Below are 144179 nucleotides of genomic sequence, written 5' to 3'. Positions count from 1 at the left end.
GGATAGGAAGGGTGATAAGGCGAAGGGGGAGCTAATGCTGGCTGTTTGGATGGGTACACAAGCTGATGAAGCATTTCCCGAAGCATGGCACTCGGATGCTGCAACGGTTAGTGGGACTGATGCTCTTGCCAACATTAGATCAAAGGTGTATCTGTCTCCTAAGCTTTGGTATTTGAGGGTTAATGTGATAGAGGCTCAAGACTTGCAGCCGAGTGACAAGGGTAGATACCCTGAAGTTTTTGTGAAGGCTACTCTGGGAAATCAGACCTTGAGGACTAGAATCTCTCAAAGCAGAACTATCAATCCAATGTGGAATGAAGATATGATGTTTGTGGCTGCTGAACCATTCGAGGAGCCTCTGATTTTGAGTGTGGAAGACAGAGTTGCCTCTAACAAAGAGGAATCACTTGGGAGGTGTGCAATTCCTTTACAAATGGTGGACCGGAGACTGGATCACAAACCTGTGAATACTAAGTGGTATAATATTGAAAAACACGTTGTTATTATGGAAGGAGAAAAGAAGAAGGAAATCAAGTTTTCAAGCAAGATTCATATGAGGATCTGTTTGGAAGGTGGTTATCATGTTTTGGATGAATCAACTCACTACAGCAGTGATCTTCGCCCAACAGCGAAACAGCTGTGGAAGTCCAGTATTGGAGTTCTTGAATTGGGGATATTGAATGCTCAGGGTTTGATGCCAATGAAAACAAAAGATGGTAAGGGAACAACAGATGCCTATTGTGTAGCAAAATATGGGCAGAAGTGGGTGCGGACAAGGACAATAATTGATAGCTTTGCGCCCCGGTGGAATGAGCAATATACTTGGGAGGTTTTTGATCCTTGCACTGTCATTACAATTGGTGTCTTTGATAACTGTCATTTGCATGGTGGTGATAAGCCTGGAGGGGCAAAAGATTCCAAAATTGGGAAGGTAAGAATCCGTCTTTCTACCCTTGAGACCGACCGTGTCTATACACATTCCTATCCTCTTCTAGTTCTTCATCCAAATGGGGTGAAGAAAATGGGTGAAATCCACTTGGCTGTAAGGTTTACTTGTTCTTCTTTGCTTAATATGATGCACATGTATTCACTGCCTTTGTTGCCTAAGATGCATTATATTCACCCACTAACTGTTAGCCAGCTTGACAATTTGAGGCATCAAGCTACTCAGATTGTTTCAATGAGACTGAGTCGTGCCGAGCCACCCTTGAGAAAGGAGATTGTGGAATATATGCTGGATGTGGGTTCCCACATGTGGAGCATGAGAAGAAGCAAGGCCAACTTTTTCAGGATCATGGGAGTTTTGAGTGGACTAATTGCTGTAGGAAAATGGTTTGACCAAATCTGTAATTGGAAAAATCCAATCACAACAGTTCTGATCCATATCCTGTTCATAATATTGGTCATGTACCCTGAGCTTATCTTACCTACAATATTCCTTTACCTCTTCTTGATTGGAGTTTGGTACTATAGATGGAGGCCAAGACACCCTCCTCACATGGACACTCGTCTCTCCCATGCAGATTCTGCACACCCTGATGAACTTGATGAAGAGTTTGACACATTCCCAACCACCAGACATTCGGACATCGTCAGGATGAGATACGACCGGCTTAGAAGCATTGCTGGGAGGATACAGACAGTGGTTGGTGATTTGGCCACTCAAGGGGAGAGACTGCAGTCTTTGCTCAGCTGGAGGGATCCAAGAGCAACTGCCCTCTTTGTGATTTTCTGTCTTGTTGCTGCCATTGTACTCTATGTCACTCCATTCCAGGTTGTGGCACTTCTCTCTGGAATCTATGTATTGAGACACCCCAGGTTCCGCCACAAGCTTCCTTCAGTGCCTCTGAATTTCTTCAGAAGGCTTCCTGCAAGAACTGATTGCATGCTTTGAGTCATGGACAGCGCACAAACTACAAATGGAACCTGCTTTCCTTTCATTGTTCAGCACCAGATTTTGTGGATTTGCATTTCATTATGTCATAGGATTTTCTGTTTTTGAACTTCGTGGTAGTAGTCCTGGTTAAATTTGTAATTTTGTAGGCTGTGAGTTGAAATTAACTTGTGTTCAATCAACTTGGTGTTTAATCAGATGCAGTAAAGTTTCTGAAATGGGAGTTTGAACCTACCCGCTCAAATGGCTATAGATATTGAGGTGAAGTGATTAATGATTTATGTTCCCCTTATCTCCCCTCCTGTAATTGATATTGATAAACAGGAAAACACACCTACTACTACTTCTTTCGTTTGTTTATTCATAGAGAGACCTTGTTCTGTGCTTTTCTCAGCATTCTTTATTGTCTATGACTTGGACCTCTGCAATGTTCTCACTGTAATATGGCATTTTTATACAAAGATATACACGTGGGTATCGTTATCCCTCCCCACTGTGATATTAAAACAAACAAGCTGCATAAAATAGTTGATTTTGTAACATTTCTTTGGACCGCGACATTAAAATAAAGAAGCTGCATATTATAATGTATGCACTGTCCATGTTGGTTTGCAGTAGTTTATTTCAGACTATTTATTTTTGCTTCAGAGGACAATAATTCTATCAGTGGGACAGACATTAATGCTTCCGCAATAATTGGATCTTTTTTTATTTCTCGCCAATTGTTTTTCATTGCTTTTTTATTTTGAAAAAGATGTTTGTGTTGGTTGAATATTAATAATTTTTAAAAATATTTTAACTGAATTAAAAATAAAATTGTATTAACTAAATAAATGACCTATATATTTTTAGTTTCTGATAATATTTTAATTTTAGATATTACATTTAAATGCTGATTCTGTTTTTTTTATGGCCAGTTTCTGATTTCTATAGATGTGGGGGGACTCATTCTTCTCTCCTTTTCTTTTTCTTGTATCCATCTCTTACTTTTTCTTAAAAAATTCTTTTCTTTTTCTTTTTCTTATCTTTACATGCTGTAAATTAGTTTGTTGGTTGAGTTATTTGTGTTTTTAGTGCATAGTGTATGTATGGACAAAATCTACCTCTGCTATTCCCACTAGACTCAACTCAACTTTACTCTTCCCCAACAAAGCAACATGGAGCTCCTTTAGTTTCCTCTTCATGCTCCTACAAACTTACAGGTACGTTAAAAGTAGGTAGAAATAAAGTGACTTTAAAAAATAATAATGGTCGTAATCGATATATTAAAATTATACCTAATAATAATAATAAAATCTGAAACAACAACAAAGCAATGTTAATAATTTAACTCAGTAGATGTTCAAAATTTTCTTTTAAATAATAACATATGCATTCTATTATTCTTTATATAAAAATACCAACGAAATATTAAACTGATGTTATAGGCTAAAATCACATAATTTTGAATTCAAACTCTAGATCTACAAGAATTTAGTATGTTTATTCAGACCCATATTGGTGGAGAGTCTGGAGAAACTTTTATTCTATTTTATTATTTATAGAATTATGCACAAGAAAACAGATAATTAACTTCCACATATTTGCGTGGGCAAGTGTGGATGCGTTTTTCGTCAACCACACTCACGCAAATGGACACAAACATAAAAAAATAAAAAAAATAAGGTTATAATAATAAAATTTTAAATTTTTGAAGGTTTAGCCCACGTTACTTACAAGTTTAGCCTACGTTATGATTTTAAAATTAAAAATAATAAAATTATGAATATCAGCATACTTAAATAATTAATTTATTTGAAAACTTCTAGTTGTTGAAAACTGTTGAGCATATAGAACTCGAATGTGAGCAGCTTGAACATTTCTTCTTCCACTCCTTCTTCTTCTTTGACCGTGAACGTGTGACGAGTGAGTTTCACATTTCTTCCTCCACTCCTTCTTCTTCTTTGACGACCGTGAACTTAATCTTTGTGTAACCCTAGGTTCTTGATTTACAGTGGTTTGAAAGTCTAACCCTAACACTTTATTTCCTTCTCAATGATTTTTTGTGTTTTTGAAGTTCTTATTTTCGTGGATTGTGTTTGTTAATGTGGTGATGCACGCTCACTTTTGTGTTATTGAGCACTTGATGTAGTTTTGTTTACCAATTTTTTTCTTCTTACGTTGTTTGATTTAAAGGGTTGATTTAAGAGGATGCTAAGTTCTCGAATGATTTTGATGTTAAGTTCCTTGTAGGTCATTGATAGAGGAAATGCTGCTCTTCGACAAATCTCTCTTGACTAGGAGGACTGTGAATATCTTAGCTTTGTGAGGTTGGATTTTAGCAGGATGGTCCTTTAAGTGGGTAAAACGAAAGGATTGGACCACATAGTTCAGTAAAATAAGAACAAAAATGAAAAAGAAATATAAAGTCTATATCAAACTATACAACTTCATTATTTAATCACAAGTTGTGGAATGTGATGATGTTAATTTACAGCCTTTAAAACACTTATTATGGTTCATGTTTAAACACATAGATTCATATAATTAGTGAGAGGAGGAAGAGCAAGTCCAATATTTGTCTACTCCGACACTCTTTCCCACTTGGGGTCCTCCATTACAGTCCACATCTACTCCCTCATTAGTTCACTTCTCTAGTGCTCCATCCGTTCATGTGACTCCTCAAATTCTAGTGCAACCCACTCTTACATCAGTTCAACCCACTCAAGCATCAATGCAACCTACTCATACATCATTTCAGCCTACTCAGGCATCAGTGCAACCCTCCCCTAATACGCCAGTACAACCCACGACACACCATGATATCCCTGATGAAGAACATGATGGTAATGGGAGGATCATTCAACCAGGAAGGGTAAGTTTATTATCGCATTGAACTTTATTGTGAATTGTTTGCTATACTTCATGTTTAACATTTAAGTTTGCATGTTTTGTAGATGGACACCTAATCATTGTGTTACTAAGGCAATTGGACATGCAATTAGGTCATAATTTAGGGGTCCTTATTATCACTATGACGAAACACCAGAGGAAGTCCAACTTAAATGGTGGACTGAATTTAAGGTGATCTTAACATAGCATTTAAGCATTTATTATATTCATTTCCATTTAAGCATTTATTATATTCATTAACTTTTATTTAAATTTTTTGTTCTTTTTACAGACTCGAGTGACTTGGGCCCCTCATGATGAGTGGCAAATTAGAAAAGTGTATGAGTCAAAGGTGAGAAAACGCCTCTCTGATATGCTTGGTAAAGCTAGGATGAAAGCAACTAGACCTAACTGGATTAGTGAACAAGCATGGATTGGTCTATTGGACTATTGGGATTCGAAAAAGTTCAAAGAACAATCAATCCAAAATAAATTGAATAGATCATCAACTCGAGGTGGGGCATTGCATTCTACTAGTTGTAAATCACACCTCGACATTGCATTGGGCCTAGTAAGTATCTATATTTTGTTGCATAAGCTTAAATTTAGTAGATAATATCTAATGTTGATAACTTTTCCATTTATTTCAGGAACGAAAATTTGGTCGGCCAGTTGAACCCGATGAATTATTCATGGCCACACACTAAGAAAGATGGACTTTGGGTAGATAGTCGTGCCAAACAGACTTACGTAAGTTAATGTTCTACTTTTGTATACATGATTTATATTCCTAACTTAGTATTGCCTCACTTACAATTTTCACAATGAATTAGGAAACCTACCATGAGCGATTGAAAGCCCTCCAATTAGACAACTTTGAAGGATCAACTTCCATCTGCCAACCGATCAATCCAACAACAAAACTTCAATGCTAGAAGGATGTTGCTGGAGGCAAGAGTAGAGGTCGATGTTATGGCACTGTAGACTTTGGCTTCCAACGTTCGCCAAGGAGTGTCTTCCCTAACCCAACCTTCAATACTTGCTCCTTCCAGTGATTACTTTTCTCATAATGAACAACTTCATCAACAAGTGATGCAAGCAAATGAAAGAACCGATCAAGCAACTCAAATAGCTGCTCAAGCAAATCAAAAGTGTACAATGTTGGAGGATAAAATCAACTTCATGGAGCAAAAGTTAACCAAGATGATGGAGCGACAACAGGATGACACCTCAACAAGCACAAGTCAGGTTCACCCTTACTATGCTCGAAATGATCAACCCGTGCCTTGAGTTCATCATTTTGTAAGTTTTCTTAAAACAATATTTGTGTATGGTACTATAACTTGCTTTTCCTTGTATTAACTAGATTATGTTTCATTACCTCATTGAGGGTAGGTCATTTGTGCAATTCATCTTGAGCCTTATCATCAGGGGAAGGATACACAACTTTTGGGTGAGATGCCTTTCTTAAGGTTTATGCTTTTTAGTGTTTAGACAAAGCTTAGTTTTGCTTAGCCCTTCCACAAGCTCTATCTTTTTTTATTTATTGCAGATCTAGTTTCACTTTTGAAGTTAGTCTTAATTCCTAACCACCCTAAAGTTGCTTTTGGAGAAGTTTAGATGTGGTTGAAACATTAGTGATTGATGTTATAAAATGATCAAAAAGTTTATTTTCCTTTGGTGGGTGATTAGATAGTAGCAAATACTGATTTACGTGACATGCTTAGTATTCATTAGGATTCGCATATTTGAGACATCTCTTGAACCATTATCATCATCATCATCTTCATGTTATGTTCATTTCTTTTTTGTTATGTAGTTATCGTAGTAGTCTTGTTATTTCTTTTTATAGTTCAGTTGCTGGCTTGCTTTATGTAAGTCTTCTATTTTTGTTAAGATGTATATTTTCTCATCTACACATACAAACACCAATTAAGTATAACAAAAGTAAGTATTTAAAATCTATGTCTATGCCTTTGTACACTTTCAAATCTATGTCTCGATACTTGTGTTTTATAAGAGTAGTTATATAAAAAAAATGCATGACATTTTTTGAGATTTTATAAGAGTAGCTGTATAAAAAAAATTATTTATTATAAAAAATTGCTAACATATATCATATCATTACACATTTTATTTATGAAAATTGACCCTTTGCATATATTAATAAAGTATGTTTACAAAATTATAATTTTATTTAATATATGTATTTATTAACCGGTAATTAATGCTTTTAATAGTGAAATAATTATATAGTGTTAGCTGTTAATAAAACTGTTAATAAACATTTTTTTTAAATGGATTATTTTTAATAAATTATTTGTATTTTCTAAATAAAAGATATCAATAGTGTTTTTTTATTGTTAAAATTTATGCTAGGAATCACAATGGAAGTATTAATAAATCCTATTATACTTTTTTTTTGAAAAAATGTTATTTCTATAGTACTGTAACTTAAAAGTAAGTTAAATCCGAATCCTAATGAATTTTAAGACAAGTAAAAAGTATAAAAATAAAACTTTTTTACTAAGAAAAATATTTCTTCATCATATTGCTCTTAAAATAATTGTATCTTTAATAATTATATTAAAAAAATAAAATAGGTAAAAAATAGGATAAATGCAATAAGAAAGAGAGAAATAGAGTAATTTTAAATTTCACATTAGTTAATGTAATTTTAAAATTGATTTATTTTAATAAAAAAATATTTTTCTTTTTAATTATAATTAGATAAATTTAAACTCTTTTTCAATAAAAAAAATTTCACGCCTTTTTTGTGTGCTAAACTTGTAGGCTACACACTTCTTCAAATAAATAATATGCGTGGACAACAGAAGGCTAAGCCCACACTTATTTCACGCTACTTTAAAAATGTGTGGACGCTTTGAAAGCTAAGCCCACGCTCTTTTAAATGTAATATTTTTGTGTGGGTGAAAAGTAAGTCAAACCCACGGTTTTTTATAAATTTGTCAACATCTTGTAGGTTAAATCCACGCTTAACCTACGCAAAAAAACACCCTCCATGTGTCGCCCACACCCGCCAATATCTTTACATCGAGTACATTAGCTTCGAAAGTACCATTAACGCTATGTCCACGATAAATATCATTTTGCGTAGGTTTTTCATAATTAAAGTCCGTTTTTGGTCCATTTTAATTAAAAAAAAATTTAGTGTGCAACTTTTACTCATCCTATACATAAATGTCACAATCTTAGTAAATTTTACTTATTCTAAATTAGAGTTTTAGTTACCATCACATTATACCTTCTAAGACAATATAAAGGTTAACTATACTCAGTTCCATAATTCATTTTACTTTCCAAACATTACATGGGCTTAATAAGAAAAAAAAAACATAATTTAAAAATACATGTAAAATTTCATCTTCTTTCTTTCTCGACATGTGTGACTAAACACTGCAATCAAAACGAGAAGCCAAACACTAATCAATAAAACATTATCAAACACTGATTAGACAAACAATAAATATACAGAAGTTATAAAAAAAAAACATTTTAAAGGATTTTCTTTATAAGCTAAAATTAATTTATATACAAATTAAAAAAATTAGATGAGATTTTTTTTATAAATTAATTTATAAATAAACTAATTTTAATTTCAAAGAACTTTATTATATTTTTCTATTTTAGAAGATTATGAACAAGTTTATCCAAATAAACATATAATATATTCTGCCTCAAAAATAAATTTATTAAAAAAATAAAACACTATCATATATATCACTAAAAGCATATAAAATTTTATGCAATTTGATATTAGGGGTGTTAAAAAAGCTAAACTAAAATATAATTAATTGAAGTGAATTAAACTATAAAAGAAATTAGGCTACTTTATTTAAAATCTAAACTAAACTTTTATTGTTTAATTTTAAAAAAACTATTAAAAAGAATAATTTTATTAGTGACAAGGGTGACCATAAAAGCTGAACTCACTAAAATATGGTAACGTAAGGAAATTGAAAAAATAATTTATTGAAACTGAATTAAACTAAAAAATATATTTTGATAAAATAAAACAACTATTTCCACACTCATTTAACTGCATTATAAAAAATTGCAGCTAAATTGTGTTCCTCCACAGACGAAGTTCCTCCAAAACGTTTAAGTGATCTGAGCGTTGACGAAATTCAAATCCTTTCCAGTCAACTGCATACCAAAACGTTTAAATTGTTGACATATCCAACGTCATTTTTAACTACATTAAAAAAAAAAAATAAAAAAAAAAAAATAAAATATATATATATATATATATTAAATTTTAAGAATAATAAAATCTTTAAAAAATATGATAAGAACATAAAACTTAACTTTTTTTTTATAATTTCTGATTTAATTAAATTTCAAGTCTTTAATAAATTTAAATAGTTTAAATTAAGTCTTTAATAAACTTTCTCAGTCTACTAAGTATTTAAAAAAATATATTTTTTAATTAAGTTTTTGTCGATTATTTATTATTGTCTCATCATCTTCTTTAGTTGTCTTCACATTATATTTTATATTAATATTAAATGACATAAACTTACTAATGTCTGACTTGAGTGTGATTCTATCTTAGTTTGTGTTGCCTGCTACGACTAATGTTGTTCTGTAGATGCTTCATGTCTTAACTACTGTGGAAAAATCAGGTTTAGGGTTACTCATATTTTTTATGAATAAGTATAGTCTACATATGTATTGTTTTTGTTAACATATGAGTTTTGGTTTAATCCCCTATACTTTTGTATTTTTTATTTTTAATAATAATATTTTTTTTTCATGTGATAGCATATAATTGTTGTCAGTTTAGCTTAGATATCAAGTTGCATAATGATGTCTAACTTGAAAGTTCCTATAAAAAAATGACATAATTTTGTAGTTATATAACAGATAAATTTAATAATTAAATTAAGATAAAGGAAAAAAAATATAAAAATCTAAACACCATAACAATATGAATTTGCTTTAGTGTTAGATCAATGAACAACTTTATTAACATATTTAACACTGTCTTAATGGAGTAGCTGTTTACTACATATCTACAATAACTCATCAACTCAGCTTAATCACATGATTCAATAACTCATCTTAATCATAATATTACAATAAAATTTGTAATTATAAATCTTACGTTTACTCATGGATCTGATTTGATTTCTTTAACCAACAAATTCTTAACAACATTATTATTATTATTATTATTATTATTATTATTATTATTATTATTATTATTATTATTATTATTATAAAAAGAAGTGCAATTGAAATTTCCAATTAATTTGGTCCTTAAAATAAATCATCAGGTAATTTTAATTTAATAATAACGTTAACAACTTTCAATTTATATATATATATATATATATATATATATAATCTTTTAACTAGGCTATTAACTGCATGAAGATCATTGATGAAAAATATTATTGGTTAAAATAAATAAATAAATAATATTATACATTAAAATTATTAGAACAATTGCCTTATATTTTCTAAGTAATTGAAATGTTAAAAAAAGAAGATAATGTATTAAATTTATAAATGTATTTATAGAATGTATCGATAATATAAAAAATAGTTGACGTTGTAGCATGAAATCATACATTATCATGCATGGAAAGCTTTTTTCTCTAAGATAATTATTTTAAAAATCACACCTAAAATGATTTCGTTTTAATTAACAGTATAAAATTATAATAATAAATGAAAATTAAACTCAAAATTTGTTAACCAGTTTGCCTACTGTGTTTGTTAGTATGACTTGATAATTATTTTGAGAAATGTTAACAATATATTGTTTAGTTAAAACAATTTTATTACCGAATAAAAATTATATAAACTCACTAGATACATTAGATAAAGTGAAATTTTCTCTATGTTTACTAAAACTCATATAAATATTTTTTTTCTCAACAAAAATATATTTAAAAGTATCTTGACATTTCTCTTAATATTGTGGAGATAAGTCAGGAGACGTTGAAACAGTTATATTTATATTGTGGAGTTTGAATGCTTCATTTACTTCTATTTTCTTCTTTTACCTCTATGTATTGTTACACTGGAATAAAGAAAATGACTCTTTCATAAATTTGTTACAATTTTCTGAAAATACTATTCAAATATATATTAAAAAGTTTCTAAATTACATGTTTCATATATATTCTTAAAAAAAATCAAAATGCTAAGTCTACCACGTAGTGATCCAATATGAGCTACATGGGCTTGTATTGACGTTTTGGAAATTTCTTCTTACACCCCCATTATATTCCAAATTTTACAATTTAGAAGTCATTTCTAAATTGAAAAAGTGATTTTTAAGTTATTTCTGAATTATAGAATTTGAAAGCCAACTTTATATTCTAAATTATATAATTTGAAAGTTATAATGACTTTTGAATTGTAAAATAACAAAGTCAAATTTGTATTTCAAAAGTCATTAAAATGCAGAGGTTCTCACAAAGGGGTTTGTGGCTCCTCTCATTTAACGAAAAAGCTTATGGAATCCAGAGACTTGGGAGTCAACTTTTATTACATTAAGGGTAAAATGGATTTTTCACCTAAAGTAAGGAGGTGCAGGAAGAAATGATAGAGGTGAAGGAAGAACCTCCCTGACTTTTTCTACATTCGTTAAAGGCCCAATCCATAGTGAGATGAAAGAACACGAACAAAAAATATCTGATTCTCTCTATCTGCCTGGAGAGTAACCAATCATAGTTGGTAGATTAAAGACTACCAAATATATAAATATTATTTCCACCAATTTTTTTTTATAAAAAATAAAAATAAATGTTCATCAAATTACACTGATTCAATGAATTTCATTATTTAAACTAAAAATAAATAAAATTTGAATTAGCTATTTTGGTTAATTGTTTTTTATTTTATTTCAAACCCAAGTTAAACAAATTATAAAAGATTCAATTTTTAGATTTAGTTTTTTAATCAAATCTCAGTCAATCACTTCAACAACTATTTTTTTTAAAAATTAAGTTTAAATATTTTAAAAATATTAGTGTTTGGTCCTAAAATCATACTGTGATTTTCTTCTCCCTCCATAAAAAAATGGATGATAAAAGAAAAAGGGAATTCAATAATGGTAATTTTGTGAAATCACCCTATAAGAACAAAAATTGTGAATGCTGACAAATTATGGAATCCTTGTTTTTAAAGAGCACAATTTATGATTGATGAGTTAGTTAGTCAGAATTTAATCAATTCTATTCTTTAGAATTTAAGATAACTCAAATTTTAATAAAATTTGAAAGATATGAGATATTAGAAGAACATCTTCAATAATGATTTTTTAACAATTTTTTTTAACTTAAAAATAATTTTTTTAAATAAATCTACCATTAAAAGATGATACATAACACTCTCTCTCTTTAAGAAAGAATTCACAAGCAAAGCTAAACAAATTCTCAAATAAAATGTATTTGAAACATATTTAAAAGTATGAATTTTTTAATTTTATTAATATTTTTTTACAATTGAAACAAAATTGGGTATATATTTTGATAAAGGATGTAATACTACGCGGACCAAAAAAAAATACTTTAATGAATCTCTCAACTTAAAGAAACTAAATCTTAAAAAAAAAACTATTATTATAGAAAGACCTTAAAAGACATATTATCTTTCTTAAATTTAAAGAAGTATATTATAATGTGAGTCCCACAAATATGACTCGTTTAAATTTGAAGAGAGTTACTTATATTGATTTATAAATATCCCACAAAGACTCGTTTAGTCATTTCACTTTAGATATGATTTAAGTTATTTTATAATTTTTAAATTTCATCCAATTTCATAATTACAATTTTATTCAAGTATTACTCTAAATAAATACTCACATGACACTAATTAAATTCTTTTGCAGTTAGCAACAAACTAATTAACATCCTAGGTAGGGTGAAAAAATAAAATCATTTCGTTCCATCTGTCCTATTATTCAACTGGTCCAATCTACTATAAATTATAATTAGATTAAAATTAAAATTAAATTCACATTTTCTAAGCAAATCAGCTTGAATTTTTATAGATCGGAAAATTATATTAGAATCCAGATTTATATATTTTTTAAAATTAATATTTATAATTTGGTTTTATACCAATTTTGAAATGGATATTTTTGTAAGAAAAAATGATTTAAGTATAAAATAACTTAAAATCCAAGACAACAAATAAATATCAAGGATATATTCTATATAAAAAATATGTGACAACATAAAAAAAATTAGTGGACTCCAACCTTATTTGACATAATAGTAGGTAATGGGATATGATATTTAGTGTGAAACATCTTCAAATGTAACACACATGTATCTATTGTGAGGATTTTAAATATAAATTAAAAGTCATACATTGGATAAAAATGAATATGATAAATAATATATAAATATAAAAACCTACAAATTACTTGTTGTGTTAAGATTTTAAAGATATGTTGATATTTTATATATGTTTATTCTTAATTAATTGGTATACCAAAATTTCTGTATCTTTTGTAATAACCAACAAGTAGTATTAGAGCAATTTACAATGATTTTACTTTCAAATGTGAATTCATTAAAGTTTGTTTTCTCCTAAATCTAATATATAAAAGGATTTAAATCAAGTGGTTCTTGATTTTTTATTATCTAATTAATTATCTCCACATATCCTACTTAAACAAACAATATAATTATTATGATTATGTCTTAACATAATAACTATTAATTAGAATATTCTTAAACATTTTTTAAATCAATTTTAACAATACTTAAGATTCTCTCAAAAAGTGAATATTATCATGCATAAACTATTTTAAAGATCTTCAAGTCTTCCATAGTCTTTATCAACATTAATACCAAACACATGTTACCTTTATATTTATAATACTGTATTAAAATATCCTAATCCACATTACATGCATCAAACATTATACTTAACTTCACCAAAATAATGTACAAAAATCACAAATTGATTTATATAAAATTATTAACTTATTGCTTATTTTTTAAATATGAAAAATTGTAACATATTTTCATTTAAAAGTAATGTATTATTTTAAATTTAAATTTGTTTTTGAAAAAAAAAATACTAATTTTAAAATAGTATCAAACCAATTTATAAATATCGAGATTATTTTCTTTAAAAAATTACATTTTAAATTAAAATTCAATCCAATTATTTATATTTGGATTTATAAAGTTCAAACAATTTTTTATATAGAAAATATATATTTAACTTTAATTGTTCAGATAAAGTTTCAAAAAATAAATTTATATATATATATATATTTCTGTACATATAAAAAGGATAATTATTCTTTATTTAAATGGAGAATAGTTAAGGATGAAATAGAAAAGAAAATAAAGATATATTAGTATTTTTTTTCTGTTAGTTACTCATTTATATAAAATGAGATGGAGGGAAGAAAACTTTAGTAGATCTCTGCATGCAAAGGGGAAAAAAAGGGCCATAATGGTTTAGATGAAGCACACTCTATCAGTGTCAGCCATGGCATATGTATGAATGAATGAATAAAAACAGTCAAAAAACGGCAACAGTGACTGTTCAGCCACCCTGTTTCCTGACTCTTCATATTTCCATAACTTTCCTCTATCAGACTATTTTTTTTTTTTTCATTTTCTTTCCAATTATATCAATACAATTAAAATAGAAGGTTGCCGAATCATAATTATCATTAATATTGTTCAGAGAAGAAGAGTTACTAACATGACAGGTGTGGTAGTAATGGCCAATTTGGTCAACAAGAAAAAAAAAAACCTTGCCAATCTGTCTCTACAAAAGTGTAATATATAATATAACCGATTTTATAAAATTGACTTAGATTTAAAATAATTTTTTAATATATTATTAGTTTATTTCAAAATCTATTTTAGTAAAAATTTATTAGACTTATAATAAAAATATTATGCTATTTTAAATAAATTTTTATTGTGTTACATATTCTTAAGATTATCTAGTTAAATTTGTTTGAGTGATGAAGTTTAATGGGGTTATAGTTTTATAATTTTTATTTGTCTTCAATGAAAAAAAAATTCTCTTATAAGATGTAAATATTAAACTTAAATTTGTAGCTAAGATCCTGCGATTGAGATGCTTTAAGAAAACAAAAATTAGAATATGAAATGTGTTACACTATAAGATCATGTATATGTTGATAAGAATCTGTCTTGAAAATGAAAAGAGTAAAGGTGTGGTGATATAAGGGCAACAGAGTGTTCAAATTTGATGTGGTTACAGAAGAAAGGGGAAAGCTTTGGGAAATGGTAGGAAGCAGCAGATAAAGATTTGCTATATTTGGAAACTGAGAAGGGTGGCTGAAGGGACCACTGTGTAAACTACAGATTTCCATTTTTAATTTGCATGGAAAATTGGTCACATTATCCTTCCTAGGATTTAGGATATGGCAAATACAAAATGGAGCAGATTAGGTAAACACCATTCTAAATTTGGCATTATCTCATTTTTCTCCCTTCCATTATTCTGCCATTCTTTTTTTCCTGCTGCTTCTTCCACAACAATACAATTTCTGTACATAGAATATAATGTGAATAAGGAGGGAGGTCTTATTAAAGTGTTTTTTTTTTTAAATAATTATAAACTATTTTGATAAACTATAAGAAAATCACTAAATAGAAATCAATTTTATAGATAAAAAATAAATAGTTGCTATAATGACTAAATTAAAAATCATTTTAGAGATAAAAAAATTATTGGTTTCTAAATTAGTTTCTATTATTAATAAATAGTTTTTAAATTAATATGTAATTAGCTACCAAGGTTTTAACTACCAATTATCTAGATTCTAAATTTGGTAGCAAAAACCTTGGCAGCTAATTAGATATCAATTTATAAATTATTTATCAATAATAAAAACTAATTTAGAAACCAATAATTTTTTTTAGTCTCTAAAATGGTTTCTAATTTTTTTTTAGTACTGATATCACCACTTTCAAAGTATTATTCACTTTGGAGGTTGGTGGGTTGGAGGAGAAATGAGTATATAAACTGCTATTGACCTCGAGTCCCGAGCGATATGAGACTATATTGACGGTATCTGAACAAATTTCCCAGTCGAGGTCTAAGGGAGAACAAAGGGACTTGAGACGCATTTTTGTTTCTACAGACGATGCCACTGTTCCGACCTCAAATCACAGAAATAGCATCGCTAGGGTCAATAACTGCATCCGAGATATTGTCCACTTTGGAGGTCGGTATGATAGTTTGTTCTAATTAAATACTGGCTTTTGTTTGACTAAATTTAAGCAATTTAAAAAAGTATTGAATAATAAAATAAGAGTTAAATATGGTTTTTGTTTTTATATAAAATTAATTTTGTTTTTAATCTAAACTTTAGACCTTTCTATATATTTAGCAAGGAAATTATTAGAATGAGTAATTAGCAGAATTTCTTTTACTTAACAAACGAATTCTAGTATGAACTGTATTATAATATTATATCATCCACGTTAGCATAAAATATTTTAACATCCTAATCTATATTTAAAATCTATTTTTCATATAAAAAAACTGACTATGACTTAATATCCAAAAGAATGTCTAAAATTTGGAGACGAAAATCAATTTTACATAATAAAAATACAGTAATAATAAACATATTTAACCCCTAAAATAAATATCACAAAAAGTCTTTTTATTGTTTAAAGTTAATTTGGAAACATAATATGAACAAACCCTTTATTTCCCATCATCAATAGATACAACTTTGGTTAGAAATATCCTAAACAGGTCTATGTTTAAAGGCTCCCTTCTCTTCATTCCACTTAAAGTGCTTAGCCTTAATGATATAAAGTCCTTTAGCGTCACAAAGTTTCCTTGTTAAATATGGTAAATAAGATAAGCTATCAAACATAGAAATTGGAAACATGGTAATCAGCAGAGCTTTGAATGAAATGGGTCTTTTCCCCTGGGTTGCTTTTCCCATAAGTACCTTATAGCTCAATAGAGGCATGGGAATTGGGACACAATTCCCTCTACTCATGTAATAGTTAAGCCCCACCCTAAGATAAGATTCAATAACCCTATAATTGGAGGTATAACAACCAAGAAAGAGTATACCAAGTTTTTGAACCCATACTAATGAGTCCTGGTCAAAATTTGGTTTTGTTTTAGGAATTTACTATAGAACTTGAAGGATTAATCTATTGTTCTCAATACCAACTAAAGTTCATTTAGGTTTAGTTTCTACATGGTGCCAACAAGTTTAGGTTTAGACATTATTGTCATATGGGTATGCTATATACTACTATATCTTCAAAAAGGAGGAATTAAGATTACAATGATGACTTCAAAATTTGGCATTTAGTTAAATGGGATTCATCATTGACCTTTTATATTGAAATGAACATCACTTATTTCCGGCATGGAAGGTTATGCAGACCATGCTCTTTTGTTGACATTCTAATCTAACTCTTCAAATTATATATTAAATAAGCCAGTTACAAACTAACTCTGAATATTATTGGTAAAACTATTATTTTAATTATAAGTACTTGCAAAAAAAGTTAATGGAAATATATTGCTCTCATCGTGTGAACCCCTTGCCAATTGGAAGTATATATGAATTGTTCAAATGTTTCATTAATTGAAAAATGTTAAGATCAAAATCTCTGATATATTCTGACAATTTTTTGGTTATTAATTGAAATTCATATAATAACTTGTTAAACTGAGAATAAAAGGCATTGTAATACTAGTCTCATTTAGTGACTTCTAGATAGCTAGCTTCAATTTAAAAAAAGAAGATAATGATAGAGAAAATGTGTTCGTTAAGATGTATGTTACTAAAATTTGTTTAATATAACTGCTACAATTTTTTTTTTCATTAATCAAATGAATTAAAAATAAAAACTTTTCTTAGAAAAACATGTTTTCAAAGAACAAGAGTTCGGTAGTCTCTACTTGTTGCCAACAAAGGAGGCAAATATTTGTACTCATAAACACTCCCTATTCTACAAACATATTATTTAAATAGTTTAAATATTTAACAGAACTTATCTAATAATTTCATATTATATAGTAGGAGACATGCGAGAAAAGAGCTGAATAAATAAAATATCCATTTTTGGAGCAAAGTAAAAGGAGATGATAAGGAGTGTGGTTATATAATGGCCCAGGGTTTGATATTTTAATTAAGTCAGCTTAAAAGGCTAATTGATAATATGTATCATCCATGGGTATCATTTTCAAATTAAAAAAAAAGCTATAATATGTGTATATATTTAATTAAAAGTTGGATACATTGAACTTGATCAAAATTAAGGGTAACACGTCCAAATCATATGGTGTAGAAAATAGCAGTAGCATGGACCAGATAGTATAAGATAATGAAGAAAGAAACTATAGATTCACATATTTAACACATTATTTTAACTTAAATGAAGCATCTAAGTATTCAAGTTGTTAAATATATGTTTGGACTAAGTTATTTATTTAAGTAAAATATTTGTTTATGTAATATAGACGTAGCAAGTTGAAACACTGAATTCATGGCATCTCTTTTCCGTTGGAAGGTAATCAAAAAAGCAATTGAATTTTGATGTCGGAGACAATCACTTATGTCAACGTCCAAACGCAATGAACGTTTACTTGCGCATCATTTTGGTGTGGTGGTTGTGTATAATCTCATTGGGTTTTGTAGAAGACAACGTTAGGAAAATAGAATAAAAACGTTTTTCTTCTTACAAGGTCTTAATATTATCAATCCACTTTTATTGTAATTTTTAACATTTTTATTTTTTAATCATTATCTTTAATATAATCATTAACCAATTCTCTTTCTTGTATAGTTCATTGGTATTAATTAAGTATTCCATGAATGAGAAGATATCCACTTAATAAGTAAACATAATTAGTCTTCCATTTAATTTTAGTTTAGTAATTCAATTAATTGAAAATAATTAAACATATTTTTTTGTCTCTAAGGGAAGAAATAACATTTTGTATATCTGTGTCTCATAAATAATATATATTGCAATTTAGTTTAATTTTATTATATATACTGGCAGAAACTGGTGCTATAATGTTTAAATATTTTTAAAAAAATTATATTTTTTATTATAAATATTACATTATAAGTATATAATAATTAGAATTTTATTAAATTAATATATAATGTAAATTTATAAATATCATTGCATATTTTATTATATATTTATATTTACACATGTTAAAAACAAAAACACTAATTTAAACATTTAATTTAAATATTGTACATTTTTTTATTTGAAAAAAATATATTATTATAATAAATATTGAAATCAAAATATATTATCAAATTATAATTTTTTTTATTAAAAATAATTATAATTTAAAAGAAAATTATTATATGCATTTTTTTTATTGTGTATGTAGTTTTTTATTAGGATGGATTATTTGAATTTTAAAAACAGTAAAATTATAAGAAATTGAGTTTTTATTTTTAATTTAAATTTTCCAAGTTTTTTAAGATTCAAATTTTCATTTTAAAATAAATAACTTTCAAATTTATTATATTTTAATATTATGAAGGATAAAATTAAAAAAAAAATTAAAACAAAATCTTTATATATTATATATATAAATATAAATGTGGATGGAAGACTGATTTACTACCGTGATTTAAAAAAAAATCAATTTGATCCTAGGATTAAAAAAAATGTAACTTTATCCTTTTTATTAAATTTTCACAAATGACGTTTAAGGTTTTATCTTCTTCACAGTTTCAAAATCTCTTCAGAGATTTATCGTCGGTATGTAACAATTTAGATGAGTTCTTATGTTATATTAATAATATTTATATTGTAACTAATATTAATAGTATAAATGATATTATTAATATTATTAAAAATATTTTGTATGTAATATTTTATATACGGATACAATTTGTATGTAATTATTTCTGCTTTATGGCGCCAAAACTACATACGAATTAAATCCATATGTAAATATCTGTATGTAATCACTTTTGACTTATATGGAAAAATTCGTATGTAAATCACTTTTATTCTTACATGCATTAAAATTTGTATGTAATGTCTATTTATATACTGAATTAAATCTGTGTGTAAATATTTGTATGTAATGCTCACTTTACATACGAATTCAGATCCATATGTAATAATCGGTATGTAAATGGACAATTTCTTGTAGTGGAGGGCCTGAACAACTACTGGAGATCTAATAATATATCTTTGGCATTGATGATGACCTATCATACTCGTTAACTAATAATGAATTTTGCATCTGCAAATTGTTTGGTGCGAAAAATTGATTCAATGCTAGAGAAACAAGAGAAGTGTTGATGCAACGGGGAAGGGTGGAGGCTTTCATAGGATGGGGGAGAATGGATGGAGGGAAGAGAAGGAGATTACACGTAGAGTCCAACTATACATAAATTTGCCACATTGTGTGTCACATAATCACCAGTTAATGCCGATAATGAAAATTTAACAGAAGGGATCAAATTGCAGACTTTTTAAAAAACTATGAGACCAAATTGATTTTTTTAAACACCACTGTATTAAATTGACCCTAAATGTAGGAACCAAAAAGGTAATTATACCTTTTCCTTATAAGCATTTGTACCTTATCATAAAATTTTGCTTCTTTGTGACACTAACCATTTTCTTATAAGAGACATCATTAGTTTCTTTGATTTGGACAATCACATGTTTAGAGTGTATAACAATAGGTTTGAACAAAATAGTAGGCGGTTTAGCCATATTATTGAGGTTAGCAGGATGTTGTTTGCATTTAGAAATATTATGTCCTGTCATTCTGCACAAAGAGAAAAATGGAGGCAACTTCTCAAATTCAATATCTACAATAAAAGTAAAACGAGGTCTTTCCACCAAAATTTGATTAGGAAAACTAGATAGCATATCAATATCAACCACCACTCTAATAAAAAAAAACTCTAGATTTATTCATGGTGCAATCATAAATAGAAAGAGGAGTATCAATTTTTTTTCGCTATAGAGAATATTGGTTTTGGTTGTCAATAATCCATAGGAAGACCGTGGATCTTGACTCAACATAGAACTTTGGTAAGATTAATGGAAGATGACACAAAATCTTTGGTCCAAGCAAAGACTCTCAACATACTTGGATTGAGATTCCAAGACCACACTGCTAGGACTCTTCTCATGTCTTCATAAAATCCTTTTCCTAGAGGAATAACTTTCCAAGATTCCAGAGATTTTCAAGCAATATCCAACTTTTTGCACACATTCATATGAGTAAGAGGTTTGTCACCTTTAAGTAGTACTATTCTTTTATGAGGGTGATTTTTACAATCTTCAAAACCTTTAAGATAAACATATTCATCAATATGAACAAATATTAAATCTCCTTTTATGTAAGGAGAAGACAATTGTGAAAGAGGGATATCACATACATTATTCAAGGCTTGTGCAAAAGTCTTCTTTTTGTGCTTGTGCTTGTACTTGAGTCGTATGAGATGACTTGACTTGTAAAGAGAAAAAAAAAACTGAAAGAATTCATCCCCATCTCACAACAATAGAATGAAAAACAACCTTAATAGTTTAGAAGAGGAACACCACAATAACAGAATAAAACCCTAAATTCGATCAATTTTATGTATGTGAACCTGATTTGGATAGCTTAAATATCAAGTCATTATTATAAAAACATGTTAAAAACTATTAAAAATATATAAAAAGGAGGCGAACGCATATATATATATATATATATATATATATATATATATATATATAAAAGTTTCACTTAACTATTATAAATATGTAAGAATAATTTTACATAACAATATAAATTATTAATAAAATTATTATTTCATTAATTTAACTAATTTTCTTAAACTGTATGAATTAGTTGAAAAAAAATTATAAAGAAAGAAATAAGTATTTTATGAGGAGAAATAAAATATAAAAATTATATGCTTTATAAATACCAGTTTTTTCATAAATTAATTACAAGAGTACAACATATCAACAATTTCTTTGGACTGGTGTAATATACTAATGTATGTTTTCTAAATGAATTACCTTGTAACTCCCCCTTTAACTCCGCAAAATTTACCGGAATAAATTTAAAACAAATGTTGTAGTTAGTAGTTAGTTTATTTTGAAAGATGTGCAGATCAGGGGATGGCGATTAATCTGATTATTTAAAGAAGCAAACACCCCCTAAAAATGATGTGACTAACAATTTCCATTAAGCTTATAAACAATGGTGGAAACTTGAGATGGTGTTTCCTTAACTTGACCCAATTAGAATAAAGAAGAAAAGCATTAAGTAGGTGTCACTTTCAGATAGGAAATACTAACTTAAGAAGTTGGTGAAGCCTCTACTTCAATAACTCAAGAGACCAACTTTTTCAATAGTTATTAAATTGTGGATGTAGTTTTTTTATTATTATATATTTTATCGACATTTTTATAGTTATTTTATTTTAATAAATTAAAAATTAATATTTTTATTAATTTTAATTTAATATATATATATAATTTTATATTTGATATACTAAAAAAAATATTAAATAGAAACTATTTTTAGTGACAAAAATAATTATTTGTTACATTAACTATTAGATACTATTTTAGAGAGTAAAAAAGTTATTGATAACTAAATTAATTTCTATTATTGATAAATAGTTTCTTTATTGGTGTATCTAATTAACTACCCAAATTTTAACTACCAATAATACTAATTTTGAAAATATTTATCAATAATAGAAACTAATTTAGATACCAATAATTTTTTTACTTTCTAAACTAGTATTTAATTTAGTCAATATAACAAGTAATTATTTTTGTCTCTAAAATTAGTTTCTATTTAATGATTTACTTGTAGTATATCAAATATAAAATAATATATATATATATATAAATGTATATTAAATTAAAACTAATTAATAAAAAAAATAAATTTTAATTTATTAAAATAAAATAACTATAATAATATATACAATTAATTTCTATTTAATAATTTTTCTAGTAGGGATATATAATCTATAATTTGAAAGAAAATAATGGTTTTTTTGACCATGATGGGGTTATTTTTTTTTTGTTTTTACCAAAATGCGGTCCGTTTAAAAAAAATTACAAATTTAGGCACGACTTCTGCCACGTCATAATTTTTTTAATTTTTTTTAATTTATTGTTTATATATTGGGTAGTAAGTTATGTAATGTTAAAAATTAATTTGATACATAATTTTCTAAGAGTGTTAGTTTTAAGGAACAAAAAATTGGATAATCGTTTGTTACCCTCCCAAATGAATTTAGTAACATGCTTATTTTGAAGGCGCAATAAAGACATATCACAAGGTAGATAACGTCTGGATGCCATAAAAAAAATGCTTCTATAATTACTGTAATTATTTTCAAATAATTAATTAATTGTAAATAATTATATATATATTTTAAATAAGTCAAATAATACCGTAATTATTTTCAAATAATTAAATAATTTAAAAATAATTATATATATTTTAAGTAAGTCAAATAATATAAATAATTTGACTAATGTAGCAAATCACAAATAACAAAGTTATAAACAAATCATAAATTATGATTTTTTTTTGTCTGAATTAATAATTATTTTTATCACAAATCAAATAATACATTTTTCGTAAACCTGTTTTTTGTTCCTTAAAACTAACACTCTTAGAAAATTATGTATTAAATTAATTTTTAACATTACATAACTTACTACCCAATATATAAACAATAAAATTAAAAAAAAATATGGCGTGACAGAAGTCGTGCCAAGTTGACACGACTTCTGTATGATAGGGCAAAAGTCGTGCCAAGTTGGCACGACTTCAATATGACGGGGCAGAAGTCGTGCTAAGTTGGCACGACTTCAGTATAACAGGACAGAAGTCGTGTCAAGTTGACACGACTTTAGTATGACAGGGCAGAAGTCGTGCCAAGTTGGTACGACTTTAGTATGACATGGCAGAAGTCGTGCCTAATTGGTACGACTTCTGCATATGAAATCGTCCCAATTAGATACGACTTGCCTAAATTTGTAATTTTTTTAAAACGGACCCCATTTTGATAAAAACAAAAAAAAAAATAACTCCATCATGGTCAAAAAATTGAAAATAATATTAAAAAAATATAAATAATATAAAATACAAAGAAAATGTAACTATTTTATAGAGTAATATAAGCCCTTATTTTTAATGAATAAATAATTTATCTTTATTTTTTCTTTATTAGTATATACATAACAAAAGAATATTTAAAAAATTTAAAATATAACGGGGAGAATGCTAAATACAAATAGAAAAACACTTCTCAAGTCTAAACGCAAACACAACCAATCATCATTCCAAACATAAACAAGTGAAGTAGGCAAACCAATTTTGAAATGTACTAAATCTTTATAAGTATAACCTTAGGACAAGTGTTTGAACTCCACCGAATTATCTTTACCTCAACGAAAACAACACTTGTGTTCTTATGCTTCCTCACAAACACCTTCTCAGTCACCATTTCCAGAAAATAAGTTAGGCATTACGATTTTTTAATAGATAATTGTCACCAACACAAGCATTACAGGTGCATGCAGTTCATAAGTTCACAGACCACCAAAATCACCAACACGCTCGGACCAAACCGGTTAGGACTCGCAACCTTCAAACACAGAAATCGAGCTAAATATATAATTAATTTAATTTTGTATGTAGTAAATTATGAAATAATTACACAAATTTAATCCAAATAAAACCGTGTTAAACAAATTAATTAAACGCAACAATTATTAATTACTATTAATGGACCAAAATAATCGATTATTAATAATGACTTGAGATTATGATGATCTTTTAAGTAATCCAAACCCATTAACATATTCAATTATATTTATTCTTTATTCAATTATATTTAATCATAAAGAATTATTTGTCAAAGTTGGGTTGTTGAAAAAGTTTTACATTATCCATTATAGCTTAAGATAAACTATTATATCCAAAAACATGTGATAAAAATTTGTAAAGAAAATAAATATTTAAAACTTAACATAACCGATTAAGTTCATAACTTAAAAAAACTTATTTTGAATCACATTGATTATTTTTTGACATAATTGATTATTTGTGAATTCGATAAAAAATAGTAACGTTAGAGCAATTATAAATAATTTATTATAAACTTATCACAATTTATTATATCATTAAATGCCCATAAAAGGTAGAAAATTGTTTTAAATAAGTTCTTCTCAGGAGAATATTAGAAGACAAATTATAGTTTATAACGTGTTCATACTTCAATAACAAAGAACATGAAGATGAATCCTACACATGGACATCTTGAAAATCAGCACGTTTCATGCTCTGCAAACATATTACTATGCTATCAAAACTAATGAAAAATAATTAAAGCCTTGAAAGGTTGTGATAGAAAAAAAAAGGGAAAAGTTATCAGAATATAATTATAGTTATATGAATTCCTTCTCATTTATGGGCATCTTTTGTTTCCTTCATATATATAATTTCATCCATTTATCAAATATTATTCTTCTTATATGAAACTAAAATGGTTAAATTTAAAGAATAGAAGACAAAAAAATGGAGATAATTATATTACGTTCTTGTAACATATATATTTACCAACATAAAATATATAGTATTGTACGGTTTCAATAAAAAAGTTTGGTAATCTATTAGAAATATGTCAATTTTTTTTATCACTTGTGTATCATGTAATTGTGTGGATGTACCTATTGTATGACCAAAAGTTGTAAAGTGACATGAGATAGTCTAAACTATTTTTTATAACGATTAAAATATCTTCCAAATACTCTAACTTATTCATTTTATTCTTTATTGATAAAAAAATTAAATAAAATATTACTTTTTTATTCTAATGTTATATTTATTTATCATTTATAATACCAAATATTACTAACTTTTTAACTTACATTTCTAACAAATGCTACAAATTTATTTTTTATTATTATTTTTCTAAAGTTGATGACCATACATGCACTACAATAAAGATATGAAATTGAAACCAATTTTAGAGACAAAAAATAATTAGTTGCTAATTGGATTCTAAATGAGTCTGGTCGTTTTACTCTTAAATTGGCTAGGACTTTTTTCTTGGAACCAGGAGTTCCAGGTGGTTGGGGTAAATTCATTTGGTCTTCATCTATTCCGCCTTCCAAAACTCTAGTACTCTGGAAATTTTTTCACGGGCGACTTCCTACAGATCAACATATTCAGAATAAGGGTTTGCATATATGTTCTATGTTTTCGCTTTGTGAAAAGCAAGAGGAATCTATTCAACATCTATTTTTTGAATGTTCTAACGCATTGCATATTTGGAGTTGGGTACGAAAATTTTTTCTTACTTCTCATTTCTCTAATAAGGACGATCTACTTTCTTTTATTAAGAGTGATGGTAGTCCTTTGGTTAAATTGATTAAGCTTGCGGTGATAACCTTTTCTATATGGATGATATGGCGTATGAGGAATTATGCTAGATTTCAGGATAAGATTGGGGTTTCTAAGGCTATTTCGATAATTAAAGATTTAACTTGTCTAGTGGGAAATTCGTCTAAAGCTTCAATGAAAAATGATATGTTGGACTTCAACGTGATTAAGTTTTTCGGTATTAAGACTCGTAGTGGTAAAGTTCTTCGTCCTCTTCCTATTAGATAAGAATTTCCTTCACCAGGCTGGGTCAAAATTAATACTGATGGGGCTGCTAGGGGGTATCCTGGTCTTGCTACTTGTGGAGGTATTTTTCGTGGGAGTATAGGAGAATTTATTGGTGCTTTTTCAGCGTTTCTTGAAGTTCAAACTACTTTGGTTGCTGAGTTTATGGAGTTATACATGCTATGGAGGAAGCTCAAAAAATGGGACTTACTAATGTATGGCTTGAATGTGATTCTGCCTTGGTTTGTGCTGCGTTTACTGCTAGGACTAATGTTCCGTGGATGCTTCAGAATCGATGGAATACTTGTCTTAATTTTTGTGGGACAATCAGGTTTAGGGTAACTCATATTTTTCGTGAAGGCAATGCGTGTGCTGATAAGTTGGCTAATTTAGGATTTATTCATAGAGAATCTTTTCATTGGTATAATAGACTCCCAGCTAGTCTGTTCTTAGAATTCTTTATGAATAGGTATAATCTACCTATGTATCGTTTGTGTTAACATATGGGTTTTGGTCTAGTCCCCCCATATTTTTGTATTTTCTTTCTTTTTTCTTTTTTTAATAATATTTTTTTTCATGTGATGGCAGATGATTGTTGTTACTTGAGGTGTCAGCTTAGCTGAGATGTCAAGTTGCATAGTGATGCCTAACACGAAAACTTTATAAAAATAAAAAAATAAAAAAAAAAATTAAAGACCATTTTAGAAACTAAAAAAAAATTGGTTTCTAAATTAGTTTATATTATTGTTAAATGGTTTCTAAATTAGTATCTAATCAGTTACCCAGATTTTAACTACCAATTATTTAGTTTCTAAATTTGGTAGCAAAAACTTTGGTTGTTAATTAGATACCAATTTAGAAACCATTTAATAATAATAGAAACTACTTTAGAAACATTTTTTTTTATTCTCTAAATGGTCTCTAATTTAGTCACTTTGACAACTAATTATTTTTTATCTCTAAAAAGTGGTTTTTATTTCATGATTTTGTTGTAGTGATATTACATATGATTATAATTTTAATTATTTTTTAAATTAACAAGTAATAAATTATTGTTGAATTTAAAATATTTCTTTAATATAATTTGTCCATAAATTTCTATTACTATATTTTATAATAAATATAACAAGTTTATATATATATATATATATAAACTTGTTATATTTATTATATATATTTATTAGGTTTTGACTAATATATATTTCCATTCATTTATGGTGTCCTACTATCTCTTTTTCCTTAAAATAATATTTTTAATATAATTTTATCTTTTTTTTTCTTAAAACTAATATTTGTTAACATCATTATCTTAAATCATAGTTACTTTTAATATATAATAATAATAGTAATAATAATAAGTCAAGTGTTCAATATAAGGATGTATTTTATTTATTAAAGAGTTTTTTTCTAACATTTTTTAATGACAATGTGGTCTAAAAAGGTTATATCTTTTATTATTCTTATAAAAATTATATTAAATAAATAATTAAGTATTTTGTTATGACAATTAAATAAAAATATATGTTTTTTATATTTATCATATTTTTCATGGAAGAATATTATTATTTATCTTTTAAGTTTATACAAAATTCTTCTCAAGTATAATATTATTTTAACATAATTGATATATATATATATATAATTGATATATATATATATATATATAATTGATATATATATATATATATATATGAGATTTTCGTATCCTTATCAATAATTTATTTTATTAATTTATTTTGATTCTTTTGTTATTTGATTCTCTCATTTCATTTTTTTATATTTTTTTTAATTCTATTATCTAAGAATCAAATAAAACTTCTCACTCCCCTCTTTATAAAAAAAAAAAACTTCTTACTTTTCTCTCTTAATTGTCATTTCTTAAAATTATCAATTATAATATTAACTTTAACGTTTAGAGCTTCTCCCTTCTCTCACATCCTTTTCTCTTAGAGACGCACATTCTATTCTAAATTTATTTTTCTCTTTTTTGACGTTCTCATATCTTTTTTTTTCTTCTATTTTTATGGTTTTGTTCCAATTGTTTCATCTTTTTTTTTTATATGTATTGTGTTTTTGTATATAGAGTTCAAAATCGATTATGATAACAATAGAAGAACTCAAAACTCACCGCATTACAACACCCAACTAGTAGAAATCTAAAATTGTAGAGTAAGCAAAATGTGTCCACAATGATGACAAAACACTTCTTTCTTTCTTTTTTCTATATTTACCAATATTCAATTAATTTATTTTTTTATTATTAATAGTTTGACATAATTAATCTAGAGGAAAACCGTTGTCGTAATTCTCATCGTTTTCCTCCAATCTCAAAGAGTAAGTTTTTTTATAGTGTATAATAATAATAATAATATTATAACAATAACAACAAATTCATAAAGAGGATTTTCCTCTTAAACTTTTTGGTATACACATCTATTTCTCAATTTTATCCTTATAATAGTATGGAGCCTAAATATTTGGTGATTGATTTATATTGCGTTAATCTTGAAAGATATCACTTCTTAATCTCCTTTATCTTTCTCCATAATAATCAATTCTACTAATAATTAACCAAAATAAATCACTCACAAGATATTGATGCATTCTTTTATATTATTAGGTAAATTCCTACACCTTAGAATATGTGATATACATCCGATTTTTTTTAAAATACCTTTCATTTCATTTAAAAAAAGATACATTTAAAAAAAAATAGGAATACAATTAAAAAAATGATAATTTTTGTGTGTATATTATGTATTATAGTTCTTTTTAATAAACAGAAATACACATATGATAGTGATAAAAATAAAAAATACGGATATATAATAATGACAAAAATAAAAAAAATACGAATACACATGTTAATATTTAAAAAATACAAATAAACATAAGTTTACGATGAACTAAAATATTATTATATGAATTTATAGTTCATTTTAATAAATACAAATACACATATGATAATGATAAAACTAATATTTAAAAAATACATAAACACATAAATTTATGATGAATTAAAATGTTTGAGTATGAATTTATAATTCATTTTAATAAATGCAAGTACATATATGATAATGACAAAAATAAAAAAATGGATACGTAGTAATGATAGAAATAAAAAATGTGGCCTACATAATAATAATAATAAATAAAAATACACATTAATATAAAAATTAAAAAATATAAATACACTGCCTAACTCATCCCATACAACCAGCTCTAATCTCTAGTCGATGTGGGATCTCCAACACACCCCTCACGCCGAGACTACCAACTCGTGCGTGAGACTATATATTATGGGTGGTCCGATTGCGGCCCGATAGCGGGTGACACGATAGGCCCAACACAAACACTCGCTAGGATAGGCTCGAAATGGCTCTGATACCATATTACGAAGTGGACTTTAAGCCTAACTCAACCCCATAAAACTTAATAGTTGAAATAAAAAATCAAATACATAATAAAAAAAATAAAGATACACATTAATAACAAAAATAAAAATGCGGATACACAGGCACACTCTTGCGCCTATTTTTTTATCGACAATAAAAAATAAATAAATGTGAACCATTTCAAGAGTGGTTCAACCCTTATATAGAACATAAACCTTAAGCCTTTCCCACCCAAACCAAACCGCTCTGCTAGACGCCTATAAACAAACAACCCACCTCACTAAACCTAGTAAACTCACCTAAAAAACAAACACCAAGAAAAAAAGTCAGTACACCATCCTCATACAAACCAGAGGATCGAGACACTAGTAAAAAAAAAAGAAGATTGAGACTTGACTATTATTGTGTAACTTAAATTTAAATAGCTCCTATTATTAACTAAAATTATTAGTACAAGTTGTTTATCAATTATAAATAAAGAAATATAATTTTATAAAATTCTTATTCGTAAGAAAAATAGTTTTGATTACATCATATACTTCTTACTTTTAAGAAAGGTAATTATGAAGCTATTAATAAATATTATGAGGAATAAACATAAGAGGTTTATATAAAAAAATGTTTTTAATACGCATTTAATGTGATATTTAATTTATCCCAGTATAATATTTAATAAAAGTATTTTATTTATTATTCTTCTCACTTGCTAAACTCATTTTGTAAACTTCGTAACAAACCTTGTTTATATTAATTAACATATAGCACCATATCTCATAAATACATAGTGTGAACATAATAAATATACCTTACTAAATGCTTTGAATTATTTAAAACCTAAATATTATGTTTTTTTTTTACTTTTAATGCCATAAATACTTGTTTGCTTGAAACAATAAACATATGTAACAAAAGAAAGCGAGAGAGTCGTGTTTGACTTGAAGAAGTTTGATTTCGGTTTTGTTAAATTGTTTAATCTAAATACTAAAAAAATTATTAAATAAAAATTAATTTTAAAAATAAAATTAATTAATTATTATATTAATTAAATTAGATAAACTAGTGTAAAATGTAAAAATAACGTTTATTTATTTAATACGTTTTTACGGTATGACGTTTTCATTCGAAACGCAATAACATTTTTAAAATTAACTTCATTTTCGAATGTGGCTATTTGTAATAGCCGTATTTTTAAATTAAAATTGTAATAGTTGTATTCTTAAATCATTTTTTACCTTAACTCTGAACTACGTCACTTACGCTTTCATACTTGCTTTCTTCTTTGGCGCTTCACATTTTCTCTCTTTTTATGCTCTGGTGTTCCTCTCTTCTTCTGCGAGCTTCATTGTCTTCTCGTGCCATTGTAAGTTCGTTTCGATCAACTTTCTTTCCTCTTCTCCAATGGTTTATAAATTTTTTTCGTTTTTTTTTTTTTGCATTGCTCGAAGTACCACTGTTTCATTGCCTTCGTCACTGCTTGTTTGGGTTTTTGCTTTGCTCCGTTGCTGCTGCCGCTATTGTTGCCGGTCTCGCGCCACTCTTCACTATCACTGTTGCCTTCACACACAAGGTTGGTGGTGTTTTAAATTTTTTTGATTTTTTTTAATATTATGAATTTGTTTATTTTTATTTATTATAATTATTATTTTTTAAAATTTATATTATTTTTTTTATAAAAAGCTTTCATGTTAGGCATTACTATGCTACTTGACATCTCAGCTAGACTGACACCTAAAATTTATATTACTTGTATTTTTAGGTTAAAATATAATTATTAAATGATTAGATGGTAGATAGATTTATATTATTTAATATTTATAATTAATTTAATGATTTTTAATTTGTATATTTAGTATTTATTATAATTTGTATTTATTATTAATTTATATTATGTTAGTTGTTAGTTTAAAATAGAATTATCGTGTTGGTATTCAGTCTGAGGATGTTCGACCCTCGACAATTGATACGTGCTGGTATTGAATCTGGGGTGTTCGACCCTTGGCAAACGTGAGATAGAATACTTATTGGAAAACACCTGAATGACTATTACAGAATATATTGGATCGAAGTTGGATTAATTTTGTTCGCATAAGTGATTAGTAAGAAAGAGGAGTAGAATAATTTATATAATTTGCGCAACAAAATGCGAATAATAGTGGTCATGATGGAGCAAAAATTAGGTGTCCGTGCATTAACTGTTTGAAAGGAAGGATACTGGATGTTAAGAAAATCAAGGAGCACCTTTTATGTGATGGGGTTCTTCGATCTTATACAACTTGAACATGACATGGTGAATTATTAAATTTAGCATGTGTTCTCGTAACTAGAGAATATGTGGGGTTCATCATGAATGATGCAGTACATGATGATCGATTGGAGGACATGATTCGTGACGTGAGAGTTGAGCATTTTGCAAAAGCGCATAGACATGGAAGTATGTCAAGCGATGCAGAGACTCTATTGTATCCTGAATCAACTAACTTCACACGGTTGTCAGCGGTGTTAAAATTGATGAATTTGAAGGAAATAAATGGATGGACTAATAATTTTTTTAATCTCTGAAATAATATCTAATTAATAAATATAATAACTAACTATTTTTAGTATTTAAAATTAATTTTTATTTAATAATGTTATAGTAATGATAATTATGATTTCTTTATTTTAAAGCATCAGTCTATCTAATTTTTAAAAACCTATAATTTTGGTTAAACTTTCAAGTATTTATTTAATTATTTTCTTAATTAAATCCTAAACTCAACATATTCATTTATGGTACTGTAAAAACGATTTCTCCAGATTTACATATATTTGTAGTCCCAACAAAAATAAGTAATTTTTAGTTTTAGTTCTTATGATTTCCTTTTAATCTTTCAAAATATTGAAACGTTGTTTTTAGTCTATGGTATTATATGATACTTATTAATAATTTATATTTAGTTTTTTTGAAAGTAATTTTATATCTATCTTATGGTGTCTCTTCATTAATCTTCTTAATATTTTATAAAATAATAATACATTTAATACACAGTTAATATGAAATTAAAGCATATAATACTTTTTATTCAAAGAGTAAATATTTAACACAGATACATTGCAATATAATATAAAATACAGGTTTTATTTATATCCTTAATGTGTTTTACTATGAATACTATGTGTGGTGGGTCATGATGTACATGTTGAGAATTTGTAGTCTATATACACAGAAAGCAAGATGCCATGACACTCAAAGGTATACAGTTTCTGTGATATGTTGTTGACAGCAGTAAAGAAAGTACTTCAAAAAATCTCTGTCTCCCAATTTGAACACATTAATGAATTTTGAAGGTCAATGCACGTGACTATCAGAAAGCCATTCTTCACCTTGCGAAGTTCATAGCAGCAATTGATAATGGCTACTCTTACTAATCAAAACATACACAAATTTAATATCTATACGTGGGACATGTTGCTGAGTTGCCTTCACCATTTTGAACAAGGTTTATCAATGTTTGAAGTAATGACAAAAATTGATCTAAACAAGTTTAGTGGCATAAGAATTTCAAGAGGTGCTGACTTTGGTGGGGTATGTATATATTTTTAGTAATATTGATAAATGGAAAAATAATCATCATTCACAGAAATTCAGAGAAAAGGCATATAAAAAATACAAACAAATGATTGACGCAACTTGATGGCCTTCACATAGCAAAATGATTCCCAAAGTCAATGTTTTCCCTTAATTAATTAACATATTCAATTGAGACCTTAATATGGAATATTTTATAGTATATATTATTTTTAGTCAATCTTTAAGACATACTTAACTGCCATCTAACAATTGTTATAATTAGTTAGCATTGTTAATGACTTTTGTGTACATAAATAATTCTTACCTTGGCAGCTACTTGAATCTATGCAAATTTTAAATGAATTTGATCAAGATTTCATTTTATTTTTTTAGTATTTCTTTAATTTATTCTTTTTGCTTGTAACACCTTTTAGGATTATATAGTTGGCTTTAATTGCAAAAACTTGAATCATATTTTGTTGTTCCTTGAATTTGTATTATGTGATTATTAAGTCGTAATCTTCGTTCAAAGTTTTATGTTTTTCTTAAGTCAATTTTGTCTATATGTTGAGACAATCTAAAATAGATTATAGAAGTTTTTGTTCAACAATCTGCCATTCAGATAACTTACGTCTGAAATCTCGCTTCATATGACTGTAACTATTCATTACATAAATTCTTCAGCCTTGAAAACGATTTACAATATTCAACCTGTGATAAAATCATTTTCAAAATTCAGGAATATCACTATCTACTATTGTTACAATGACTTGATTAATTCAGAAGACATGTGGAGATATTATGTCTCCTTCCAAATCATTAAGGCTGAATAATATTGATTACATTCACAAGGGATTTCAAATTATAACAAAAACTCCCCATATAAATTAATGATTATTAGTTATTAAATATCCCTCATAATTATCTTGTTTGATTTGAAGAGGGGCTAGTATAAGACAAATAAAATAAAAGATAGACAGAAGAATACAAAAAGTGAAGTCTTTGTTTTGATTATTAAAGGTTTGAAAATAAACGCTCTTTGTATTTATAATAATATTTATATTTTAGTTCACACACACACACACATATATATATATATATATATATAAATATTACCCATTTTAATTATTTTCCATTCACTTTCCAATCAGTCAAAACAAATAAAAAAAAGCATGTGTAAGTACTAGATAAGTAATTTTAAATTGCAAAATTAGAACATAAGGATTACAGATGTATAGGACAAACTAAATAATTCAACCTTAATTAAAATTTTGAATATATATATATATATATATATATATATATATATGTATATCTATATATATATATAGATAGAGAGAAAAAGAGATTATATATATAAAGAGAGAGAAAGAAAGAAAGGAGTAAATGTCTGAAAACGTATGTGAAGTAAGAAAGTAAATGATAGAAAAAGAATAAATGTTTAATAAACAATAAATGATATTTAATTAGCGTTTAGTTTTATTTGTTCCTGGTTCAGAATATCTTGCTTTGGTATTAATTTTCACAATTACTTATTTTTTTTATGTAGAAATTATAAATTTAAGACATTTCTTAAGTTCAGTAAATAAAAAAAAAGTGTGCGTAAATTAAAATGGGTGGTGTGTTAAATATGTTAAACCAAGAGAGCCGCCTGAGGGATCAACGTGTAAGCGTGTGCATGAATGTCAATAGGAAAAGTTGAACACAGAGAATGACTTTTTGGTCATTTCACTCTATAGAATAAGTAGGTTTCGCACGGAAGCTCTTAATTTTAAGGTGGTTTTACCATTCCATCTTTCAATTCAAAATTGGTTTTCTCTCCCTCATAAGCAAACACAACCTAAGACAGGTTTTGTTGCATCCTCTTCTGTGCTTCTTCCAGATATACATAGACAGAGGCTTCAACTTCTTGAAGTGGGTGATGCCCTGAGAGGACCGTTTATCCGTAAAAAAAAGAAGAAATTGGTTTGCAGAAAGTCATCATCTAGTTTGAAGAGAGAGAAAGTAGTGTAATAGAAAAAGAGTGTTGTCTTTTGTTGGCTTCTAACTTCGCATTCAATTCCATTCTCACTTCCTCTCTCTCTTCTGTAACTCGCTACATGCTATTCGACTATAACCGCCTCCCTCTTTTACCGTAGAGGAAGGAAATGATCTCAAGAAGGCGGTTTCGCCATTGATGGGGTTTCCGAGAGCTACTTTAAGAGAGAACAACAACAGGAGGCAACATAAACAGCACCAACAGCATCAACCCTTTTAGGTTCTTCTCTTCTCATGGCTTCCAAGACCACCAACCCAGCAACAAATAATCAATTCGAACCACTCCCACCACCTCAGCACCGTCACCCTCATCCTCATCATTATCAGTTTCAACAACACCAACATCATCAAATTCATGACCATCAAATTTCTTTTAGAATGATGCAATCCTCTTCATCATCTTCCTCTATCCCCGGAAACTACCTGTGAGTTTTTTTTTTTGTTTTGTCTTACATTATTCTGCGTTTTTTTTTTGTTTCTTTTGTGGTTCAACGTGTGTGTTTATGTCAGCAGAGGCAAGGATTCCGGGGCTTATGACTTGGGTGAATTGGATCAAGCCTTTTTCCTCTACCTTGATGGACAAGCAGACCCCTCCACTGTTCAAGACCAAAGACGTGAGCTTTCTCGTAAACTCTCTCTCACACGCACGCACACATGGAAATTTCTTTCTTTGTTTTTAGCTTCTAACCTTCTCCAAATTCAAAAGAGGGACTTCTTCCCTCTCACTTTTCGTTCGTTTGTGAGATTCTCCTTGTTGGGTCACACCAAAAGCATGTTTGGCTGATTCGTATCTGCAGCTTCGTACTTCCTTTGACCAAATCCTTGCAGAGAAGGGAGGGGCAGAAGATGGAGCAGATATTTCCATCTCTAAAAAAAAAAGAAAAAAAAAGAATGAAAATTGATCCTCTCTTTCTCTCTCTACATTTATTTTAGTTTAATTGTTTTCTTGTTTTATTCCTTGGAGGTATGAGACCATGACATGTAACAAACCGGTGTCATGATCTCCTTCAAACAAAAACACCACTTGTACTGAAAAGGAAAACGAGTAGGGTATGGGGGTTCCTTCTGCCTTTACTTTCTTTGCTTTCTTTACTTTCTTCCTTTTTTCAGTTTGGATCGAGAGCTACAAATGCATGATAATTCTCGTACCAATTTAAATGCCTCACACCTCTTGTCTTTTGTGATCTCTCTTATTTTCACATTTGGGTCGTCTCTTAATCATTCTGTCCCTCCAAAAAACAGACCCTCTTTCAGTCTTTCATTTCTCTCACCTTCTCTCTGATTATAAATATTAACTTGCTTAGATATATTTACACATAATTTGATGTTGCTGAATTTCGTACATGTATGCGTCTCTGCAGAGAACTCATCATCAGGAATGAGGCCTCCGACTCTCAACATTTTCCCATCTAAGCCTATGCACGTAGAGCCATCATCGTCCAAGTCCAAGGTGTAATCATTATTGATACCTCACTGTCCATTTATATTAGATATATATACTACACTCTCACTCTCTCTTTCTGTTACTATTCCTTGCTTCATACATGGAGATAACTTTGGTCAATATTATTCATTGTAAGTAAATAATGGCACTATATTAATATCTTTTATATATTTATATTTGATTTTGGTAGGCTAACATAGAGTTAGTTTCTCCGCAAACAAGTGGTTCAAAGAGACCATCAGAGCCGTCGATGGAGTTGGCCAACCCTCGAAACGAAGGTGCTTCTGCCCCTCAACCACCCAAAGCTGTCAAGGTACGAACCTAGTGTGTATATATACATATATACGTGTGTGTATGTATATGTATATATGTATGTATATGTATATATCAGAGAGACAAATCTATCTGTTATAAATGACTAGGATATATTCTGAGTTTGGTAGCATCTTTGTAGCCTGAGTTTCTGACCTTAAATATATTCTTATTTTATCTAAAAATTTCTCCAATTAATCACCTATGCGTTTAATATGGCAGCGAGAGAGCAATCGCAAAGGTCCAACGTCAAGTTCTGAACAGGAAGGACCTAAAACACCAGATCCTAAGGTTAACTCTTCAAATTTTTTTCTTTCTTTCTTCCTTATCCATCCTTTTCAAGCTAGTTACTGATTTTTTAAATACGGATGCTAATATATCCGCTTTAAAACGTTGTGCACAGACACTCAGAAGACTTGCTCAGAATAGAGAGGCAGCTAGGAAAAGCAGGCTTAGGAAAAAGGTTAGTGATTCCCAAGGAAGATTATTTTAACTCAACTCTGTTGTTTTACACTCCTTTGGTAAGATTTTCTAAGGCCATGAGCCATTCGGTTTGTCTTCTTTCTCTCTCTCAGGCATATGTTCAACAGCTAGAGTCAAGTAGGGTTAGGCTTAATCAGCTGGAACAAGATCTACAACGTGCTAGAACTCAGGTAAGGGAGAATAAAACCACATATGCTATAACTGGCCATGACATTGCTAAAGTTTTCAAGTTCAAACATCTGTGGTTTTTACAACTTACAAGTAATGCGTGTTTCTATTTTTAGGGCATGTTCTTAGGTGGAGGTGCACTTTTGGGAGGAGAGCAAAGCCTCCCTGTCGCTATGAATACCATTAGCTCGGGTCTCAATCTCTTCCCACTAACAAGATGCTACATGTGCATGCTTTATTCTCTTACACTTTCCAATGTTTTTATTTTGCTGATAAATTTTAAATTAAATTTCAGAGGCTGCAATGTTTGACGTGGAATATGCAAGATGGGTTGAGGAGCACCACCGCATAGTGTGTGAGCTAAGAGCTGCAGTGCAAGAGCATCTTCCTGAGAACGAGCTTAGACTTTTTGTGGACAATTGCTTGGCGCATTATGATCAAGTAATGAACCTCAAGAGCCTAGTGGCAAAAACAGATGTGTTTCATCTGGTTTCTGGCATGTGGAAGACCCCAGCTGAACGTTGTTTTATGTGGATCGGAGGATTCAGGCCTTCTGAACTCATTAAGGTACATCAAATTATTGTAGCCAAATATGGTTCACAAATGCTACCCACGTGTCCTAGAGTCTTGAATCACGTAATGACATATTACGTGTGACAACTAGAAGAAAAAAAAAACACTTATATGTGAAATAGCGAGTGATAACAAGTTTCTCAGTATATTTTCTTTTTTTAAAAAAAGTCCATTTTTTGAAATTTGTGGGGTGATTTTATGATAACTTGGAAGTCTTGCGCGGGGAGAGTGGAAGGAAATTGGGGTGCGTTATTCACGGTATTCATTACAAAAAGTTTGTCTTATAAATGCTTGAACTCCATTTTGTCGGTGGGGTAACAAAAAAAAAACGAAGGGTATGAATTCAATGTCATCAATGGAAAAGATAAAAGAATCATGAAGGTTTCCCGTAGTGGGTAGAATTAGGCTTCATTCTCATATAACGCCATACCTTTAACTCCAATTCATGGTTAGAAGCGAGATGATTGAGAAATTAGCTAGTAAAGAGAAAGGGAGTGGCATGGGTCTTTATCTCTCATTTTCTTCTTTCAGCCTGTTGTTGATGGGAAATGGAGATAAGGTTCACGTTTCCATTTCCATCTCTTTCAATGTTCAACAGTAATCAATTAACAAACAACTTCTCTCTACCATAAAATCGTGTCATTTTATAATATTCTTCATACATTGATGATTATAGTATAACTATATTATATTAGCTTGTTACAACAAGAACCAACTTCTATAATCTACTCTCTTATAGTGATTTAATTTGTGTTTTAGATTATTCTGAGTCAAATTGAGCCTCTGACGGAGCAACAAATATTGGGTATATGTGGATTGCAACAATCGACTCATGAGGCAGAAGAGGCTCTCTCTCAAGGGCTGGAGGCTCTGAATCAATCTCTTTCGGACACAATAGCTTCAGACTCTCTTAGCTATCCTCCCAATATGGCTAACTACATGGGACAAATGGCTGTTGCCATGAACAAGCTCTCAACTCTCGAAGGCTTCGTTAGACAGGTACGTTGCACTACTTTGACTTAACGTGCATCTCCCAAATTTTTAATGTGCGGGTATATATATAGTAATGACATTCATCACACTTCACAATTAATATTAATATTCTCTACAATTGACTTTTTAATATTAATGAAAGAATATGTATTTCTTGCGTTATCTAAAAGAATGTAATATTTTATGCGTGTCAATATCATTACTCTAAAAACAAACATCTTCACCATGGACATTGAATTTGGCATTGGTGATTTGGTGAGGGAGTTTCGTGACCGTTTGATCTTGGTTGATTAGTTTGGTGGTCCCTACGACCATGTTTCCATAACCAAACCATGTTTCCATAACGAATCTCGTGAGGTTAGGTAACAAGAAGAATCTGTTGTTCTTTGGGTAGGGAAACCTGCCCCAACCCCATAAACTACTACTTCTATGCATGTCTCTTTCTTGAGGTTGTTAGATGGAATCTACTAACAAATTATAAAATCTGCAAATCAATTTAGAGGTACATTGGGGACTAATATGTTTATATCTCGAAATGGACTCTTTTTCCTTTAGGATTTCTCTGCTACAACTACTTTGATACATTATATGTACACCGGACACGGCCTAAATAAACATGCACCTTAATAAGGAAAATTACGTGCAACCAAATTGAGTTTTGTGTGTACTAAAGATTATCTCGATAATAGTACTAGTTAAGATTAAATACCCAAATATAAATTTAGCTTGTTTGATATAGTTTAGTACTAACGGATATTAAAAGCATACTTCAAAGTTACCATAATAAGAACAATAAAACATATATATAACTAAGGTGCAGTAAGTGTAATGCTGAAAGTTTAAATTATTTTGAACATTTCATTAACATTGAATGCCAATGTCAAAGGTTAGTGTGTACTAGTGATCATATGCACGTGAAACTAGGCAGATGAGTGGTCCCTCACCAATACAATTGTAATTAAAAGATATCTCTTAGCCCCATATCTGTGTGATGTCATGGTCATAGACGTTTGACTTGAAGACACAACACAGACCCTTTCCCATAACTTCCTTTTTCACTACTTCATACAAACGGACAATGTTGAGTCTAATATGGAGTTGTGTTCGCTTGGTGGACTTTGGGTTTGAAACGGATGCAACATATATGGTGTGGATCAGTTTTGAATGAAATGGAACATATGTTTCTTTTCTAAGTAGGATTTGACATTTGATTTTGGAATTTTATTATAGTTCAATTAAGTTAATAGTATTGGTAATCTGAATTTCTTTGGGAAAAACATTACACTAAACATATTCATTTATGTATGTTTTGTAACTTGTATTCAAGTTACCCAAGTTAGCTCACCACCTCTTAATAGTAATTTCAAGAGAAAAATAGATGGTTAATTAATTACAGGGAAATCAGAATACATCCTAATTGAATCAGATGTAAAACATCAAAACAATGGGAAACCGAAAACCAGAGGAATCTTTTTTTGGTAGATAGACTAAGGATAATGAGTTTTGCAACAACCTTTCCCTAATTCATCTAATCTCACCACTGGTTGTTTGACCACTTTTATTCTCTATTCTAGACTTCTTTTGGCCACAATGCTGACTTAAAATTACTCCTACATGGTCCAGGGTTTACTGTGATCATTATTCTTATCTTGTCACCATAAGAAATCCAATCTTTGAAAATATCGTCTCTGTTGAACAATAATAGTCAGTTAGTCACCCCCTTTGAATAAAATGCACAGACTATATACTAATTTTATAATATAATACTTTGTTGAGTTAATTCACGATCCCGTTACAAATCTTCTACCATCTTCCATGATGGGTTCTTATAAGGTTAAAGGATCCAAATTTTGACTACGAAAATTTCACATGCAGAGGATAAGTGGGTAGAGATTTCAATCTCGTGTCTATTTCTGACCATTATGATTTAATATTTTTTCCCAGTTGAAGTTACATGCAAAGGGTTGATTTTCTACCCACACATATATACATGCGTTTATACATACATTCACACACATACACAAAAATCAGCCCATATACATATTATATTATATGCATAATTCAAAATAACAATCAAAGTTTAAATGCAGTTCTTACTTACACAAGTATTTAACAGTGTTACTTTAGCTTTGTCTCGTGAAAATTATCTCCATTTCAGTAAATCAAATCATGAAATTCAACATTATTTTGTATCAAAAAGTGATTGCAATAAGATTGAGTTTTGTACTTAAAACTTGCAGGCAGATAATCTTCGGCACCAAACCATTCACCGTCTGCATCAGCTCCTAACAACGCGTCAAGCAGCAAGGTGTTTTCTGGCCATAGCCGAGTACTTCCATCGTCTTCGAGCTCTGAGTTCATTGTGGTTGGCACGCCCTCGCGTAGAATAGCAACTGCTACTTCATGCATGCGTGGCATAGTACTCCCTACCTAGCTACCTATATATATATATATATAATATAAAATATAATATATCATAATATGATATGCCCTTAATTTATAGCTTCTTAAATTTTCCTTTAATTATAAATTTAAATGTTCTCTCTTCATTCTGGTACCACCCTCTCTCTTTCACACTGCAGCATTGCGCGGCTGTGTAGATAGACAGATAATTAAATATAGAATTAAATGTTAACAACTATAGCTCTTGAGGTATTTTCTTTCTGCAAATTTCTGAAGGAAGCCGTTTATGTGAAAGAAGAGGTTGGGGCGAATTAATGAAGATCAAAAGAAGTTTTTTTTTTTTGGGTGGAAGTTTTGTTCCTCCGAGATAGAGCGTAAGACAAAGTTTTTGCTTTCCAAAGGTTGCATGCTTAGGCTGTTTTGTCTTTGCCATTGATGAAATCATATACACATTGGTTTAGTCATCAATTTTTATTTTTTTGTTATATTATTTGCTTTATAATATGTTCGATAATCGATTTTCTATGTTTTGCTTCATCCTATGAATCAGTAAATTAGGTGGTCCATTCTTTTATAAGGTTGGTTGTAACAGTCAATTTCAGAAGATAATAAACACGTAGGAGTTGCTTTTTATTTTTTTAAAAAACTTTTAATTCGAAGCGTTAGTTAGTGTTTTGTTGACTTATAAATCGGTTTTGTTAACTATTATTATTCAAAGGGCAATTGTCAAAATATTAGTGATTAAAAAATGTACTAAAAAACTTGAAGTATGTATATCATATAAAGTATTAAACTCAAATGCAGTTTTGTTCTACTTACATATTTGTTTTAAAAAAAATCAAATATACTTGTAATTTTGGTTTCTATATTTTTAACGTGTGATTTTTTAGTTTTTCTTAATGTTACATTTACGTTCCAAGTAGTGTTTGGATAATGATGAACCATGTCCATTAAAAAAAATGTTATATGTAGGTCCTATCATTAGTTAAACATCCAAAATTTAATTAAATTTGATAAAGATAGTTATTCTGACTTTCGGTGTGTGTTAAAATAATATTCAATCAATCACTACATTTAAAGTATTCTTCATCATAGAATTCAAAAGATTAAAAAACACATGGATTCGTATTGGAATCATTTTTCTATTCATAAAGATAATGCAAATGTTTTAAATTTAAGTCTATAGAGATAACATTGTTAGAGTCAATCACAACATCTGAGGTAGTTTTAGATGTTTGGAGTTCTGTTAGCAGTTTTGTTCTTAAAAGAAATCTTAAAGGGTTAAAGGAGAGATGTGTATTCAATAGTTCTTTTTACAGAAACTCGTAAACAGTGAGACTATTAGGTGTACCAAAACATAATCATTCATGAATGAAATAAAGAAAGGGTGTGTAAATGAATTGCATAGTTCCATATTGTATTTCTCAACAAATATTTTCCTATTAATAAATACGAAATAAGTTATGGATCAACAAACCACATGACTCACTCGGTCATTACCTATAGTAAAAGTTGATTGGAAACACAAACAACCCGAGGCATGGATGAACATTGGCTTAAGGACCTATCTATGGTATGTTGTTCAAGCCCTCTCCCAAGGTGCAACAAGAGCTTTTCGAGTGGTACTGGAAATCACAAAACTAGCATACTCTTAAGAAAGAATAACTCAAGACATGAAAAGAAAATGAGTGAATATGTTTTGGAGGAGATGAGAGATACACTTATTTATAAGTAGTGAAGACTTGACATACGCGGTCACATGCTCCCACAATCTCGAAAGATTATGAAAGAAAGGTGTAAACATTTAAGAAAAAAGGGAGACAACATTCGTGTAACGTGGAAGCCAATACATAAGGAAAGAAATAGGGAAATATGAATAAGGCTTTAAACATTTATACTAACCAAAGACAAAAAGAAAATAAATAAATAAACCAAGTGATATAAAGAACCTGGACATCCTTATGACACACGCATGGTGAAATCAACAAGATTTTGAATTTTATTATGCATAGAAAGTCCAAATGAGACTCGCAATTTCATTTCATGCATGCAAGGTCCACCTCTTTTGCTATCCTTTTTTAAAGCATATTGAGAGTCATTGTATATAAATCCTTTGATAGTGTGGAAACTAAGCAATGTGGGAGTATTTTTCCTTTTGTAATGCACTATTAATAAAACCCTACATATTGTAAAAGGCAAAGAAAGAAAATAGAAAATCACGGACCTCATATAAGATGTAATACATCAAAATTGGTATAACAAGTTATTTGAACCAGTCATAAATTAAGAAACTCAGCAAACTTAACACATTGTAGTTCGTATAACAAGTTATATGAACCAAAAACATTAATTGTGTACTAGTAATTATTGAATCACAATACAACTCCACAAATTTCGTTATCGTTATCTTGCATTTACAAGGTCATGTTTTTGCTCGATATTCATGAGTGTTCTAGAGATCTTGGCAAGATCTCATGCAAGCGAACCCACTTGACACTCATATAAGTGATTTCATAAAATGTATGTTGCAAATCATACAACACCCATAAAGGATATGAAAATCATTAAAAAAATTTGTATGAAGTTAAAATTTTGTATATCCCATAAAATTTAACTATAAAGTTTTTCTCTTAATGATACATATCTATCACTTTGACAAATTATAGGAATGAAAAAAAAAATTATTTGAAACGAAAAAGTTATTTAATAATTTTGAAATAAAAATATTTATTCAATTATTTATTTTATTAAATAAATAATTAAATACATAATTTTTTAAAAGATGAATAATTATACTTTTTTTCTTCTGACAAAAATTTACTATTATTATAATAACTATTGAAATAAAAATATATTATTAAATTATAAAAATATTTTTATTAAAAATTCTTATCAAAATAAATAATTTTAAAAAATAATTTGTGTGGAATTTTTTTATTGTGTAGGTTTTTTTTATTGGGAAGAATTATTTGAATTAAGAAAAAAGTAGTTATTTAAAGGGTAAATTTGTAAGAAATAACATTCTTTGCTTTCTTTTCAAATTCAAAATTCTATAAATTTTTTTAGAATTGAAATTTCAAATTTAATATAAGTAATTGTTAAATTTGTTATATATTAATATTATAAAGGATAAAATAGGAAAACAAAATGTATAAAAAAAATGAGAAACCTTTATATACAATTATAGATATTACTATATTAATCTTATTAATATCATTAATAATAATAATAATAATAAAATTATTAATAAAAATAATAATATTATTTTTATTATTCATTAACAATAATAAATAATACTAATAATATCAATAATATTAATAATAATAATAATGATAATGATAATAATAAAAATAATATTAATAATAATAATTTTAGTATAAATGATGATAAAAATAAGAATATTAATAATAATAACTATAATATTAATTATAATGATAATATAATATAATAAAAATATTAATAATATTAATATTAATAATAACTATGATGATAATAATAATAATATTAAAAATATTTAAAATAATATTAATGATATTAATAATATTAAAAATAATATTTATAATATTAATATTAATATTAATAATAAGAATATTATTCATATTTAAAATACTAATAATATCAATATTAAACTATATGACTTTTAAGAAAATTAAGATGAAAGTTTTTATAAAAAAAATTATAATATTATTATGAATGTTGATTTTTATTATTAATAATAGTAATATTATTATTAATAATAAAAGTATTATTAAAATTAATTGTACTGTATAGGTCAAATTGTTGAAGGGTTAAATGTCCGACAATAAAATTAAAAATTAAACAAAAATTAATAAATAATTAAATAGTGAAATATTGTAGTAATGTACATGAAATAAATTCAAATATGTGTAGTATGTTTAGTAAATATAAGGTTAAAAAAATCTCAATTAGGTCTTAAGTCTAATAAAGGATTACTATAAATAGATGATCAATTCAAGAGGTAAGTAGAGTGAATTTTATATGATAATTAACTAAAATCGATTTCGACTTTATCATCAGTAAATAATGTAGCCAAAAGTCCAAACCCAAATAATGTAGCCAAAAGTCCAAACCCAAGATTGAAGACCGAGAAGCCGACAATTCTAGAAGATAAAAGAAATGATTTATTTGGTGGCGTTAAGAGAATAAGTAGCTACGAAGAGCTATTATAAAGTGAACTTTAAGCCTAACTCAACCCAATAAAACCAGCTCATGGGGGTGAGGATTGTACTCACTTATATATATAATGAAATACTCTCATTGTGTGGGACAACATATTATGGGTGATCCGATAACGGCCCGATAGCAAGTGGCCAACAAACACTCGCTATGATAGGTTTTAAATGTAAGTCAAAACATGAATATACGTAAATTGAACACATGCAATTATGTTCACAAATAGATCTTATCATATCACGACTCTCACACAATCATACAATCAAGAAGGAATAGACACTTACCTTGATCCATGAGTGATCCTATTTGAGCAATTACTTTATCTCCTTTGTCCCAATCTATCTCTTGCAATTCCGTTCTTGTCACACACTTTCGTGATGGTTAACAGTGAGACAACTATTATTTGCAGAAACAGAACCCTATAACCTTTAGTACCCAACCTCCATTAGATGTAGGTTTTCATTAGGTATATCATCAGATATATATTTCTTACATTAACCAATGGGCCTTTTATTCTATTATTATTATTAAATCATATTTGGGCCCAAAGCCCAAACTCTAAGTCATGTGAGTCACTTTATAGAAATTAATTTACATAATTTCTTACATTCTCCCACTTGACTCATATGAGTTATAATACTTTCATGATTTAATAATTACATAAATGCGCATTTAAAAGGTCTTACATAAATTGGTTCTATCATTATTCATAATCAAGAATACAGAAATAATAAGAGTCATGACGGTTACATGTCATTTGAATCAACACATTTCCTTCCATGTACTACTATATCATTCTTTCTCCTTAATATGACTTTATAGTGAGAAATTCATAATAGGTTCAAACATAATGTCATTGTCATCAATAACAACATAATTTGTTTTCCACACCATAATAACATAATTTGCATGCATATACATAAAGTAGAAAACAACATAAATTTCAGAAACTTTATTTATCAATGAGCTCAGAGTGTCAAATAAGCATTAACAACATTCATAATTCACTAGTAGACATAATGCCCATATTTACAACATGACCAGTAAATATTTTGGACGGTAACCCTTTTGTTAAAGGGTCAGCAATCATAAGATCAGTGCTAATATGTTCTATTGACACTTTAGGTTTCTGAACTTCTTCTTTAACGGCAAAGTATTTCAATTCCATATGTTTAGCACCTTTGGAATACTTGTCGTTTTTAGAAAAGAAGACTGCTGCGAAGTTATCACAATAAATTTTCAGCGGCTTGGCAATACTGTCAACAATTCCAAGTTCTGAAATAAAATTCCGCAACCAATTAGCCTGAACTGTGGCCTCAAAGCATGCCACAAATTCAGCCTCCATAGTGGACGCAGTGATGACTGACTGCTTCGCACTTTTCCATGAAATCGCTCCTCCGGCTAAAAGATACACATAACCAAATGTAGACTTTCGTGTATCCACACAGCCTGCAAAATCTGAATCTGTATATCCAATCACCTCAAGATGATCAGATCTTTTATAAGTAAGCATGTGATCCTTCGTTCCTTGCAAGTATCTTAAAACTTTCTTTGCAGCTTTCCAATGATCCAATCTTGGATTACTCTGGTATCTACCAAGCATACCAACTGCAAAACTAATATCTGGTCGTGTACAAGTTTGAGCATACATTAAACTCCCAACAATAGATGCATAAGGTATATTCTCCATCTGTTTCCGTTCCAAGTCATTCTTTGGACATTGAATGAGACTAAATTTGTCTCCTTTCTGTATTGGAACAGGAGATGTCAAACATTTATCCATTATGAATCTCTCTAAAACTTTATTAATATATACTTTCTGAGACAAACCTAACAGTCCTTGTGATCTGTCACGGAATATTTCAATTCCTATCACATAGTATGGCTCACCCATATCTTTCATCTCAAAGTTATTAGAGAGAAACTTCTTAGTCTCACTTAATAGACCAAGATCATTAGTTGCAAGCAAGATATCATCAACATACAGAATCAGGAATATAAACTTGCTCCCACTGACCTTCAGGTATATACACCGATCAACGATGTTTTCCTTAAACCCAAAGGACACAATAATATTATTGAACTTAAGATACCATTGCCTAGAAGTCTGTTTAAGCCCGTATATTGATTTCTTAAGTTTACACACCATGTGTTCCTTTCCTTCTTCAATGAACCCCACTGGTTGGTCCATATAAACATCCTCTTCTAAATCCCCATTCAGAAAGGCAGTTTTGACATCCATCTGATGCAACTCAAGATCATAATGAGCTACTAATGCCATGATAATTCTAAAGGAATCTTTCTTAGAAACAGGTGAAAATGTTTCTTTATAATCAATGCCATCCTTTTGAGTAAAACCTTTGGCAACAAGTCGAGCCTTGTAACGTTCGATATTGCCATGAGAGTCACGTTTAGTCTTAAAGACCCATTTACACCCGACTCTCTTGCATCCTTCTGGCAATTCTATAAGGTCCCATACATCATTCTGTGCCATTGATTTAAGCTCATCTTTCATGACATCTAACCACTTATCAGAATTATCATCATTGACGACGTCTGAAAATGAAACTGGATCATTATCAATACTTAAGTCATTTTCTGACTCTTGTAGATAAACCACATAATCATTCGAAACAGCAGACTTTCTTTCTCTTTGAGATCTTCTTAATACTATTTCTTGTGGTTGTTCTACTACAGGTTCATTGTTCTCTTCATGATCATTAATTTGTTGTTCTTCTTCATCGTTGAGTGACTCAACTACATTAGGAACAACAATACTTGAAGTAAAGGTACTAGTTAAAGGAACTTGTACTCTAACTTCCTTAATCTCCACATTTTGTGAAGTATTACTCCCACTGGTTTCACCATTTTCAATGAACCGTGCATTTCCAGATTCAACAATTCTTGTGTTATGGGTAGGATAGTAAAACATATACCCTTTTGACTTTGCCGGATAACCAATGAAATATCCACTGATTGTTCTTGCATCCAATTTCTTTTCTTGCGGATTGCATATTCTAACTTCTGCCTGACATCCCCAAACATGCAGGTATCTCAAACTGGGTTTTCTTCCTGTCCACAATTCAAAAGGTGTCTTTTGAACTGCCTTACTAGGAACCCTGTTCAACAGATACATGGCAGTTTTTAAAGCATACATCCACAATGAAACATGTACAGTTGACTTACTTAACATGCTCCTAACCATATACATTAAGGTTCGATTACGCCTTTCTGAAACACCATTTTGTTGTGGTGTACCTGACATTGTGTATTGAGCACAAATACCACGTTTCTCAAGGAACTTAGCAAACAGACCAGGGAGTTGTCCACTTTCATCATACTTTCCATAATATTCACCACCTCTATCTGACCTGAAAATTTCCACCTTTCTATCTAATTGCCTTTCCACTTCATTTATATAAACTTCCAAGGCATTCACCGCTTGCGATTTTTCATGCAGTAAATAGACATAACCATAACGTGAAAAATCATCAATGAAGGTGATAAAATACCTTTCTTTATTGAAAGAACTTGCATCAAAAGGTCCACATATATCAGTGTGTATAATTTCAAGAAGCTGAGTACTTCTTGTGGCTCCCTTCTTTGTGTGTTTTGTTTGTTTGCCTTTAATACAATCCACACATACATTCAGATCAGTAAAATCCAAACTTGAAAGTATTTCATACTTTACCAATCTCTCCATTCTTTCCTTGGAAATATGTCTCAAACTTTTGTGCCACAAGAAATCAAAACATTCATTCACCAAACTTCGTTTAGTGCCAACATTATGATGCGAGGTCATAAGAGTTTCAGCATATAGCTTATCGAGATTCAATCTATATAATCCATCATAAAGAGTACCAGATCCAATAGACTTAAGTCTTGCCTCAATATTAGTCATTTCAATGACATGTTCGTGCATAGTACGAGAACCATCAAATTCCATGGTGGTTAATATACTCATTAATGTCCCAACAAGAGACTTATCAATAGTTTGGGAGCGTTCTTCCACAAATTTCATAATGATACAGGAACAATACTTGATCACACATGCTTAACATTAATACTTTGAGTCATAAACTAAACATACTATACAGATTCATAAAACATTCTATGTATACTAATGTTCTCCTTTGGGAGATTCATTAATACACAAAACATAATGATGCTAATAGTATTAACTTTATTTGGCAAGATGTATGCATTAACTAGAAACACTTGTTATCTCTGGATATACATGCAAAACTAATAACACATACTCACTACCAACAATCATATCCATTAATTATAAGGACAACTAATCAACCTTTGGGTGATCCATAATGCCCTATAATAATGAATTTCCATTTACCCATATATATAAATAATTTAGCATCCATTCTATAGGTAATTGGAATAAAATTTATCAGTAATCTGGAATTAAATAAAACTTAAAGATTTGATCACTTTGGTGATTACAAATCTATCATACAAATAATTCCATAAATAATATCATTAATTGAAATAAAATTTCATCATCCATAATTTGGAATTAAATAAAACATAAAGATTTGATCACTTTGGTGATTACAAATCTATCATACAAATAATTCCATAAATAATATCATTAATTGAAATAAAATTTCATCCATAATTTGGAATTAAATAAAACTTAAAGATTTGATCACTTTGGTGATTACAAATCTATCATACAAATAATTACATAAATAATATCATTAATTGAAATAAAATTTCATCCATAATTTTGGAATTAAATAAAACTTAAAGATTTGATCACTTTGGTGATTACAAATCTATCATACAAGTAATTTCAAAATTTCAATTTAAAATTAAATACATAAAGCGGAAATATAATTTTCCATTCCTCACTTTCAATCAATTAATTAAACTTTAATTTAATGAACATAATCATTAAAACTTTAATTTAATGCAAATTAAATTACATTTTAAAAAAATAATACATAAACAGAAAAATTAATTTTCCGTTACTCACTTTTAATTAATTAATTAATTAAACTTTAATTTAAATGTAAATTGCATTACATTATGACATAATAAAATTTCATTAAAAATTTAATTAAACTTTAATTTAATTCAAATAAAATTACATTATAAGATAACAAAATTTCTTTAAAATTACATTACAAATATAATAAAATAAATAAAAAAATAAAAATTTGACGTAAAGTTGAATTAAAAAAAAAAATTGGGACAAAAATGCTACCCCACATTATTCACAATAAAATGCAGCCAATGACGTAAGGTGCACATGAATTAACATAAATTATTAATTAAATTCAATAGGTGCAGGAATGAATTTAAGCTTTAATCTAAGGTGCAGGAAACGCATCATGCAATTGAAGGCAAGGTTTCTACATTAGTGTAAAGGGTTCACTTTCCCTTTCACATTTATCGTAAAACCTTTTGAATCCAAAAGCGTTTTACACCGTTAATAACATTGATCCATAAACCCTAATTTTAAAATTAGGATTCTTTAATTAGGATTAATTAAAATTAGGGTTCTTTAATTTTGATGGTTCAGGACAATTAGGAAACTATTATAGAGGAATGAAAATCTTAATTTATAAACCCTAATTTTAAATTAGGATTCTTAAATTGGGAATATTTTAAAATTAGGGTTCTTTGAATTTTGAAAAAACATTACTGGAGAATCACAAAAATGAGCAACAAGGCTCTGATACCACATGTAAGTCAAAACATGAATATACGTAAATTGAACACATGCAATTATGTTCACAAATAGATCTTATCATATCATGACTCTCACACAATCATACAATCAAGAAGGAATAGGCACTTACCTTGATCCATGAGTGATCCTATTTGAGCAATTACTTTATCTCCTTTGTCCCAATCTATCTCTTGCAATTCCGTTCTTGTCACACACTTTCGTGATGGTTAACAGTGAGACAACTATTATTTGCAGAGACAGAACCCTATAACCTTTAGTACCCAATCTCCATCAGATGTAGGTTTTCATTAGGTATATCATCAGATATATATTTCTCACATTAACCAATGGGCCTTTTATTCTATTATTATTATTAAATCATATTTGGGCCCAAAGCCCAAACTCTAAGTCATGTGAGTCACTTTATAGAAATTAATTTACATAATTTCTTACATTAAATGGCTCTGATACCATATTATGAAGTGAACTTTAACCCTAACTCAACCCCATAAAACCGAGAGAAATATTCGCGAACTTTAGGGTTAACCCAGTCATAACCATGACGAAGACTCCAGTTCTCTTCAACTTTCTCGACTCTTTCTTCAGCCTCAAGATCCACGACTTCATCAATTGAACTAATACCAGCACAAGCTTTATTCTTTACCAGCGATATATAGTAATTGATGAAGCAACCGAATGAATATTTGTAGTTGTCTAAATCATTCTTCCGATAGTCCCATTGCTCGTGTTTGAAAACCCTAAAAATTCATCAGAAATATAAACAAAGCTTGAGGAAAACATAATACCTTCTAATAGTAGTAATGAATATCTATCAGACGCAAGAATACAAAAAGTAGTAGAAGCAGTGAAGTATATCATTTGAGAACAAATATTTATATTATTTCTAAAACCTCTTCCAAACGAAAAGTCACAACATCACGATCGTTGAATTTGAATGCATCCAACGATCAAGGATTGATAAGCTTTCACAACAACGACACAATAAATTTGACATGACACACATGAAACGATGCAATCTTTTTGTACAAAAGTGCATTTAATATACAGAATCTCATAAATGCCAAAATCAAATATTTTGAAAAATTTGATAAGCATTTAAAGAACCATTTTGTCTTCTTTAATAGGCATTTTGTTGTTTTAAAATTCCTTATATCTGGGAGGTTAGTGTACTGTCTAGGCCGAAAGGTTGAAAGACTGACAATAAAACTAAAAACTAAGCAAAAATGAATAAATAACTAAATAGTGAAATATTGTAGCAAAGTTCATTAAATAGGCCCAAATACGTGCAATATGTTTAGTAAATATAAGGTACAAATAGAAAATTCTCATTTGGGTCTTAAGCCCAATAAAGGAGTATTATAAATAGGTGATCAATCCAAGAGGTAAGTAGAGTGAATTTTATTTGATAATTAACTAAAATCGATTATGACTTTATCATCGGAGCCCCTTACAGGTATACACACCTACCCGAGAGCTGATATCGAAACCAAAGACCGAAAGTTCCAGTTGATCCAGCCCGGCAAGGGAGAATCCACAAGTTATATTCAAGCCCAAGCCTAAATCAGTGAACAATGTAGCCGAAAATACAAACCCAAAATAAAAGACCGAGAAGCCGATAGTTCCAAAAGAGAAGAAGTTATTTTGTTTCTAGACCTATAAAAACATTAATATTATTTTTAATATTATAATTATAATTATTAATAGTATCTACATAATAGAGATCCATAAATAATTTACCTATAAATTTATCTATATTAATAATATTTTTATTTATAAATACAAATTTATAAGAAATTATCTATAAATCTATATCTGCAGTCTTAATTTTAATAATAATAATTTCTTAAAGATCTATCTACCGTTAACCCTAAATAATCATATATATATATATATATATATATATATATATATATTAATTAAGGTCTTGAATTTAAAGTTTAAGTTTTAAGTTAAAATTTAGGCTTTAGAAATTTCATTTTAAATAAATATTCATATTATATTAAGAAGATATGATTAACCACAAATTATATACATATTAAACATATGATAAAATATTTTAAAAACTATATTATTAACCACAAACCGATCATTAAATAAATATTATTAAGGTGCAAAACAAAAATTCCATCCAATTCAACTTTCTTTTTTAAATTAAACCCTAAGCAATTCAAAAACTAGTTTTCTTTTTTTTTCTAATTAATATTTTTATTTCTAACGTGTCTTTTGCTTTTTCTAAAGTTCACACAATGGACATATAAATAAAAATTATATTGTATAACTTAAATCCAACATAAAATTTTACAAATATATACCATTATTACATTAAAAATATATAATAAATATGCCCTAAAATAAAACTCACATATATATACATTTATATTTAATTTTTTTAAAAGTTTCATGACATGAATAAATCCTCACAACAGAATTCCATCATCGATTGTGTAACTAGTTAATGTAACACTTACATGCATATATAGATGGTGTTTAAGACTTGCTATTTGATGACCTAATTGATTATGAACCAATCAAGAATGGTTTAAAAACACATATCACGAGAACCACACCGCGAAAAAACACACAAACAACACCACAACAAGAACAATACCAAGTTCCTTCACACCAACACTTAACAAAAAAATCGGTTCAACCTTCATCTACACTGTCCAAACCATGCAAAGAACCTAAACAAAGCCAATTCCAAAAATGAAAAACACTGGAAACACAAAAAGTGTTGGAAATCAGAACTTTAGAAATTTAGAAAACTGAACAGAGAAAGTGTGCACAAAATTGAACATATCTGTGACTATAAATAGCCCCTACACAAATGTAGAAAAAATAAATTTTACGCTTTACAGACCTACACCATAGTGACTAGAATCTCTCATAAAGAATAAGTCCTTATTGTAACAAACTTATTTGAAAAAGTAAACTAAAACAGAAAAAACAAAAATATAGCTAACATTCCCTCCCTTAAACTAAAACACATACTTAAACATATGTATTTAGTTTACTTCTGATGCATTAATCATTCCAAGCATACCACATAGTTTTTCAAATTGCTCCAACTTAAGTGGCTTTTTCATCAAATCTGCAATTTGTTCTTGATTATTGCAATACTTCAATTCCACAACACCATCATTCACCAAGTCTCTCAAGAAATGAAATCTCACAGGAATATACTTACTTTTTTCATGAAAAATTGGATTCTTAGACAACTGAATGGCAAAGCTGTTATCAAAATGAATTATAATACCTTCATCTTCCTCCATTCCAATTTTCTCCATAATCCTCTTTATCCATATACATTTACATGCATAGAGAATTGTTGCAATATATTCAGCCTCAGTGGTAGACAATGTCACCACTGGTTGTTTATTTGAAGACCATGATACAACTCCAGGCCCTATCATGAACACATATCCAGAAGTACCCCTTCTATCATCAAAATCACTAGCATATCCACTATCTATAAATGCCAAGAATTTTACATTGCTTTCTTCCTTCATATAGAGAATGCCTAACTCAGTTGTTCCCTTCACATACCTCATAATCCTTTTGACTGCCAACCAATGTGACATGTTGGCCTAGACATGTACCTGCTAATGAGACTTACAACATACATTAAGTCAGGACGAGTCACAGTTAGATACATGAGACTCCCAACTACTTGTTTGAATAAAGTTGTATCAACTTTAGTTCCTCCTTCATCTTTTGTCATCTTTGTATCGGGTACAATTGGATTTTTTACTGCATTACTACTTGCCATTGCAAACCTTGCTAACACCTCTCGTGCATATCTTCTTTGACAAATAAAAATCCCATTTGAATTTTGCAACACTTTTACTCCAAGAAAGTGCTTCATTCTTCCTAGATCAGACATATCAAATTTTGTCATCATTGATTTTTTAAATTCATTGAACATGCTCATATCACTTCTAGTGAAAATTAAATCATCTACATAAAGGCTTACTATCAAAATATTACCTCCTTTTGACTTGGTGAACAAAGTATGCTCACTAGAACATTTCTCAAAGCCTTCACGTAAAAAATGAGCTTCAATGTTGTTGTACCACGTCCTTGGTGCTTGCTTGAGGCCATATAATGCTTTCTTTAATTTGTAGAACTTTTCTTCTTTTCCCTCTTTAATGAATCCTTCTGGATGTTGCACAAAAACATCCTCCTTGAGATCACCGTGAAGGAAGGCACTCTTGACATCAAGCTGAAAAACTTTGCATTCACACTGTGCTGCTATTGTAAGTATTACTCGAATGGTGTCAAGTCTTGCTACTGGTGCAAATACTTCAGTATAAACTACTCATAACGTTGTACATAACCCTTGGCTACCAATTTGGTCTTATATTTCTCCACATCCCCCATTTCATTAAGTTTGGCCTTAAAAACCCATTTAACTCCAACAATGGGCTTAACACCTTTAGGCAAATCCACTAGTTCCCAAGTCTTGTTCTTCTCTATAGCTTCAATTTCTACTTTCATAGTCTCTCTCCACTTCCGGCTCTTGACTGCCTCTTCAAATGAGAATGGATCATCTGATGTAGCTATCATCATTGCATGCATATCTTCCTCTTCTGAAAGACCTTCACCTGTTTCATAATCCTCCATCTAGACTGGTTCTTTTCTTATTGTTTCACGCCTCACTTCTACTGCAACTTCTTTAGTGTTTACTTCATTTGGAATAAGATATCTAAGTTGTTATTGCCATCTGAAGCATTCTCAATATTCTCCTCCTCAGTGTGCTCTTCAATTTTTTCTATATCATCTTCTAACTTCAATTCTTCTTCAGTTCTACCCCAATCCCAACTTTCTTCGTCATCAAATCTCACATCATTGCTAATGATAATCTTTTTAGTGGCTGGATCATACAACCTATAAGCTTTGGATTCATCACTAACCCCCAAGAATACGCAATTACTCTTGGAATCCAACTTACTCATTTTCTGGTCTAGAATGTGAACATGAGTTACACACCTGAAGATCCGAAAATAATCCACTCCATGCTTCCTCTGGGGTTTGTTCTTTTACTACTACTGTTGGACTCTTCTTTTGAATATGCACACACCACTTTACAGCTTCAGCCCAAAACATTTTTGAAACTTTCTTCTCAGCTAACATTGAGCGCACTGTGTTCATAATTGTTCTATTCTTCCTTTCAACAATTCCATTATGTTGTGGAGTGTATGCCATTATCAGCTACCTATTTATACCTCCTCTATTTACAAAATTCCCAGAATTCATTTGAGTTGAACTCACCTCCTCTATTTATTCTCAAACAAATTATATGTGCACCAATTTCCTTTTCAATACCTGTTTTGAAATTCTTGAGTGCAACAAAAGCTTCTGATTTCTCATGTAAGAAATAAACCTAAGTTTTTCATGAAAAATCATCAATAAAACTTATGATGTACCTTTTATCATTGTTGGTGTTGGTTTGATTGGTCCACACAGATCAGAATGCACAAGTTGAAGCTGCTTCGATGCTCTCCATGAACTATGCCTTAGTATAGATTCTCTGTGTTGTTTTCCAGTCAAGCAAACTTCACATAATCTCTCGGGAACATTGAGCAGAGGCACACCATTTACCATCTTATTGTATGAAAGCGTTATAAATCCCATATAATTCAAATGGCCAAAGTGGCGATGCCACAAATGTGATTCTCTTTTAGAAAAAACTTTAGCTTGAAGACACATAGAATTCTTTGTTGATCCCATAGATGCTAATAGATAAAACATTCTATTTCCACTCATGTTAGTTTGCATAATTAACCTTCTTCGAGGATGATAGTTTTTACAAGTCACTTGTTGAATAAATATGGATAAACCTTTCTCCTAAAGTTGTCCTACGCTTAACAAGTTGTTCTTCAATTCAAGTATGTAAAAAACATTTGAAATTACATGAGTGATGCCATTCACTTGAAAATGTACGCTTCCCTTAGCAACCACTGCTATTCTGGTGTCATTACCAAGCTTTACGGTTTGTTTAAATCCTTCCTCCAGCTCGGAGAACCATTCTTTGTTACCAGTCATGTCATTGGAGCATCCAGAATTAAGGAACCAAACTTCTTCACTTTTGATTTGATCAAAGTCGGCATACGACATTAATAGAAACTCTTCTTTTTCTTGTTCAACATAGTTTACTTGCTTCTCCCAATCATGACACTCATATTGATAGTGTCCTTATTGATGACATTTAAAACATTCTATTGTGGCTTTATTTTGGGATGACCTTCCTCTTCCTCTACCTCGAAATTAGCTTTTGTCCCTTCCTCTTCCTGACTTATCATAAGATACCTTTAAGGCTTGTTCTTCCTTCTGACACCCTAGCATTCTCTGTTTGAGCAAGCAGACTTCCATGGAGCTCATCAATAGTCATAGCATCTAAATCATTTGACTACTCAATTGAACATACAACATAATTTAATTAGGGAGTCAAAGATCTTAAAACCTTGCTTACCATTGTGCTTGATGGCATATTTTCACCATTCACCTTCATCTTGTTCACCACTATTAGGGTTCGTGCAATAAAGCTATCAATCTTTTTTCCTTCTTTCATATTCAACATTTCAAACTCCTTTCTCAAAGCCTGTGGTTGTGCTCTCTTCACCTTGGTAGATCCCTGGTACTTCTGCTTCATCAAATCCAAGATTGCCTTTGACGTACTTTTATCAAGAATAGTTTCCATTATCTCACTTGTTGATGACGGAATCCCTACACTGACCATATTCCACATGTTTATGCTTCTTAAGAAATTCTCCATCAACATTGACCAATGGTCATAGTGACCGTCAAACTCTGGGGTCACAAATTTCTTAGGTTGTCATTCTTCACTCACCCTCACACTCGTATTTTAGTCAGGTCCATTTCCTAGCTCTTGATACCAAATGTTGGAAATCAAAACTATAGAAATTTAGAAAACTGAACAGAGAACGTGTGCAAAAAAATTGAACAAATTTGTGGCTCTTAATAGCCCTAACACGGAAACAAAAAAAGTAAATTCTACGCTTTACAAACCTACAACGTAGTGGCTAGAATCTCTCCTAAAGAATAGGTCTTTATTGTAACAGCCTTATTTGAAACAGTAAACTAAAACAGGAAAGACAAAACTATAGCTAACAAAAAGAAGTATAATTGATTATGTTGGCAGCTAATCGATTATCCTCGTGTCTTCTACCGCATGCAGCCTTGGAACCTTACCTTGCCAACGCCTTGCACCACTAGGACAATTGCCTTTGTTCACACCACCGAGTCCACACACTTTAGAGATAGAACATCAACGAAGAACGAAGTACCAAAGCTTAATCAACACGAAAGCATCATAACACCACATATCCAACGAGAAACACCATGAACTACCAAAGGTGAGCAAACTTAGTGCATTCACCCATTTTTAGTGGCAAATTGAAACAGGTTCAAATGATTCCTCTGTACTTTTAGGAATCTCGAATTCATGCAACACGTTCAAAATCTTTGCCAAAACTTGTGCATACACAGTGAAAAGAACGAGGTTACTTTAGTATTCTCGTCTTTGGAAAATTATATTTTTGCTTATTTTTTCACACCTTGCTTATTTTTGCTTATTTTTGCATCCTCCTTTTTTTGCAAATACCTAGATACAAACGCTTGCCACTAAATTTTTCCATCCAAGTGAATAATACTCACTTGGATACAAACACAGTGTAAAGGTTTTCTACTTTGGATCTTTAAAAGAAAAGACCAAGATACTTATGGTTGATATCCATGACCGACCTTTGAGAGATGTTTATTAACCACTTTCCAAAAATTATGAACCATTTTTTTATTGGAATAATCAAATACCAACCCCCAAGTAAATAAGAGAAATATCTAGGTTATGCAAGTAATATATTATAACAACTCGAGTAAATATGAGATATATAGGTTATGTTAGTAACATATTATAACTTAAGTATTGAAATATTGTATGATAACCCATATTCTATAAATAAACCTTGAACTATCATATGGAGATGATAATATACTTACATGTTTTGGTCAAGCTCTCCTAAAGACTTTTACACAACATTTTGGCACTCATTTGTTGATCTAATTTGGCAAGTGTACCAACTCATAAATAATAATTTGTCTTAAAAAACGGATATCAAATCCATAAAGAACAACTTTTTTGAAAATTTTAATATGTAAAACTTACTAGATATTGAAATATGTACAATGAATTGATTCAAGAGATATGAACATTGTTTGAATAAAATGTGCTTGTAATTTAAATAAAAAGCAGAATAAATTATTATGAGAATTTGATTGATAGAATTGGGATTGAAGTTAATCTTTCTCACTTGTTTGTATTTTGGTAAATAAAAACATACAACATTCTTAATTGATATTGATGCAACAAAAAGAGTCATTCAAATTGATTCCTCAAGTATGAAATCATTAAGATTATCTTGTTTCCTCAACTATTTAGCAAAAGTTCTTATCATTAAGAAAATATGTTATAAAGCATTTGATATATTATAATCTATTCCTTGTAATAAAACACATTAAGTATTTTTATTTAGGTCAGATCATCAAAAATATTTCCCAGTCAATTCCACAAATCTAAATCAAGTATAAAAATTCAAGCTTTAAGTATAAAATGAAAATAATAATATCAAATAAAAATATAATATTACATATAAATATCACCTCAATACATATAAATTTGAAACGATTACATTCAATCCCAAAGGAAATGAATTATCCACTCATAGTAGTCATTACATGCACCAAAAAATTATTGAAAGCAAGAGAAGAAGATTCATAACGTTTCTCGTTGACAGATGTCTCCTAGGGTTTCTTTTCTCCTTTCTCTCTGCCTTACCCCATCTTTTAACCTAATTGGACTTGGACTAAGTGACATATCTAGTCATAATATATCAATTTGCATCATTTCTCCTTAAATTCGGGAAAATAACACAAAAGTGGGATTAAATAGTTCTAATAATCTCATAACTCCAAAATATATTATTGAATTCTAATATTTCAAATTAGGGTTGAGTCATAGCTTAATCAACAATTAAAATCAATAAATGTCTAACTATTTGCATGAAATTTCACTAAATAATGACACTTATCATCATTATAAAAGAATTAAATCATATCCTACCTCCACGAATCTTAAATAATTAAAAAACAATGGAATACCACCTAGTTCGAGAAAGTGGTGACGCTCATTCCTTGTAACAAATTATGGACACTGTAAATGGTCCAACATGCACTAAAGCTACTTCGTTGTGAGGTAAAAGACTCTCACCTTTGTGTTGAAGCTAATTAAAACCTCCAATAAAAGAATGAATATTACAACAAGCCATAAAGACTCAAAACCCATCTGAAAATACCTAAATTTAATCTGAAAACCACATAGAGACTTTTTAGCCTCTATTGCACAAGATCATGAATGACAGGATTTAGCCTCATTTCATCGTCGTGAAGCTCGGCCCGTTTAAGAGATCAGGCGACCCCAAAAACTATCACAAAATCTTTTACAAGCGTTAATGTCAATAGGTTAGATATCGTGCTGCAAAATGTTCATACGAACATTATCTAATACAACATTGGATTGGTTTAACAATTTATTTGATTGATCAATTTCATCCTTTGAAGACTTCTCCAACTCATTTTACCCAAAATAAAGTTAAACATCCCGCTATATTTACAAAATTAGATCCATTTTAGAGACTAAAAAAATTATTGATATCTTAGTTTCTAATATTGATAAATGATTTCTAAATTGGTATCTAATTATATACAAACTTTAGAATCTAAATAATTGGTAGTTAAAATTTAGGGAGCTAATTAAATATCAATTTAGAAGCTATTTATCAATAATAAAAACTAATTTAGAAACTAATAATTTTTTTAATCTCTAAAATAATATCTAATTTAATTAATATAAAAGCTAATATTTTTTCTCTAAAATTGATTTTTAATTAATGATTTTCTAGTAGTTAATGTAAAATAAAATGAAAAAACCAGTTCATGGACTATGTTTTGCAACATTGCAATTAAAAATTCTCCGTGTGACAACAAGATCATAAAGGAACTCCAAGCAAATTCATCCAATGAGTTTCTTCTACAAAATTAAAGAGACATAATGACAAATGTGAGATTTGACGCCTCTTTACATATTACAACAGAGGAAGTAATCTAAATTTAAAAAAGCCTATAAAAGATAATGCTAGAAATTTTCCAAGCGAAAATAAAAACTTAGAATATTTATTGGATGAAATAAAATTAAATAGTATTAATCATATTAATGAGAATTAAATTAAAAAACTAATATTATTTATGCATGAACTAATAATTATTTTTTTAATGATAAAATTAAATAATAAAATATTTTTATTAATATTTTTCTTTTGATTACTAATTAAAATAAATGTCAAATAATAAATTAGTACTTTTTTATAATCATAATATATATATATATATATATATTTACCATATAGAATATATGACTTGAGTTTATAATACAAAAGAGAAGACGATACACCAAAACGTTAGTGTTTTTTATTAACTCTAGCTAATTTAGCATAGAAATGTAAAATATTAATTAAAAATTTATATATATATATATATATATATATTATTTTCATAAATAAGATAGTCATATATAATGTACTTTCAATTTTAAAAGAATGTGAAAAATAAATTTATATTATTATTTAAATAATTTTATCCATCGTGTTTTAGTTTATAATTTTTGCTTTTCTATTTATCTATTTTTCTATGTATCTATTTAAAATAAAATAAAATAAAAACTAGAATATATCTATATGAAAAGGAAAATCAAACCTATTTTATCAAATTTATTATAACTATTTATTAATTTAATATGCAAATAAAATTTGTACATATTTAAATATTATTTAAATTATATTGAAAAAAAAAGTTGAATTAAAAGAGGTGAATTGAACTTTAAAATAATTTTGAAAATTTTTATAAATGAACTAAAGATCAAATTTGATCCAAAGAAAATTTTTAAAAAGGCAATTTTAGTTCTAAGAAAGGTTATTCTTAATGTTTTTTTAATTTTCACCAAGATGCAATGTGAGTTTAATTCATATATAAGTTGTAAGAGATTAGGGAGAAAACACTCTTAGCACTCTAATCCAAAGCGACAAGAAGGAAAAAAAATGTCTCTTTTAGATGAAATTTGTAATTATATATTGTTTTTGAGAATATTGAAGTTTGCATTTTGGTTTTGTTTGAATCATTTTTATATAATTTTAGAAAAATAACTATTTTTAAGAATGATTGTTTTTTGACTAATTTTGCCCTCCAACAGGACAACTGGCGGCCACAGCTGCATCCAATATCTAAACAACTCTCTTTTCAACCCCTTTGTACTTCTTTGACCAATCCAGCTACTTCTCACATTAGGCATACACCAACTAAGTAATATTAATAATAATAATAATAATAATAATAACCAAGTAACTGGATGTGTAACTAGAATAAGACTTTTATTATAGTAAATATGTGAGAAACTCTAAAATAGAGCATTCAATTTATTCGGTCTATTCTTCATTTTGTTTATTATTTATATTGGATTTGTAATTATTTTCTTAAAGGTTAAATTCTTCATTCTTATAATTACCTTGTTTTAACGATTTGTAGTCTTGATTATTTATTTTAAAATTTATTAGTTTGTCCATTGGATTTGTTTTCATATTTGTATTTTCTTAAAATGTTTCCTAATTTATTTGTTAATATTTTATTATTTTTAATAATAAGTCTTGTTTAGGTTGAAATCCTAACTATCATTATCGTTGCGTTAATAGTTTAAATTTATTGTGTGATTAAGATTTAAATATTCATTATGTGATTAACCTTTAATAACCAATAAAAATAAGAATTGAGTTGATTGTAGAATTTTTGGGATTCATATAACTGACCCTTTAAAGGATGTTATATTTGTTTTGATAGCCAGAATGTAGTCCAGAAAAAAAAAGAGTTTAATGAAAAGGGGAAAACATTATAATTATAAGAAATTCTCTGGCACCACCATACATTATCCCTGCACTTTATATATATATATATATATATATATATTATTTGTGATAATTAGTAATAAATATTGGTAGTTAAAATAAGTTTTGTAGTATTTTTTATTGATAATAATTTATTTTCGTTTGTTTTTTTTTTATTTTTTTAAAGTTATAAAACAAAACAAAAAAAAACTGAAGAAATAAAAATGGACTATAAAATTATCTTTGTATTAGAGAATGTGAAATACAATAAATCTTATTATTAATTCTCACCTATATTTAAATTAATTGGTTTCTTGCCTACCATAAAAGGTTTTATAAAAAAATAAAATTAATTACCCTCTCAAACTCTAAAATTAAGAAAAGAGGTGCAGTTGAAATTATTTTAAAAAATAAAATTATATTTCATTTAAGATTATTTAAAAAAATAAAATTGACTTTTCATAATTAATATATAATTAATATAATAATTAATATATAATTAATATAATTAAGATTGAAGTTAAGGGGATAATTGATATAATTAATATGGAAGTTAAGGGGAAAGAAAGTATGGAGGTATTGGGAGAATTGGGGTTTGGCGGATTATGGGGAAGTGGTATTTGCTTCATGGATGAGGACGAAGGCATTAGGGAGGTTTTCGTCACTATAGACATCAGAGGAATCATAATATTATTATTAAATTATCCCAGCGCATGCATTAAATTGCAACGCTCTCCCAGATCTCTCATTCATTCTTCATTCTGATACCACCCAAAATGGTTACTGTGTTTAGACTATGCTTTCTCACGCTGTTGTTCTTCTCCCCAGTTGCATTCTCTGAACTGTGCAACCCAGAGGACAAGAAAGTGTTGCTGCAAATAAAAAAGGACTTCAAAAACCCTTACCTTCTAGCATCATGGAACCCAGACACCGATTGCTGTCAATGGTACTGCGTCGAGTGCCACCCTCAAACGCACCGCATCACCTCCCTCCTCATTTCATCCTCTGTTCCCGATACCAATTTATCGGGCCCAATACCACCTTCCGTCGGTCACCTCCCTTACCTAGAGACCCTCCGATTCCACAAGCTTCCTAAACTCACTGGCCCAATTCAGCCCACCATCGCCAACCTCACTAAACTCAAGGAGCTCTATATCAGCTGGACCAACATCTCCGGCCCAGTACCCCATTCTCTGGCCCAGCTCATCAATCTCCAGTTTCTCGACCTTTCCTTTAATAACCTCTCCGGCCCCATACCAAGCTCGCTTTCCCAGTTGCCTAACCTCTTGTCCCTGCGCTTGGACCGGAACAAGCTCACGGGCCCCATCCCGGACTCCTTTGGGTCATTCAAGAGGTCTGGCCCAAGCCTTCTGCTGTCCCACAACCAGCTTTCGGGGCCCATTCCGGCTTCTCTGGCCCACATAGACCCACAACGCATAGACTTTTCAAGGAACAAACTGGAAGGCGACGCTTCCATGCTTTTCGGGAGAAACAAAACGACGCAGATGGTTGACGTTTCGAGGAACCTGTTGGCGTTTGATTTATCCACAGTGGAGTTCCCCACCAGCTTGATATCGTTGGATTTGAATCACAATAACATCACTGGAAAGATTCCTGTGGGATTGACCGCAGTAGGTTTTCTGCAGGGGTTCAACGTCAGCTATAATCGACTTTGTGGTGAGATTCCGCAGGGAGGACGACTGCAGAAGTTTGATGTCGATGCATACTTTCATAACAAGTGCTTGTGTGGATCCCCCCTTCCCAACTGTAACTGACTGTTCACTTCACTCTACCCAACTTAATGCTTTTATTGTAGTTCTAATTCAAATAAAAATACTCGTTCCAGATGAATTACATAAAAAACCCTCTTTCTGTACACAATTGAAAGATAATGTCAACCTTTACATTCACCCAGGTTTCAATTCTTAAATCACTATGCAATGGATAATGTTCATCTAATTTCATGTTCTCTTTCTTGGCTTCTAAATATTTCAGACATTGTTTTAGTGCCATACTGCAGTTACTCAACAAAATAGAAACAATAAAAAAATTGAGATAAAAAAATTGAAAAGACAGTATGACATACACTTTTCTTAAAAGACCTTAAAAAAAAAAAAACCTTAAAAGACGTTGGACAACTCCTATCGATTCTAAAAGTTCGTATAAATTTTTATTCTGATTATAAAAATAAAAAATAAATATTTCTTTATTTCCGTATCATATCATCTTTGATGCATAGGACAGATAAGTAAACATTAAGCCATGCACATTTTACAATAATTGTAGTACCAAAAGTTGAAAAGGTGTCATGTTTATTTGTTATATTGTAGAGCCCATTCCATTTCCAATATTTATTTCAGAAAAAATAGTTGAACACTAGAAAGAAAACAGGTTAGGAAGATAAATAAGTGATAAAGATAATTGTTAAGGTAATGAGAGCAGAAATACATGGCCTGTTTATTGTGTGAATATTGTTTAAGCGCCCAATAACGTATTAATAGGATAACTTATTTATTCATCCAAACAACTTCTACAATTACTAATTTAAACGAAACTCTACACAAAAACAAATCCATGTGGGTTCAAAAACTAAAAAACGAATGATAAATTTTTCCTTTCAAAATATCAGTACCCTTTTGCAATGAAATTAACTCTCGATACAAATCATTGACATTTTGCCTGGTTTTTATGTCGTTTTCAATTGGAAGAATATCTAAAACTAGTTCACCATTAGTATTAGGTTTGAAAATTTGCTGGAAATAACGCAAGGAAGATGTAATGATAGCAAGCTGAGTCCAGAAAAGTGATTTTAATAATTTCAAAACAACTATATAATAGCTTCTAGAATTTCTTAAGATGACATTTCTCTGGTATTTCATCAATGTCTACAACCGTAAAACTAGATAAAACAAACCAACTCAGTCAGGCAATCAAAACTTACAAAATACAGAATAATATGGGGGAAATAACTAGGAAGCATGACAATTAAAATTTGGATCAAGATCAGGCGTCTGCAATGGTCACCTCAACCTCAACACCAGGTTCAATCGTGATCGAGGTAATCTGCTTAACAACTTCTGGTGAACTGTAGAGGTCAATGACTCTCTTGTGCACACGAAGTTCAAATCTGTCCCATGTGTTGGTACCTAAAACAAGTAGCAATGTCATGAACTCAAGGGACAGTATCACTCATTCAACAATAAACATTCACTGAACACAATACTTCAAAATCAAATCACCAAGCTAAGCAACACATCAGTATCACTGTTCCAAAACACATGAACCTCATACAATTAAAAAAAACCAGTGCAAATCAAGAAAGCACTGCACCAAATCTTTTACCCCAATAGATGTCAGTTTCAGCTGCAAGAACGCCCATGCTCACAAATCACACAAAATCAATTGCAAGATAACACATGACAAAACAGCCAAACCGGCGAGCCATTTGCATAGGACAGACAGTTTACCATATAATGTAACATTACAATTTGTTGAAGAACGTTCTGATTTAAGAACCTACTATTATTCAAAACGTCCTTTCATGTTTATACTGCAATTTGATTTGCCTCGGTGTCCTTTCATCTCAAACTTAATGTTTTTTAGAATGAAATAAATAATAGATCATCAATGAAACATTTCAACCATCCCTTATTCACTTTTTATAAATAAAAATCAACTTTACCAAAAAAACATCCACTTTACCAAAAAAACATCAACTTTTGTTCTGTTTTCCTTCGATACCCTCCATCATCCATACTTAACACCAACCCAGACAGTTTGACAAGTCCAAGATCGAATAAAGGATGCAGCTTTACAGAACTAATACTTCCGCCATATGGGATAATTGATACAACACTTGTACTGTATTACAATTATAATACAATTAAGCACCTCATTTGGAATAAGCCAGTTAATTTCTACGGTTACTAATATTTCACCAGTACCAATACTTTGGGTCACTACTTCATCGAATCATCATGACTTAAGGCAGCCATATTTAAAATTAAAACTAGTATTAAAGCAAGATGGAAGGACACTAAAGCAAACCAGGTTGCAGTGTAAACATGAAAGCAACAGTATAAGAATCATATAATAAAAGGGACAAGTGAAGCACATAATAACAATAATAAAAAGAAGGGGAAAAGGTAAAATACCTTCACCGCAAGGGGATTTCCTTGTAGTGATGTTAAGAACCTTAGTTGGCATCCTAACAGGTCCCTTAACCCTGAGGCGCTTGTCCTTTGCACCGCGAACCAAGTCCGTACAAACTAACAGTAACATCAACATTGAAACATAAGCCTAAGGATTGTAACAAGCACAAAAAGGAAAAGTGGAATGAATTGATGCATACCCTTCTCGAGATTTTTGACGTGCTTGGAGGAGAGGGTGATCCTTATCTTGTGGATCTGTTCCTGAGATTCCTCCAAGCCGGGCTTAGTAGGCTTCATCGCAGCGTACGCCATTGTTCACAACCACGAAGAAGAACGCTGCTGCGTGTGAAGGTGAGAAGGAAGAAGGAGTAGAAAACCTAAAAAGAGTGCTTGGGTTTTCAGGGCAAAATATGTGTTAAACCTAACGGGTGAGGATGGTCAACCCGGCCCATCTAATTGGGTCCAATGTCGGCCCATCTTCAGTTTCATTTTGGTTCGGTGATTATACCCTCTTAAAAATGCATATGCTTTATAAGTGGTTACAAAATGGTTAGGGTTGGATTTCCAGCTTTTGAAAATGTTTGACGAGACAATAATACACGTTTCAGATAAAAATAAATAAATTATTTTATTAATAATTCTTTTTAACCATTATACATACTGTTATAATTTTTTAACTTATTTGGAGTCTGCACAATATTTTTTTTATCATATACTATATGCTGCTATTCAATTGTCATGTTCTCTTATAATAAATAAAAATAATTGAAATAATATTTATAAATTAAATTTTAACTTATTAAAATAGAATATGTGAACACACATGTAGAGATAGAGATAATGTTTGTGTTTTTAGTTGTTTTAAAAGAAATTCATCTCGCTTACTTAAGTTGTTCAAGCCTTAAAGGATTGTTTCTTAAACAATAAATTAAGTAGAATAATTTGTGTTTTTTTATTACAAAAGATGAATGTTTATTATATTAAAATAAGAATAAATTACAGATAGTTCGTTATATAAATATTCCCTTACCCTGTGATTACTAAAGAGAAAGAAACAGAGAGAAAATATGTAACAAGTAAATGACAAAAAAAAAGGAAATAAGAAAAAAAAAATATAGTGAATATAATAGTTGTTTGACATTTAATAAAATAACTCAAAAAAATATTAACATCATAACATTGAATGTCTTATTCTTAATTTTAAAAATTAAGAAATTAAATGTCTTTAATTTATTAATTTTAAAAATAAGAAGATCAAAATTATATTTTACATGTTAGGTATTAGTGGGACACAGAGAAAGAAAATTAAGTTTAATATGAGTAATAAAGTTATATTATTATGAAAATTTTAAGTATTATAGGATAGAGGAGAGTATATATGAGATCCATGGAGTTATAAAGAGCATGCAGGCAGATACGTGGAGCATGTTGTTACAGGCTAACCTCCTCCCGTAAACTCATGGTTGAAGCAAGGACAACCTTGAATTTATTTCCAACGTTGAGGACGAAAAGCAAATTTATGTGCATTATATTGACAAAGATTAGGATAACAAGCACAACCAAAAACTTTAAAACGAGTGTAATTAGGTGTGGTGTGAAAAAGTTTGTAATGGGCGTGTCACTGTGTATAACAGTGAAGGGAAGCACATTAATAATATGAACAGAGGATATAAACGATTTAGCCCAAAATTTTAAGGGAAGATTAGCATGAGCAAGTAAAGATAAACTCACATCCACAATATGACAATGCTTGCGCTCCACTAAACCATTATGTTGATACATATAAGGGCACGTTAGACAATGATGAATGTCATGCTGATGAAGAAAAGGTGTTAAAACAAGAAATTCACGCGTGTTATCAGTTTGCAGATTACAAATTTTATGACCAGTTTGATTTTCAACCAAAATTTAAATTTTTTTGAAAGCATTTGAAACTTGAGATTTGGTATGCAAAACATAAATCCACATGAACCTAGTATAAGCATAAAGAAAGACACGTAATATTTGGCTCCATTGGAAAGATCAGGGCCCCAAACATCGGTGTATATAAGTTGTAAGGGTGCAGTATAAGCAGTTGAAGTAGTGGGGTAAGGAAATTGATGACATTTAGCATGCACACATGCAACACAAAAACGAAGTTCATGTTTTACAAAAATATTATAAGATGAAAGAATCTGTTTTAAAGATTTAAAATGACAATGACCAAAACGTTGATGCCAAAGATTGATAGTAGCGTTGTCTCCAGTAAAGGAGAGGGAATTGGCAGAGTAATTTGAACAAGACTTTAAGTTACGAAAAATATACAGGCCATCTTTAAGAGTTCCTTGAAGAAGAACATGCTTCGTATCCTGATGCACAACATAACACATATTAGGATAAAAAACAAAGAAAACATTGTTATCACAAGAAAATTTGGAGACACTGAATTTTTTTTTGGTGATATCAGGCACAAGTAGAAGAAATAGAAGCAGAACCAATATGAGAAATACACAAACCTTTTCCATTACCGATTTTAACCGTGTTAGAACCTTCATAGGTCTGTTATCTAAATAAACAAAAGGAGAGTTGGTGATGTGATGAGTGGCACCACTATTCGGGTACCATAGAGGATCTTCCACAGTGGAAGGAGCACCTAGGATGGAGGCTTCTCTGGGAACACAGTTCTGGGTAGACAAGGAAGAAAAATTAGCATGCATATTATTGGACGAGGAAGGAGTATACCGTTGGCAACAAAATTCTGCAAAGTTGCCAAGCTTTTTGCAGATTTGACAGACCGACCTGGAAGAGTTCCACGAAGTCCAAGATTCAATGTGTGTGGGTCTGTAGTTGGAATGATGAGACCCTTGATTCGAAGAAGTGAGCATGAAGCTACGACCACCATGAGAGGAACCAGGTTTGCGCTGGAATTTGGCAGTAGTGGAGCGCGTAGGAGTCCAAGTAGCAACATCAGAGCAATAGGAGAAATAGTAAGATTATCAACATGGTGATGTTTGGCAAAGTGTTCTTCTTGGGCTAATAGCGGGGCTTCAATTTCATTGATGATGTATGATTCTTTACAAGACATGATTGATGCGACAAACTAAGCTGAAAGACCATCTAAAATTGTCTCAACGTGATCTTCAACAGAAGTATGGGCTCCTATGGCAACAAGCAAATCCACGATTTTCTTGATATCTAAAAGATAGGTAGTGACAGAACGTTCATTCTTGGGATTCTTGAGACGCAACCTGAACTTCTTGATCTGGACACGTGTGTTCGCAGCGAAATAGGTATGAAGAATGTCCCAAATTTGAGCAGAAGACTGAATACCCACTATCTTGGTGAGGAAAGGTGTGGTCATAGATGCTAACATCCAAGCCATGAGCAAGCTATCTTATTGTTTGTAGATGGTAGATGGTAGATGCAGGATTGCTGCATGTAGCAGAACCATCTTCAACAGGAATAAGAGGGGAGGAACTTAAGACCCATCAAGAAATTTGGACAGAAGTAAGCCATCTATTGTGACAAGAACCTGTTGCTTCCACAACAAAAAAAATTTCTTCAAACAGATTGAGAGATCGGTTTGGTAAAGAAATGGAGGGAAGAGGAAGAAGAATATAAGGATGAAGATGAAGAAGTCATGAAGCTAGTGAAGGTAGCAAAAGGCATGAGTGAGAGGAAATAAAAATAGCTATAAATACCATGTTAGGTATTGAGTGGGGCACATGAGAGAGAAAACTAAAGCGGATATTATTATGAAAAACTTAAGTATTACAAGATATATATATATATATATATATAAAAGAGACTCATGCAGATACACAGAGCATGACATGGAGCATGCTGTTACGGGCTAACAAACTATATTTAAAAGAAAAATATGTTCACATATATTGTAATTTATTTTCATTAAATTTAATAATAATTTTTTAAATATATAATCATGGGCATATGGCTAACCAACACTAAAAATAAAATAATGAACCATTATACAATTACACAAGTAGAATGAATGGTTATCACAAGGTGTTGTCCATAACTGACTCAAAGTCTCGGAAAATCCATCCATTTTTTATCACCTTGTTTATTCTCTTCTAACATGGCACCCAAAACACAAACAAGTCAATGAATGGATATCATCACAAATTAAAACTTTTAAAAGAGATTACAACAGTTAAATCCCATCCAACAACTGTATCAGTTTTTTCACAAAATTCAACCCCCATCCTTTTTAACTTCAATGTACATATTTTCTTGATGATTATTTACAACTCCTTCCCTCTTCATTTGGGGACGGATATCTGAGGTCAATTATGCATGTTATTAGTTAGGGTGAGAATTGGAAGAGAGGACCAATGTACCAATGAACAATGTAAAAAGCAAGTTTTTCTTCATGTGCAATAATCCTGTCACAACTGAGACTCTTTCCATGGTAATCTATCAAGACCATCTTTAATGGCTCTTCGAAACTCATCATTGTGGAGAATGAAGGATGAGACATGCCCACCTGTGACCCATCTCACCTCAGAACCTGGCCAAGCTTTCTGAAGTTCCAGGACTGAGTGCTTGGGGATGTATCCATCATCCTGCAAAACAATGTTGACAATAATTAAGAGCAGAAATCAAGTAGCAAATGCAGACATCTCAATAAAACAAGACTTTGTAGACAGCAAAGTGCCCATTCTGGGGATTTCAGAAGGCTCTGAACTTGTGAGATAGGGATCAACATTTTATGTTACTTGCATTTTATCCTAGAGTACCAGTTTTTAATTTAAACCAAATGTAAGAAAACCAAATTTTCTTCCAATAAAGCCCGTATAAAAACTAAATATATAGCAGTGTACAAACTTAAATTCTCTCTCGGATTAGGTATTCTTTTAACTTGTTGCTTTGTTGTCTCAACAACAGCCATACTCAGAAACAGAAAGAAACAAGGCAGCAGAAAGTGGAGGTGTCCATGTAAAAAAACCTCATTTATTTAATAGTTGATGCACATTTAACAACATAAATCATGAAAAGGATCTACACGGCCATATAAATGGAAAAGAAATTTAAATGAATGATTGTTAGATCTATGTTTCTTCCAATTTTCACTAAAACACATTCATAAGGTGATGATGAAATCAGGAACTTACAGTGGCGGCAACAAAAATTACAGCACTTGGGCTTTTGGGAACTGGAAAACGTGTGACATCTGTGAGAGAGAGAACATTTCTCATTCGTTCTCTAACATCCTCGAGAGTCATTGCAACCTTCTGGGCTGCAAGATCCTCCCTCAGTGCTTCCCAGGCAGTGCCATGCTTTAAAATCCCCTCACAGAATGCCACAACGGCAGAATGTGGAGACAGAAAAGGTAGCGTTGCTACAGGTGTAGGGTGAAGTGATCCAACCATGGCAGCATGTACTCCTCCTGGAGTACATCCAAATATTGCAAATATCATATAAAAGGACAAACCAAGAGATTTGAAAAGTTCAAACTTGTTTGATTTCGCCACTTGTGGGACTACCACTGTTTTGTTATCTAAAGACTTAGTTCAAGCAATAAATTTTACTTCTCTGTAGTTTAAAAGAAAATCACTGTAGCTGTGTAAATCATAATAATTAAACAGGACTGTGAACATAAAAATAGTGAGCTCCTTGCACGGGTTCAGACAAGCCTTACCCATACTAAGTCCACAAATACCCATCTTGCCAAAACCTTTCTCATAGTCCAACCAGTGTAAGAGACTGCGTGCCTCTTCAATGGTTGCTCTTCCTAATAAAAGCAAGTCACTAACACACAAAAGTTTTGCACCACGCTGCAGCACAGGCCTCCTTTGTCCATAAAATGGACTGCAGTTGCACAACCACAAATACAAAGCATATGTAAACGAATAGTTTAAAAAAACAAAAAAAAGTATGGTCCTTTTGGTTTCAGAATAAGATCATGAAAAGTGTTGTTGACCTCTCAAGTACCATGGTTGCAATGTTTTCCTTCATCAGTGGTCCACCAAGACGCAATCTTCTCTCAAATGTATGGTCTCCGGTTCCTGCACAATGGGGATGGGAGAATATCTTTTAGTTTTAAAGAAAATGGAAAGATCTCAAAGACTTGGCAGAGAGAATTTAATATTCTGGGTTTCAGTAGAAGAAGTTCTTCTAACATAATGAGCTTATCAAACTTTTAATATAAATAGTAAAACTAATCAAACTCATATAACCTTCAATGCAAATAATTCATGAAAGGAATTAAAGATCAAATAGTAAAACTAACAGAAAATGGTTTAGTGATGGTTTTCTTAAGTTTGCCCTTCAACTAAGTAACTCTTGTAAGAAGTGAAATTCCAAAGACCATAATCCTTTTTCCTACTTATAATGGCTGATCCAACCCATCCAATGTACTGTTCACTGAATGAGGTCCCCTTACGATTTTGTCAAACCACAAATTCAGATCATTGTTGCCTGTAAACAGACAAACAATACATAATAACTTTCAACATACTATGTTAAGTAAAGTAGGTCTTTGCAAGGGACGTGACATGATAGGGAAGAAAGATGTTAAAGATCTTCCATCGCCTAGAAACATAATCAAATTATAGTATATAAGTGGATTGAAACTTCACTTTATAAATCAAGTTTCATGAGGGTGAGATAGACTTAAAATTTTCCTTCTAAGATGAATTTAAGGTTTATCCTAACAAGATGTTGTGTCACTTGCTATTGGGCCACTAACAGATCACTTATAACTATCTATTTTCACCTTCCAAGTAGGTTGAGTTTGGGAGGCACAAAAAATAAAATGTTCAAAGCACAGATTAATTTGTCTATAGGGAAATGACTAAAGATCATACTATTACAAAACAACTATACAGTTTCATTCTAAACACTTTTAATAAGAGTAAATTACAATGACAGATATTTGGTCAAATTTCTCTCAATACCTCAGTTTTTTACTCTTACACAGACCCCTTATTTATATGAAAAATATTACACTGAGACTTTTTATCCATAAAAATGAACCCTTTTAATTGTTTGAAAAATATGATACTGTGTACCCTTCCAAGTGAATTTGTTATAAAGGTTAACAAAAAATAGATACATTGTAAGTAATCTCAAGAAATCACATGGAAGTAGTGCAATTTACTCTTCAAATAATGGTTGCATTAGTATATATTGTAATCAGGGCAACCAGGCAAAAACACTTTATTTTATCCTATCACATTTTCATAATTTAACAATTACTTAACTTGTTTTCCCCATTTGTGTGCCTAATCAGCAATGTCGTTGTTACCTGCAAGATGAACAACACAGGCCATTCTGTTGGGGGACACAGACTTGGGCATGAGGAATGCAACCCTTGCAGTGTGGCTCTCGGGGGGCAATGCACCTAGCAGTTGCTCCTCACAAGGGGTTCTGAATACCCCTTCTCTCAAACTCGCATTCTTTGTCTCCCAAACGGTTCTCCAAACCGGTTCAATCAACTTCGGAGGCCAATTCTGCCCCGCCACTTCCGGGAACAATTGATTTATCATCTTCTCCAGCATCTCAAGTTTCGTGCCACCCCACCCTCGGGAGAAAAACGGGGTGCTCATCTTAGTTCGGTGCATGAATGCTCCATAAATGTGGTCCAACACATAATGAAGCATTCCCAGATTCACCGTCACCATTGCTTTCCCAGCCCAATTGAAAAAAAAAAAAACACTTGAGATGAATCAAACCCGGTCAGGCAAAAGGGTGTCGGATGACGGCAGTGATACACGAAAAGGAGAAGAAGAAGATGTTGTGCAATGTGGAATATTGGTACAGACAAGCTAGATCTGAAAGACCAATGTTTTTACCAAAAATATCAGAGATGTCCACAAAAAGATTGATTCGTTGGTAAAATAAAAAGCGTGTTGCTAGTGGCAGCTAGAGAAAAATTGAAGGAGAACAAAAAATGGAGATTGTAATTGTGACGGGATCCAATAAACGGAGATGGAGAGAGGAGAAAAAAAGAGATATGGATGATAGGTGAGAGGCAGAGAACCAAACTGACCAAACCAAAATATAATACTGTGGGCAGAGGTTCATTAAAACTACTACTGACTTCTTTTCTTTATAGTTTCTGTCAAAAAAAATTTTGTTTATTTAGAATAGGCGGTTCGAATCAAATAATTACTAAATAAATATTACATCTATTCTTATAAAATCCATATCTTTAACAATACATAGAAAAAAAATCCATATCTATAGTTTGTATTTTTACTTTATTTTTCATTATATTTTAAAATTAAAAAATAAATTATAACAACATAAAAAAATATTTTATATTTATATTTTATTTCTAATTATCTTTTAAAATTAAACTATCCAGTTTATCTATATAATTTAAATTATACAAATATTTAATATATAAATTACATAATAACAATTAAATTTATATAAATAAATATTTCATATATAAGTTGTATTTTAGATTTAAAGAAATAATTTTTGTTGTGATATATAATTATTTGTGACTAGTGCTTAGTATTTGAGTTTATGCAATTATTTTATTACTAAAATTTATAAAATAAAAATATGTGTAACATATAAATATATTTTAGGATCGAACGGGAGCATGAACTAGTTCTTTAGTCATTCGACATAAGATGTAAATATTATATTAAGACAAGTATATAAGAAATAATACATGTTATTTAAATAAAATATTTTAATAATGTTATTGAATGTTATGTTAAGATTGAAGATTTAGAATAGTTATTGCAACCCAAAACAATGATGAGAAATAGAATAAAATTGTGTTATACAACACAGGTTTGGATGATATTAATTTTTGAAGATTCATACTGATTTTATTTTATAGTCATGTAAACTATAAATTATGCGTCAATTAACATTTTTACTCACACTAACTATGTGAGATCCTGTAATGCAAGATTTTTAAAATAATATTTTTTTGTGTATACTAGATTACAATTACATCAAACACAACAATATATTGGTTACCTGGAAAGTTATCGACATGTCCCCTAGTCCATTGGGGTGACAAGATTTTACAATGCAAATCAACAATGATACTACACCCGATTGTTTAGACAAGGATGATAGTTGGTCACAATGGTGTCCATCTATTTGTCCTTCAAAATAATCACCTAATAATATTAGTTTGGTTTTAAAATTGTAAAATAAATTTTTTAACACGATAAAGATCACCATGGAATTGTTGTGCCATCTCCATGTGTTTGAAGGAAAATCACGACAATGACTTTCGTCACCTATGTGATTTACAAATTCTTGTGTGTTGATTGGATCTTCCGAGTTCTGATTTAGGATAACAACTTGGACATTATGTGCCAGTCCAAGAACTATGTTAATGTTGCAGCTGCACTGCATCATTGTATGAATGTTGTAATAATATTACTTGTGTCAAAATCAATATCTTCTCATTGCTGCATTGGAAATCCTTTTGTACAAGATAAAATTGTCACTGAACTTGCACTTACAAGATATTCATTCTCATGTTTTGGTTCTTAAAAGGTGATTTTTTCTTATAACTAAAGTAATCTCATGGATTCAAATGTGTAAAGCACGCTTTTATTCATTTTTCTCGCGAGAACTTGTTTTAAGGTTGCCCTTGCACATAAGTAAGATCATTGTTGCGTAGGTGGGAACATTAACTCACCATAGTTACCCTCAACTACCATTATTTGAAAAGGTTTCATTCATCAATACTTGCATAAAGACTATGTTTGCTTACACACCTACATGAAACTCATCTCTAACTATTGCATTCATTGTTTTCCTTTGTTCTTCAACTGCATGTTCAATACGTTCCATGTGTGTAAAGGTATTTAATAGTTTTTCATTTACTAAGGTTTTCAAATCTCACTACTACTAACTTGTGTGTTTAAATGTGGTCTAACATTACATGTTATTTGTGCATTTTTCATAACTTTTGTCTTCCTTCCAGCACATGCATTTTATGTTATTATTTTGAATACCATACAACGTGGGACATTGTCTTTGTTTGTAATAAAAAGATAAAGTCTACTTATGCTTCCATTTGTACACATGATTAATGTATATCAACATTGGTATATAATTATTATGTTTATAATGCAGATGATGAACGACATGGAGAATATTTTTCTTGATGGCATTTCGTTATTTGAACAATGTGAGAATTCAAACATAGTTAATAACATAGATGTTAATAATGACGATGAATTGGTTCCTATAGTTGTAAGTCTTTTGATAAGGTTGATAGTGTTAAAAAAAATTATCGACAATGTGCTATTTCCAAGAATTTTTTCATTAGAACACGAAGTTCAAAGAAAAGATCCAACAATCCAATAAGGTACTTCGTGTTGGTTTGTGCAAGAGTAAGAAAATATGTGTTTCCCAATCCAACCGAAGTTAGCACCTATCCAACTCAAACTAATGAATTTCCAACTCAAACAATTGTTGGAAAAAGAAGGGGAAGTGATATATTATGTCGGTGCACGAAGAACATTCACATGACCTTAGCCTAATAAGTCATAGTTGTTTCAGGGGAATAGAAAAATCAATTTACAAACAAAGAGAATGTTTGATATAAATGAAGAGTTCGTGGTAGAATAAACAAGAATTTCGATTGTTTGTTTTTGCAGCTAGTGGTGATGGTAATATCGAATTTGTTAAATGAGATGTCTGGAATTATTTCATGAAACAAAATAGAGCTTTGGGAAATAAAGGAGATGGGAAAGCCCTTTTAACTCATTTCTCTTGTATGAGGGAGCTTCATCACCAATTTTTCTTCGTCATAGATTTGGACATTGATAATTGTATTTGTCATGTTTTTTTAGTAGACGCACGAAGCCATACAACGTGGGAAAGCTTTTGGGATGTTTTATACTTCGATACTGCATATTTGACGAATAAATATGACATTCCCTTTGCACCATTTGTTAGTGTTAATCCTCATAGGCAATCTATTTTGTTGGGATGTGGATTGTTGTCTTCGGAAGACAAAAATGTTTTTTTTTTCTTTCAAACTTGGTTGCGTTGTATGTCACATAGGTCTTCCTAAGACATTGTGACAAACCAATTCAGGGCAATGCAAAATGCAATTGAAGTTGTATTTCCTGATGTGCTTTCCTGATGCACGTCACAGGTGGTGCTTATGTCACATCATGAAGAAAATACTTGAGAAGTTGCAGGGGTATCATAAATATAAAGAAATCAAACGTACAATGAAGACGATAAGTGTATAAGTGCACCAATGTTAATAATTTTTTATTAATCTAGAAAAATTTCATTAGTCAATATGATTTAAGTAATAATGTTTAGTGATGTTGAGTGTCATGTTTTCTTAAAATATTTTTTGGGCAGAGATGTCAACAACGCAGAGGAGCGAGAGCATGAACGCCTTTTTTTATGACTATATCAATTCAATGACAACCCTCCAACAATTTTTGCACTAATATGACAATGCACTATAGAAAAAGGTTGAACTGGAATGCAAAGCGAACTTTGCTTCTTTGAACATTGTTATTCCTTGCACCTCCCAATCTAGCATTGAAAGACAATTTCAATCAGAGTACACACATGCCAAATTCAATGAAATACAAGCAAAATTTCTATTGAAAATGAAATGTGTTGCTCATAATGTCTTTGTTGAGAGACAAACTTGTCGATTCAATGTTGTTGAAGGGTTATTCTATAATGAAAGAACTAACTAAACACATAAATTTAGAAGTGAGTTTTAACTATGATAACCTTGATATTTAGGACAACTATTTGTTATTTTAATTTAAGAGAATTTTGTATCGACATTGCTTGGTTGTCCTTGAAAAACAAAAGTCATACAAGTACCAATGAAATATGTGTTAAACAAATGGAATAATAATGTTAGCCAAAACACAAACCTACATACAAACTTAAATAAGAACATCATACGGGAACAGGACAATTATCCCAAATTAATAAATTGAACAAATTGATCAATATGATAACTTGTGAAAGAAGTTTGGTGATATAGTTGAAATTCCCATAAGAATTGGAAGAAACTCTTCGATGTAAACTAACTCTTGTCAACGAAAATCTTCCCTTTTCTTTCCTAACAAGATATTCATACATTTAAAAATTTAACTCTCTCCTTCAGTGACTAAAACACAATTTCAATTTTCTTTTGCCCAATTTTTTTTTTCAATGATGAAAACACCTTTTGCCATCTCATCAAGTCCCGCCACATCACAGTTGTATACTATGGGTTCTCAACGTCATTTTCGTGTTCCTAATTGATTTTGCCTGCAATGTAATTAGTTACAGCAAAGAGTGGAGCTACCTTTGGGGTATCAAACCCAACCAAGATTTCCTTGGAATCCTCCACCAATTTCCGAGCAATCTCCTTAGACTTATCCACCCCCAAAACCTTGGGATATGTCAGTTTACCAGCCACCAAGTCCTTCCCCGCAGTCTTCCTCAATTTCTCCGTCGATTGAGTAACATCAAGAATATCATCCACAACCTGACCCATCAACCCAACGCAACGACCAAACATCCTTAATCTCTCAACTTCCTCGTCCGACCCACCCCCCATTATTGCCCCCAACACAACCGCACCTTCCAACAACGCCGCCGATTTGTGAAGGTGAATCAATTCCACTCTCTCCAAACCCTCCTCACTCGACAACCCTTCCGAACTCACATCCATCACTTGTCCCCCCGCAACGCCTTCCGCGCCCATTGATTTCGCCAATTCCACTATCGCGCGAACCACGCGGGTGGGACACACGTTCTTCGTCGACGCCGCCACGTGCTCGAACGCGCGCGCCTGCAGCGCATCGCCGGCGAGGATCGCCACGTTCTCGCCGAAGACCTTGTGGCACGTCGGCTTCCCTCGCCGGAGGTCATCGTTGTCAATGCAGGGCAAGTCGTCGTGGATGAGCGACATGGCGTGAACCATCTCGACGGCGCATGCGGCGGGTAGGGCGGCGTAATCGAGGCCTCCGACGAGCTCGCACGCGGCGATGCAGAGCACCGGACGAATCCTCTTGCCGCCGGAGAGGAGCGTGTAGCGCATGGCTTAGTGGAGCTTCTTGGGCTCCCTCAGCTCAATGGCTGCGTCCAAGGCTCGGTTCACAGTGTTAACCTTCTGCAGCATGTAAGCTTTGAAATCGAATTCAATTTCTTCTCTTCTCACAGTGTTTACGGATTGAGTGTGAAAAAGGGGACTGAGAAGTGAACGTGTATTCGTCTTCTTCAGCATAGACCTCGGACGAGCCCATCTTCCAGGATTCGCAAAACTCATCTTTGGTGTTTCTAAAGATTCCTCTATGCTACAACAAATACATTCTTTAGCCTCAATTAAGATTATAGTTAATATTTTATTGCATGCGAATTTCACGAGTCAATTATTTTATGGCTATAATTAAAGCATTTGTTGTTTTGTTTTACTATCATATTAAGATCCACTAACATATTTTTGCTGATAAAAAAATCATTAATATACGAAACACATATTGATGGCGAAGAAATTGAAGCTAAAGAAGAAACTCCAGAAAGGCCAGAGAAATTGCTTTGAAGTCAGTAATGGAGTACAACGAAATGCACTACCAACTTTTTCCAAATGTTAATTTAAAGAGAAAATGAGTAGATAAAGGAGAAAAATATCTAGAACTAGATAAAGACTTCAAAATAGCTTGATTATATTGTTGATGTCTTATATTAGACCATGTGTAAAAATAATACTGCTGGAGGAACATAAGCAAAAGATCTTTACAATTACGAAAATTGTTTGCTAGGGTGTTACAAGAGGTTCCAAACATAGTAAAGGGACCCATTTATATTTTTTGGATGTTAGAATCTTAACTATCAAAGAGGATAAGATAGCTTTTCTTTACTTCATGGACAATGAATAATCATGGATTCCCATACTTAAGATTGAATTTTTTATTTATTATAATAACAGGAAAATTTCAATGTTGAGGATGAGAATGATACACTGGCTATGAATAATGGTAAGAAGCAACACATGCACAAACACATGAAAGAAATAAAAATACTTGCATCTTTGACATGACATAATATGAATGGAAATAAAAAAGTCACATAGCAGGGAAAGGGTTAAGCCTTGGAATAGGGACACAAATCAAGGGGTGAGCCCTTGGAAGAGTGAGGCCAGACTTCTCTTCCATGTCCACCTTGTCATTGCCACCATTAACCTTTAACTGGAAACACTGAATGATAGCAGCAAGGTTCACATGCAGAATTTGTAATGCCAGAGATATACCAGGGCACCTTCTTCTTCCAGTTCCAAAAGGAAGAAGATGAAAACTTTGTCCCCTTACATCCAATTCACCATGCCCATTTCCCTCTTCATCAATAAACCTCTCTGGCCTGAACTCAAGAGGGTTTTTCCACTGATTGGGGTCCCTACCAATAGCCCAAACGTTGATGAACAATCGAGTGTTGGCTGGAATATTATACCCACACACCACTACACTTCTTGATGACTCTCTAAAAAGTAATGGACCAGCTGGGTGAAGCCTAAATGTTTCTTTAACAATGGCTTGCAGGTAAGGAAGGTTCTTAATGTCTGATTCTTCTACGATTCTACTCTTTCCAACCACTGCATCTATTTCAAGCCTTGCCTTCTCCAACACATGTGGATGGTTCATTAACTCTGCCATAGCCCATTCTATGGTTAGTGATGACGTGTCTGTCCCAGCAACAAATATGTCCTAAATGTTGTCATTAGAAACACACATGTTAGTGATGTTTGCATGAAAGCAAATCAAGAATGGACACCTACACAATAGGACTGCAAACTTTTATGCTTTCCACTCGAACAACAAAGACATCATTAAATCTTATTTCTCAAATTCAGCTATAAGCAATAATTTAATTTTTCTATCCCATTTAATAGTATTTTTTCAGAAACGCAAAGATGATGAAACAAAAGTGGAGTTGACAAACAGACAACGACGGAGCACAACAGTAGATGAAAACACAACATATATTGGTGAGAAGGAAGAAAAAAGAAAATTGAATATTTGTGAAAGTAGAGTAAGCATGAATTTGATTTTGATCCTGAATAAGACTAGTGTTAGTTATTAATTGAACTAACATAGTAAATATTCATTGTAACAAGTCAAATTTTAACCTATTATGTTATTTTAGATAATAATTAATATAATAAGTCTTATTATATTTACAATAGCATTTTTCAATTACTATAATATATGAATTAGAATCATCATAATAAATTGCTATTAGATATAATTTTTTTACTAGTATTTATAAATATTCTAGCTAAAATCTTTAGACTAATCTTTTATATCTTATTCTTCAAAATCACTTACCCCTTCTCTTGAATTCATGGTCTATTTATACACATCATGCTGCCTCTTTTACATGAACAGGACTAGTGTAAATATAGTCATTTACCACTTTATTTCAATCACAATTCCTTATTAGTGTGTTTTCTTACTGTACAAATATCAGTCTCTAATATTCTCTTTAAGCGAGTATCATTATTTAACTTTTCTGTACAAATATAATTACTCTTTAAGCATGAAAAAACTACAGATTTCCTTTATGGACTTACCAGGATGAAGGCCTTAATTTTGTCTTTGTTGAGTTTCATTTCAGAACTTTCATCTTCGAAGATGTCCAATAAAACATCAAGCATATCCTTAAACGGACGTGTTCCACCGGTTTGGTTGTTGTTCCTTCTTTCCTCCTCACGCCGCTTTATGATTCTGTCCAACACGGCATCAAACCTGTCCCGAGTTTCGTTGAGCCTCATGTTGAATCCCTGCAAATCGAAACGCTTCAAGAACCAAATGGAGTCCGATATGTTGAACTTCCCCACAAGCTCTGCGGCATCCGCCACCAGCTTCCTCATCTCTTCAACGTCCTTCTCGTTTTCAGTACTCGTCCGACTCACAGCCATTCTCGACACGATGTTATTCGAGAGTGTCATCAACTCTCCTCCAAAATCCACGGCCTCACCAGCCACCCCTTTTTCGAGCACGCGTTGGATGAATCTCTTGTTCTCTTCCTGCCTCACGGGAAGGAGCTGCTCTAACATGCGGCTACCGAGAAGTTCAGACATGCACAGTTTCTTCATGAACTTCCAATAGGGTCCGTAAGGCGCGAAGAAGAAGTCTTGGAATCCGTAGGTTAAGGCCTCAACGGCCACGGTTTGAACTGGGCGGTTGGAGAAGGAGGATTCGTGAGTTTTGAGGAACTCTTTGGCTGCTTCTGCGGTTGAAGCCACCAAACAAGGGACTGAGCCGAGGAAAAGGTGCATGATGGGTCCATAGCGGATTGAAAGCTTGTGAAAATCTTGGTGAGGTAATGGGGAGAGAAGGTGGAGGTGGCCAATGATGGGGAGGGCCATTGGACTTGGTGGAAGGAGCGTCTTGTTTTGTTTTGTTCGCAGTATGAATACAATCACGATGGTGGAGATCAAACAAACGAGTAACACTTGAAAAGCCATACCTTGAGTATTATCAAGTGTTCTTTTTTGTTGATTGTGAATTTGTGAGGTAGATTACAGTGAGAAACTTAAATAGTAATAGACATCTTCAAAGTCTAACCATCTACACCTTCAGATCTTTCCACTGGCTTTTGTTTTGGCGAGTGAGGAATTTGGCAAATAGACTTTGGACAAGGGGTATGGGAGATATATTCTTATGAAATTATCTAAAATGGAAAAAATAAGTAGCATTAATGACAGATAAGTTGAGACCAATGAGTTTCATTGAAGTCACAACTGCAAGAAATGGGGCTAAAGCAAGTTGCTGCGAGTAAGGCCTACTTTGGATTGCGTATCTATTTAATTTATTTTATTTGAGAACTAACTTTTTTATTAATATATTTTAAAGAGTGCCTATTTTTGAACCGTTGTAAAGTAGGATTATTTTATCGAAAACGTTTATTTGACCGAGTAATTTAGTAACAGTCATATAAACTTTGAAAAATCAATGATTGTTAAATGGGAGTGTGTTATCCTACACTTATTGTATTTTATATGGTGTCAAAGAATATTTTTCTATTATAAAATTCAGTTTTGCTTGGCTATGCCTCATCTACCATATGCCTTCCATTTCTTATTTTGAACTTAAAACAACAAGCTGGAAACCAAATTTTGACTTATAACCACATTAAAATCATTCCGTGACACCAAAGATCCTGTTTATGATTAATACGCATGACGAAGAAGTCAAACATGATATTTCTTAAACAGGCTATAATAAATTTCTTTAGAAATAATGAGAATAGTAAGATCTAGCTCTTTTTAAGTGTTTATTTTGTTGTTCAGTACATAGCAAAGGTTTGTATAAGTGGAACGAAATCTTAATTCTAATTGAATAACAACATAAGTTTGGAATAAACCTTGCTTGCGTTCATTTTGCAAAGCATAGACAGGGTCTGTGAAATTTATGATGGTGAATACTACAGATAAACAAGAATGAGCCAAAATGTGAATTTTCAATTTGAAGTTTTTCCTTTCTGACCCAATCTTGATTTTGTCTGATCACTGTCACAGGGGAGGAAAAGGATTAAGCCTAGGAACAGGAACACAAACCAATGGATGAGCCCTTGAAAGAGTTATCCCAGGTTTCTCTTCCATGTCAACAGTCTCATTGCCTCCTTTAACTTTCCATTCAAAGCACTGAATCATAGCAGCAAGATTGGTCTGTACAACCTGCAAAGCCAGTGAGGTTCCAGGACAACCTCTTCTTCCACTCCCAAATGGAATCAGATGAAAATATTGTCCCCTCACATCTAACTGGCTCTTACCATTTTCCTCTTCACTAAGAAACCTCTCTGGTCTAAACTCAAGTGGGTTCTCCCAGTGTTTGGGATCCCTACCAATAGCCCACACATTAACAAACAACTGAGTCTTGGGTGGAATCTCATAGCCCCAGATAGTGCAGCTTTCAGACGATTCTCTGACAATTAATGGACCTGTGGGGTGAATCCTCAGGGTTTCTTTGACTATAGCTTGTAGGTAAGAAAGGTTGACAAGGTCTGACTCTTCTACTAATCTACCACTTCCAATCACAGCATCAATCTCCTCCCTTGCTCTCTCCATCACATCTGGGTGGTTAATCAACTCAGCCAAAGCCCATACGATTGTCGAGGCTGCAGTGTCTGTTCCTGCCATGAACACGTCCTTCAAAATTTAGAACTATACCATCAGTTTTTCATGTTCGACAAATTCTGGATCCAACACAAAAACTACTTAAAATTGTCAGTTAAAATCAGTTCTGAACCTAAAATCAATTATTTAATGTAAAAACACACATGTAAACATTTATCTTACATCAATTAACTGATATTTTAACATAATTCTGGATCATCTAACGTCAATCAAAGCATACAACGGGTCGTGAGTCCCTTATTTGCATCATAGCAATACGGTAGAGTAGAAGTCATTAAAATCTTGTGACAGAAAGTGACTTACCAAGATGAAGGCCTTTATGTTCTCTTTTGTCAATTTTATGTCAGAGTTCTCATCTTCATGTATGTCCAATAATACATCAAGTAGATTCTTGATTTGGCCATCTCCTCCACTTCCCACTTCCTTTCTCTTCTTCCTTTCCTCTTGATGCTCCTTGATCGCCCTCTCCATCATGGTGTCAAACCTGTCTCGAATTTCCTTGAGTCTTTTCCCGAACCCCTGCACATCCCAGTTCTTAAAGAACCAAACGAAATCTGACACATTAAACTTCCCAGTGAGAAGAACAGTGTCTTGCACCAACTTCCTCACCTCTTCAGCTTCAGTGTCATCTTGAGAACATGTTTGGCTCATAATCATCCTCGACACAACATTATTCGAGAGCGTCAAAAGTTCTCTCCCAACATCAATAGCCTCATCCGCCTCCCCTTTATTGAGCACAAGCCTCAGAAACCTTAACGTCTCTTGTCTCCTCACAGGAAGTAGCTGACTTAGCGTGGGACCCCCCAGAAGTTCCGACATGCATATTCTCTTCATGAATTTCCAATAAGGTCCATATGGCGCAAAAGAGAAGTCCTGGGAGCCATATGTTAGAAAATCAACTGCAGAACTTTGCGGGCGGTTGGAGAAACGGGTTTCGTGAGTTTTAAGGAATTCTCTAGCAGCTTCGGGTGTGGAAGCAATGACACAAGGCACAGAGCCAAGGAAAAGATGCATTATGGGTCCATAGCGAGTAGAGAGCTTGTGAAGAGCCTGGTGAGGTATTGGAGCAAGAAGGTGGAGATGTCCAATGATGGGTAAGGCTTGTGGACTTGGTGGTCTATTACTCTTGTTTTGTTTTCTGCTGAGTATGGCTCGAACCACGATTGTGGAGACTAAACATGTGATGAAAAGCAGGATGTAGTCTTGGTAATAATCAGCCATATTTGATTTAAATGTTTGGGAAGTTAATGAAAATATGGTGGTTGGCAACGTATATAAGGAAAAGACTTCTTCCTATTAACACAAACTGCTTAATTAATTTCTAGTTTATGTTTGCTACTCTTGTCTGTTTTGGAAATGGACATTTATGTGATGCTGGCCGGCAACGTCAACGTTTCAGTTTTCGGACTACGACATTGTGACCAAGTCCAGCCTCCAATCAAAATGTCCCCTGAGAAAGTTCCTTTCGTTGAAACATCGTAGCTTTCCATTGTACATACACCAAAGCACAAAAACAGCAGTTCACGTAGTTGTTAAAAGTGACTGATATAGTTTTAATTTTATGAATTTGGTATGCTTTCATTTTCTTACACCTATTTTTTATCAGGTTGAAACTGAATACCATGATGCATGATAGATTAAATAAAAGTGTCCATTTTATTTAGTTTTGTCCTGTCATCTGAACACTTTTGCACTGATTTTTTGTTAGTAAAAGTTTTTTTCTCTGATTTTATTTTCTAGGAAAAGTTTCTTTTACACAGAAAAAAAATTAAGGAAAAACATAAATTTCACACTTCAATAAATTAATATTTTATTTTATTTTTTAATTGAAAGTATTCTTATAAACAGTTGTTAAATTGTTAAATGTATGTTTTTTCCTATTTATATATAAAACTAAAAAAAAAATCATAAAATAGAAATCAATTTTTAGATAAAAAAATAATTAGTTGTTATAATGACTAAATTAGATATCATTTTAGAGACTAAAAAAATTTTAGTTTCTAAATTAGTTTACACTACAAAAAAATATCAGTATTATCTACGGATTTTTACCTATGGATATGAGTCTGTAGGTAAATTCAGCATTACCTACGGATATTACCTACGGACATTATCCACAGATTCTAAATCTGTAGGTAAATCCAGCATTACCTACCAACTATTACCCACAGATCTTATTACCTACCAACTTTTACCTACGGATCTATATTACCTATCAACTATTACCCACGAATCTCTATTACCTACGAACTATCACTCACACATCTCTATTACCTACCAACTACTATCATAATAATTATATACATAATATTAAAAATATTATTATTATATGAAGAATTATAAAATCATAATTAATATTCATAAATAATAATAACAATAACTAATAAGTATACATATTATTAATATTATAAAATTAATAATATTAATAATATTAATAATAATAGAATTAATGATATTAATAATATAACAAAATTAATAACATTAGTAATAATAACATTAATAAAATAAATACTATTAATAAAAATATTTATAAAATTAAAATTATTTATAATATTAACAATATTTATAATATTTAAAAATATTAATAATATTTAAAAATATTAATAATATTTAAAAATATTAATAATATTTAAAAATATTAATAATATTTAAAAATATTAATAATATTAATAATATTAATTTTTATTTTATTAATTATATTAATATTGATAATCATACTTATAAGTATAATAATAATCCTAAGATGACGACTTGACTGATATTTAAAATAAACTTTTCTCAAAAAGTAAATCATGTCTACTCACTATTATAATAATATTTTATATTAAAAAATAAATTTTCTATGTGAATATTTTTTATTATTTGTAGTAGCAACCTATCACTATTTTATTTTCTACTTTCGTTACATACATTTCACATATCTGTTTTACATTGTGTTCAAATCCGAGTATGACAATTTAGGAGGGAGGGACGAGTGGGTGCACTCCTATTTGATTCGATGTTTTTGAAGGTTCCTAAGCGGATGAGGAGTGGGTGGAAGCGTTTTCGCTCTTCACAGAAATGAAGAGGATTTGCGTTGATTCCGCGTAGGCACAATGCATTTTACTTTGATATCTTTGCATGCATTCTAAATACAGTGGTGGCAATCGTGCATGCATTTTGAATACAAAGGTGTCAGTATTGAATGGGGAAATGGTGACAATGCTTGGTGGAAGTGGCAGAAGAGAATCTTGACCACTTTTTTCATAAGCTCTAGACCTGTGAACTAACAAGAACCTTATCAGTGTAATAAATATAATTAGGTTTTGTAAGAGTTCTGCTTGTTGTGTTCAGAGAAAGTGAACATTGTATCATGAGAGCTAGTTTGTTGTTAAGGTTAGGGTGTTGAATAAACTTTAAATTTTATTTTGTGGATTTTTAAATTTAGAAGTTAATGGAAAATAAAAGCACTAGAGTTTCGATAGATGAAAGGTCAAGAGTTGTTACTGGGGTTGCTAATGTCTGTTTTAGAAGAGCTTGCTAATGTCTATAAATAGGTTGTTCTCTCAATTGTAAGATATACAACAGAGAAATAGAAGAATAATGGTTTTTCAAAAAACAGAGTGTGCGTGTTAACTTTGGCGAAATTGATTACTTTTACATAGGCTGAGGGAGTTGTTCAATTATCTGTACTTGAGCAACAAAGAAAGAAAGAAAAATTCACTTGATGCAATGAGTTTTTGTTGATTTTTTTTACGAGAATTAATTTGTTGTACATTGTGGGAACAGAGAATCAATTTTAAAATTTTTCACATAAACAACAAAGTCGATTCTGATGTTTATTTTAAACAAGCAAAATCAATTTTCCAATTTTTCCAAACGATGTAGGTTTGGTTTTATAGTATCGATTTTGTAGTTTTTAAACTATAACAAGAATTGATTCTCATTGTGTGACAGGTATTGGAATAGATTTTGGTTTTCCTATAACTCCAACCAAAATCGATTTTATGACCTTATAATATTTATGTTTTGTTAGTGTATTGTTTTTCAATTGGATCTTGGTTGTATGGATGACAATACAGGCTGATGCACCCCGCATAGGCTTGCCTCGCATAAGAGATAACTCGCGGACCGGCCTGTATAAGAAAAATATTTTTTTTTCAAAAATTAAAATATCATTAATTATAACAAAAACTTATTCCTTGTTGCTCAAAAATTAAAATTGTATCCATGTTTCAATTGATTCAATTAAGATAAAAATATGAATTCAAGTATGAGAGTTGTTAAAAGGCTTGATTAAAAATAATTAAAGTTTTGTTTTGCATTTATTTTTCTTATATATGTATGTAAATGTATAAGAGTGTCTTATCAAAGTTTTGTTACAAATTTTTTTAATGAAGATGACTAATTTCTTAACTATCTTATTCAAATCTTTTTTTATATTATTTTTTATTAACGAATTTAAAATATAAGATTTAACTTAAAACTAAATCCACTTCACTCTTGATATTAACTCATTTAGACAATTAAAATAAAACATTCATTTTTTAGTATATTAAATTCATTTTTTTAAAAATAAAATAAAATAAAGATCATATTGCAATAATGGGTGAATGAGGTATGATTTTTTTTTTTTGCATAATAAAATTTTATTCTTTTATTTATGCGGGTCAACCCGCCCACCCCTTATTGGGCTGCACGATTACGAGTTATGTGGAGCGGGCCTAAACAGGTCAATGAGCTAAATTAGTGAACCCGCCTCACATTAGCATCCCTTCTTCGCATTAGCATCCCTACTTAGAAAGTCGACCCAGGAGGACAAGTTGGGAATGGAAGTGGTCACGCAAGAGGGTTTCCCACCCTGGCATGATTGGCTGCCAAAGGTTGAGTGTTGATGAGAGGAGTGTGATGGTTCCAAAGTTAGGTGCTCGAGTTTTGGGAGATCACGATCTCAGCATGTGCGCTTGAGCGGAATGGTGGTGGTTTTCTCTGAGTTAATGGTGACGGCAACCGAGGTGACTTTCTCCATGTTCTTTGTGCAACGCCTCATCTCACCTCTGCTCAACGACATGGTGTTTTCTGCTTAAATATGGAGGTTAGGTTGAGCATAAAGAAGGAAAGGAAAAGCAAGTGGAAGGTGTAGGTACCAATGTAGACTTTAATGTCAGTGGGTCGGGACTTGAGCTTTAGAAGAATGGAGGTTTCAAATATGATGCCCAACTCATCGAGCGTTTTGCAATCGCTTATTTCATGACTTTCTAGGTCGTCGAGGGTGCGAGAAGTTTGACATTTTGGACAAAAGGACTAGTATAAGGGAAATCCCTCTAATAGATCGGAATCATGGAGACCATTTGTGACTTTGAGAAATTTTCCTTTGAATGTCTTATAGGAAGATTGGAACAGGAATAGACACCATTGAGGGAAGCCTATGAGGTTCGTTTAGAGGGGCTAAACTCGAAAAAAATAGAAGAACACATTTAGTGTAGGGAAAATGAATGAGTGAGTGCAAAGGATTTGAAAGGCTTGGACAAAGGCCCAATTATTAGGATGAAGTTGGGTCGGGGCAACGTTCATCATGTTTAAAATACCTTGCTCAAATAGTGATAAAGGAAGGTGAATGCCCAGCTTAGTAAAGACGGTTTCGTAAAAGAAGCAAAAAGGTTCTTCATCTCAACAATCTTTACAAACAGGCTCATCAGAAGAACAGGGAATGACAACAACATGTGTTTCGATACCAGAGCGAATCAAGGTTTGGCCATGACGAAAATGTTTGACTCGTTTAGAAGAAGTAAAAATGGAAAACTTGTGAAGGATATCGCGTTTGGCTCAGGGGTACAAAGAGATATAGTCCATTACGAGGTTGTGGAGCAAACAAAACGGAGTGTGCAAATCAAGAAATGTCTATTCGGGGCTTTGTGAGTATTGAGACCTGATTCTTGTGTTTGGGTCGAAGGGGAGGATGTGTTGAAAGCTTGTTAAGCCTCATCGACTCACGCATGAGGCTGATGGGTTGTGAGGTCATGGGCCGATCCATATACGAGTCGAATGAGGTGGGCTGATCAGGTCGGGAAAGGATGAGGTGGCTTGTTAAAGCCTCATTGGCTCATGCCTGAAGCTGAGAGGCGGTAAGGTCATGGACCGATCCAGTTAAGTCTGCCATAATCTGACACCAAAAGGTTCACAACGTTACAAAATCTTCACAACTCTCGGTAAAATAATCGAAGAAAGTTACGAAAAGTTATGAAAGAATTAAGTCACATACAAGAGGAGAAGGGTTAGAGGGTTCTATAAGAATGAAGGGAAACCGATAAAAAGGACAAAACACTAACATTGAAAATCATTGTTTATCTTGGATGCTCTAGCTAAAGATCATCTAGTTAGCTAGCTAGAATAGATACCAATTTATATGTGACAAACACAATCAAATGAGTAAATTAGCCACATATCAAAAACCAACTTGTGCTATACAAGGGATCATCAACACTGCAAAACACTTTAACAATACAAAATTAGAAAACTCACATTTAAGTCATCCACCCACACACTTTCATATCTACTTCAAGAATTCTAGGATCACCACAACAGCTACTTCTCACCACCACGTCCTCCCTGCGCTAATAACTCTACTTTACAAAGATTCTTCACACAAATTGGAGTATCAGTAAAAATCGCAAATGAAAAGAATGGGAGCACGAGAGTTGGGGAAAAGAGGGAAAAAGATTTTTGAGAACGAAAAATGTCGCGTGGAAAAAAAATGAGTAATGACTCATATTAAAACATATGGTCAATAATTTTTTACTTTTTTTCTTTCATAATTCCATTAACGTTAGTCTCACTGACGTTATATTTTTTCATTAGCATCGGTGAAACTTGCAGTACCTACTTTAAAAAAATAATTGTTTAATATTAAATAAAAATAAATTTTAAAAATAAAAATAATTAATTATTATATTAATTAAAATAAATATTATTTTAAAAATTAAATAAGTTATTAATATTTAAAATATTTTTATTATTAAAAAAATTATAAATTAACTTTTAAATTAGTTAATAAATAATTATTTTTTATTTAAAAATTTAATTTTTATTTAATAATTTTCTTGTAATATTAATTAATATTTATTCATTTCTGTGTGTTGATGAAACTAACACTAAAATATTATTACTTAAACACTAATTTCACTTTATGATATTTTTTATTACTTTCTATTTTTGTTTTTTTCTTCTTACGGTTAGTGTAGACTTCTCTCTGACATTAAACTTAATCATTTAAATATTTTTTCTATTAATTATAGAATTGGTGGTGTGTCTGATTCTTATAGGGTTTACTTTTAGCCGATTCTAATAGGGTTTATTTTTAGCCGATATTCTCTTTTGACAACTAATCTTAAACTTTAGCTACCATTCACACACGCAACATATAATATATGTGGGTAATGAAATGTTAAAACTCATATATATATATATAAATGAAAGAAATAATTTATAATTAAGAAATAATACTTTGACAATTATAAAAGTTATATATAATTTTTAATATGATGAATTAAATATAAATATATATAATAAAATAAATTTGTAATTAAATAATATTAAAAATATTAAAAGTTGTAATATGATGGTATAAAAAATAGAGTTATCCTTTATAGTTAGATTCAAATCCTACAGCAAAAAAGAATAATGTATTCAGACGCTACATACATATACAGGATAGGGATTTATTCTAAAGTAGTATATTTGTTTATTTTTATTTTCTGTTGTTTGAATATTTTTAGCTGTATAAATTTTCTTTTTGTGGAGCCTCTATTTATATGTAGTTATTGATATTGATTATTAATATATATATATATATGTGTGTGGAGCCTCTATTTATATGTAGTTATTGATATTGATTATTAATATGATATATATATATATATATATATATTTTGTAAAAAAAATATTAAAAAATGGACAAATTACAGATACAGAACCGTTAATTATATACTCAATGTCATTCTTATTTGTATTTGGAAAAATTGAATAACATTTATCATCCCGTACCCATGTTTGATAAAAGAAATTGAATAATATTATATGGTGATTTGCATAATGAATAATTAAAACGAATATTCTTTTTTATTTGTCCTTTTAGTTGGTTAATTAATTAATTACTTCATTATTTAATCGCGCGATCTTTTTTTCGTTTGGCAGCTTTCCCAACTTATTCTGAAGACAGCACAATGCACAATGAGACACCTCATTATTTGGCAGAAACTATAAATATGTTTAAAAAATCACAGTTACATGACAACAGTGGTAACAAACAACAGGAATTGTGAATGAGTAGATGATGAACCTAAAAACAACATAATAGTAGATGATAGAACAGTAGTTTTGATAGACATAACAGCAGTGTAGAATTAAAAAGGATTAAAACGAGTGACAGGGTAACAAACAAGTGGTTTTGCCAATCCTGTAGAAAATGATGATCCTTCTTCCAAACAAACCCTCTCTCCCCCTTTCGTCTTCCATTCAAAACATTGGATCAGTGATGCAACTGTCCCTTGTATAACCGTTAGGGCAAGTGAAGATCCAGGACATCCCCTCCTCCCAGATCCAAATGGAAGGTACCTGAAATCACCACCCTTCATCTCATCACTGTCGTCCAACAAGAACCTTTCTGGTATAAACTCCTCTGGATTCGCCCACGCTTCTGGGTCCCGCATGATGGCGTACACATTGATCAGTGTCCGTGTCTGGCTCTTTATATCATACCCGTTGATGGTGCAGTCCTCTGCCGATTCTCTAAGAGCGAATGGTGCCGTTGGGTGGAGTCTTAGCACTTCCTTCACAACAGCTTGGAGATAAGGTAGATTTGGAAGGTCTGATTCAGTAACCAACCTGCTAGAACCCACCACTGCATCAATCTCTTCCCTCACCTTCGTCAACACTCCTGGGTTGTTCATGATTTCTGCCATGGCCCATTGGGACGCTGTTGAAGACGTGTCTGTTCCCGCTAGGAAAATATCCTTGCAACACACCACAAAAACTATAATACTTTTCTACTCTACTCCGTTCTAAAAATGTGAAACTTTTTTACATAAAAAACAGTGAATATCCAAGGCAAAAGATAAGAACTTACCAGGAAGAAGGCCTTGATATCATTCCTTGTTAACCTCATCTCAGCATTTGGATCTTTGTGGACTCGCAATAGAATATCCATCATGTCCCCTCTTTCGGAGTTGTTCGCTTCATGTTCCTGTAAGATGCGCTCCAAAATCTGGTCGAATTTACCAACTATTCTGACAAGCTTCTTCCCATACCCAAACAAGTCAAACTTTCCCAAAGGTCCCAACACCTCACCCATGCTCAACTTTGCTCCCATGTGCATAAACTCCGTCACCAGGCCAATAATATCCTCACCATCATTAACGTCGTCCAAACAACAGGTCGTACTCATGGCCATCCGACACAGGACATTGTTGGTCAAAGCAGCAAGATCACGGTTCAAATTCGTTTCCCTGCCTTCAGAGGAACACTCCAGGAGAGATTTCAAGAGCTTCTCTATCTCCTGCTGCCGGATGTGCCGTAAGCGCCCAAGCTGCGTGGTGGAGAGAAGTTGAGTAACGCAAAGCTTTTTGATGAAGCGCCAATAAGGGCCATATGGGGCAGTGACGAAATCAGAGCCTTTGTACGAGTAGTTCTCTGAGGATCCAAACTGGGGTCGGTAACAGAAATTGAGGTCATGTGTTTTCATGACTTCTTTGGCGACTTGGGCGTTGGAGACAACTACGCATGTTGAGGCACCTAAACGGAGCTGAATGAGAGGGCCATAACGGCGAGCCAGAGCTTGGAATGATTTCGGTACAACGGAACCCACAAGGTGGAGATGACCGATAATGGGAAGCGATGGTGGAGATGGTGGAGCTCCAACACTGCCATTTTTTGTTTGTAAAATGCCAAGGGACTTCAAAAGTAGAGTGAAAAGAATGAAAGCTAAGGAGAAGGAGAAGATGTAACCCAAAAGGGTTGCACCAGCAGCATCCATTGATGAGTTTTTGGTCACTCTATCTGCTTTTTTTTCTTGGAGTTCAAACTATTACAAGTTCCACAACACTACCATTGTGGGTCTTAGTGACACACTAATCTCCTATGCATTTATATAAGTAGTTTGGGATTAAATAAATGTAAAAATATTTTATCCCTACATAATACTAGCTATATTTTACCTTTATAAATATGAAATTAAATTCCTTAATGTTATTTTATATTTGGAATCACACCATTGATAGCAATATTTCAACCAATTTGATTAAAAACTAAGGTTGTCAAACCAAAACAGACATCAAATAGTCCCAAACCTTCTCAATTATGAATGTGGTCCTATGAAAAGTGGTCCTTTGTGAATAGTAAACTATACATATATATATATATATATATACCTGTATTTGTACTATATAGCTTATATTAAATGTTACATTATTTAATAGTTTTAATCGCATTATAATTTTTAAAAACTTACAATTAATTAAATTTAAAGTTCTTTTAATATAGATTGTATCTACACAATTTTATATTAATTTATTATCTCTTTTTAATAACACAGAGTATATTTTAAAATATATTAAAATATAATTTTTTTAATAATTTTATTATTATGTTTAAATTTTAATATTTTATATGAATGGATGAAAAAATTATATAAAATTATTAATTGATAAAGGTACATTTTATACTCAATATATTTTAGCGCAATAAAAATTATGATGGGAGGAGAGAATGTTAATATATACAATTATATTATATTTTTTTTATACATAACCACTTTTTTAAACAAAGAACAAAACAAATTGAGAATTAAAGCACTTAACACTAGAACTTAAATTATTAAGGAGTCCCAACCAAAGGAACTTGATCTGCACATAAACCAGCAAAAGAAGAAACTCCTGGAATTAGCAACCTACTGAACAGCTACTGAAAAGATGTGAAAAAAGAACTCCCTCCCATCCCTTTTCATCATGACAAAGATAGCTGCATTTTGATAACATCAGAATTTGCCAAAGAAAACCCCCGGTCTCTGCAGCCAGACAGCTTCCATGTCCTCTTACTTCTTCCTTCAATAATATATTTCAATAATAAAAAACACTCATTTTATTTCAATAATATCTTTATCTTTATTTTCTCTTCCTTGTTTTATATTATGGGAAATACTTTCTTTTAAGAAAATAAAATATATTTTAGTTAGTATTTTGAAATGTTAAAAGAGATTAAAAAATACTACAAAAAAAATTGTTTTTAATGGAATTACTTTTTGCATTTTCGACGGTTTTAACCTTTGTTAAGTACGTTATCTATGGTTTGCTTTTCTTCTGATAGATCCAGCATCGCCTACGGATTACCAACGGTTTTTACGAACTCCTAGAAAATAATTACTTTTCAGCAGTTTGGAAATCCCCGTTACTCCCGACGATTTGGAAACTCCCGTTATTTCTGTTGGTTTTGAAAATCCCCGTTATTCTCGATGGTTTTCAAGCTCCCATTATTACCGGCAGTTTTCAAACCCTCCATTACTTCTAAGAGGTGTATATATAAAAAATTAGATGATAAATAATAAAAATGTTGAACCAAAATAGTCCAACAATTTTCTCAGACCCTTTGTTCTTCTTCTACCACCTAACATTAATACATTACTACCCTTCAACTTTTTTTTATTTACTTTTCAAGGTTTCATAATACTATATAGGTATAATTTCGTATTAATACCAAATAATTATATTGATATAAGAAATACATATTACTTATTAAATCATTCATCTTATTCATTAAGATCCATTTAGTTATTGATGTTGGAATAATAAACATAAATATTTAGGTTTGATTCTTATTATAAAAAAGTAAATTTATTATATTGATAACTTTTATCAAACAAAATTTATGAAAATAAACAATGCTATCATTTAAAAAAATTTAGATAATGTTTTTTTTTAGCTAATGCAGATTTACTTATATCTAAGATAGAACCTATTCTACATTGATATTCTACATTGACTAGAATTCTAATACAATTATGAATATAGGTATGGGTATTTCATTGTCTAAGGAGTTGCACTCAATTAATATTAGTCTAGGAAAGCAAATAGTCTTTGCTAAAGCTTGTTTGGATAAATTTTTCTGTAAACACTTAAGAGAGACAAAAATTAAAAAAAAATGCAATAAGATTTTTAATAAGCTAAGACTACCTTATGCAAAAATAAAAAATAAATAAACAAAAACTTTTAGACAAGTTAATATAAAAACAAAAAACTTGTGGAGAAGTTTATTCAAATAAATCAAAAGTTTGTACATATGGATGATAGGCAAAATCTACGAACTACATTCTCTCAAACAATATTGTAAAATAGTCCTTATATTAGCACTATATTCTCATTATTGAATAATAAAATCAATATTTTCTCCTTCTAAATTCAACTATCCAACATCTATTATGTTGAAAAAAAGGAGTGACATATAAGTTACAACTAAAAAAATCAAACTTGAATCCTTTCAAACTGAGGTGTACCAACATTATTTAGTAATTCAATTGGTACTTCTTGACCTCCCTTCTTAAAAAGAGTTTGAGTCTGGACCACAATTACAATATCTATATCATAACAAATTATGAAACTTCAAAAGTCCATTCATATGATAAATTATAAAATTTCCAAACCAAAAAAAGAACATATGATAAACTCTATATCCATTACATTTTTTAATGGATCTAGTGCAGCTCATGTGTCATAAAGAATTAATAATTCTCTCAGCTCAAGAAATGTCTGCAAGACAATGAATCTTTTTTGACAAACCAAAAATTGAAACTATATCAAGAATGTTATAGTTCAATTATCAATTTTTTCACTTTTAGCAACAGCAAATGAATCAATTCGAAATCTATTGAATTTTAATTAATGAAATTATATACCAAAAAATGAAGAATCACATCAGAAAAAGGAAGAGAGCTAACAACAATATTAATTGGAAAAAAAAATACTTCACCAAAAACAAGGGAGATAGAACAAATGACAATTTTTATTCAAATATATATAATCTCATATTTAAAAAAAATACTAAATATTCCCACTAACTCAAATAAAAAACATAAATAACAACTTAACCTAATAAAGTTTTTCATTATAGAACATTAACTCAACAAGTAATCAAAACAAGTGTAGCAAATATTATAAATATTATATTGCACAACACTGAACACAAAAAAATTTAAAAATATCAATGCAAAAGGTGTTCTAGAAGCATTCACGTGAGCATCCCCAAATCATTTTTGTAGCTCTCCTAATAAAGTCCTGCCCTTTTTCACTTTAACCAAGCTGAACATATATATGCCCAAGTGCCTATAAGAAAAGACAACATATCAACACAACAATGTGAGAGAAGGAAAAAAGAACATCCAATGACAGATAAAAAGAGATGATCTAGTTGTTCTAACAGCTTTCACTTCATATACAAACTTAATCATCAATTTCTTTTGTACTCTAGTCTACAACTTTCTTTTACATTGATTACCCTGTGCTATCATTCAATACAGAACATGCAATATGTAAACAGACACACAGATGTGTAAACTCACAAAAAACATAGTCCTAAAAGGTTATGAAGCTTAATACAGGTGTTAGGTTACAGGTAAAAGTCTTAGGCTCATTCCTTGATAAAACAAAATTAAAAGGAGTGAGAAAAATATTACCTTACTTGTTTCTGATTTTGATCAAAGTGCCGGTGCAAGTGTTTAGGTGAATTTGCATAAGTGGAGGCATAGCTGTCAGAAGAAGTGCCAGGTTCGTTTGCAAGCTGTATATTGTTTCCAATCAAGCCCTATCCACTATTTATAGCACCATTTGAGTTTGTAAATGGCTTCTGTAGTAAACCAGATCTCAGTCCAATACCCATTTGACTGTTGAGGTTCTGCAATAATACATGACTATTTTGGCCACCAACATGCTGCTTCTGCTACTGAAGTTGTGACAGTGGTACCATAGTAGACTCTACACCGGAAAGGCACCTCCATTAGTATTAGAATCTATGTTCATATGTGATAATATGAGTGACTCCTGTTGACTGAGAATACAGGACTGGGAATCAACGAAATGTTCTCTGCACCCCATTGACGAAATGTCCCCCCTGAGGCAACAGAAAAACTGGTAGAAGACTGTTGATAACCATTAGACAAACCTGCAATACATAGACTCTACAAAGAAGGACAAGAAAATAAAAGTGTAAGGATTGCTGAAGAATGATAATACCTAATATTACCATCAAATCTATTTAAGGAAATGTCAAGCATGTCACCAGCTGATAACATGTTTAAAGTTAACCAATGCATTCAATTCATCTCAAGAGCCTTACCTTAACCACGCAAACTATGAAATCACGCACAAATTTCTATTATCCATATACCTGTGCCATGTGTTCATAATTATGATTTTGCAAGTTCCATATGTTCAAATCACACCAAACTTCAAGAGATAAGAACTTCAGCTTCACATGAGAATAATTTATATTTGTTCTACAAATTTTACACTACACTCAACTACATTCATTTAACTGCAAATATTTTCAACACAAAATTTGATTGAATAATAACTACATTTAAGTATTTTATCATGTACTTAAGTTCAAATAAGATTTGATGTTTGTTTTGTCTCCATGTATGATTTTTTTCATAATCTGAATGTAAATCAATATCAATAGATACTTTCATGTTAGAAACTACCTTCTTTTATTCTGGCAATTTACAGGGATGCTTGCATACAAGACTCTATCTGGAACTAAAAACTTCAAAAGATCAATCATCTCACCTTACAATTTGTTGCTTTCATTTTGAACTTGATCGGTATCTGGGTTGCTTGGATGTTTCACATTGACAAGGGCATTGACAATTTCTACAACCTCCATTCATGGTTAGGCCTTGCATGCTTTTTCCTATTCTCCATCCAGGTATAATAGCTACACTTCATCTTACGAGTTGTTCTAAATCCTGTTTAGATAAACATCTCCATTAGTACTTATATTTAAGACGAAGATAAACAAAATAATTAAATAAACTTTTTCTATAAACTAAAATTAAGCTTATGTGCATAGTTGTGCATAATTAAAATTAGCTTTTCGGAAAAGCCATTTTTTCTTCCGTCATTAGTGTTTATAGAAAAACTTTTAACCAATCAAAGTATTTTATTTTTGTTTCGAACTTGGATTCTATCAATTCATTGTATCTAATTATTTTCTATAATATTAATTAGCGGGCTGCTGACTTTGCAACATTTTGGTATCCTGGAGGGTCATACAATAGAAGAACAACATTACTGCCATGAGATTTTTTTATTTTTTGTATTTATATCTATGCCTTGGCTATAGTCACAACTGATTATGGAAAAAGCTACATTGAATAAGTGAATAATATCATATCATGTTATTTCAATGAGGCACTCCTGATCAATACTTTAGGAATTTTGAAGTAGGTTGATTTTAGCTCAGTCCATTCAGCCAACAATCTAAATGAATTTAGGTTTATATTAAATTAAATTAATTTTATTTGTGTACTTAATTTGAATAAAAAATGTATCCGATATGATAGAAAGAAACTAGACTTTTTGATCATTAAAGTATGAGTCCAACCAAACTGATACAATTTCTTTAAGCCAGATCTGACTGTATTCAATAAATTTTAATATAAAAGTATTTTTCAGTTTAAAATAATAAAATAACTTTTAAATCTAAAGTTTTTATTTTTCAAGTAATTAATTTTTTTTACTAAACTATGAAACAATGATATTAAGTAATTAAAACGAATATTCTTATTGATTTGTCCTTTAGTTATTTTGGTTAATTAATTGATTACTTCATTATTTAATCGCTATATCTTTTGTTCTTTTGGCAGCTTATTCCCAACTTATTCTGAAGACAGCACAATGCACAATGAGACACCTCATTATTTGGCAGAAACTATAAATATGTTTAAAAAATCACAGTTACATGACAACAGTGGTAACAAACAACACCCATGCTGAATGAGTAGATGATGAACCTAAAAACAACATACTAATAGATCACAGAACAGTACTTTTGATAGAGATAACAGCAGTGTAGAATTAAAAAGGATTAAAACGAGTGACAGGATAACAAACAAGTGGTTTTGCCAATCCTGTAGAAAATGATGATCCTTCTTCCAAACAAACCCTCTCTCCCCCTTTCGTCTTCCATTCAAAACATTGGATCAGTGATGCAACTGTCCCTTGTATAACCGTTAAGGCAAGTGAAGACCCAGGGCATCCCCTCCTCCCAGATCCAAATGGAAGGTACCTGAAATCACCACCCTTGTCTCATCACTGTCGTCTACCAAGAACCTTTCTGGTATAAACTCCTCTGGGTTCGCCCACTCTTCTGGGTCCCGCATGATGGCGTACACATTGATCAGTGTCCGTGTCTGACTCTTAATATCATACCCGTTGATGGTGCAGTCCTCTGCCGATTCTCTAAGAGCAAACGGTGCCGTAGGGTGCAGTCTTAGCACTTCCTTCACAACAGCTTGGAGATAAGGTAGATTTGGAAGGTCTGATTCAGTGACCAACCTGCTAAAACCCACCACTGCATCAATCTCTTCCCTCACCTTCGTCAACACCTGTTCATGATTTCTGCCATGGCCCATTGGGCCGCTGTTGAAGACGTGTCTGTTCCCGCTAGGAAAATATCCTTGCAACACACCACAAAAACTATAGTCACTTTTCTACTCTACTCCGTTCTAAAAATGTGAAACTTTTTTACATAAAAAACAACAGTGAATATCCAAGGCAAAATATTAAGAAAGAGTGGCTCTAATACCATGTTATAAAATGGACTTTAAGCCTAACTCAACCCTATAAAACCAGCTCATAGGGTTGAGGTTTGCACTCATTTATATACAATGAAAGGCTCTAATCTCTAGTCGATGTGGGATCTCCAACACACCCCTTACGCCGAGACTGCCAACTCGTGCGTGAGACTATATATTTTGGGTGATCCGATAGCGGCCCGATAGCGGGTGGCACGATAGGTCCAACACAAATACTCGCTAGGATAGATTCGAAATGGCTCTAATACCATATTACGAAGTGGACTTTAAGCCTAACTCAACCCCATAAAACCGACTCAACAAAATTGATGAAACTAGCATGTTTGACCCCGGCACAAAATCTCAACAGTAGACAAAAACACCCAATAAATCACACACCAGTTAATATAGTATTTAAAATAAACAAAGTTCACAATTTGCTCTTGCAAAAAGTACAAGGCACAAAAAACAAAAACCCAGTCAAGGACCCAAAACTTCTAATAGTAATAAGATTTAATGAAGACCAAGAAACTAGTACGTCATTAACTCTATCAAAAAGCAATGTCAGTTGAACCTAGATTCTCAATCAGGAAGGATTTGCTCATTGTCAGCATCTGCCTCGGTCTCAATCTTGGGTTTTGAAGAACCTGAAGCTCCAGGGCCTGCTTCTTCTTGATCCCACTCACTATATCATCAATCCTCAGAAGCATGCAAGCAGCTTCAATGGCAGTCTTAAAAGCTTGCGCCTTCACATTGTAGGCATCCCAGATCTTGCCCTCTTTCATGTCAGTGATGCTGCCAGTATTTCCATCTATACCAATCCATGTATTTTCTCCATTTGCATGTTTTCCTTGTAGAGCTGTCATAGTCCGGATGACATTTACTCCACAATTTTGTGCCAAAGTTCGTGGGATGGATTCAAAAGCAATCGCAGCAGCTTCATACGGCCATTTTTCAATGCCCTCGATAGAAGAACTCTTCTGTTTCAAGGCAGCTGACACTGTCAACTCTGTTGCACCACCTCCAGGAACAAGTTTTGGATTTTTTATTATGTTCCTTGCAACAGACATGGCATCCTGTAGATTTCTTTCAACTTCATTTAAGAGATCCTTACTAGCTCCCCTTAGTAGTATAGTGCAGGCCTTGGGGTCTTTGCAATCAACAATAAATGAAAAGTACTCATCTCCAATTTTCTTAACCTCAAATAACCCAGCACCAGTACCAACATCAGACTCCTGCAATTCATCTGGTCTGTTCACAATAACAGCACCACATGCCTTAGCAATTCTATTATTATCTGAGCAAGCAACTCCATGCTTGCTCAGATAATGGCAAGCCAAATCACTCAGACCCTTCTCCGTGATTACCAAGTCAGGCTTAAACTTCAATATCTGCATGCATAGCTCCTCAATATATTCTTCTTCCATCTTCAATAAAAGACTCCAGTCTTCTTCTTTGAGCAGTTCAGCATTTGTTTGGTTTTCACCCTTTTTATACTCAAGGGGAGAATCAAGAAGAATGATGCGTGGGTTAACAATCTTTCTCCTCATTTTGCCAGGGGCAACCACATCTTTGTTTATCATAACTCCCTTGAGTACTCTAGAATCCTCCAGCTGCCCACCAGGGACCTTCTCAACCTTAATATAATTTTTAATATCTACATCTCTCAAACCTTGGCCAATATCAACACCTACTGTTGTAGTAGCATCAATAGCTAAATCAGAGCAATTAAATCCCCAAATTGACCTGTGAATTTGGTACCTATGCAGTTTTTTACTAGCCCCAGCATTATACCTCGATCCTGAGCATCAATAGGCATTGCAATTTTGTCAAGAACAGAAAGAGCATCCTCTCGGCAAATAACTGTAGGGTGAATTTTGTCAATGAATGCATCGGCAACATGAAGCATCTCACCAGCAAGAATGATGACAGATGTTGTTCCATCTCCAACTTCTTGCCGAGGAAGCTCGTGAGAATTTGAACCTGGCTCTGATACCATATTACGAAGTGGACTTTAAGCCTAACTCAACCCCATAAAACTGGCTCAATAAGGTGAGGTTTGCATCCACTTATATACAATGAAAGGTCCTTATCTCTAGTCGATGTGGGATCTCCAACACAAAAGATAAGAACTTACCAGGAAGAAGGCCTTGATATCATTCCTTGCTAACCTCATCTCAGCATTTGGATCTTTGTGGACTTGCAATAGAATATCCATCATGTCCCCTCTTTCGGAGTTGTTCGCTTCATGTTCCTGTAAGATGCGCTCCAAAATCTGGTCGAATTTACCGACTATTCTGACAAGCTTCTTCCCATAACCAAACAAGTCAAACTTTCCCAAAGGTCCCAACACCTCACCCATGCTCAACTTGGCTCCCAAGTGCATAAACTCTGTTACCAGGCTAATAATATCCTCACCATCATTAACGTCATCCAAACAGGTCGTATTCATGGCCATCCGACACAGGACATTGTTGGTCAAAGCAGAAAGATCACGGCTCAAATCCGTTTCCCTGGCTTCAGAGGAACACTCCAGGAGAGATTTCAAGAGCTTCTCTATCTCCTGCTGCCGGATGTGCCGTAAGCGCCCAAGCTGCGCGGTGGAGAGAAGTTGAGTAACGCAAAGCTTTTTGATGAAGCGCCAATAAGGACCATATGGCACAGTGATGAAATCAGAGCCTTTGTATAAGTAGTTCTCTGAGGATCCAAACTGGGGTCGGTTACAGAAATTGAGGTCATGTGTTTTCATGACTTCTTTGGCGACTTGGAGACAACTACGCATGTTGAGGCACCTAAACGGAGCTGAATGAGAGGGCCATAACGGCGAGCCAGAGCTTGAAATGATTTTGGTACGATGGAACCCATAAGGTGGAGATGACCGATGATGGGAAGCGATGGTGGAGGTCCAACACTGCCATTTGTGGTTCGTAAAAGGCCAAAGGACTTCAAAAGTAGAGTGAAAAGAAGGAAAGCTAAGGAGGAGGAGAAGATGTAACCCAAAAGGGTAGCACCAGCAGCATCCATAGATGAGTTTTTGGTCACTCTATCTGCTTTTTTTTCTTGGAGTCCACACTATTACAATTTCCACAACACTACCATTGTGGGTCTTAGTGACACACTAATCTCCTATGCATTTATATAAGTAGTTTGGAATTAAATAAATTTAAAAATATTTTACACCATACATAATACTAGCTATATTTTATCTTTATAAATATGAAATTAAATTGCTTAATGTTATTTTATATTTGGAATCACACCATTGATAACAATATTTTAACCAATTTGATTAAAACCTAAGGTAGTCAAACCAAAACAGACATCAAATAGTCCAAAACCTTCTCAATTATGAATGTGTCCTATGAAAAGTGGTGGTGGCAATGCGGGTCTTGGCCGTCGCATAAAATTTGTGGGTTGATTTTTTTAATCCGTCTTATATAAGGGTTGGCTCGCGGGCTTGCGAACTAGTCCGCATAAGACATATTTATTAAGAAAAAAGAAAATACAAAATTTGAATTTATTTTATTTAGATGCATTAGGTAAATGGTTTCATAATATTATTTTAATGAAACATGCGTAATAAGATGTTATTAAAAATTTCAGAATGTAAAATATGAGGCTACATGAAAAAAATATGGGGATGTAGAAAAAAAAATTATACATTTTAAAGTTATGCGAGCCAACCCGCTCTGACCCGCACTTGGCCCGTGCGGGTTGCGGGTTATGTGAGGCGGGCCTAAACGTGCCAGCGGGTTGAAATAAACAACCCGTCCCGTGTTTTTTTAGCGGGCCGCGGACTAGCCCGCACGGTTTGCCCCACTTTGCCACCCCTAGTCCTATGTGAATAGTAAACTATATATATATATATTATACTAATTATTACATTAATCCCATTATAATTTCTAAAAACTTACAAATAATTAAATTTAAAGTTTTTTTAAAATAGATTGTACCTACAAAATTTTATATTAATTTAAATTAATTTAATATCTCTTTTTAATAACACATAATATATTTTAAAATATATGAAAAGATAACTTTTTTAATAATTTTATTATTATGTTTCAATATTAACATTTTATATGAATGTATAAAAATATTATATAAAATTATTAATTGATAAAGGTATTATTTTATACTCAATATATTTTAGCGCAATAAAAATTATGAGGGGAAGGAGAGAATGTTAATATATACTATTACATTATATTATAAAAAAACTCTCATTTTAGTTCTTTTATTTCAATAATATATTTATCTTTATTTTTTCTTCCTTGTTTTATATTATGGGAAATACTTTCTTTTACGAAAATAAAATGTATTTTAGTTAGTATTTTGAAATGTTAAAAGAGATTAAAAAATAAAAATAAAAATTGTTTTTAACAAGGTTATTTTTTGCATTTTTGACGGTTTTAACCTTTGTTAAGTACGTTATTTGTTTTTCTCCGGTTAGATCCAACATCGCTAACAGATTATTGGCAGTTTTACGAACTCCTAGAAAATAATTACTTTTCAGCAGTTTGGAAACCCCTATTACTCCCGACGATTTGGAAATCCCCGTTATTTCCGATGGTTTTGGAAAACCTCGTTATGTCAGTGGTTTTGGAAACCCCCGTTATTTCTGATGGTTTTCAAACCCTCATTATTACCGACAATTTTCAAACCCCCATTATTTCTAGGAGGTGTATATATAAAAAAGTAGGTGATAAATAAAAAAAATAGTCCAACAATTTTCTCAGACCCTTTGTTCTTCATCTACCACCTAACATTAATACATTAGTACCCTTCAACTTTTTTTATTTACTTTCCAATGTTTCATAACACTACATAGATATAATTTCGTATTAATACCAAATAATTATATTGATATAAGAAATACATATTACTTACTAAATCATTCATCTTATTCATTAAGATCCATTTAGTGATCGATGTTAGAATAATAAACATAAATATTTAGGTTTGATTCTTATTATAAAAAAGTAAATTTATTATATTGATAATTATATCAAACAAAATTTATGAAAATAAACAATGCTATCATTTTAAAAAATTAGATAATGTTTTTTTTATTTAGCTAATGCAGATTTACTTATATCTAAAATGGAACCTATTCTACATTGATATTCTACATTGAATAGAATTCTTATACAATTATGAATACAGGTATGGGTATTTTTTTTTTCTAAGGAGTTGCACTCAATTAATATTAAACTATGAAAGGAAATAGTTTTTGCTAAAGGCCTGTTTTGATAAATTTTTTTGTAAACACTTACCAGATAAAAAAATAAAAACGTAATAAGATTTTTAATAAGCTAAGAATACCTTACCTAAACAAAAGCTTTTGGCCAAGTTATTATAAAAACAAAAAACTTGTGGAGAAGTTTATTCAAATAAACCAAAGTTTGTATATATGGATGATATGCACAATCTACGAACTACATTCTCTCAAACAATATTGTTAAATAGTTCTTATAGTAGTACTATATTCGGGTAAATTCCCTGTCTAGCACCATTTACATTTTTATTTCTCCATCTAGCACTCTTTTGTTTTTATTTTCCTATCTAGCACCCTTTTGTTTTTATTTCTCTATCTAACAACCTTTTATTTTTTATTTTCCTATCTAGTACCATTTCAAAAATAAATAAATAATAAATTTAAAAAAATGATAATTTTAATTTTGAATGCTTTAAAAAATAAATATGTTTAATGTTTAAAATAGTTAGAAATATAATTAATGAATAAAGAAATGAGTTTTTACAAAATAAAAATAAAAAAGTAATAAATTTAAAATGTTTAGTTTAAAAATTATTTTTTTAAGAATAAAAAAAATAAAAAATTAAACTCTGCAACAACATAAAAGTTGAATCTATAAACATAAAAATATTTATTTTTATTATTATTATTATTGATGATGTAATCATGTTAATTTCAAGTAAAAAATAGAGGATATAATTTTAAAAAAACCAAATTGAATAAGGACTGATATGAACATAAGAGAACAACATGATCGAACACAAAAATGTTCATATTGTCAAATACCAGGACATACATAAAGAACATGTCCCAACATTACTTGTGTGCTAGATAGGGAAATAAAAACAAAAGGGTGCTAGATAGGGAAATAAAAACAAAAGAGTGCTAGATAGGGAAATAAAAGTGTAAATGGTGCTAGATAGGGAATTTACCCCACTATATTCTCATTATTGAATAATAAAATTAATATTTTCTCCTTCTAAATTCGGGTAAATTCCCTATCTAACACCATTTACACTTTTATTTCCTTAACTAGCACCATTTTGTTTTTATTTCCCTATCTAGCACCCTTTTGTTTTTATTTCCCTATCTAACACCCTTTTATTTTTTATTTCCCTACCTAGCACTATTTTAAAAATAAATAAAAAATAATTTATTTATTTTTTGATAATTTTAATTTTGAATGTATTAAAAAATAAATATTTTTAATGTTTAAAATAGTTAGAAATATAATTAATGAATAAAAAATGAGTTTTTACAAAATAAAAATAAAAAATTAATAAATTTAAAATGTTTAGTTTAAAATTATTTTTTTTAAGAATGAAGAAAATAAAAAATTAAACCCTACAACAACATAAAAGTTGAATCTATAAACATAAATTAGTATTTATTTTTATTATTATTGATGATGTAATCATGTTAATTTCAAGTAAAAAATACAGGACATAATTATAAAAAAACCAAAGTCAATTAGTATTAATTAATAGTGGACACATAAATAATATTGAAGTGTCTACCTTAAATGCAAAATCCTAAAACAAAAACTAAAGCAAATGTTACACTTAATACTTAAAAATGAGAAGAAAAAAATGCAAAAATAAATAAGTCTAGAAAATAAAAACAGCAACAATAAAATAAAATAAAAACATAAATAAATCAAGAATGGTAGAAAAAAAATAATAACTAAAAACATAAAAGATATAAAATAAAGGCAAAACAAAATAAGATAAAGATAAAATATATAAAAAAAATCCAAATAAGATAAATATAAGAGATATAAGGCGATACTAAATAAGTATATGTTGGTCATAAAAAGGAAAATAAATTAAAGATGGTCATTCATTTAATATTTTCTTCAATGGTATAATTAATGACGAGAATTGCACAATCCAGTAATGCTGGGACAGGTTCTTTAGATGTGTCCTGGTGTTTGACAATATGAATATTTTTTTTGTTCAGTCATGTTGTTCTCTTATGTCCATATCAGTTCTTATTCAACTTGATTTTTTTATAAATATGTCCTGTATTTTTTACTTTAAATTAACATGATTACATCATCAATAATAATAAAAATAAATACTAATTTATGTTTATAGATTCAACTTTTATGTTGTTGTAGAGTTTAATTTTTTATTTTCTTCATTCTTAAAAAAATAATTTTTAAACTAAACATTTTAAATTTATTATTTTTTTAAATTTTATTTTGTAAAAACTCATTTTTTATTCATTAATTATATTTCTAACTATTTTAAACATTAAAAATATTTATTTTTTAATGCATTGAAAATTAAAATTATCAATTTTTTTAATTTATTATTTATTTATTTATTTTTGAAATGGTGCTAGATAGGGAAATAAAAAATAAAAGGGTGTTAGATAGGAAAATAAAAACAAAAGGGTGCTAGATAAGGAAATAAAAACAAAAGAGTGTTAGATGGGGAAATAAAAGTGTAAATGGTGCTAGATAGGAAATTTACCCTCTAAATTCAGCTATCCAACATCTATTATGTTGAGAAAAAAATGAGCGACATATAAGTTACAACTAAAAAAATCAAGCTTGAATCTTTTCAAACTGAAGCGTACCAACATTATTTAGTAATTCAATTGGTACTTCTTAACCTCTCCTTCTTAAAAAGAGTCTGAGCCTGGACCACAATTACAATATCTATATCATAACAAATTATGAAACTTCAAAAAGTCTATTCATAAAGATAAAATTTCCAAACCAAAAAGTGAACAATGATAAACTCTTAACCCATTACAATTTTGAATGCATATAGTGCAACTCATGTGTTAGAAAGAATTAATAATTCTTCCAGCTCAAGAAATGTCTGCAAGACAATGAATCTTTTTCAAGAACAAACCAAAAGCTGAAACTATATCAAGAATGTTAGTTCGATTATCAATTTTTTTCACTTTTAGCAACACCAAAGGAATCAATTCGAAATCTATTGAACTTTAATTAATTAAATTATATACCTAAGAAATGAAGAACCGCATCAGAAAAAGGAAGAGCTAACAACAATATTAATTGGAAAAAAAAAAGAAAATGAGAGGTTGACAATTCCAAGAGTTGTATACAACCCTTGATGTGATGGATTTAGAAATAAATATATATAATAAAGGGTAAATTTTGTAATTAAATGATATAAAAAAATATTAAAATAATAGTATTGGGAGTTGTAATATGGTTCTATAAAAATTTTAGGTTGTCCATGTATCATTATCCAAAAAAATACTTCACCAAAAACAAAAGAGACCGAACAAATGACAATTTTTATTCAAATATATATAGTCTCATATTTAGAAAAAAAAATACTAAATATCCTCACTAACTCAAATAAAGACATAAATAACAACTTGAACCTAATAAAGTTTTCCATTGTAAAACAAGGACTCAACAAGTAATCGAACAAGTGTATGAAAACATTATATTGCACAACACATAGAACACTAAATGGTTAAAAATATCTATGCAAAAGGTGTTCTATAATCATTCACCTGGACATCACGGATCAATTTTTGTAGCTCTCGAATAAACTCCTGCCATTTTTCAGTTTAACCAAGCTGAACATATATATGCCCAAGCGAACATATCAACTCAACAATATAAGAGAAGGGAAAAAAAACATCCAATGACAGAAAAAAAGAGATGATCTAGTTGTTCTAACAGCTTTCACTTCATACACAAACTTAATCATCAATTTCTTTTGTACCCTATTCTACAACTTTCTTTTACATTGATTACCCTTTGCTATCAGTAATGTGTATACAGACACACATATGTGTATACTGATCACAAAAAAACATAGTCCTAAAAGGTTATGAAGCTTAATACAGGTGTTGGGTTATAGGTGAAGGTCTTAGTCTCATTCCTTGATAAAATAAAATTAAAAAGAGTGAGAAAAATATTACCTTGCATTACTGATTTTTGATTTCGATCAAAGTGCCGGTGCAAGTGTTTAGGTGAATTGACATAAGTGGAGGCATAGCTGTCAAAAGCAAAATGCGTCCAACGCTAATTTCGATTTGTTTCCAGGGTTTTTTCGTGGGATGCTTAGCAGACACATAAGCGTCCGTTTTTCAAGTTTTGCGTCCATTTCTGTCTCACACAAATCCATCATTTTCTTGTAGTGGGTGTAGAGTCTACTATGGTACCACTGTCACAACTTCAGTAGCAGAAGCAGCATGTTGGTGGCCAAAATAGTCATGTAATATTATTGCAGAACATCAACAGTCAAATAGGTATTGGATTGAGATCTGGTTTACTACAGAAGCCATTTACAAACTCAAATGGTGCTATAAATAGTGGATATGGCTTGATTGGAAACAATATACAGCTTGTAAACGAACTCAAGTCCTTCCAGTGACCAGGGAAGCATTAACCACTAGACCAAACAAATTCTTTAGTCATATTATCATTTTTATTATACTTATTATTAATATAATATATACATATTAATATAATTATTAATAATAATAATAAAATAAATTATACTCATATTATTAAATTATTATTAACATTATTATTAAATTATTATTAATATTACTAGCGGGCGCGCCTGTGTATCCGCATTTTTTATTTTTTTCATTTATATGTATTTATATTTAATATTCAAATTAAAATTAAAAATTAAAAAATATTATTATTTGTACACTTATTTATAACATTATAAATTTATAGTACATTGAATGAAAAAATATCATTATCATCATCATTATGTAAAATCATTATACCTTGATGTCAATTGGCTTAATCAATGTGAGTGATTGATCATCCTTCTAATTGTTCCAGTCTTTACAAATTTTGTTTCCTATGAAAGAATGTCAATTATGAATAAATTGCAAAATACACACATATATATGCAATATACATATATTGATAATTACCTGTTTGTGTAGATAAATGTGTGAATGCTTTGTTTTGATATCTTCATTCAACTGTAAGGGCTCCTTGTATATTATGTTACCTTGGATATATATATATATATATATATATATATATATATATATATATAAAAGAAATAATGTCAGTAGAATAATCACCTATACTTATATTTATGCGTCACACATAAATAAAACGAACAATACCTGATTTTGTGATAATAAAATATCTTTATAAACAACATTTTTGGTAAAATTTCCATCTTCTCCTTCAAGGTATCCTTTTTTAATAAGAATTTTTGTTGAAGCTTGAGAAACACCTCTTGATACTGCAACATATAATTGACCATGACTAAAAACGTGTCGTGGAAGGTAAATTCCAACATTAGGTATAGTTTGCCCCTGTGATTTATTTATAGTAATGGCAAAACTTAATTTCATAGGAAATTGTTTCCTAATAAGCACAAATGGGAGACCTGCACTTTCTGTTGTTTTATGTTTAATTCTTGGTAAGAAAGATCTTTTTCCAGCATGTTGACCTGTCAAGATTTCAATATCCAACATGTTCATGTAGAACCCACGACACAATAATCTCGTCCCATTACATAACCCAGATTTAGGGTCTATGTTTCGCAACAACATTAATGGTGCACCTTTTTTAAGCTTTAAAATATGAGGTGGCAAGTCACCTGGAGCAATGGAGTGCAAGTACTCTTGTTGGTATAGACTATGTGTGTCTCCTTCAACTTCATCAAATGACAATAGATTATGTTGTTCTCCTGGAAAATGATCAATAATCATGTTATTAAGTATTTCAACATCTTCATTTTTTGGAGTCAATATGGCTCTCTGAACCATATAAGATGCATCCCATGTATGAAATTGCAATTGGGGAAATGTTTCTTGTATAAGTTTTTGTAATGAACTTTCTCCTTCCCATGGTATTGCTAGTTCATGGGGTATTTTCACCATATCATCAAGAATTGTAGGTTCAATCCCATCTCCAATGCGCATGAGGTATTCTGCAAAATTGTGATCTTGCAATGATCGCATGTTTTGTTGTAAATGCAATACCTTTGTGTTACTCCATAAAAGAGACTTAACAATACATGCAAAAATCATTTGTGCCTTTGTACCCTTTTGAACAACTGGTAGTACCTGGCGAAAATCTCCTCCTAATATCATCACTTTCCCCCCAAATGGAGCATCACAATCTAGAATGTCCTTTAATGATCTATCTAATGCCTCTAAAGCATATCTATTGGTCATTGGTGCTTCATCCCAAATAATTGCTGTTGTTTCTCTTAGTAGCTTTGCAAGATCAGATTGTTTGCTTATTGAACAAAAGGAACCAACTTCTACATTAATAGGTATCTTAAATCGAGAATGTGCAGTTCGACCACCAGGTAATAATGTTGTAGCTATACTAGAGGAGGCTGTCGCTAAAATAATTTTTCCTTTACTTTTATAATATGCAATTAATGTACGGTAAAGGAATGTTTTACCGGTTCCTCCTGGTCCGTCCACAAAAAATACTTGACTTTGCTTACGATGAATTACATCTAAAATGGTATTGAAAGCAATCAACTGATCAATATTCAATCTGTGTACATTGTCAACATCTTCATTAGGTATTTGTATTGATAACTCTTCTTGTATAATTCTTGGTACTGAAGTATTTTCAAATGCATCCAATGTTAATGCTGGTAAATCAAAATTATTGATTGTTTTACCATGTTGAATAAGAAGATCATTCAAATCCCTCAATAGCATATTAACGTTGATGCCCATAGAAGTACTTCTTGAAGTATAATCTTCTGCCATAAAGATACAAAACTCATTCTAAAGACTTCGAACATCTGTAAACTTGATGCTTTGACTAAGCATTCATGAATGCTATTATCACTTTCTAAAAATATCCCCATTTTTCAGCTGCTTTTTTAAATGTGGGGAAATATGTTTGATTCAGTGATAATAGGTATTCCCAACTGGTTGGCCCTCTTATATGGGATAACAAAATACTCAAGAAGAATTTTTCTCCTTCTGAAGGAGATACAGTATAAATTCGACCAATAACTTTCTTCCTTGACCTTCTTGGGTACCATTCCTTTTGTCTGTTATGCCAACAATAATGTTGTGTAATTTCTCTACACAAATAACTTCTAGAATGTGGATCTCGACAATTTAGTGCAAAGAATTCTGTGAGCATGGTTTTAGAAGTGTTGTCATCATTTAATACATCACTTATGTTTTGATGCTTATAGAAGCGCACCTGAAATAGAAAGTAAAAAACAGAGATGATGAATTGAAATATTGCACCACTTTGATCTCTTCATCTTCTCTCTCTAAAACTACAGAAGGACAAATAGATAAAATAAGAACCAACAAAGAAAGTTTCAAATCTGAGGTGCAACTTCAGTTTACATGAATTTATACTATATTTACCGACCAGGTAGTCGGGAGTGATGACGTGGCAGCGAGCGATAATATAGGCGTGTTAAGCGGAACACCTGACTGACAGAAGGGAAGTACATCGGGAGGTCTGTGTAGTCGCCAATCGTTAAGTTGGCGTGCTCCGATCTCTAGCATATCTAAACCGGCGGTCACCAGACTTGTGCCGTAGTCGCCGTCTGCGAGCTTAGACGACCAAGTGGTTAGAGATCGCCGAGAGGGGGACATCGCCGAAAGATCAGGGAAGCTTGTTCAAGGCTTTCAAAGGGCACGAGTACGAAGGATGAAGTTATCAGATGATCATCCCCTGGCCAGAGGTTGAGGCAAGGGAACAGTTTACCAGAACATGCACGATGAGCAAGTAATGCAAATCATGATAGCGGCAGGCGAGACCACAGAGAAGGTGTGCATGGTGACACCCCGTGCTCGCCACTAGAAGAGATCGCGCTCCAAGGCAGCTATGCACCGAGTTACTCCTTGCATGGATAACTTAGTCGAACAGCCTGAAGAGTAGAAGTGACGCTGAAGTAGAAGACGTTCCAGATGGTGACACGTGTACAGATGGATGCGAGCCACGTGTCCAGAGGTGTAACTGTCAGGAGAGAGAAAATGCACAGGTATATAAGGAACTCTTAACAGATTCTGAGGTAGGCGCGTTTAGAACACTTCTTTACGCTTTGAGAATACTTGAGTACGCTGAGAGAGAGATTTTGCACGGTTCCTTGAGTTTTAGCTTTTCTCTCTTAGAGTTTTGGTGATTCCGTCACTGACTTGAGCGTCGGAGCGCGATCGGCCGCAGCGGCGCCACTCTGTCTTTTGCAGGTTCTTGAGGAGAATCGAGGTGTGAAGGACGGAAGCTAGCGTGGTGCAGAGTCGATCCAGAGGAAGATACCTTTGACGTGGCAAGACTCTTGCGCTCTGGTCAACCGGCTGGATCACTATACATTACGAAAACATTTATTTCTTTTATAGAAAAATAAAATAGAAGCGCACCTGATGACGATTTGGTAAATGAATTTGTAATCTTTCTACACTTGGATTCATTCGATAAAGTGTAAATCTGAATATTTTCCATAAAGCCTCCGGAGCACAAATCCATCTAGCATCAATATATTGTTGAACTTCATCTACAATTGATCCTCTATGAACCTCCATTGCTACTCGATCTGGACCTTTGTAGACATACTTGTATAAATATTTAATACTTTTGATGCTACTGCACACTTCAACATTTATATGACAATCATATTTAACAACAACCAAGGGTTATAAGGAACCACCCATTTCTTGTCAACAGTCACATTTCTATTTATAGATACTGGTGCATTGAAACGTCTTTTGTATTGTGGATATGAGTCATTACCTTGACGTGTTTCTTCCAAGAACTCTTTAGGATATTTTTTCTTGCATTGATTTTAATTCATACATGGTGATCTTGGATTAAGAGTTCCGCAAGGCCCGTGTATCATGTGTTTCAGTACAGCTTCGTGCAACTGTGGCTCTTCTTCACTTTTTGGTATTTCTGCTCTAACAATGCTATCATAATCTTCTGGATCACGTAATTTATCATTATCTTGTAAGATAAGTAACATATGCACATGGGGTAGTCCACGTTTTTTAAATTCAGTCACATACATGTAACTTTTAACTTTTCCAAGAACTCCTTTATCAATCACATCTTCCTTCAATTGTTCAAATTTTGCTCGAAATATTCTTGTGAGCAAGTCAGGACGATCTTGTGGAGTTTGAAAATGTTTAAGCTCTGAAGAAATTTCATTCCAAGAAGGATTGCATGTCATTGTAAGGAAAATATCAGGTTTACCATCATGAGCAACAATTGTCATGCCATCTTCATATCGTTGTGTCAAGTCTCGACGACTACCAATAAATGATGATGGTAATATTGTCCTATGTCCAACATTTCCTTGAATAAAAAAATAGTATGAGTTTTGATATATTTAAATGTAATAGATGTAGTATGTTAGATACATTATGTACCTGTGTGAGTTTGTCCTTCATGCAAAGCATCTTGCAAACCTTGATACACTTCAGCACGAATATTATTTTGATGATTTCGAATCCATCGTAACCTTCCTACTTCAATCTTCACATAGTTGTCTACAACATATTGTTGTAAAAGTCGTCCTGCTTGTAATATTGTAGAGTGATCATTGGGACAAATCTACATTGAAGTAATGATGTATGTGTATTAATTTTATGACACAACATTGGTATGTAAATTGTTGGAAATGATATATATAATTATGTTGGAAGTTACCTGAAGCATGTAGTTATAATATTCTCGGCATGAGATATTTTGGCCAGTATGATTTTTTGTGTTGAGATCCCAACCATATGTTCCAAAAGGAAATAATAGTGGATATTGTAAAGGGTCATAATATCCCACAGTTTCTTGAATGTTTATTAAGTTCCCATCATGACTTACAACTTTAATGTCTCGTCCACGTGCCATTGATTATGTGTCCCCAGTAACAATTATTGCTACTACTTGAGATGCAGTTGGAAGATTATATTGTGGTTGATTGACAGGACGCTCTTTAATGAGTAAAGTACATTCATGTATATTTTGTTCTTGAGCAAGTTGTCTGAATACATGCACAAAAGGATTGCACCGATGTAGTATTTGTTGCAACTTATTAACAATAGTTTGATGGAGATGAGGAGTTTCCAACATCCTATTTTGTAATTCATGTTCAGTGTCATAAATGTACAATTGCAAAAAACGTGGCCTAGACCCCTCATTTGGAAAAAAGCCTCCAATCCTGTGATACATTGTACCTTGAGCACGAAAACTAATATATACCATGACCAGTTGCAACTATATTTTCATCCATGTGAACACCAAGTGAAGTGAATGAAAACACATGGTTGTAACTTCTAATATGTTGTCTAAAGTGTCTACTTTCAGAAGAACAACCAGAAAATATTTGAACCAACTCATCCGGAGCAGTAACACGGGGAAGTAATACTTTTCCACCCGAGCAACACATATCACGTGATTCATGGTAAAATAATTGTGCATGACAATGTGCACATGTAGTCGGAGTTGACAATTGAAACATTACCATCGCAACAGTGTTTCTAAAATTTCAAGCACAGTTATGTATCCGTCGAAATCTTTGTTGCCTTCCTACATGTGTAATAATCTTTCAAAAAAGTGAAGTATTTCATTGAACTTCCATCACGTAAATATTGCGATAAAAATATACTAACCATTTTCAATGTCAATGATATTTGTATTACTTAGTCCTGCTTCATTATCATTTGATCCTTGAAAGTTTTGTGGAGTAAAAGTAGAACCTGTGAAGTTAAATAAATGAATAAAATTACATAGAACAATTTAAAGCAACAATATGTGTTACCTGCATCATTTATTGACCGAGCCAAATGTCGAATAGATTGACAATCTCCTTCCTGGAACAATATTTGTCATATCAAGAATATTGTTTTTTCTTTCTCTATAAGTTTTTCTTCGTATAGATATTGCATCTGACTTTTTAAATACTATACTTTTTGGAAATTGACATCTTAAGCATAAAAGTGTACTAACCAAGTTCAGTAACATGTGTGTTACTTGGTCCTGCTTCGTTATCATTAGATCCTTCAAATGTCAAGTTAAATGAATGAATGAATCTATAAAACTATAAAAAAAATAAAAAAATTTGTTGTGTTATATAACATGTTTGTTACTTGCATTATTGATTGATCGAGCCAAATGTCGAATAGATTTCAATCTCCTTTCTTTATAAGTTCTGCTTTGTGTAGATAGCTCATTTGTCCTTTGTTCAATGGTCATTCTTCGTCTTCTTAGAAAAATTATGTAAAAAATTCTAGAATATAAATCAAAACTAAAAGTAAAACAAATTATGAAATCACTTTCATAAACAATTAAAAAACATCAAATAATAGTACTATAGTACACATCAAAAGCAAGTGTTACTAATTTTAATAACAAATCACTAATGCAAAACAAACCTACAGCAAGAATTATAGTTGACCTTTTTTTTTATATGAGTGGTAAACGAAAGCAATCAAAAGCACCAAACAATATTGATTTATGAAATAAAAATATAAAATAAATAATAAGTATATGAAAAAAAATTAGATAGCATAAATAAAAAATATCTTCAGAAAATAAATATGTATTGTAAAATATGATAATATTTAAAAAAAAACATATTTTTAAGTATAATTTAAATATATTTTTAATTTATGTGATTTTTTATTATTTAAATACAAAAAATTAAGTTTAGTTCTTGAAATTAAGTATTGGGAGTCGCTACTGTTAATAATTTAAGTAAGTATAGAAAACCGTTACAGTTAATTTTTTATTTTTTATTAAATATAATTTAATTATGTTTTTATTTTATGCCATCAATGAGTAACAGTGTCTTAACCGTCAACTCGGTAACGATTTCATCCATTCGAATCCAACCTCGACCCATCTATTCTTTTCTTTTTGCAATCTAATGGATTTGGTTGGCTTCCAATTTTGATTTCTTTGTACCCAACAAAATCGCAATTCACTAAATCCCAAATTCCAAATCAGAACCCATGCACATAAAGTGATATTTTTCATGAATTAAAGGCAAAGTTTTATATTCAAAAATCCAAAAGAGATTCCAAGACTCATATAATTAGAAAAGCTATTTAAAAAATGGTGCTACCCTCCATCAGTATCAGTTGAAAATTCAAGAACGAAGTTTGAATGTTCGGAAAATTCAAGAACGGACACTACACCAACATGCGGACTGTTTATGATCATTTCTCAATGATGCACTTTTATCCGGTAAGTTTTTTTTCTCTTAAAATCCTAAATTTTTTTTATGGTGTTATTGTCATCATACATTGCATGAAAGAACAAAACTCAAGAACAAAACTCTAAATTTAAAGATATGCATAAATGAATAAAAGAAAAAGTAAATTCACATATTGCATTTCTATCTTCTACTTTATCTATTTTATAATTGAAAAAAAAAGACTTACTGGTTGATTTTGTGAATCTGGAACGATATTACAGAAAATAGAAAAGACCTTTGAAAAAGGTGTTTGATGATATAAAAGATGAACAGAAAAATATACAATTTTGAAATGTTCCGAACAAGTCTCATTTTATAATGTTTAATTTTAAATTTAAGATATAAAATAAAATTAAAACTGTTTTTAAAATAAAATTAAATAAAAATATAAGGATAAAATTAGAAAAAATAAAATAACAATTAAAAGGGAATCCCCTTCCTTTATATATAGTATAGATATTATAATTAACATTATAATTAACATTATAATTAACATTATAATTAATATTATAATTAATATTATAATTAACATTATAATTAATATTATAATTAACATTATTATTATAAATATTATTAATATTCTTATACATATTATTAATATTATTAGTATTAATATTAATATTTAATAAATTTAATAAATTTAATATTATTATCATCAATTTAATAAATTTAATATTATTATTATCAATTTAATAAATTTAATTTAACTAATTTATATCATAATTTCAAAAATAAAATAGTTATGACAATATATAAATAAAATAAATTTAACATAAATAATATTTAAAATAAACAAATATTTTATATAACATTTAAATAATTTAAATATATATTTTATTTTACTCAATTAATTTTAAATCAAACACTTATTTAATTTAATAAATCTAATTTAATTAATTTATATTCAAAATTGATAAATTAAATAATTTATTATAACATTAAAGAAATAATTCTAAAATAAATATAATAAAGAATTAAATATTAAAATATTTATTATACGTTAAAAATATTTAAATTTTAAAATTCTAAACATGCGTGGGCTATAGCGGACGCATATGCGTGGGCCGCGACCGACACAAAACCGACGTCTATGCGTGGGCCGCGGCCGACGCAAAAATGTTTTTAAAAAAAATCTTAAATCAATATATGCGTCTGTTTTGCGTCCAATGTAAATCTTGCGTGGACTTTTACTCATTTTGGCCGACGAGAGTAGCGTCCACAAATGGCCCACGCAAAAATTTGGAAGCTAAATCAAGCTTTTCTTGTAGTAACCGGAAATGCATCTCCATTAGTATTAGAATCTATGTTCATATGTGAGTGACTCCTGTTGACTGAGAATCCAGGAGTGGGAATCATCTGGCTAGAAATTCTCTGCTCCCCCATTGACGAAATGTTCCCCCCTGAGGCAACAGAAAAACTGGTAGAAAACTGTTGATAACCATTAGAAAAACCTGCAATACATAGACTCTGCAATGAAGGACAAGTAAATAAAAGTATAAGGATTGGTGAAGAATGATAATACCTAATATAAACATAAAATCTATTTAAGGTACTGCCAAGCATGCCACCAGCTGGTAACATGTTTAAAGTTAACCAATGCTTTCAATTCATCTCAAGAGCCTTACCTTAACCACTCAAACTATGAAATCACGCACAAATTTCTATTATCCATGTACCTGTGCCATTTCTTCATAATTATGATTTCGCAAGTTCCATATGTTCAAATCACACCAAACTTCAAGAGATAAGAACTTCAGCTTCACATGAGAATAATTTATATTTGTTCTACAGATTTTACACTACACTCAACTACATTCATTTAACTGCAAATATTTTCAACACAAAATTTGATTGAATAATAACTAAATTTAAGTATTTTATCATGTACTTAAGTTCAAATAAGATTTGATGTTTGTTTTGTCTCCATGTATGATTTTTTTCATAATCTGAATGTAAATCAATATCAATAGATACTTTTATGTTAGAAACTACCTTCTTTTATTCTCACAATTTACTGGGATGCTTGCATACAAGACTCTATCTGGAACTAAAAACTTCAAAAGATCAATCATCTCACCTTACAATTTGTTGCTTTCATTTTGAACTTGATCGGTATCTGGGTTGCTTGGTCGTTTCACATTGACAAGGGCATTGACAATTTCTACAACCTCCATTGATTGTTAGACCTTGCATGCTTTTTCCTATTCTCCATCCAGGTATAATAGCTACACTTCATCTTACAAGTTGTTCTAAATCCTGTTTAGATAAACATCTCCATTAGTACTTATATTTAAGACGAAGATAAGCAAGAATAATTAAATAAACTTTTTCTATAAACTAAAATTAAGCTTATGTGCATAGTTGTGCATAATTAAAATTAGCTTTTCGGAAAAGCCATTTTTTCTTCCGTCATTAGTGTTTATAGAGAAACTTTTAACCAATCAAAGTATTTTATTTTTGTTTCGAACTTGGATTCTATCATTTCATTGTATCTAATTATTTTCTACAATATTAATTAGTGGACTGCTGACTTTGCAACATTTTGGTATCCTGGAGGGTCAAACAATAGAAGAACAACATTACTGCCATGAGATGTTTTCTTTTTTTGTATTTATATCTGTCTTGACTATAGTCACAACTGATTTTGGAAAAAGCTAAATTGAATAGGTGAACAATATCATCTCATGAGGCACTCCTGATCAATACTTTAGGAATTTTGAAGTAGGTTAATTTTAGCTCAGTCCATTCAACCAACAATCTAAATGAATGTAGGTATATATTAAATTAAATTAATTTTATTTGTGTACTTAATTTGAATAAAAAATTTATCCAATATAGGATTGGATGAAACTAGACTTTTTGATCATAAAAGTATGAGTCCAACCAAACTGATACAATTTCTTTAAGCTAGATCTGACTGTATTCAATAAATTTTAATATAAAAGTATTTTTTCAGTTTAAAATAATAAAATAACTTTTAAATCTAAAGTTTTTATTTTTCAAGTAATTACGTTTTTTTACTAAACTATGAAACAAAGATATTAAGTAATTAAAAACGAATGTTCTTTTTTATTTCTTCTTTTAGTTGGTTAATTAATTGAAGACAGCACAATGCACAATGCAGAATGAGAGACCTCATTATATGACAACAGTGGTAACAAACAACACGAATGGTGAATGAGTAGATGATGAACCTAAAAACAACATCATAGTAGATGACAGAACACTACTTTTGATAGAGATAACAGCAGTGTAGAATTAAAAAGGATTAAAACGAGTAACAGGATAACAAAGAAGTGGCTTTGCCAATCCTGTAGAAAATGATGATCCTTCTTCCAAACAAACCCTCTCTCCCCCTTTCGTCTTCCAATCAAAACATTGGATCAATGATGCAACTGTCCCTTGTATAACCGTTAAGGCAAGTGAAGATCCAGGGCATCCCCTCCTCCCAGATCCAAATGGAAGGTACCTGAAATCACCACCCTTTGTCACATCACTGTCGTCTACCAAGAACCTTTCTGGTATAAACTCCTCTGGGTTCGCCCACTCTTCTGGGTCTCGCATGATGGCGTACACATTGATCAGTGTCCGTGTCTGGCCCTTTATATCATACCCATTGATGGTGCACTCCTCTGCTGATTCTCTAAGACTGAACGGTGCCGTAGGGTGGAGTCTTAGCACTTCCTTCACAACAGCTTGGAGATAAGGTAGATTTGGAAGGTCTGATTCAATGACCAACCTGCTAGAACCCACTACTTCATCAATCTCTGCCCTCATCTTCGTCAACACTCCTGGGTTGTTCATGATTTCTGCCATGGCCCATTGGGACGCTGTTGAAGTCGTGTCTGTTCCCGCTAGGAAAATATCCTTGCAACACACCACAAAAACTATAGTCACTTTTCTACTCTACTCCTGTGCTACCTTACACTTTCTTTTTTGGCAATAAACTATGAAAATTGGTTTTATAAACTGAGTCTAAGTTCTAAAAATGTGAAACTTTTTTACATAAAAACAGTGAATGTCCAAGGCAAAAGATAAGAACTTACCAGGAAGAAGGCCTTGATATCATTCCTTGTTAACCTCATCTCAGCATTTGGATCTTTGTGGACTCGCAATAGAATATCCATCATGTCCCCTCTTTCGGAGTTGTTCGCTTCATGTTCCTGTAAGATGCGCTCCAAAATCCCGTCGAATTTACCAACTATTCTGACAAGCTTCTTCCCATACCCAAACAAGTCAAACTTTCCCAAAGGTCCCAACACATCACCTATGCTCAACTTGGCTGCCAAGTCCATAAACTCCGTCACCAGGCCAATAATATCATCACCATCATTGTGGTCCAAACAGGTCGTACTCATGGCCATCCGACACAGGCCATTGTTGGTCAAAGCAGTAAGATCACGGCTCAAATCCGTTTCCCTGCCTTCAGAGGAACACTCCAGGAGAGATTTCAAGAGCTTCTCTATCTCCTGCTGGCGGATGTGCCGTAAGCGCCCAAGCTGCGTGGTGGAGAGAAGTTGAGTAACGCAAAGCTTTTTGATGAAGCGCCAATAAGGACCATATGGGACAGTGATGAAATCAGAGTCTTTGTATAAGTAGTTCTCTGAGGATCCAAACTGGGGTCGGTTACAGAAATTGAGGTCATGTGCTTTCATGACTTGTTTAGCGACTTGGGCGTTGGAGACAACTACGCATGTTGAGGCACCTAAACGGAGCTGAATGAGAGGGCCATAACGGCGAGCCAGAGCTTGGAATGATTTCGGTATGACGGAACCCACAAGGTGGAGATGACCGATGATGGGTGGAGATGGTGGAGAAACACTGCCATTTTTGGTTCGTAAAATGCATTATATAAGTAGAGTGAGAAGAAGGAAAGCCAAGGAGGAGGAGAAGATGTAACCCAAAAGGGTTGCACCAGCAGCATCCATAGATGAGTTTTTGGTCACACTATTTGCTTCTTTTTCTTGGAGTCCAAAGTATTACTCAGTTCCATAACACTACCATTATGGGTCTTACTCACATAGTAATTTGCCATGCATTATATAAGTAGTTTCAGATTAAATAAATGTAAAATTTATTAACGATACTAGCTATATTTTATCTTTTTAGATATGAAATCAAATTTATTAATGTTATTTTATATTTGAATTACACCACTGATAAAAATATTTCAACCAATTTGATTAAAGATTAAGGTAGTCAAACCAAAACAGACATTAAATAGTCCCAAACCTTCTCAATTACGAAAAGTGGTCCCATAAAAGTGGATCTATGTGAATAGTAAACTATACATATATATATATAGCTTAGCTTATACTAAATATTACATTATTATATATAGCTTAGCTTATACTAAATATTACATTATTGAATAGTTTTAATCGCATTATAATTTCTAAAAGCTTACAATTAATTAAATTTAAAGTTCTTTTAATATAGATTGTAGTTAAAAAATTTAAATTAATTTCATATCTCTTTTTAATAACACGGAATATATTTTAAAATATATTAAAAGATAATTTTTTTAATAATTTTATTATTATGTTTCAATTTTAACATTTTATATGAATGGATAAAATAATTATCACTACAAGAAAAACATAAAATAGAAACAAATTTTAGATACCAAAAATAATAGTTGTTATAGTAACTAAATTAGAGACCATTCTAGAAAATAAAAAAAATTGGTTTCTAAATTAGTTTTTATTATTGTTAAATGGTTTCTAAATTTGTATCTAATTAGCTAACAATGTTTTAACTACCAATTATTTAGTTTCTAAATTTGGTAGCAAAAACATTGGTTTCTAACTAGATACTAATTTAGAAACCATTTAACAATAATATAAACTAATTTAGAAACCAACATTTTTTTTGTCTCTAAAATGATTTCTAATTTAATTACTATAGCAACTAATTATTTTTTGTCTCTAAAAATTGGTTTCTATTTCATGATTTGATTTTCTTGTAGTATATATAAAATTATTAATTGATAAAGGTACACTCGTGCAGAAACATAAACAAGTGCGACTATTTCGAATTTATAAATGCGGCTTTATAGTCGCATTTGATCAACACGCACTTGTAAATCAAGAAATACAAATGCGGCTATATAGCCGCATTTATAAATACAATTTTCAAGTGTGGCTATTTGTTTTAGCCGCACTTGTACATGCCAAATCATTAAAAAAAAAATTTAAAAATTTTAAAACATCGTCAATCTTGTGTGAAGGCAACGTTGATGAAGAGTCACGGGAGGGCCAACAACGGTGGCGGCATCAGAAGCGACAGCGGACAGGGAAGCAGCAACGGAGCAAACCAAAAAATCCACAAGAACCCATGAAGACAATGAAAGAGTATTGAGCAATGCAAGAAATCAAACAATGTAAGAAAAACGAATGCCAGCCAACGAAACAATGCTTCGAGACCACCAATGCAAGGAAAAAAACATATATAAGAAAAACGAAAACATCTATGCATATATTTGTGAAGATGAAGAGGAAGAAAGAGAGCTCAAGAACTTACATTGCACAAATGGAATGCAGATGCAGCAGAAGGAGACGAACTCAGAGTGTGAACGCGAAACGAAGGCAAAGACGAGAAAGAAAGTATGAAATTGTGTGTGGCGTGCTTAAAATTTAGGGTAAAAAAGGATTTACGAATGCGGCTAAAGGTAAAACCACATTCGTAAATCAAAGAGTTTTGATTTACGAATGCGACTATACAAATAGCCACATTCGTAAATCAAACGCTTTGATTTATATACAAATAGCCGCATTCGTAAATCAAGCGCTTTGATTTACAAGTGCAGCTATACAAATAGCTGCATTCGTAAATCAAAATAATTTCAAAAATGCCACCGCGTTTTTTATGAAAGCGGGTAGCGCAAAAGCCACACTAAATAAAGAGTATCATTTTCTTCTTTTTGCACTAGTGGTAACATTTTATACTCAATATATTTTAGCGCAATAAAAATTATGAGGGGGAAGGAGAGAATTTTAATAACTATTACATTATATTATAACTCATTTTAATTCTTTTATTTCAATAATATATTTATCTTTATTTTCTATTCCTTGATTTATATTATGGGAAATACTTTCTTTTAAGAAAATAAAATGTATTTTAGTTTGTATTTTGAAATGTTAAAAGAGATTAACAAAGGTGCTTGAGAATTATTTGTTTATCCTTTTCATAATATTCTTTTATTTTTATGTTTGAGAAAGTAATTTTCAGAATATTAAGAAAACAAATGTTTGAGAAAGTAATTTTCAAATGCTATGAAACAAAAATGTATTCCAAAATGTTTCAGAATATGTAAAGAACTAATTTTAATTTTCGTAACACTCTTTTTACATTTCAGAATACATTATGTAGAAAAAAATTATTTTTTGAATATTTACAAAGGTACTTTTCAAAACATGAAAATGAAGATTTTTTCCGACGAATACTTGCTGAGATGTAGAGTGTTCTAAAACATACTCCTCTAAACACTTTTCTCTAACACATTTTTTAGAGCATGAAACAAAAAAAAAATCAAATGAAAGTAAACATATCATTTTAAATAAAAAAAGATTTAAAGAGGTGCATTTAGTAGAATATGGAATTGTAAATAGCAGGAGTAAATAAGAATTTGGTCACGAGCCCAAACCATTCTTAGGCCCAAGCTACACCGCTGAAACCCTATTGGTTTAAGTCTCCGGCACCTGTATATTTTCAAGGCAAATGCTTCTTACACCCAATCATTTTTAACCTGCACCCAACATATTATTTTAATTTCCAAAAATACCCTTTATTTTGGAAATAAAATTCGGAATTGAAAATAATATATTCTGGAAAAATAAATCCGGAAGAGGTTGTTGAATTTAGGAAATAAAAATCTGAAAACAAAAATCAAAATTCTATTACAGATAATAAAATCCAGAATTGAAATAATACATTTTAGAAAAGAATATCCAGAAGAGTGATTATTGTGTTCCGAAAATGAAAATCCAGAAAAAAAATGAAAAGCCCATTCCGAATAAGAAATTTTGTAATTCAAAAAATTTATTCTGGAAAAAGAAATACGGAACACATATTCCAGAAAATGGAGTCCGGAAGGTAATTTTATATGCACCTCATTCTTTTAGGACATTTTCGTCTTTCCGTTGAAATCAGGTGTAGTGGTATGGTGTAGGAAAAAATTATTTTTAACTGGGTTATTTTTTATATTTTCAACGGTTTTAGCCTTTGTTAAGTACGTTATCCATGGTTTGCTTTTCTCCTGGTAGATCCAGCGTCGCTAACGGATTACCGACGGTTTTTACAAACTCCTAGAAAATAATTACTTTTAAGGAAATCCCCATTACTCCCGGCGATTTAAAAACTCCCAATATTTCCGGTGATTTTGAAAATCCCCGTTATTCTCGATGGTTTTCAAGCCCCCATTATAACCGGCAGTTTTCAAACCCTCCATTACTTCTAAGAGGTGTATATATAAAAAAAGTAGGTGATAAATAATAAAAATGTCGAACCAAAATAGTCCAACAATTTTCTCAGACCCTTTGTTCTTCTTCTACCATCTAACATTAATGCATTACTACCCTTCAACTTTGTTTTATTTACTTTTCGGGGTTTCATAATACTATATAGGTATAATTTCGTATTAATACCAAATAATTATATTGATATAAGAAATACATATAACTTACTAAATCATTCATCTTATTCATTAAGATTCATTTAGTGATTGATGTTAGAATAATAAACATAAATATTTAGGTTTGATTTTTATTATAAAAAAGTAAATTTATTATATTGATAACTTTTATCAAACAAAATTTATGAAAATAAACAATGCTATCATTTAAAAAAATTTAGATAATGTTTTCTTTTTTAGCTAATGCAGATTTACTTATATCTAATAACCTATTCTACATTGATATTCTACATTTACTACAATTCTAATACAATTATGTTGTTTGGATAAATTTTTCTGTGAACACTTATAAAAGAAAAAAAAATGCAATAAGATTTTTAATAAGCTAAGACTACCTTATGCAAAAATAAAAAATAAATAAACAAAAGCTTTTGGAAAAGTTAATATAAAAACAAAAACTTAAAGTTTATTCAAATAAATCAAAAGTTTGTACATATGGATGATAGGCAAAATCTAAAAACTACATTCTCTCAAACAATATTGTTAAATAGTCCTTATAGTAGCACTATATTTTCATTATTGAATAATAAAATTAATATTTTCTCCTTCTAAATTCAACTATCCAACATCTATTATGTTGAGAAAAAAGAGCAACATATAAGTTACAACTAAAAAAAATCAAACTTAAATCCTTTCAAACTGAGGCGTACCAACATTATTTAGTAATTCAATTGGTACTTCTTGACGATTATATGCAATTATTGTATGCAATATTTGACGATATTATACCCAATTATATGCAATTAATTTAATAATTGTAGAATCTCATGATTAGTATCCTACCTAATTAGATTGTAATTTGGGGGAGAGAAAATCCCTATATATTTCCTATACATGAAGTGATGTAAAATACACATAAGAGAATAAGAAACATTTCTTCTTCTTACCATTTTTTTATCATTTTCTTATATGGTATCAGAGCACCGATCTTGGTGCCCTGACAGCCTCTCCATTTTTATCCCCTAAATAAAAAATCATGTATGGCAAAGAAGGCACCAATAATGAAGCCGATAGAAACCTCGTACAACGCTTCAATGCCGAGCAAATTCAGCAAGGACTATTTACTCGCTCAACAATAACGGTAAAAGTGACACGTTTGTTAGCTCTGCAGGTCTGCTTGCCCATAACTCCTTTTCTAATTCTGCTTTTACGAAACCATGGATTTTGGATAGCGGAGCAACCGATCACATTGCATCTGATTCACATTTTTTCACACACACTTCATCATCATTTATTTCAAATGTTAATCTGCCTACAGGCTCAACTGCGCCCATCTCATCTACAGGCACAATTAAATTCAATGACAAAATCACTCTCAAAGATGTTCTTTGTGTTCCTTCTTTTAATTTAAATCTCATGTCCATTAGTAAGATAACCAGTTCACTAAATTGTTGTGTCGTTTTTACTCCACATGGTTGCGTTTTATAGGACTTGGCTACGGGGAGGATGATTGGCTCGGGTAAACAACATGCAGGCTTATACTACATGTCCCCTCTTCCAAACCAAGCCCACGCATCTCAAATATCGACCGATCCTGATTTATGGCACAAGCGCCTTGGATATCCTTCTCCGGCGTGTCTACAACTTGTATCTTCCTTACTACCTATCCCTATCAGTAAAAATCTCATTCCCATTCATAATAATTGTAGTATTTGTTCCAAAGCTAAATAGACAAGGCTACCCTTTCCTTTAAGCACAATAAAATCTCATTCTCCATTTAATCTATTGCATTGTGACATTTGGGGTCCTCATAAAACCCCAACTCATTTTGGAAAACGTTTTTTTCTCACTATAGTCGATGACTATACTAGATGCACTTGGCTATTTCTTATGAATCACAAATATGAAACCCAACATCTCTTAGAGTCATTCATTACATTTGCACAAAATCAATTTCAGGCATCTATTAAAACCATCCACGTTGACAACGGACTGGAATTTATTTCAATGTATGATTTTTTTCTCAGAAAAGGTATTGAATGTAAACGCACTTGCGTCTACACTCCTCAAAAAATGGAGTAGTAGAACGAAAACATAGACATGTTTTAAACACAGCACGAGCCCTCCTATTTCAATCCAATTTACCATTAGAATTTTGGGGAGAATGCGTTTTAACCGCCACATATATCATTAATCGCTTGCCATCACCTTTACTAAAAAATAAATCACCTTTTGAGCTATTATATAATCAACCACGTTCACTTTCTGACCTAAAAACTTTTGGTTGCCTCTGTTACGCAACTGTTGTTTCACCTAAGCAAAAATTTGATTCGCGCACCCGACAATGCATCTTCATTGGTTATCCTCACAGTAAAAAAGCATACAAATTATTTGATATAGATGCATGCACTTTTTTTACAAGTCGGGATGTCATCTCAATGAAAGTGTTTTCCCATACTGCCAACAGTCACAGACACAATCCTCACCTCCATTACAAGGTATTTTGCCCACTATTGACATTGACTTACCCACTCCTGTCCAACATTCACTTGATCAACCTTCTTCTCTTACTCATCACAATGCACCTGAACCTCCATCAAACCAACCTTCTTCTCCTACTTGTCACAATGCACCTGAACCTCCATCAAACCAACTCTCTTCTCCTACTCGTCACAATGCACCTGAACCTCCATCAAACCAACCTTCTTCTCCTACTCGTCATAATACACATGAACCTCCAGTAGACCAACCTTCTTCTTCCATGCCAAGAAGTTTAGCACCCATTGATGACTTTTTACGGCAAGTGCACCGCGTTTGTCAGAAGTAATAATTGTCCCTAAGGACGGATATCGATTCCACAAGGAACAGTGAATTATCAAGTACAATAATCGCTAAATATAGAACAAAACAATTAAAAGTATATTGAAAGTGGTTGTGTTGGCGATGATCAATAAGAAAACAAACAAAGAATTAATTGTTTCAATTGGAAAAATAGGGATTAGGTTTCATCTCTCTCCCTCTCATGTATTTTGATTAGCATGTCAATATTAAGTTCTTTAATTGAAATTGATGCCTGTATAAAAATCATTTATATCGATTCCTCGCATATAAAATCCTTAAGAATGTTCCCTAACTATCGATCCCTCGCATAATTATAAGAACAACTTAGAACGAAGCTCAGACGTTAATATCAATTAACATTTCAAGTCTATTCCTAACACTCAAATATGTTAAGTATTGTTGTTTAGGTCTGAACCCTAAAAATACCTCCCGGTCAGATTTAAGATTCTCAATTTGTCACGGAAAGTTAAAAGTAAAACAACAATACCAATAATCAACCAAGAACTGAATATTAATATATAAGATATCACCTCAATACATAAGAGTTTGAGCAGATTACTCCCAACCCCAAAGGGTAGAATTAGCCACGCATACTTCTAGCACCTTCCATTCTCCCAATTGGGTTACAATTCACTCTATGGTGTTTTCCTCTCAATCTGGCACCTTAAGGTTGAGCCTCTAGCCCTCTATTTATCCTAATTTTCTAGGGTTAGGTTGTTTCCTATGTCGCGCTAATGGGCTAAATGATAAAACATAAAAAAGGCCCAATCTTTCTTTGCATCTTTTTTTCCATTCTAGGACCTTCTATCTTTATCTTTTTAGCTCAAATCATTTATCTTTAATCCAAATCTCCAATCTTCCTTAGAAATCTGCAATTAACACCAAATTTGGGAATAAAATACTCTTATTCAAATAAAGATCATAAAAAATGTAAAAAGGTATAAATTCGTAAATGGATTATTTTATATGTAAATTAACAATAAATCCTCATAAGTGCCTATATTTTAATATGAAATATTACTGAAATTAGACACTTATCACCCATTACCAAACCTTCTCCAACCGACCTTCCTGTTCGACGTAACGGGATCCCAAGCCAATCATTCGACCACTGCCCAAGACCGACCGAATGGAACCAGGTATCCTATGCATCATTTTCTTTCTAATTCACGATTTTCTTCTACACATAGTGCATATATTGCTAACATCACAGCCACCAAAGAACCTCACACTTATGCTCAAACTATCCTTGATCCAAATTGGCAAAAAGCAATGGACGAAGAGCTTTCCGCCTTGCACCTAAATCAAACGTGGCCTTGACACTGTTACCCGCTGGGCAGAAACCCATCGGATGCAAATGGGTCTATAAAATAAAGTACAACTCAGATGGTAGCGTCGACAGGTATAAGGCTTGCCTTGTCGCAAAGGAGTACACTCAGATTGAAGGTGTCGACTATTATGGAACTTTTTCACCAACAGCAAAATTAACAACTTTAAGGTGTCTCCTCACCATTGCAGCAGCCAGAAATTGGTTTACTCACCAGCTAGATGTGCAAAATGCCTTCTTACATGGCACATTGCATGAAATTATTTACATGGACTTGCCACCCGGGCATCATCGACAGGGGGAGGACATTGTATGTCGACTCAACAAATCCCTTTATGGTCTCAAACAAGCATCTCGAACATGGTTTTCAACATTTTCTCGTGTGATTAAATCTGTAGGATTTCAACAGTCCAAGACAGATTACTCTCTATTCACAAGACATAATAACTCATCATTCACTGCCCTTTTGATTTATGTGGATGATATTCTTTTGACAGGAAATGATTTGACAGAAATTCAGCGTGTTAAAGATTGTTTATTACAACAATTTCGCATTAAAGATCTAGGAGACCTAAAATATTTTCTAGGGATTGAATTTTCCCGTTCCAAAGCTGGTATTTACATGTCCCAAAGAAAATATGCGCTTGATATTTTGCAGGATACGAGACTCACAGGTGCTCGTCCAGACAAATTTCCAATGGAACAATACCTAAAACTCACACCAGACGAGGGAGAGTTATTAAAGGATCCATTCAAATACAGGCGACTCGTGGGACGACTGATATACCTCACGGTTACTCGGCCTGACATAGAATTTTCGGTTCGGGCCCTAAGTCAATATATACAGGATCCACGGAATGCCGCAATTCGAGTCCTAAAGTACATCAAAGGATCACTAGGACAAGGATTGCTATTGCCATCCGAAAACAATTTGACAATGACAGCTTATTGCGACTCAAACTGGGGAGGTTGTCAGACAACTCGGAGATCAGTATCTGGGTATTGCATTTTTCTTGGTTCCTCTATTATCTCATGGCAAAAAAACAGACAAACGTATCAAGATCATCAGCGGAAGCAGAATACCGCGCAATGACGAATACTTGTTTGGAGATAGTTTGGTTGCGATATATGTTGGAGATCCCACATCGACTAGAGATTAGAGCCTTTCATTGTATATAAGTGGGTGCAAACCTCAACCCTATGAGCCGGTTTTATGGGGTTGAGTTAGGCTTAAAGTCCACTTCGTAATATGGTATCAGAGTCATTTCGAGCCTATCCTAGCGAGTGTTTGTGTTGGGCCTATCGTGCCACCCGCTATCGGGCCGCTATCGGACCACCCAAAATATATAGTCCCACGCACGAGTTGGTAGTCTCGGCGTGAGGGGGGTGTGTTGGAGATCCCACATCGACTAGAGATTAGAGCCTTTCATTGTATATAAGTGGGTGCAAACCTCAACCCTATGAGCCGGTTTTATGGGGTTGAGTTAGGCTTAAAGTCCACTTCGTAATAATATATGTTGCAGGATTTAAAAGTGACATGTAACTTGCCAGCTCAACCTTTCTGAGACAATCAAACGACATTACATATAGCAGCAAACCCCTTCCTATGTACCAACACAGTATCAGCTCGCAGATATTTTTACGAAGGCATTGGGCAAGGAACGACTTTTGACGCTACGACACAAGTTGGGGGTTCTTGATCTTCACCTACCAACTTGAGGGGGAGTATTAAGGAAATAATAATTATCAAATTATATGCAATTATTGTATGCAATATTTGACGATATTGTACCCAATTATATGCAATTAATTTAATAATTATAGAATCCCATGATTAGTATCCTACCTAATTAGATTGTAATTTGGGGGAGAGAAAATCCCTATATATTTCCTATACATGAAGTGATGTAAAATACACATAAGAGAATAAGAAACATTTCTTCTTCTTACCATTTTTTTATTTATCATTTTCTTATAAACATTATTTAGTAATTCAATTGGTACTTCTTGACCTCCTTTCTTAAAAAGAGTCTGAGCCTGGACCACAATTACAATATCTATATCATAACAAATTATGAAACTTTAAAAGTCTATTCATATGATAAATTATAAAAATTTCAAACCAAAAAGAGAACATATGATAAACTCTTAATTCATTACAGTTTTGAATGCATCTAGTGCAGCTCATGTGTCAGAAAGAATTAATAATTCTCTCAGCTCAAGAAATGTCTGCAATACAATGAATCTTTTTCAAGAACAACCAAAAACTGAAACTATATAAAAAATGTTAGTTCAATTATCAATTTTTTCACTTTTAGCAACACCAAAGGAATCAATTCGAAATCTATTAAATTTTAATTAATGAAATTATATACCAAAAAATAAGAATCACATCAGAAAAAGGAAGAGCTAACAACAATATTAATTGGAAAAAAAATACTTCACCAAAAACAAAAGAGACAAAACAAATGACAATTTTTATTCAAATATATATAATCTCATATTTAGAAAAAAAAAATACTAAATATCCCCACTAACTCAAATAAAGACATAAATAACAACTTAAACCTAATAAAGTTTTCCAAACTCAACAAGTAATCAAACAAGTGTAACAAATATTATAAATATTATATTGCACAACACAAAACACTAAATAGTTAAAAATATTTATGCAAACGGTGTTCTAGAAGCATTCACGTGGGCATCCAGAATCAATTTTTGTAGCTCTCCTAATAAAGTCATGCCCTTTTTTCACTTTAACCAAGCTGAACATATATATGCCCAAGTGCCTATAAGAAAGAAAAATATATTGCTCCACTATACAACCTTCTATCTAACCTTCTATCTATGCTTAAAATTTCAAATTTTACATGAAATGACAAAAATACATTTTTTTATATCATTAATAAGAAGTTGTATAATGGAGTAAGATGTCACTATATGATTGCTCATTAAGAAAAGACAACATATCAACACAACAATGTGAGAGAAGGAAAAAAGAACATCCAATGACAGATAAAAAGAGATGATCTAGTTGTTCTAACTGTTGGATTAGGATTCCTCAAACATATAATGAAATGAGAATAATGATTAAATAATACCTGGTAGACCCGTGATCGTATGGCTGAGGGACGAAGACATGATCTTGATTGGGTTCCCCTGGTAGACCCGTGATCGTCTGGCTGAGGGACAAAGACATGATCTTGATCGGGTTCCCCTTTAGGGTGTATCGTTTAGAATGGAATTATGTGAGTAGAGAGACAAAGAGATGAGAGGCTCGAAAATCCCTTTAAGGAATGAGTTTCGGCCGTGTGATGTTAGAATATGAGGGTGTCCTTTTAGTTGTTTGGTAATCTCTATTTTTATAATACACCCAAGGGGAAACCCTAATTATTTATGGTAATAGTAATTACGTCCATCAAGTAATTACCAATAATATAATAGGATAATTATGGTAATTGATCAATTAATAAGATAAATAATCGTGAGGTGCCACATAATATTCTTACATTCTCCCACTTGGCCAAAGGATTATTTATTATGAGCATTAGATAAGTCTGGCCAGATTTTAATACTCATTTTAGTCCTAAACTGTAATTGTAGCAGAGAAATACAGTCTTTGAATCAATATTCAACTCAAGACCCCCATTAATCATACTACAATACAAATTTAAAACTTAAGTAAATTTTAGGATCAATTGATAAGTAAGCCCTTTAGACTTTGATTTGTACAGTTAGTGTCTATGTATATTTAGGCATGCATAAACATATTTAAGGACACACAAATCAAGGTAAATGAGGAAATTTTATTAAACATAAGTAAGTACAAATATGCTAAATAAGGTCTTTAGATAATCCCATCTTCGAAACATGTTCTTCGAATACTTTAGGTGGGAGACCTTTAGTCATCAGATCCTCAAGCATATTTTTAGTACTAATATACTCAACACAAAACTTATTTTCCTCAACTCGCTCACGTACGAACAAGTACTTTGTATCAAGATATAATCCAGCGCCACTCGAACTGTTATTGTTCGAAAAACTAACGGCAGTTGAGTTATCACAATAAAGCTTCAATGGCCTGGAAATGGAGTTAATGACTTTGAGTCCAGCGATAAGATTTCGCAACAACATTCCATGACAAGTTGCATTGTACACTGCAACATATTCTGCCATCATTGTTGAGGTTGTTGTTAATTGCTGCTTATGACTCTTCCATGAGATAGGCCCGCCTGCTAACATAAAGATATACCGAGAAGTGGATTTCTTGTCATCTTTGCATTTTGCAAAATCAGAGTTAGAATAACCCACCACTTCTAAATTGTCACTTCTCCTATAGGTCAACTTATAGTCTTTTGTGCCTTGTAGATATCGAAGTACTTTCTTAGCTGCTTTCCAGTGATCTAGACCAGGATTAGATTGATACCCGCCTAGCATTCCAGCAATGTACACGATATCCGACGAGTACAGACTTGAGCATACATAATGCTTCCAACTACAGATGCATAAGGTATCATCGCCATTTGCTCTTTTTCAGCGTCTGTTTTCGGACATTGAAAAGAACCAAAAACATCTCCCTTAATTACTGGAGCCACAGAAGGAGAGCAATGCTGCATGTTATAATGAGTGAGGACACGGTCAAGGTAGGCCCTTTGGGATAATCCCAAAATCCCCTTAGCTCTATCTCGGTATATTTCGATGCCAATAACATAAGCAGCCTCTCCGAGATCCTTCATGTCAAAATTATGCGAAAGTATGCGCTTTGACTCATGCAACATGTCTATACTATTACTTGTCAATAGAATGTCATCTACGTAAAGGACAAGTATAGTAAAGTTTCTCCCACTCATCTTGAGGTAGGTGCATTGATCCACTTGATTCTTAAGGAAACCTTGTTTCTTCATAACTTCATCAAACTTTATGTACCACTGCCGTGAGGCTTGCTTCAGCCCGTAAATGGATTTCTTCAGCTTGCAGACTAGGTGTTCTTGACCTTCAGGTTTAAAACCTTCTGGTTGTTGTATGTACACGTCTTCATACAAGTCGCCGTTAAGGAAAGCGGTCTTGCGTCCATCTGATGTAGATCTAGATCAAAGTGAGCTACGAGGGTCATTACGATCCTTAAGGAATCTTTTCGAGAGACAGGTGAAAAGGTCTCTTGATAATCAATTCACTCTTTCTGAGTGAACCCTTTTGCAACCAATCTTGTTTTGAAGCATTCAATGTTTCCATTATGATCTAGCTTGGTTTTGAACACCCATTTAGATCCTACGGGTTTTACTCCGTCGGGTAATTCTACTAGATCCCAAACATTGTTTTTCTTCATGGAATCAAGCTCATCGAGCATGGCATTATTCCATTCAGAAAACTGAGCACTAGTAATGGCTTCATTGTAAGAGGTAGGGTCAATATACCTTCCGACATCCATTTCTGCTTCAGTCAAGTAGGTTACATGATCATCAAAATTAGTAGCAGTTTTAGTTCTAGATGACCTCCTGAGCTGATTAGCGGGTTCTGCATTGTACTGATGTTTGTTGTTCAGGGTGCCTTCATTCTCGGATGGATTCAGAGTAGCATCAGGTTCTGAGCGTGGAGTAGGTGGTGCAGTGACGCGCGAAGTGGTTACAAGAGGAGTGATCAGAGGCAAATTAGTAGTTGATGTGGATTTCCCCCCGCCTCTTGTACTTCTAGTAAATCCAGGTAAGGATTGTCACTGCTCCCACTGATTTTGAAATCCTCTAGGGAATGAGCATACTTGGTTTCTACAATGCGGGTGACGTGGGAAGGACAATAAAATCTATAACCCTTTGAGTGATCGGGATACCCGATGAAGTGACAAGTTACTGTTTTCATGTCAAGCTTCTTTAAGAAAGGGTTATAAACTTTAGCTTCAGCAAGGCAAGCCCATACTTTCATATATCTAAGACTCGATTTCCTTCCAGTCCAAAGTTCATAAGGAGTTTTAGGGACAGATTTGGAAGGAACTCTATTGAGTATATGAACTGCTGCTTTTAATGCCTCGGTCCAGAGGAATAAGGGCAAATTGGAGTTGGCTAACATACTACGCACCATGTTCATTAGGGTCTTGTTTCTCCTTTCAGCAACACTATTTTGTTGAGGAGTATCGGGCATGGTGTATTGGTTCACAATCCCCTGGCTTTTACAAAACTCATAAAATGGACCAGGGGCTTGTCCCAAATCAGTATGTCTACCATAGTATTCACCTCCTCTATCTGATTGCACAATTTTTATTTGAAGATCAAGTTGTTTTTCAACTTCAGTTTTATAATCTTTAAAAGTTGTAAGTGATTCAGATTTTTCCTTAATGAGATACAAGTACATGTAACAAGAATAATCATCTATAAAAGTGATAAATGAATTATGTCCTGTTATTCCAACGATGTTGTAAGGGCCACTAATGTCAGTATGAATAAGTTCTAATAATTTTGAACTCCTAGTGGCACCTTTCTTAGTCGTGGATGTTATTTTGCCTTTGAGGCATTTGACATATGTTCCAAAATTAGTCGAGAGATGGTAAGACTTCATCCTTCACAAGTCGAGATAAGCGATCTCGTGAAATGTGGCCTAAACGTTGATGCCACAACATGGATGAAGTTTCTAAGTCTCGTTTTCTCTTAGTCTTTGTTAAGTTCTCATTAATATTATATGATAACAAAGATTTGGAGAAGCTATCATCTAGTTCTAACTTATAGAGACCGTTATCCAGAAAACTAGTACCAAACAATTGAGAATTTAAAGAAATAGTAAGTTTGCCATGACCATGGGAAACATAAAAACCATCAATGTCTAACTTTGGTCCTGATACAAGATTCCGAGTAATCTCAGGAATATATAAGGTATCATAAAGTTTAATACATTTTCCAGTTTTCATAAGTAATTCTAAGGTTCCCACATCTTCGACAAATAGTTCTTGTCCATTCCGCATCTTAAGTGTTATTTGGTTTCTTTCCAACTTCCGGATTGTAAGGAATCCCTGGATTGAATTGGTCACATGAACCATAGAACTAGAGTCAAACCACCAAGTATTAGTTGGAACATTTAAATTAAAGGACTCAATTATCATATTTAGATGATTACCTTTCTTAGCCAGCCACTCCTTAAAGCTTGAGCACTCAGACTGCTTATGTCCTACCTTGCGGCAAAACTTGTAGTAGGACTTGCTAGTGGATTTGTTAGAGCTGGAGGGTGCACTTGCATAAGTTTTAGGGACCTTATTAGATTCCTTTTTTTTATGGAATTTGCCCTTCCGCTTCTTTGATTCAGCAGCCACGAGGTAAGCAACATCTGGTTTCTCCAGCTTCAGGCGCTCTTCTTCTTAAACAGTCATAGCAATCAACTCACTCATGGACCATTTGTCCTTCTGAGTATTATAGTTGACTTTGAAGGCTTCAAACGCAGAAGGAAGAGAAGTCATAATGAAGTGGACTAGGAAACCTTCACTGATTTTCACCAGTCAAGGTCTCAATTCCCATATTAGGGGCTGGTTAGACGACGAATTAAGATACTTAGGCTAAGGAAAAAGTTAGAGTGACATAGGGAAACTTAGATCTAAAGTAGGCATAAATAAGAACCATTATGATAATGAAGTTGTGATAAAATCTATTATAACATCAAAATAACATACTAGATTAGGTTCTACTTAAACAATCAGCTTTCACTTTGGTTAATTACCAATTATTTAAGCATAATGAACAATTATAAGTAAGGTATGTGCAATAAGAATGTGACACATCATCTTTGGACAGAAGTGAACATTTAAGCTTATGCACATATTAAGTTTGCAAAACACAAGTGCATCAAACATCGTTGGACAAAATAGAAATAATTGTGTTTTTAGGCAAATGTCATGTGAATATTTAATAATGAAGTGTACTCACAAGTAAGTGAAGGTGCTTAATTAGACTCAAATAACAAGATATAACACATCATCGTTGGACAGAAGGGAGACTCCTATTATTAAGTTTATGCAAAAATTTTAATTTTAATTTTGTCAAACTTAATATATATATATATATATATATATATATATTTTTTAAGAGTTTAACAAAATAAGTATTTTTTTAAACATAATTACGGTATCATGAGATTTACCATATTTAATTCGATAAATGAAAGGAAACGCGTAAATATGTTACTCGTAAACCCGATAAGGTGAGTAGCGGAATATTAAGGATTTGATTTTAGATTTGGTCTTCAAAATTTTAATGAGATTGATATGTTTCCAAGTTTGACACGACTGCTATTTTCGAAAATAGTAATAATAATTATAATACCCGAAAATTAATAAGGCAAGAATATACTATCTTAAATAAGGAAAAACTTGGAGACTAAGATATCAATTTTTATTTTTTTTTAGGAAAACACAATCAAATCAAATTCATTCCTAATTAAGGGAATCAATTGTATTTCGAAAATTTGAATTAAGGAAAAATATTATTTTCGAAATTTCCTAATTAAGGGAATAATTAATTTCCAAAAATTCTTTATTCCTAATTTTCGAAAATTCATACGAACAACAAATAATGATGATGAACATAGAATCAAAATTAATTCCATTCCAAATAAGAGAATACTCACGAAAATTATGAAGAACACATAACATTCATATTAAATTTTAATTTTCAAAATCTTAAAATAATTATGGATCTCGAAAAAATTAAAATTTATTTTTATGATATCAATGTGGATTTTCGAAAATAAGTGGTTCAATAATATACCAAAATAAAAACATCAAAAATCAATAGGTTGAATCAAAATCTTCGTTTCTTCCAAACACTAGTGCAGAAACATAAAACAAATGCGGCTATTTTGAATTTATAAATGCGGCTTTATAACCGCATTTGATCAACACGCACTTGTAAATCAAGAAATATAAATACCATTTACAAGTGCGGTTATTTGCTTTAACCGCACTTATATATGCCAAATCATTAAAAAAAATTAAAAATTTTAAAACATCGTCAATCTTGTGTGAAGCCAAAGATGAAGATTCACGGGATGGCGGCAGCAGAAGCGACGACGGACAGGGAAGCAGCAACGGAGCAAACCAAAAAATCCACAAGAAACCACGAAGACAATGAAAGAGTACTGAGCAATGCGATAAACCAAATAAACCAAACAATGTAAGAAAAACGAATGTCAGCCAACGAAACAGTGCTTCGAGACCACCAATGCAAGGAAAAAAACATATATAAGAAAAACGAAAAACATTTATGCATATATTTGTGAAGATGAAGAGGAAGAAAGAGAGTTCAAGAAACTTACATTGCACAAATGGAATGCAGATGCAGCAGAAGGAGACGAACTCAGAGTGCGAACGCGAAACGAAGACAAAGACGAGAAATAAAGTTTGAAATTGTGTGTGGCGCCCTTCAAAATTTAGGGTAAAAAAGGAATTACGAATGCGGTTAAAGGTAAAACCGCATTCGTAAATCAAGTGCTTTGATTTACGAATGCGGCTATTCAAATAACCGCATTCGTAAATCAAAAAAATTTCAAAAATGCCACCGCGTTTTTTACGAAAGCTGGTAGCGCAAAAGCCGCACTAAATAAAGCGTATCCTTTTCTTCTTTTTGCACTAGTGAAATTTAGGGAAAACGAAAGAAGAATCGATTAAGCAACATAAACGCTCTGATACCACATGTTGGATTAGGATTCCTTAATCATATAATGAAACGAGAATAATGATTAAATAATACCTAGTAGACCTGTGATCGTATGGCTGAGGGACGAAGACATGATCTTGATCGGTTTCCCCTTTAGGGTGTATCGTTTAGAATGGAATTATGTGAGTAGTGAGACAAAGAGATGAGAGGCTCGAAAATCCCTTTAGGGAATGAGGGTGTCCCTTTAGTTGTCTGGTCATCTCTATTTTTATAATACACCCAACCCTAATTATTTATGGTAATAGTAATTACGTCCATCAAGTAATTACCAATAATATAATATGATAATTATGGTAATTGATCAATTAATAAGATAAATAATCGTGAGGTGCCACGTAATATTCTTACACTAATAGCTTTCACTCCATACACAAACTTAATCATCAATTTCTTTTGTACCCTAGTCTACAACTTTCTCTTACATTATTACCCTTTGCTATCATTCAATACAGAACATGTAATATGTATACAGACACACAGATGTGTATACTCACAAAAAAACATAGTCCTAAAAGGTTATGAAGCTTAATACAGGTGTTGGGTTACAGGTAAAACAAAATTAGAAGGAGTGAGAAAAATATTACCTTACTTGTTTCTGATTTTGATCAAAGTGCCGGTGCAAGTGTTTACGTGAATTGGCATAAGTGGAGGCATAGCTGAAAGAAGTGTCAGGTTCGTTTGCAAGCTGTATATTGTTTCCAATTAAGCCATATCCACTATTTATAGCACCATTTGAGTTTGTAATTGGCTTCTGTAGTAAACCAGATCTCACTCCAATACCCATTTGACTGTTGAGGTTCTGCAATAATACATGACTATTTTGGCCACCAACATGCTGCTTCTGCTACTGAAGTTGTGACAGTGGTACCATAGTAGACTCTACACCGGAAAGGCATCTCCATTAATATTATAATCTATGTTCATATGTGAGTGACTCCTGTTGACTGAGAATCCAGGAGTGGGAATCTTCTGGCTAGAAATTCTCTGCACCCCATTGACAAAATGTTCCCCCCTGAGACAACAGAAAAACTGGTAGAAAACTGTTGATAACCATTAGACAAACCTGCAATACATAGACTCTACAATGAAGGACGAGTAAATAAAAGTGTAAGGATTGGTGAAGAATGATAATACCTAAAATAAACATAAAATCTATTTAAGGTACTTTCAAGCATGCCACCAGCTGCTAACATGTTTAAAGTTAACCAATGCATTCAGTTCATCTCAAGAGCCTTACCTTAATCACGCAAACTATGAAATCCCGCACAAATTTCTATTATCCATATACCTGTGCCATGTCTTCATAATTATGATTTTGCAAGTTCCATATGTTCAAATCACACCAAACTTCAAGAGATAAGAACTTCAGCTTCACATGAGAATAATTTATATTTGTTCTACAGATTTTACACTACACTCAACTACATTCATTTAACTGCAAATATTTTCAACACAAAATTTATTTGAATAACTAAATTTAAGCATTTTATCATGTACTTAAGTTCAAATAAGATTTGATTTTGTTTTG

General features: G+C 31.5%; 10 protein-coding genes and 4 pseudogenes across 15 annotated transcripts in view; 4 read left to right on the top strand and 10 right to left on the bottom strand.

Moving 5' to 3' along the window:
* LOC137814117 (FT-interacting protein 3) overlaps nucleotides 1-2186 on the top strand; it is a 3858-nt gene extending 1672 nt beyond the window's left edge. Inside the window, exon 2 of the mRNA XM_068616687.2 lies at nucleotides 1-2186. This exon is cut by the window's left edge and continues 582 nt beyond it. Within this exon, the coding sequence (XP_068472788.1) occupies nucleotides 1-1894 (1894 nt within the window). The 3' untranslated portion in view covers nucleotides 1895-2186.
* A 2536-nt stretch (nucleotides 2187-4722) lies between these two features.
* Nucleotides 4723-6055, top strand: LOC150029645 (uncharacterized; annotated as a pseudogene).
* Nucleotides 6056-35091: 29036 nt separating this feature from the next.
* On the top strand, nucleotides 35092-42299 carry LOC137814116 (bZIP transcription factor TGA10). Of its 2 annotated transcripts, none has more exons than XM_068616685.2 (11): nucleotides 35092-35823; nucleotides 35909-36012; nucleotides 36760-36848; nucleotides 37033-37155; nucleotides 37377-37445; nucleotides 37558-37617; nucleotides 37730-37807; nucleotides 37922-37997; nucleotides 38101-38372; nucleotides 39138-39377; nucleotides 41612-42299. In XM_068616685.2, exons 1-11 carry the CDS (start codon nucleotides 35633-35635, stop codon nucleotides 41759-41761), a joined length of 1452 nt encoding a protein of 483 aa, XP_068472786.1. In that variant the 5' UTR covers nucleotides 35092-35632; the 3' UTR covers nucleotides 41762-42299. The 2 variants fall into 2 exon arrangements, with proteins under 2 accessions (XP_068472786.1, XP_068472787.1); XM_068616686.2 differs by having other exon boundaries at nucleotides 35129-35823; nucleotides 35912-36012.
* A 21989-nt stretch (nucleotides 42300-64288) lies between these two features.
* Nucleotides 64289-65645, top strand: LOC137814106 (polygalacturonase inhibitor). The gene has a single exon (XM_068616677.1). It carries the CDS (start codon nucleotides 64463-64465, stop codon nucleotides 65459-65461), a length of 999 nt encoding a protein of 332 aa, XP_068472778.1. The 5' UTR covers nucleotides 64289-64462; the 3' UTR covers nucleotides 65462-65645.
* Nucleotides 65646-66476: 831 nt separating this feature from the next.
* Nucleotides 66477-68216, bottom strand: LOC137814115 (small ribosomal subunit protein uS10y). Its single transcript, XM_068616684.2, has 3 exons — nucleotides 68038-68216; nucleotides 67841-67954; nucleotides 66477-66832 (listed from the first exon to the last, which is right to left on the bottom strand). Exons 1-3 carry the CDS (start codon nucleotides 68147-68149, stop codon nucleotides 66690-66692), a joined length of 369 nt encoding a protein of 122 aa, XP_068472785.1. The 5' UTR covers nucleotides 68150-68216; the 3' UTR covers nucleotides 66477-66689.
* Nucleotides 68217-71938: 3722 nt separating this feature from the next.
* LOC137814114 (alpha/beta hydrolase family protein) lies at nucleotides 71939-75866 on the bottom strand. Of its 2 annotated transcripts, none has more exons than XM_068616683.1 (5): nucleotides 75087-75866; nucleotides 73761-73845; nucleotides 73479-73648; nucleotides 72952-73226; nucleotides 71939-72402 (listed from the first exon to the last, which is right to left on the bottom strand). In XM_068616683.1, exons 1-5 carry the CDS (start codon nucleotides 75460-75462, stop codon nucleotides 72226-72228), a joined length of 1083 nt encoding a protein of 360 aa, XP_068472784.1. In that variant the 5' UTR covers nucleotides 75463-75866; the 3' UTR covers nucleotides 71939-72225. The 2 variants fall into 2 exon arrangements, with proteins under 2 accessions (XP_068472784.1, XP_090158936.1); XM_090302810.1 differs by having other exon boundaries at nucleotides 75043-75863.
* Nucleotides 75867-79711: 3845 nt separating this feature from the next.
* Nucleotides 79712-81244, bottom strand: LOC137814113 (heterodimeric geranylgeranyl pyrophosphate synthase large subunit 1, chloroplastic). Its single transcript, XM_068616682.2, has one exon. It carries the CDS (start codon nucleotides 80838-80840, stop codon nucleotides 80052-80054), a length of 789 nt encoding a protein of 262 aa, XP_068472783.2. The 5' UTR covers nucleotides 80841-81244; the 3' UTR covers nucleotides 79712-80051.
* A 450-nt stretch (nucleotides 81245-81694) lies between these two features.
* LOC137814112 (cytochrome P450 93A3) lies at nucleotides 81695-84587 on the bottom strand. Its single transcript, XM_068616679.1, has 2 exons — nucleotides 83367-84587; nucleotides 81695-82500 (listed from the first exon to the last, which is right to left on the bottom strand). The coding sequence occupies exons 1-2, from the start codon at nucleotides 84261-84263 to the stop codon at nucleotides 81865-81867; spliced, it is 1533 nt and encodes a 510-aa protein (XP_068472780.1). The 5' UTR covers nucleotides 84264-84587; the 3' UTR covers nucleotides 81695-81864.
* A 443-nt stretch (nucleotides 84588-85030) lies between these two features.
* Nucleotides 85031-87271, bottom strand: LOC137814111 (cytochrome P450 93A2). Of its 2 annotated transcripts, none has more exons than XM_068616678.2 (2): nucleotides 86238-87271; nucleotides 85031-85946 (listed from the first exon to the last, which is right to left on the bottom strand). In XM_068616678.2, exons 1-2 carry the CDS (start codon nucleotides 87153-87155, stop codon nucleotides 85311-85313), a joined length of 1554 nt encoding a protein of 517 aa, XP_068472779.1. In that variant the 5' UTR covers nucleotides 87156-87271; the 3' UTR covers nucleotides 85031-85310. The 2 variants fall into 2 exon arrangements, with proteins under 2 accessions (XP_068472779.1, XP_090158913.1); XM_090302787.1 differs by having other exon boundaries at nucleotides 85031-85930.
* Nucleotides 87272-94154: 6883 nt separating this feature from the next.
* On the bottom strand, nucleotides 94155-96049 carry LOC137814105 (3,9-dihydroxypterocarpan 6A-monooxygenase). The gene is made up of 2 exons (XM_068616676.2): nucleotides 95038-96049; nucleotides 94155-94924 (listed from the first exon to the last, which is right to left on the bottom strand). Exons 1-2 carry the CDS (start codon nucleotides 95941-95943, stop codon nucleotides 94316-94318), a joined length of 1515 nt encoding a protein of 504 aa, XP_068472777.2. The 5' UTR covers nucleotides 95944-96049; the 3' UTR covers nucleotides 94155-94315.
* Nucleotides 96050-101883: 5834 nt separating this feature from the next.
* Nucleotides 101884-105832, bottom strand: LOC137814110 (3,9-dihydroxypterocarpan 6A-monooxygenase-like; annotated as a pseudogene). The gene is made up of 2 exons (XR_016521194.1): nucleotides 104888-105832; nucleotides 101884-102632 (listed from the first exon to the last, which is right to left on the bottom strand). The product of XR_016521194.1 is annotated as a 3,9-dihydroxypterocarpan 6A-monooxygenase-like (transcript).
* On the bottom strand, nucleotides 103140-104764 carry LOC137814108 (T-complex protein 1 subunit gamma pseudogene; annotated as a pseudogene).
* Nucleotides 105833-112764: 6932 nt separating the features above from the next.
* LOC137816010 (uncharacterized) lies at nucleotides 112765-114582 on the bottom strand. The gene is given in 3 exon segments (XM_090296775.1): nucleotides 112765-112821; nucleotides 113099-114555; nucleotides 114558-114582. Coding segments are annotated over 3 exon segments (1539 nt in total).
* Nucleotides 114583-123317: 8735 nt separating this feature from the next.
* LOC137814104 (3,9-dihydroxypterocarpan 6A-monooxygenase-like) lies at nucleotides 123318-125153 on the bottom strand (annotated as a pseudogene). The gene is made up of 2 exons (XR_016518323.1): nucleotides 124209-125153; nucleotides 123318-124029 (listed from the first exon to the last, which is right to left on the bottom strand). The product of XR_016518323.1 is annotated as a 3,9-dihydroxypterocarpan 6A-monooxygenase-like (transcript).
* Between the last annotated feature and the right edge of the window lie 19026 nt (nucleotides 125154-144179).

This window comes from Phaseolus vulgaris, chromosome 1 (genome assembly GCF_051622355.1).
Source record: "Phaseolus vulgaris cultivar YP4 chromosome 1, ASM5162235v1, whole genome shotgun sequence".
NCBI lineage: Eukaryota > Viridiplantae > Streptophyta > Magnoliopsida > Fabales > Fabaceae > Phaseolus > Phaseolus vulgaris.
The sequence above is the reverse complement of the archived record's forward strand: the minus strand, read 5'-3'. Positions and strand labels throughout refer to the sequence as shown.

Coding starts and splice junctions, on each gene's coding strand:
- LOC137814114 (XM_068616683.1), bottom strand. CDS start 75,462: ATGGTGACGGTGAATCTGGGAATGCTTCATTATGTGTTGGACCACATT. Junction 73,649..73,760: donor GCAACCATGGTACTTGAGAG/GTCAACAACACT, acceptor GTGCAACTGCAG/TCCATTTTATGGACAAAGGA. Junction 72,403..72,951: donor TAATTTTTGTTGCCGCCACT/GTAAGTTCCTGA, acceptor ATTGTTTTGCAG/GATGATGGATACATCCCCAA.
- LOC137814115 (XM_068616684.2), bottom strand. CDS start 68,149: ATGGCGTACGCTGCGATGAAGCCTACTAAGCCCGGCTTGGAGGAATCT. Junction 67,955..68,037: donor CGTCAAAAATCTCGAGAAGG/GTATGCATCAAT, acceptor TGTTACTGTTAG/TTTGTACGGACTTGGTTCGC. Junction 66,833..67,840: donor GAAATCCCCTTGCGGTGAAG/GTATTTTACCTT, acceptor TACTTGTTTTAG/GTACCAACACATGGGACAGA.
- LOC137814112 (XM_068616679.1), bottom strand. CDS start 84,263: ATGGCTTTTCAAGTGTTACTCGTTTGTTTGATCTCCACCATCGTGATT. Junction 82,501..83,366: donor AAATTAAGGCCTTCATCCTG/GTAAGTCCATAA, acceptor GACAACATTTAG/GACATATTTGTTGCTGGGAC.
- LOC137814105 (XM_068616676.2), bottom strand. CDS start 95,943: ATGGATGCTGCTGGTGCAACCCTTTTGGGTTACATCTTCTCCTTCTCC. Junction 94,925..95,037: donor ATATCAAGGCCTTCTTCCTG/GTAAGTTCTTAT, acceptor GTGTGTTGCAAG/GATATTTTCCTAGCGGGAAC.
- LOC137814116 (XM_068616685.2), top strand. CDS start 35,633: ATGGCTTCCAAGACCACCAACCCAGCAACAAATAATCAATTCGAACCA. Junction 37,446..37,557: donor CTAAAACACCAGATCCTAAG/GTTAACTCTTCA, acceptor CGTTGTGCACAG/ACACTCAGAAGACTTGCTCA. Junction 37,618..37,729: donor AAAGCAGGCTTAGGAAAAAG/GTTAGTGATTCC, acceptor TCTCTCTCTCAG/GCATATGTTCAACAGCTAGA.
- LOC137814113 (XM_068616682.2), bottom strand. CDS start 80,840: ATGCGCTACACGCTCCTCTCCGGCGGCAAGAGGATTCGTCCGGTGCTC.
- LOC137814106 (XM_068616677.1), top strand. CDS start 64,463: ATGGTTACTGTGTTTAGACTATGCTTTCTCACGCTGTTGTTCTTCTCC.
- LOC137814111 (XM_068616678.2), bottom strand. CDS start 87,155: ATGGCTGATTATTACCAAGACTACATCCTGCTTTTCATCACATGTTTA. Junction 85,947..86,237: donor ACATAAAGGCCTTCATCTTG/GTAAGTCACTTT, acceptor TAAATTTTGAAG/GACGTGTTCATGGCAGGAAC.